Source organism: Eublepharis macularius, chromosome 5, assembly GCF_028583425.1.
Source record: "Eublepharis macularius isolate TG4126 chromosome 5, MPM_Emac_v1.0, whole genome shotgun sequence".
Taxonomy (NCBI): Eukaryota; Metazoa; Chordata; class Lepidosauria; order Squamata; family Eublepharidae; genus Eublepharis; species Eublepharis macularius.
The window spans coordinates 144,579,969-144,724,147 of NC_072794.1; the positions used below are offsets into that span (position 1 = coordinate 144,579,969).

The 144,179-nt window shown below is 45.6% G+C and overlaps 1 protein-coding gene across 1 annotated transcript; it reads left to right on the plus strand.

Moving 5' to 3' along the window:
- Positions 1-5,825: 5,825 nt before the first annotated feature.
- On the plus strand, positions 5,826-116,015 carry JPH2 (junctophilin 2). Its single transcript, XM_054980280.1, has 6 exons — positions 5,826-6,721; positions 26,801-27,584; positions 91,427-91,545; positions 105,447-106,327; positions 111,150-111,247; positions 112,349-116,015. Exons 1-5 carry the CDS (start codon positions 6,343-6,345, stop codon positions 111,228-111,230), a joined length of 2,244 nt encoding a protein of 747 aa, XP_054836255.1. The 5' UTR covers positions 5,826-6,342; the 3' UTR covers positions 111,231-111,247; positions 112,349-116,015.
- Positions 116,016-144,179: the final 28,164 nt, after the last annotated feature.

The window sequence follows — 144,179 nt, forward strand, 5'->3', positions numbered from 1 at the left end:
CCAGTTTGTGACGAATTTTGGCTCATATTTCGGTTCATGCCCACCTCTAGTCACAACCAGCAACTTGTCTTGGAAGCAAACTGGCAACCAATGTAGCTGTTTTGAGATAGGCAAGATGGTTCCTGCTGGTTATGACTCAGAGTAATCAAGCTGCTATGTTCTGAACCTCCTGAAGTTTCCAGGTGGTCTCCAAGGACAGCTCAACATAGAGCACATTACTGTAGTCCCACTGTGAGATTACAAAAAAGCATGGATCAGCGTGGCCAGATCAGCTGAGTTTAAGTAGGTATGTTTCCAAGCTAGATGCAAATGACAGAAGACTCTCTCTACCATTACTTCAATCTGCTTTTCAAACAGCAAGATCAGGTCCATGATCGCCCTCCAGCTCTTAACCTGCCCCGAAGATGCCAACTCCACCCACTACTGTCCCTTTACAACATCAGCCTTCCCAACCAACATCACCTCTGTCTTGTCTGGATTCCGTTTGTTCTGCTTTTGTAACTTGACCACAGCTTCAAAGTACTGGTTCAGAGCCAGGATGGACACCTGGAAACTAGAGTTGGGTATCATCTGTGTATTGATGACATCCAATTCCAAAATTCCAGGCGATCTCACTGAATGGCCTCAAATAAATGTCAAGAGCATAGATGGGTAAATGGAACCTTGTGGCTCTTCACAAGGCACCCCAGAAAAGAGAAATTGGAGACCACCCTATAGCTGGCCCACCTCATCACCTACTGGAAGTTTTTAAAAGAGAGATCTAATAACTGGTTCTTTTAAAGCATTCCTCACCTCCAGAAACACAGACAGGTGTCAATGATGTTAGCCAATGACTCCAAAACATTTTCCTGGCAAGATTTTAAAAAAACGAATATGGCTCAAGATCATAAGTGGGTGGCTCTTTCATTCCCAAGGACTTTGTCAGTATCCATTGGCAAGATTAATCTGAATCCATAGCAAAAGGTCCAGCAGGTACTTTGGACTTATCAAGTACCAGATCTACTCTCTTGTTTGTCCTCCAAGTCATAGAACCATAGAGCTGGATAATAGAAATCCCTCCCCCCCGGCAGCTTTCTAGTTCAATCACCTGCACAATGCAGGAAAATCACAGCAACCTCCCCCCACTCTCCAAGTGACTCTTGTTCCAATGTCCAGAGGAAGGCAAAAACCCTGTGGGATCCCTGGCCAATCTGGCCTGGAGGAAAATGAATTAGATTTTTAACAGCAAAGAACCTTGAGAAAACATCACAGCTGGGACCAAATTAATATCCTTGACAGGGCTGAACATGTTGCTAAGTCACAAACCACTTCATTCTGTTGACACAATGGTGGAGGAAAAAACTCATCCTCAGTGCCACCTCAAAGGCCTATAAATGGGCTCTGTGGCATGGTCTGATTCATCATGAGCCTCCTGCCAGTGGTGCTGTAGTCTCTCAGTCTGCTTTCGGTTCCCAGCTTCCTGGTATCCCATGAAGCTGTGGCCTACCAGAGCATGGGAGAGGATACCAAGGAGCCAACCCTATTTATGGCCCCAACCAGTCCACCAGTCCCTGCACAGAATCACTGGAGAGGCTCTCAATATCTCCCAGAGCCACCCAGATACCAACAGGATCCACTAATCTCTGAGGGCTGACAATCCAAATTGGTCCACAACCCTTGCAGGGAGAAAGCAATCTCAACTGTGCCTTAAAAATGTATCTGATGAAGAGAGCTGTGGTTCTTGAAAGCTTATACCTCAATAAACCTGGTTAGTCTTCAAGGTGTTACTGGACTTTTTACTATTTTAAAAATATAGTGATCTGAACAAAACAAAGGCCAAACTCCCAGCACTGCAAATCAGATTGCCAGCACACTGTTTGCTACACTATGCCCTTTTCCAATGCATTTGGAGACAGTGCTATGGTGGCCCTGAAGACCTGAGCTTGATCTGGCAAGGTAGCCTTGGCATGTATGTCGAACTTACTGGCATTTGCAACTTATGACTAAAATAATGCTAGTTGAAAACCATCTCACATTTTGTGGGGCAGTGTTGAAACAAGTGGTGCAATGTAACGAGATTTTACATATACATTAATATACATCTATCCATGGTGGAGAGTGCCCTCAAGTCATAGCTGACTTATGGCGCCCCCTGGTGGGGTGTTCATGGCAAGAGACTAACAGAGGTGGTTTGCCATTGCCTGCCTCTGCAACCCAGGTCTTGGAGGTCTTTCATCCAATTACTAACCAAGGCGGACCCTGCTTAGTTTCTGAGATCTGACAATATCAGGCTCACCTGGGCTATCCAGGTCAGAGTATACATCTGTCTACCAGATTCTTAAATAAATAAAAAGCTGTGTTGCTTCAAGGCAGCATCTTTTTGTTGCTTTTGCAGTTTACTAAGTCAGAGCTTGGGACAGCCAGTATGGAAACCCACTTCAGAAGATGCATCCTGTGTACGTGGCGCACCTAACCAGCCCCACTTGCAGGGGTAGTAGCCAAGTCTTGCACTATAGAGGCAGCATCAGAACAAGGCCTTGGCCTCAGTGCTGTTTGGCTGTCCAGGGTAACAGTTGGCTGCTGTGTGAGTCAAGCCATTGGTCTGATCCAGCAGGGTCTCCTTATGTTCTTAGATTCTCATCATATACTGCTCTGTCTTCTGCCGACAAGTGCACCCCCCCATTCCAGAAGCTGCCCATTCTGCCTGATAAGAAGGGACCCAAAAGTGCTGGGAAGACACTATTGTGGGGCAGAAGTTATTTTCCTGTGTACCCTGGAATCTGGGCTGTGTTTGTACTCGGTACACATAACTCGTCAAGAAAGTTTTCTGCCTCTGCTTGAAGATGATGCAAACCCTTTCTTGCAGCTTGGTGGAGGAGCTCCCATTCAAATCTTCCTCCTGACAATCTAGAGGATGCCTTTTCAACAGCGAGCCTGGGATAGGAAATGTGATATGACTCGAGGGTGATCATGAAAGGCATTGTGGTGACTGATTGATAGTTCTTAAACCCAGTCATAACACCATGTTTGGGACACTTACTATTTTATGTCTATGCAAGCACATTTGTTATGGCCTTGCACTCCAAAAGCAGTGAAGATTTTTCATTCAGGCAGGGTTATGAAGGCTAGAGTTAACTTGGAAATTGCTGGCACTTTAATGACTTGTAATGGCTGCATAATGTGTCAGAAGTCGCACAGATTAGCTCGGTGTTTGTCTTTGTCCTTGCATAATGTGCACCTGTTCCTTTTAATGCCATACTCAGGAAATATCACATCTTTTGCTTTCCTGCCTTCTCTTTCTGCATAATAAGAGACAGGTGTGACTGAAGGAGCCGAAAGTTCGGATGAGGAAGCCTGGCTTGTCTGTGCTTGCCCGATTCCTCCCCACCCCCACTCCACTGCCCTGCTTGGAAGATGTTTCTGGTTCGAGGACTAGCCTGAGGTCTGCATAGGAAACAGAAGAAGGATATGAAAGGACCACTTAGCCAGTAGTGTAGGTCAGTTACACAGCACAGTGCTTGTAAACTCTCAGGGACACTACTGAGGGTGCCGTTTTCTGCCACCTGCCCCCATCCTTAACCTTCAAAGGATCTGATGCCAAGCTGCAAGCAGGTGCAAAGTAGGCATAGGCCTGCTCCCAAGAGGGAGCTCTTAATTATTTATTTTATTGTGCTTCATTTGTAGCTTGCCGTTCTCCCCAATGGGTACCCAAAGCAGCTTACGTTGTTCTCCACCATTTTATCTTTACAATGTCTCTGGGAGGAAGAGACTGGCCAGTTTCTTCATACCCTCCATGCATCTTACAAACAGAACTGTGGTTCTCGAAAGATTATGCTACAATAAACTTGGTTAGTTTTAAAGGTGCTACTGGACTCTTTACTATTCTGTGAGGAAGGTGAGGCTGAGTGTTTGTGACTAGCCCAAGGCCACCCAGCAAATTTCCATGGCAGAGTAGGGAATCATAGCTGTGTTACCCAGATCCTAACCCATCACTCTAGCCACTCTAATGCATGGACTTTTAAGCACCGGATTGGCAGTGGAGAGTGTCCTCAAGTCATAGCTGACTTAGGGTGACCCCTGGGGGCAGAGTTTCATGGCAAGAGACTATCAGAGGTGGTTTGCCATTGCCAGCCTCTGCAATCCTGATCTTTGTTGGAGGTCTCCCATCTAACTACTAACCAAGGCCAACACCGCTTAGTTTCCGAGATCTGACAAAATCAGACTCACCTGGGCTGTCCAGGTCAGGGAAGCACCAGTTTGCTGGAATGGAAAACTAAACCTGTTTTTTACCATCTTGACTATAATGAGTGCACCATGCACACCAGCTCAATTTTTTTAAAAGTTGCTCAATTTTTTTAAAAAAAGCTGTAACTTGCTATGCCCTATGCATCATAATAAAATAAGCCATCTTGGAGGAACTGGGGCTTCACAACGTCATAGTCCTCAAGTGCTTGGGGAGAGGGGCTGGTTCTGATTAAGGAAAGAATGTCATTCACTTTTGGCATTGTTTTGCTTTTAACCTGCCCTTCCTCCAAGAAATCTAGGGTGGCATACCTGATTCTTCCCTCCCACAACAACCCTATGAGGTAGCACACAGTAAAGTTGCCTACCTCCGGGTGGTGGCTGGAGATCTCCCAGAAATACAACTAATCTCCAGGAGACATAGATCATTTCCCCTGAAGCAAATGACTCCTTTGGAGGATGGACTCTATGGTATTATACTCTACTGAGGCTCCTCCCTTCCTCAAACCCCGCCCTCTTCAGACTCCACCCTCAAAATCTCCAGGAATTTCTTGACCCAGAGCTGGCAACACCAAGCAGACAGTAAGCGACAGGGTCAAGCACGAGCTTTAGAACGGGCTCTCTCGGGTTCTTGTCCTTTTACAATTTTCTCAACGGTCAATAGGTCACAGAAAACAGCTCTACGACGTATCCTTTCCCGGAGACGATCTTCGCCGAGCAGTTGCACCCTGTGTGTGTTATTCAGCGAAATGCATGTCCTTCCCAAGCGAAGGAATCGCCCCACCTCAAACGACGGGCCTCTCAGGTTCGATCTACCGTACCCGACGCCCCAAGTCGTATCCTCTCCCGGGCTTGGTTGTCAATTCCAGGTTCAGAAATTCCCGGGGATTTGCGAGGGGAGCTCAGCAGGGAATCATGCCATAGAGTCCACCCTCCAAAGATGCCATTTCCTCCAGGGCTACTGATCTCTGTAGTGTGGAGAGCAGATCAGTTGTAATGCCAGGAGATACCCAGGCCCCAGCTGGAAGTTGGCAACCCCACCCCACACGCACGGACGTCTCTCCCGGGCACGTGCCTGGATTCTCCCTTTCTGCCGTCACTGGCAGAACTTCTTTCCAGGCGCTGCAAACTTCGCTGCGGAATCAGAGTCTCTTCCCAAACTCTGCCGCAGGCGGAGATCGCGCCGGGCGCTCCCGGGCGGCTATTTTTAAAAGCGCCTCTCGCTTCCCCAGCTCGCCATCGCTCCCCCTTCTGTTTTTGGCCCCAGCCCAAAAGCGTGTGTGTGGGTTGGGGGGGGGGCGCCTCAGTTCTCCATAAAAGGGCCCTGGAAAAGGGGCCGGGCTCCGGGAGTTTATTTTAGGAGCAGCGCTGGGGATCCGATGGCCTTGTTAGGGCAGAGTTGACCTTTCTGCGGGAGGTGGAGGAAAAGAGGGAAGGCAGGCTGGCGGAGGAGAGCCGGAGACGTGCAGAGCTGAGGGGGCTCCGGAGGAGGGTGGCACCGCCGGGGGCGTGCAGCAGCAGCAGCAGCAGCGGGTGGGGGCGTAGTGGCCTAAGGGGGAGGAAAGGAGAGGAGAGCGGGGGCGGGGGGTAAAGGCCCCCTGCTCTTCCTCACCTCCTTCTTCTGCATAGGCTCTTAAAGGGGCTGGGTGCTCCCCCCACCCAGGGCGGCCTGGGGCTCTGGGAAGAGGCTGCAGGGATGGGGAGTTCGGTGCCTTGCAGCTGAGCATCCCTCCCAGGGCACAGGGATGTGGACTCCAGCGGCTTGCTGCTGAGAGGGAGTTTCACCAGCCTCTCCAGCCTGCCTCTGAAGGCCAGCGCAGAGTTCTCTCCATGTCTCCTTATCGGACAGGTTAGAATTAGGCAGGGCTGGTGGAACCCCTCTCTTCTCCCCCCCCCCCCCCCGCATCCGGATCGCGCTCACTTCTTACCCTGCAGACAGGATCCCTCCTGCCTTTCTTACTTCCCTGTTTCCATCCTCTTGTGAGGACGCAGCACCTTACACTGGAGGTAGCTGGGAGTCACTTGGCTATGCAGCAGCTAACGGAGAAGCAATCTGGCTAAAATAAGAAGGAGAGGAAAGGAAAAAAAGAGGAGATCAGGCCCTTGTGGCTTGCTGGCACCATGAGTGGCGGAAGGTTTGACTTTGACGATGGAGGGGCTTATTGCGGGGGGTGGGAAGGGGGCAAGGCCCACGGGCACGGCATCTGCACTGGGCCTAAGGGCCAGGGCGAATACTGTGGCTCCTGGAACTACGGCTTTGAAGTGGTGGGCGTCTACACGTGGCCCAGCGGCAATACCTACGAAGGATACTGGTCTCAGGGCAAGAGGCATGGCATAGGGATCGAGACCAAAGGACGCTGGATTTACAAAGGCGAGTGGACCCACGGCTTTAAGGGAAGGTATGGGATACGGCAGAATGTCAGCAGCGGAGCCAAGTATGAAGGCACCTGGAATAACGGGCTTCAGGACGGTTACGGAACTGAGACCTATGCAGATGGAGGTAAGGAGGTAAAGAAACACTGGCTGCCAGGTTTTCTGCAAGTGGAGAATGGAGCATTGGGAAATGTGTCATGTTAGCTAAAAGCTGTGGCTCAGCCAATGGAAAAGGGTTCAGTTCTGATCCCTGAGTAGTCGATGCTGGACAGGTGATGAAACAAAAACCCTGGAGTGGAAGGTTCTAGTCTTTCCAGACAGGCACGTGCACGGATGTACTTTATGTGTGCACATACAAAGGCTCATGGATGGTGTTTAATAATAATAACAACCTTCGATTTATATACCGCCCTTCAGGACAACTTAATGCCCACTCAGAGCGGTTTACAAATTATGCCATTATTATCCCCACAACAAAACTCCCTGTGAGGTGGGTGGGGCTGAGAGAGCTCCAAAGAGCTGTGACTAGCCCAAGATCACCCAGCTGGTTTCATGCGGAGAAGTGGGGAATCAAACCTGGCTCTCCAGATTAGATCGTGTGTGTACGTGCTTGTACTGAGATGTTGCAGAATAAACTATTCTAGCACACAAATGCACATATTTAAGAACACCATGCCCTGACCTAGTTGGCCCAGGCTAGCCTGCTCTCCTCAGCTCTCAGAAGTTAAGCAAGGGTTGGTCCTGGTTAGCAGTTGTATAGGAGACCTCCTTCCAAGGAAGACCAGGGTTGCTACGCAGAAGGAGGCAATGGCAAACTACCTCTGAACATCTCTTGCCTTGAAAATCTTACAGGGTTGCCATAAATTGGCTGTGACCCGACAGCACTTTCACCCACCACCAAGAACAGCATGCTGCTGTACAAACAGCACCATTGTCACTCCCAACATGCTCATGTGGACAGCGCCATCATCTCCTCCTCCTATGTAGTTTGCGGAGGTGCATTGGAGAGGCAATCAAGCTGGTTGACTGAATATCCAGTGCAGAATAGGTAATCTAACCGGAGGTGAGCATAGAGTTTCTGCTCAGGGCAGGACTGATAGATGGCGCTCTTCATTGGGGAACTGGTGTGCTGCTTTCTTCATGTATACACCCAAAAACCAAATAAAAAACCTGGAAAACAATTTCTTGGGCGCCAAAGCTATTTTTTGTGGTTGTGTGTTCAATGAACCACAAGATTTTGCACTGGTTTAGAGGTTCATCCCTGCTTCCGACATACGACTCAGAAATCACAGCATTCAGTAACTTGTACTTTCCATTTGGGAAGCCCAAAGAAAACTCTTCATGTGCCTCATTTTCTTTCCTAACCTGGTGCAAGGTTCTTGATACAAAACTCAATGGGTTAGCAATGGAAATATTTTTAGCTGTTTTAGTGACCTAATCACACAACTATTAGCACATCAAGACACTTAACACAATAAATAATCCACTAAAGCTCTGTGGACTGTCATAACCCAAGATTCAGACCATTTTAATTGACAGGGACAACTTTTGAAAATGTTAAGTGGACATGTTTTAGAATCAGAGAAAGGGGAAAGAAGCCCTGCTGGGACAAATGGTCAGCCACTGGTGAAAAATGGGGGGAAATGTTCTCCATCAGGTGTTGTTCTTATAAATAATTACTTTTCTTTGTAAGTTCACTGGAGATAATAGGACCTATTTGATTTCATGCATGTGGGTGCCCCTGAGTTATTTGGTGCATTGTATATGTTTACCTTATGGTATTGTATTGAAATGTACTTACTTGATACTGATTGTATTAACCTCATATTGTGTAATCCGCCTTGAGTCTCAGTGATAAAAGTGGACTATAAATGATGTAAATAAATAAATAAAATAGTACTAGATAGGCCTTTTGATGCTGTAGCCCTGTATAGATATCTCCTGTCTCCAATAGGTAGCTTACCAGCTGCTGCAGATTAGCCAGGGAAAGATAGCAAGCTTAAAAGCAATAAAAGCTTTTTTTTAAAAGACACTTTTTATTTCATAGGATTTTCCTCAGGGCTGTTTAGCTGATAGCTTAATTTCTGGTGTTCTAGTCCTCATTGAGTTTCTAGGCCAGAACAAAACTTGGTAACATGCCAGGGTGGAAGAGTAGCTTTCATTAAGAAAAGTTTGGCAACCCCTGCTGTATACAGAACCTGTCATATCATATATACAATTTTTAAACGCCCCAGCTCGCTCCAGGGTTATCAGCCTAAATGTAGGACCTGAAAATCTCTTGGAATTACAATTAAGCTCTAGATTTCAGAGATCAATTCACCTGGGGATGGCAGCTCTAGAGGGTGGATTCTATGATATACCACAGAGTGTAGAAGTGTAAATCCTAGAGTGACATCATGCCACTCCTGAGCTCCATCCCCTCATAAGAACATAAGAACATAAGCAAAGCCATGTTGGATCAGGCCAGTGGCCCATCCAGTCCAACATTCTGTCACACACAGTGGCTAGAAATCCAGTGCCATCTAAAGGACTGTCAGTGAGGCCAGGACACCAGAAGCCCTCCCACTGCCTTCCTTCCAGCACCAAGACAACAGAGCACCACCTCCCCACAAAGAGAATACCATCTATCTCCTGTGGCTAATAGCCACTAATGGACCTCTGCTCCATATATTTGTCCAGTCCCCTCTTGAAGCTGGCAATGCTTGTAGCTGCCACCACCTCCTGTGGCAACGAATAACATGTGTTTATCACCCTTTGTGTAAAGTAGTATTTTCTTCTATCTGTTCTAACCCGACTGCTCAATAATTTCATAGAGTGCCCACGAGTTCTTGTATTGTGAGAAAGGGAGAAAAACACATCTTTCTCTACCTTCTCTAACCCGTGCATTATCTTGTAAACCTCTATCATGTCTCCCCTCAGTCGTCTTTTCTCCAGGCTAAAGAGCCCCAAGCGCCTCAATCTTTCCTCATAGGGAAAGTGTTCCAACCCTTTAATCATTTTAGTTGCCCTTCTCTGTACTTTTTCCAGTGCTATGATATCTTTTTTAAGGTGTGGCGACCAGAACTGTACACAGTACTCCAAATGAGGCCTCACCATCGATTTATACAGAGGCATTATGATACTGGCTGATTTGTTTTCAATCCCTTTCCTAATAACCCCTAGCATAGCATTAGCTTTTTTTATGGCAGTCGCACACTGTGCTGACGTTTTTAGTGAGTTATCTATCATGACTCCAAGATCTCTCTCTTGGTCAGTCTCCGCCAGTTCAGACCCCATCAACTTGTATTTATATTTTGGATTTTTGGTTCCAATGTGCATTACTTTGCACTTGGCTACATTGAACCTCATTTGCCACATGGATGCCCACTCTTCTAGCCTCGACAGATCCCTTTGGAGTGCCTCACAATCCTCTCTGGCTTTCACCACCCTCAACAATTTCGTGTCATCTGCAAATTTAGCCACTTCACTGCTTAATCCCAATTCCAAATCATTAATAAACAAGTTAAAAAGCATTGGACCCAATACCGACCCCTGTGGCACCCCACTGCTCACCACCCTCCACTGTGAGAAGTGCCCGTTTATACTCACTCTCTGTTTCCTATTAATTAGCCAGTTTTCGATCCACAAGAGGACTTGGCCCTTTATCCCATAGCTACTGAGCTTACTTAGGAGCCTTAAGACCCTCCTCAATGGTCTTCCCCAGGCACTGCCCCAGGCACTGCCCCCCAAAATCTGGGAATTTCCCAAGCCATAGTTGGCAACTCTGACTTGCTCAGCAGTATGAAACTAGACTGGCATCCCCTCCTAGACCTGATCTGCTTCCATCCAGGTCCAAACCAAACTCTTGGTTGGATCTGGCCAGTGGCCCCGCAGGGCCTGGAGGGGACAGGTGTGCATTGCTTGGCATAATAAAAAACTTTAAACCAGCCCTGGGTACACATCTGGGATTCCAGTCACAGACTCACACAGTTCCCAACATCACATGTAATTTGGTCTATAGACTGGGGAATTTTGTTTAGTAATAAATGATAACCAATAACAAGATTGTCCTAAACTACTTTCTTTGAAAGGAACTGTGGTCAAGTCTGCTTAGAAACCATACCTAGGTCAAAGGATCACATCTTTTGCTCCTGTTACTAGATGTTTGAGGTGGCTAGGGTTATTGACTGACGAAAATGTACTCTGTGTGTTCTCAGAGTCACTCTTATGTTCCTTGGATTCCAGACAGGTTTCAGGACTGAACTCTGACAGCCACTGTGGTGTAGTGGTTAGAGCATTGGACTAGACTCTGGGAGACTGTGTTCTGCCATGAAAGATCACTGATTGGCTTTGGGCCAGTCACATTCTCTTAGTCTAACCTACCTCACAGGGTTGTTATGGGGATAAAAGGAGGAGAGGAGAATGATGTAAACTGCTTTTGGGCTCTGATTGGGAGAAAAGGTGGGGTATAATTAAAGTAAGTAAATAAATCCCTTTGTCTTGCATTAAACAGTTCCAGGGTGTATAGTGTTAATAATGAGCACCCTTGCTGTGCAGCTGCGTCTGCAAAAGTGACCCTGGAATCCATTTGATTGTCACTGAAATGACTGGGGAAGTGCCAGCTGCTGCACATGTCTTCTGACAATATTTGACTGCTTCAATCCAGTTATTAAGATGCTTGTCATCACACACTAATGCTTTACTTACCTCTTGTGTTTTTTATTACTGTCCAGTAACAATAATTCCCTTTTTCTGTTCTTGTCCAGGAGTAGAGATGGCCATTAAAATAATCCAATGAAATTTTCTTTGCAAGAAGGCTGTGAATGCTTCCCCCTCTTCTTTCTTTCTCTTTTGGCACAAGTATCTTCCTGCTTTTTATAGCGGTTTGAAATGTTTACTACTTTTAACACACTCATAACTTTGGTGCCGCAGAGTATCTTTCTTTTATATGGGGCCATTTATTGCAAAGGTCCGTGGACTGCTTTAAAAGCCAGTTTATACTGTGATTAGTGGTCTCAAACAGTATTTTAAATAAGACAAGGAGGGTTGACTTAGCAGTGACATTCTACAGGTGCCATTTTTCATATCAGTTCCAGATTCCAGGGAGGAAGCACTGGAATGTGAGCCTGTCAGTCTACCCAAGACATTGAGAGTTCTGCGTCAGGACTATTTCAGTATATGGCAGGTTTCATAATAGGCAAATAGTGCCCCAAAGGGCTTTTTTAGATTGGAACAATGGCACAGGGGGAGGCTTAAAGCCTTTCTCTCCTAATACCATGGTCCCTGGGCTACACATGCCTAGTAAAAGACTTTACAAAACAAAACAGGAAGCGGCTGACATAGTCCTCCCAACATACCATCTGGTTAGGCCAGAGAGCTTTTTGCAAGCCCATTTCCCTGAACAATTTCTCATGTTCTTTGCTAAAGCAAAGAGTCAAGGTGGTTATAGGGGTTAGATTGCTGGACCCAGGCTGTATTAACCCATGGTCGGGCCCCTGGGCTTTCAGATATTTTGGGCCCCCTCCGGCACTTCAGTCTTTCACTTCTCTGGTATGGAGATACTAGAACGCAGTACATAGCCCTATATCCATTTTGAGGGTCTCCTGAAGAATTCTAGTCATGACTCATAATTTTAAAAATATTTTTATTGCATGAGTAGAACTCTTCAGAAAAGCACATTTTGGGAGTATAATTGTTCAATACCGTAATATTTTGAAGTGAATACAATTTTTATTATGTATTAAAAATATATAATTTATGGATAATTGTTTTAATATAAGAGACAAGTTGGTTTGCTGCAATAAGGAAGCAGTTAATTATCTTATTAACAGAGGCTGTATAAGAGAATCAATTAATTGTAATTTATATGGAGGTGTACCTCAGCCAAAAAAATTGAGGGGCCCCAGTCCCTGTGGGGCCCCTAGTCTTCAGCCTAATCAGCCTTATGCATCATACGGACCTGTGCTAGACTAGTTATTGTGAAATTGAGCTAATTATTCCTGTTTCAAATCAAATTTCACTTTAGGGCAGCTGTTGGGCGAATCAAGAATTAGGGCTGTGGCTTGGGGAATGGAAGTAGTTTGCTTTTATCTCTGGAAGGGAAAAAAGACAGGCTCCCCCTGTTTTCCAAGAGCAATTCTGGGTGGAGAGTTTTGATCTGGAAAATGATGTTGCGAGGAAGGCATGAATACCCGCACCCCCCTGCCCAGCAGCTATTTTTTAATACTAGATTGCATGTTGGGGGAATCTGGTCACAGATCCTCAATGTATTGTGAAGTTTGGTCCTTGGCCTCCAAGTTCCAACGTCAGCCTGTCCTTTCTCTGTCCAATATGTGTCATGTTAACAATTGCTGAGATAATGTATTGGGAGCGCTGTGCGTCTCCAAAAGCACTGTGTAAAATGCTAGTTTGTTTAAAATGTTCAGCTTTGAAATTGTACAGGAAATTCTACCTGCTAGAAAACAGCAGGTAGAATATAGAACAAATTTTGGTCAAGTCAAAGTGTGCAAGCCAGTCTGAATATTTATTTGAGCCCAAGACCCCTTGAGTTCCATGATTTACTTCCTAATAAGTATATTCAGGTCTGCAGCTTTTATTGCCACCTGATTGATCGATGGGCCAACAACAAGCAAAAGCTGTGGTCTCAGGGGGCCCACTTGTCATGCAGACTGGACAGATGTGTAGAAGATGTGCTCTTTCCCATGGTAATACTGTCTTTTCAACTTGGATTTTATGATGCTGATAAGATTTGAACTTATATTTGCTAGCTATTTTAAATGGTGATGCGCTGTTATAAAGTAAAAATTTGATTTTTAGAGGGCTATGGCAACTTGGATTACATTTCAGCTGGTCTCATGAGATATTGTCCCGTTATTTCAAAATGGTACATTTACTGAAGCTTTCCAGTGTACCAATGTAACTGCCTAATTAAAGTATGAAACCATTAGATGGTTGGATGACTAGCTGGGGAAAATATTCATTAGTTGATTATGCTAGGCATGTGTTAGGCACGTGTGCTATCCCATCACTGCCCCTCTACTTTAGAACACAAGAGTGGCTGTGCTGGATTGAGACAGTGGTCCATGTAGTCTCGCATCCTTTCCACACAGTGGCCACCCAGGCAAGGCAGGGTCCAAGGCCTCCCTTGGCTGTTGCCCCCTAACTTTTCTGTTCAGAGGTTTACTGCTGGTTCCATTTAGTCATTGTCAGGGCTTTTTTTCTGGAAAAAGAGGTGGTGGAACTCAGTGGTGGAGCTCAGGAGGACCACACAATAACGTCACTTTGGGGTCAGGTGGAACAAGGGGGGAGTTTTTTTAAGTTTAAATCGCCCTCGGCGAAAATGATCACACGGCATGGAGGGCAATCTAAACTTCCCTCTGTCTGGAGATCAGGGGGCGGGGCCACCGGCCATGTGACCTTTTTCAAGAGGTGCCGGAACTCCGTTCCACCATGTTCCAGCTGAAAAAAAGCCCTGGTCATTGTCATGGCTATTAGCCAACGATGTGTTCGCCCTTCAAAAATCCATCTAATTCTTTTTTCGCATCCAGCCAAACTAGTGGCCCTCTGCCTCCTGTGGCAGTGAGTTCCACTAGGCTATTACTGTGAATGTAGAAGTACTTCCTTTTGTCTGTACTTTGCTCCCCTTTGCTGTGCAGGCATCGTGGAATGAATTGTTGTCCCATATGGCTTGCAATAATCAAATCTGTTGAATGAAGCCATCCTATTCTGCTCCCGCTTCCCAATTACATAGCTCCAGTGAATAAGCTGTTGTGTTGCCTGACAGTCAGTTTGGATTTGGCTTTCAAAGACGGAGTAGGTCTTTTTCTTCTCCCTTCATTATTGGAATAGTAAATGTTTTCACAAGACCATATTATGTATAATTCTCCAGAACGTTGTCTGGGATATTGCCGTAGAGGGAGATGTGTTGCAAACCTAAGTTGGTCTTTGCTGCGTTGATTTTAAAACCAGTATTGAGCTCTGTAGTGGGATTTATGTAGGCTTTGCTCATGATTAAAAACTCTTGAACCACACTGATAGTTAGGCTTTCTGTTGATCAGTGAAGTAGTACAGAAGACTTTCTGAAGTAGGAAACTTCCTTGCAACCTTTTCTGTTTGTTTAATCTTGTTGATTGAGTTGATATATATATTGACATATAGCTAACCATGCAGTTCTTCTGACTGAACAGCATCTCTGTTTGGGGAAGAGGGACATGTGATTTATGGTAATCTTGCCCCCTCACTGCAAATCCCCATTTAGCTCCAATAAAGCTGGGGGGGGGGGAATCTGGTGACTCCCCCCCCCCCCGGACAAAGTTGGAAAGTCCTGCTCTGTGAAATCTGTGGATGGTAGCCACTTAATATTTATGGTATTGTTGTCCGTCCGTCCGCCCTTCCTTCCTTCGATCTAGTGGTCTTGAACAGTCACTGAAAGTTAATGTTTAGGCAATTAATAAAAGCTACCCTCATAATATTAAAGTGTATGCAGTTGCTTTAAGATGTTTCCGTATTTCTACAATGGCAGTGACCCTATATGTAACCCATCTGTCTTTACTTTTATTTTCTTAGGAAATGTGTGTGTGGGATACCCTCACTTTTTTTAAAAAAAACCTGTCTTCCAAATAGAGAATCTTTTCATTTTTCTTTCCCGCTCGACTCCTTCAAGTGTTGTGTTCAGTTCTGGTCTCTGGGATGTTTTTCTAGGATAATTAATACTCTGGGGAATTTCCTAATGATGGAGTGATTCATTATGTTGACAGTTAAATGTTTCAACCTCAGAGATCTCTGTTGCTATTTTGACTTGCTTCTTGTGGGAATGTGATTTTAAAAAAATTAGAGGAAAGCAATCCTAGTGCATAGTAAAAACTATGAGTCTCCAATGATATCTGTATTTGTTCAGTAAATTATCAGTGGCATAGCTCTGACTGACTGGTGAGCAGTAGCTACTGCTACATATTATGGTTGAAATACTTCCCTATCTAGTAGGAATGTCAATATGCAACATCTCAGACCTATAGTATAATCTTAAACAGAGCTATATCCTTCGTAGTCCATTGAAGTCAATGAGTTTAGAAGAACATCATTCTGTTTAGGATTATAATGCCTGTGACTGGCTTGGGAAATTCCTGGAGATTTGGGAGGTAATGTTTGGGGAGGGTGGAGTTTGGGGGAGGGGGGCTGAGCAGAGATGTGATGACATAGAGCCCACTTTTTGGAACTGTCATTTGCTCTAGAGGAACTGATGTCTGTACTCTGGAGATCAGTTGTATTTTTGAACTCCAGGCCCCACTCAGAGGCTGGCAACCCTCATTTTTAACCAGCTTTCGATCTAAACCATACCAGAATTTAATAATAGCAAAGCCAGCCATTGTACTCTGTTAATAACAACCACATGTACACAGGCACAATCAAAAGTCCTGTAGATTTTATTTACTTACAGGACTGGAAATTTCTGTCCTGTCCTAGCCATGTCATATAGCAGTATTTTAAATAGAATCATATTCCAAATGTAACCTAAAAAGCTAAGTTAAAAATATTAAAGAACCTTCCCCAGATTAAAACATCTTCATGCATCTATCCAGATTTTATATATAACTGGCAACTAAAAGCCACACCAAATATGGCACAGTAGTACTTCTAAAGATAGCTAGGGCAATTCTAAGTGGTTTTAGTCATAATCCTACTCAGGCATGTTCCTTGGGGCTTACTCCCAAGTAAGTGCTCTTAGGAATGCACTGTTAGGCTTGGTCTTTGGCAAAAAGAGTTCAGTGTAGCCTGAAAAGACTGCACACTTCGAATCAACTAACATGGATTTAATGAAAACATGCTCTCTCATCTTTACTCTCACCTAGACAACATTAGCTCACTTTTAAATGGTTTCTCTTTGTTGCCCTGGATGTCAGATTGCAAGGTTTTTTCCTCCTCTAGTAGTGTTATTGTTTTTTATTAGGGCTGTTACGAGGATCACTGAGATTATATATGTGAAGTGCTTTGAACACTCAAGATTACTGTTTAAATGTTAAGTTTAAGGCCATTGACAAGTATTTAGCAGCTTTGTATGAAGGAGGAATTCTGCAGGAAAGAGCGTGATGATGCAGTCCTGAGGAAATTTTCAGGTGTATCCAGCGATCCTTCCTTGGATGCCCCACATAAACAAATGTCTGCTGTGCTGTGCAACACTGTGCATGAATACTCAGAAGCAAGTGGTGCTACCATAACATAACATAGGAGACATACCCCTACGTTATGTTATTTATTTATTTATGTCATTTATAGTCCGCCTTTCTCACTGAGACTCAAGGCGGATTACATAGTATGCAATTAGTACAATCAGGATCAAGTACATTTCCATGCAGTATCAAGGACATTTCCATAAACAATGCCATACAGTAAATAGATACAAGTTTAAAAGACATAGTTTTAGCAAGAATCCAATACAGAGTAGAAAAAATACTGAAGCAGAACATAATCAATTCTAGGATTAACATTAGACCTGAAACACAGGTGGTACATAGGAGTACATATTTAAAGCCACTGATAATATGTAAGGCAACATAATGGTGAAGCCTAGACCCCATCCCTACAATACAGCCCTCCCATTTGAGTAAAAAGCCTTTTTGAATAGTTCGGTTTTGCATCATTTACAAAAAGCCAGGAGAGTGGGGGCTCTTTTGACCTCCTCAGGCAGGTCATTTCACAAGATAGTGGCGACCACAGAGAAAGCCCGAGTATGGGCTGCTGCTGACTTCACCCACGCGCAGCCTGGCACCTGCAGGAGACCCTGTTCATATAAATTTAATATGAATTTTATTCATATGAATTTAATATGAGTTTGATTGCAGCCATTATAGAGGATTAATGCTCTAGCCATGCTAGGTTTATGGGGAGTGGGGAGTGGGAGCGAGTTGTCTTTTGCTGCTTGTTCATTTTAATTTACTTTCTTTGAATTTCTGTCCTCCTCTAGCCTTGGACAATGATAGAGTCATCGAATGATTGGTGGGGGGACGGGGACGACAGTAGCTGGCTTATCTCTGTGCCTTTAAGGCTTGATCAATAGAAATCAGCCTGTGTAGCTTTTCACAGCAAAGAGACAAGCATTATTATCACCTGCTGATGCCTGCAGATCAAGGGCACAAAACAAAGGGCTAATTAAAAAACTGACTTGCTTCCCTTCTTCCAACACTGGGTGCTGTTGAATGGGATGACCCTAGAGGACCAGCTCATTGTTCCAAGACATTCCAGAGCCCTTTTCAGGCATTAAATTTTGGCACACCAATCACAGGTAACAAGAACATGTGCTGTCTTGCAATTGTCCTGATATGTGTGTGCACACCGTTTTGTGTGAGAAGGACAATGCTTGTATTTTTCTAGGTGCGTACAGCTTTATGTTCAAATGCATACCCTCAAAGATCCAGTGGTGGTCTGTTCTTGTGTAATCAAGCTGTACATGTATGAAAAACATGCTTCTCTGATTGTTCCTATAAAACATTGCCCTATTTGTACAAAACGGTGGCATATTCTGAACTAGGCCCTAGGCTTGGAGAAAGATATGGCATCTAAAAAATATACATGGGCGGGGGGGGGTGCCATCCCCAAATAACAGAAGGTCTGTAACTTGTATTTATTTATATACTGATTTATTTATTTGCTTTGTAGCTCTTTCTCACTGATACTCAAGGTGGATAAAAATCACTCAGACAGTATACAATACCTAGACAATGGCAAATTGGCAATAGAACTAGGATTACAGATTTAGAAAACAGTTTGAAGCATAATATACCATAAGCAATGTAGAAAGTGGATTGTTGTGTTTAATGTGCCGTCAAGTCATCTCCAACCTATGGCGACCCGTATGAATGAAAGACCTCCAAAACGTTCTATCTCTAACAGACCTACTCAGATCCTGCAAACTGGAGGACGTGGCTTTTTTCATTGAGTCAAGCCATCTCATTTTAAGTCTTCCTCTTTTCCTGCTTTCTTCTACTTTTCCTAGCATTATTGACTTTTCCAGAGAATCTTCTCTTCTCATGATGTGACCAAAGTACGATAGCTTTAGTCTTGTCATTTTAGCTTCTAAGGAGAATTCCGGCTTGATTTGATCTAGTACTCACTTAGTTGTCTTTTTGGCTGTCCATGGAATCTGCAAAACTCTCCTCCAGCACCACATTTCAAATGAATCAATTTTTTTCCTGTCCGCTTTCTTTACCATACAACTTTCACATCCATACATGGCAATGGGGAATACCATAGTTTGGATTATCTTGATCTTGGTTCCCAAAGGGACACCTTTATCTTTAAGGCTCTCATCTAGCCCCCTCACATCTGCTCTTCCAAGTTTCAATCTTCTTCTGATTTCTTCATTGCAGTCTCCCTGTTGGTTGATGATTGAGCCAAGGAATAGAAAATCTTGAACAACTTCAATTTCCTCATTGTCAGCTTTAAAATTGTATAATTCCTCAGTAGTCATTACTTTTGTCTTCTTGATGTTCAGTTGTAATCCTGCTTTGGCGCTTTCTCCTTTAACCTTCATCAGTAGTCGTCTCAAGTCTTCACTATTTTCTGCTAGTAATGTGGTGTCATCTGCATATCTCAAATTGTTAATGTTCCTCTCACCAATTTTCACTCCACCTCCTAGATCTAATCCAGCTTTCTTTATGATATACTCTTCATAGAGGTTAGAAAGTGGATTAGGTAGAAGCTAATGCAATAAAAGCATATAGTAAGCATTGCAGTAGACTACAATCCTTTTCCTTTATAAAGCCTATTCCATGAACCACTGCATTATAGCTACAGTTCCAATCCCTTTATAAAAATGCCCTCCTGAACGATGGTTGTTGTGGGTTTTCCGGGCTGTATTGCCGTGGTCTTGGCATTGTAGTTCCTGACGTTTCGCCAGCAGCTGTGGCTGGCATCTTCAGAGGTGTAGCACCAAAAGACAGAGATCTCTCAGTGTCACAGTCAGGAACTTCAATGTCAGGAACTACAATGCCAAGACCACGGCAATACAGCCCGGAAAACCCACAACAACCATCGTTCTCCGGCCGTGAAAGCCTTCGACAATACATCGCCCTCCTGAACATTTCTGTTTTGTATATTCTGCAGAAGAAGCGTGGGAACTTCCTAACCTCCTCAGACAGTTTGTTTCATGAAGTGGGGAGCCAAAACAGAAAATACATGTGCACACCGGCATGTGTACACCAGCAGGTGTTGATTTTATCCATGTGTAGGGTGGGTGTAGGGTGACTCCTTCAGAAGGTTTTTGTTCAGGTGAATGTTTCTGAGATTTGTTGTTTGATTGATTTACGGAATTTATACCCTGCTTTTCTGCCCTCAACAGAGCAACCGAGGCAGCTAACAGATAAAAAAACACATACATTAAAAAACCACATCTTAAAAACCATTGAAACCAGCAAAACACATATTATTAAAACAATTAAAACCAAAATATGTATACAAAAAACATAAAAACAAAATTAAAACACAGGGTAGGAAGGAAGGATCACTGAAGGAATGCACCAACAGAAGGGGACAGATGTTTCACTGTGTTCCAGAGATTTCATGAGATAACATTCTGGTATCTCAGTGGCCATTGGGGAGGTTGCAGGGTTGCAAGGCAACTACAACAATCTTGCCAATTTTTTCAAAAAGGAGTGCCAATATCTAGGTGGGGCCTAGACAGCTTCTGGAATTATGACTGCTCTCCAGATGACTAGAGTTGCTGGTCCTCCAAAGGGGATGAGGGAATCCCTTACTCCCCCGCTCCCCCCTGCCACCACTCAACTGGCTGTTCATGGGGGGGGGACTCCTGGAGTGCGGTCCTGGTGCGGCACAACAATGTATTTTCCATAAGTGATGTCATTGTGCAGGTCATGGAGAGCTCCCATGTTTCGCACCGAGCTGATTTCCGCCCCAATCAGGCCAATTGTTTAAGAATCACCAGAGCACTCCTGCAGCCTGCACAATGACATCACTCCCAGAAGTGATGTCATCATGCTGCACCAGGAGTGCATGAGGAAATTCAAAAGATGAGTGCCAGGTGTCCCTAGGATACCAGGTCTCCTTACCCTGCTGGGAGGGTAAGAAAACCTGGCAACCTTATGACAGAGATCAGTTTTCCTGCATAAAATTCCACCTTTAGGGGGTAGACTGTGGCATGGCCTGCTTGAGGAGATCAGGAAAGCTCATGCTCTCCTGGCTTTCTGCCAGCTAAGCAAAAATGAATTATTCAAGCAAGCTATCCACCCAGACAATAGGGCTATGTTGTAAGAAGTAGCTCAGAGGGATGCATTGATAGGGGCAGGGACTACACACTACTCTGTTGGGCACTGTCTGCTATACTATATGCTGATGTAGACATCTACCTTCTAGGGAGTTTCTACGTTGCTAAGCATGCCCCGTAAATTAGTTATGACTTGTTTCAGAAAGATTTTTTCTCTGTGCTTGGCTTTATGCTTATTTTTCAAATTTTCTACTACCATACCCTGTTGTATCTCTTTCCCTGGATGTCCTAAGTGCTGTTCATTATTGTACTTTGCTCAGTTAATGTCCTAGCTGTTGATTATATTGTGTTTTCACTTGCACTGTGTAATCTGCCTTGGATCTCAGCTAGAAAGGCAGACTATAAACAAATAAACAATCACATCCCTGCTCCCCTCCCTCCCCTCACCAAACTCCACACTGCCCAGGTATCAGCACAAATCTCCAGGAATTTCCCTACCCAGCGTGAGTAGGCAGCCCTACGTCCAAACCTTGGTTTTTGTAGGTAAACTATAGCATGTATGTGATGGGGTGGAGGATGGGGGGAATGAAAGTTTTAAAAGACGGGAAGGAAGGAAGCAGGGAAATAAGATGAAGTGGGAGAACAGGAAAACGAGTGAGAGAAAAGTGGGGGGGGGGCTGCCAGGGGGGAGGAATGGAGTGGTCACTGAAGATTAAGGAACAAATAAAAGTAGGTTGGGTGGGTAGGAGGAAAAGGGGAGAGGCTGTGGGGGATGCTAGGATGAGGGAAAGAGAAAATAGAGCGAGGAGGAGTACTGGGGGACAGATAAGATGCCTTGCCATGATTCTTTGTGTTTCCCCTGCTTCAATCTTGCTTTTTAAAAAAGAATAATTTTAGTTGCAAAACCCAGTATAATAAACTTCAAGCATAAATAATATCACACTTCCAAAAAGCTATAAAGAAGGATTTGACATCGAGTTTGTGAATAAAATACATTTTCCCTTCATGTTAAAGTAGGCCTCAGACAACAAAATTGTGTTTATACTTTTCTATTGCATTTGTAAGAGTGATCAAAAATCGGTAAGCAATCTATAATAGTCATAGGTTGGTATGAGATTTTTTACAGAATCATCTTTCATCAAGAATTCTAAGACAGGAATCCATTGCTCAATGAAATATGTTTTATAATTTGGTAAATCTGATTGTTTTATTTGGTCTGTGAGTTTCTCCATGGTAAATTGATCCCACACCTGAGGAAGTCAATTTGAAACTGTTGGGAATCGTTTATCTTTCCCTAGTGAGGTGACAGTAGATTTAGCAACTGTACAAGATTTGCAATCAGAATTTTGCGTGTGTTTGGCCTGCGCAATGATGTCACTTCTGGAAGTGATGTCATTGTGCCAGCCATGGGAGTGCTCCCGTGCTCTTTGTGGGGCCAATTCGGCCTGTTTGGGGCTCAAATTGGCCCCAAACGAAGTGCAGGAACGTCCCACAGCCGATGCACTGATGTCACTTCCTGAAGTGACATTGCTGTGCCTGTTGGGAGCATGTGCACAGTGTGCATTCCTGAGGTGCCTGCTGGTGGAGCGCAACCTGTGGGAGCTTGCCACCTCCCGCCAACCACTGGCAGGGCGGTGAGCAAGGTGGCAAATCCCTGGGAGTTTGCCCGCCACCGACGGGCCCCTGGGGCCCCTAGTGGGACTGATTAGTTGGTCATGAGTTTGATATAGTTGGTTACATTAGACCAGAATTGTTGCATGTGAACGCGTTCCCACCAGCAATGAATAAAGGGGCCTCTCTCCCCACATTTCTTCCAGCAGTTAGGGGAAGCTTCTGGGTTCATGTGGCGCATTTTTGCAGGAGTTGCTTCAATCTTTCTGATTGCTTACCACACGGATATGCAGTGTGGAGAGTTGTTTCATTCTGGAATTCTCCCATGTGTTCTTGATTTTGCAAGGTAATAAGAACATCTGGAAATACGAAGTTAGTGCCAGAATGTACTGAGTAATCCCTGGGTGGCATGAACGTGTGTGGGTATTAATGCAATCATTTGCATAGTGTTCAAGCAAAGTAGGTTATAGAAAGCAGCTTGCTGTGCCGCGAAAGATATGAGCAAAGAGCTACATGAATTATCTTCTCCCTTGATTAACCCCCCCCCCCCAAACAAGCATAATGTAATGTTTAAAATGTATAAAATGGTCAGTTTGTATGGCATGGCCCAGGGCCGGACACATGATGATGATTCTGGACTACTGAAACTGCCTTTGTGGCTCATGGTCCTTTAACATTATTTGGTTAGAAAATGTATATGCTACCTGTCCAACATTAGCTCACAAATTCAAAAACAGTAATATCAGTGATAAACAAGCCATAACGAGCCATAAATGGGCCACGCTTGAGGGCGTCTTCAGTAGCTATTTATGAGGACGTTTTTTTCCTTCCATGGTTGTTTTTTGGGGATCATTTTAAAAGTTAAAGTACTATTAAAACCTAATGGGAATTAAAATATAAGGAGCTGTTCCATTTAGCTCAGCCTGGCCTACCAGCTGCTCTCCCGAATCACAGGCAAAGGTCTTTCTCAGACATGTGGCTTGAGAGCCCCCATCTGAAGAGGCCTGGGATTAAGCCTAAGGCCTTCTAAATACAGTCTATCTTCTACTATGGAGTGATGGCCTTTCCCAGTATACCCAAAGTCCACCCAGAGTCATTTCACCTAAGATGACCATTCTGTTCTCTTGATCTCATTCTGGGCTTTGTGTTTCCTCTGGCCCTTTAACATCCCTAAGGATTTTTGTGATTTACTAACATGGTAGAAGTTCTTGGCTGGCTACTGAGAAGGGAGACTATAAAAATACCCCATGTAGAACTGGCAATTTGCCTATGAGAAAGCAAATCCTATGGGGAGTGAATGCTTTTATGTTGGTAATAAATATTTGTATTTCTCTAGCATAGTTTATCCCAGGATACCCTTGCTGAATGGAGATTGGGGGTGGGGGGGTGGGAGTTGGTGGTTTGCTAATTTGAGGACAGGACCTCATAGTACTGAATGATGGATAGAAGCAAGTTTTGCTACACTGGTGGTTTGCCAGTTACTGAGGTAACCGTATCAACAGAAGGAAGGCAGTGAAGCAGGGTAGAAACACTGGTGTGAGGGAAATTAATGTTCTGAGGTAATTGATGGAAAGGAACCAGGTTTCTTTTGGGGGGAGGACTGGCCACAGCAAGGAGGCTTTTGTTATATTTTACATCTTCCTGAACTGGGAAAACACAATAGTCTTTCTTTCCAATTTGCCCCTCACAGAAAACACATCAGTCTTCTTTTTCTTCTTCTTGTGATCCAAGTAGGAATGATCTCAGTGAAGTAGGTCTCTCAGCATTTCTGTTGGAGAAGATCCAGGGATATGATTCCATTTTTACAGGTGTGGAAACTGATGAGAAGGAATAAATTAAACCGTTTGCAGATCCTGCAAATTCTTCCTCATGCTATATCCATTCCCAACAAGAGCTGAAGAACTGGAGTGTGAGGGGAGGGGGCAGAAGACTGACTGTGCTGCCTTATAGAAGAAGCTTTATGTGCGCTCCAGATGGGGGAAGAGGTAGTAGAACTCTTAGTTCCTACCTTACAAGGGTTTGGTTGATTGTCCTTCTGCTATTGCAAAAGCAATGAAGTAAAATTACAAGGTGCTTTCTGTATTTACCTTTATAATCAATTTGTCCATAAAATTTGAAGAAGTCTCTGAGCTGAGCTAGCTGTTAAAATGAACCAGACAAGGAGGTTTTCCAGACTGCCTATTGGAAAAGAATTTTTAACAGCCTTGTCAAAAAATTCACTGCTATTGGCGATTTTACTGCTGAGATGAAACTAAGAAAAACCCCACGCAGAGTCTTGACTCAAGAGGCTTTTTACACTGCTCAGCTATCAAATAATTTTAGTTACAAGAGAGAGAGAAAGAAAAAGGCCACAACATGGCAAACACAAAAGGAGAAGATGAATGGAGCTTCTATCCTTAATCACCTTATGCAATATGCAGCAAGGAATTTTGATATTTCATGGAAGCACATTCATTACAATTGCAAAATTACCACACAAGCGGCTTGTGGGGAGAACTGGATTTTTACAGCAACAAAATTTGAAAGCTAGAAAAATGAGAGATGCTTGTAAAAGAAGTGTAACACTCAGTGAAGAAGTATGCCTTGTGTGCTGTGAAACAACTGAATGTTTGTTACTCAGAAAAAGATTGTATGAAAGTCTATTTATTTATTTACAAAAGCTTTGATGCAGCTTTAACAGCCAGAATGGTACATTGGTTAGAGTAGGGTCCAGGAGGCTCAGATTTAAATCCTCACTCTGCTCTGGAAGTTAGTGAGGTGGCCCTGGGCCAGTCACACTGTCTCTTAGACTAACCTACCTGACAGGGTTGTTGTGATTAAATGGAGATGGGGAAAATAATACCTCTGTATGTCTTGTGCTTCAGCGAATGTCTGATTATGCTAACAATGGATGCCTTTATTTTTTTGGCCCTCTTTGCTGTGGGAACTGACATAATAGTCTACAAATCTAAAAATAAAGGGTTGTGTTTTGAGTTCACAGAATATCTCCGTGTATAAAAGTTACCTGAGAGTTTTGCCCCTGATACTGAGACTAATTCACACAAAGAGTGATTTTATCGCAAACCACGATAATTTTATTTCTTTATTTTCTCAAGTTTATACCTCACCCTCCCCGCAATCTGACTCAGGGCGGCTAGCAACATGTACTATACAATTAAAACCATATACATATCTAAAAAATCATAAAAACAGTACAAACAACTGATGCCATGATCAACTCAGCCTCTTCACCATTGTAAAGAAACCAACTGAGAAGCTTATGAAATAGATTTTAGGGCTGAGTTGAAAGTTCATAGATGAAATTTTCTGGCATGAAATGGAGCCTTTTGAAAGGGTGGTGGAGAAAGGTTTAATGAAAGCTCCCCCTGCCTCGCTACCTACTTCGTTGTTTGTTCCTTGATTATGCTTTCTACTGCTACACAGCACTATTTCTTCCCCTCTTATCTTTAACAAAAAAAGAAAGTTCATGTAAAATTGAGTGGGACCAATGTTTCCTCCCTCAGTTTGGCCTTTTTTTGTTAAAGAAAGGAAGAAGAAAATGGTCCCATTTTCAGTAAGTGAGATCAGCTATCAAAAAGTGACCTTTTTTGCTGTTTCTCCCCCAAAATCACCAGAAAGGGAAGCATTGAAATTGGCGAGGTGAAAGTTTTCAGTCCACCTCTAATACATTCTTCTTTGAACTGGATAGTTTAAATACACCATAATAAACATCATAAGGGCTACAAGATCCTTGAATAATTTTTTCTTAAATACTGGGTCAAGCACAGATGAAACTGGAAAGTAGGTGGAATAAAGATTGTTAGTGGAAAACTTAAAATTATGAATATATTTTCTGCCTGAAAAACTATGCTGCCTTAACATAGTGGCTAAGTGGTTGGGATGCAAATCCGCGCTCTGCTTATTTGAATCCCACTACTTCCATGAGGTTAGTAGGTGGCCCACTGCTCTTAGCCTAGGGTTGCTAGGCTACCACTTCCCAGGAGTAACGTCATCACACCACCGTGAGAGTGCTCCTGTGCTTCCAGTGGGCCAATTTGGGCCCCAAATGGGCCTGCTGCAAAGCGTGTGCATGCTCCTGCATGATGACGTCGCCTGGAAGTGACATCATCATGCAGGTGAGGGAGCACACATGTGAAAAGCGTGCACACTAGGGACACAGAGAAATTGAGTACTGGGTACCCGCCCTCCCACTGGGAGGGTAAGGGGACCTGGCAACCCTATCTCAGCCCCAGCTCCCCAGCGGTATTGTGGGGATAATGATAACATTGACTTTGTTCAGTGCTCTGAGTGAGGTACTAATCTGTCTAGAAGAGTGGTATATAATCACAGTTGTTGTTGTTATTGTATGTATATTTTCAGATAAGTGTGGTTAATTCACTTAGTTCTTATTTTTATTTCTAGGGACTTACCAAGGCCAGTTCACCAACGGAATGCGCCATGGTTATGGTGTCCGACAAAGCGTCCCTTATGGCATGGCAGCTGTCGTCCGCAACCCTCTAAGGACCTCCCTTACTTCCCTCCGTAGCGAGCACAGCAATGGCACCCTGCTGCAACACGATTCCCCCTCTGCTAACCTTGAGAATGTTCCCATGACACCTACAATCACACGGGGTGGTTTTGCTCTCAGCTTGTACGGTGATGCAGATGCTGGAAAGCTGAAGAAGGGAGGGCTGTTCAGAAGAAGTTCCCTCTTTGGGAAGTTGAAGAAAACAGATTCCAAGACTTCCTTGGCCAGCCAAAGGAGCCGGCTCAGTTTTCTGAAGAGTGAGAGTGGGATGAGTTCTACTGGTAGTGATGGCACCTCCACTGCTAGCTTTGGAGAAGGAGCAGAGGGAGAGGACTTTCCACCTTTTGATGCTGATATTGATGCCACCACTACGGAGTCCTACATGGGCGAGTGGAAGAATGACAAGCGCTCTGGGTTTGGTGTGAGTGAGAGGTCAAGTGGCCTAAAGTATGAGGGAGAATGGCTAGATAATGTACGACATGGATACGGTTGTACCACATTGCCTGATGGTAAGAAGGAAGAAGGGAAGTACCGAATGAACGTCCTGATCAAAGGCATGAAGAAGCGGGTGATACCTCTAAAAAGTGCCAAGATAAGGCAGAAAGTGGACCGGAGCATAGAAGGAGCTCAGAGGGCAGCAGCCATCGCCAGACAAAAATCTGAGATTGCAGCTTCTAGGTAAGAGCTTAGTCCTGTGGTTGCCTGAATTAAGGCAGTACTGAAGTTTCATTCTAAATTATGAATTGATATTTGCAATTAATGATCAAATCCTAGAAGCATACATTGAAGTCTTCATGTTGAAATCTGTGGTACAAAAAAATTTCTGGAAGTTGGATAATGCAGCAGTTTGTGATAAGGATAAAATTCTTAACCCACAAGATTATTCCTGTAGGCAAATGTCCTTATATCCTTCTGTGTCCTCACATGCCCTCTAGACTGAGTGATGGATGGATGGAGAACTGCTGGAGAATAATGAAAAATTCTTACGTTTGATATGCTTCGCCTCTTTATTGATATGAGCACAGCTTCAAAAAGTGGTTATTAAGTGGCCATGGCTTTGGGAGGGTTAATACTGAACAGTGGGAGACACTTTTTTGCACCTGTTCAAACCAATTTCCCAGTATTGTCTCCTCAGGCTGAAAAAGCTTTGCGAGGTTCTAAACTGAAGTTTCACTTGAGAACTTTTGAACCTGGGGCTTTATAAGGGTAAAGTACATGCTCTACCTGTGAGTTATGGCTCCTTCCACCCTTATTATAATAGAGGCATCATTAAAACCATACTATCTCTAAGTATATATAAAACAAGTGAGTAGATTGGAATATAAATTGGCGTAAACTGGGGTAATTTGTGAGACTTTATTGGGAGTGTTCAGAGAGAAGAAAATAGGCTTGTGCTACGATTGCCTGAGAAAACGTAGGAGATATAGAGTTGGACCTGACCAACTTTTTGACTGTAAGAAAGGGAGAAGGGTGTCCCTTTTGACTATCCAGAAAGATTTTACTGGGAAAGCCATTTTTTGGTCCCCATTGGGGAGAAAGGTAAGGTATAAATAAAGCAAATAAATTAATTAGATAACCTTGACACCAAACACAAGACCAAAGTGAGGTTTCTCCTGTAATGACCTTGAGGAGGAAACGGGAACTAGTTCTTGAGGGCTCATGTTAATCTGTGCACACATGCAAATATCACGCCTGCTAAAACTGGAGCATACCATTATGCATTTATTCTGCACATTTTGAAATGTTTTGCAGAATAAAATGCTGAGAGGCAGTGTTTAGTGTGGTTGGATTCGGATCTGGAAGACCCAGGTTCGACTCTCCACTCTGTCATGAAAGCTTGCTGGGCGCCTTTAAGCCAGGAACACATTCTCAGCCTAACCTGCCTCACAGGCATGTTGTGAGGGTACACTTAAGGAAAGGAGAACAGTGTAAGCTGCTTTGAGTTCCCACTGGGGAGGAGGGTATATATAAGTAATAAGTTAATATATAAAGCATTGGGTTGTTTCCTAGCACTTGACTCAGCTAACTGTGCAATGGCAGAATCTCCTGCATTGAAGGAAGATGCTACCACTAGGTCAGCAAAGGGCTAGGATACAACCTAATAAAAGCACATTCTTTACTAAATATATTCTGTACATCATCTATGGGTTTGAGAAAATTTATGGGGACAGGATTAGACATGAGCACGAACCAGAAAAAAACCAAACCATGGGGTCCGTGGGGTTTCCACACTGCCCGCACAGCAGAGGAGATGGCCGAAAACACCCTTTCTGCCCCTCAAATGGCAGCCACAGCCATTTTCGGCTTCCTCTGCTGCCCTGCACGCCTGCCTTTGAGGGGCAGGAGGGCCCTTTTCTGCCTCCTCCACTGCCGTGTGGGCCTGCAGGGCAGCAGAGGAGGCCTCCACCACCCCAGCATCAGATGGAAGGTAAGTGGGGGGCTGGGGCTGGGGTTTTGTGGGGGGTGAGGGGCTGGGGCTAGGGGGTGGGAGCAGGGGGTTGGGCCGTTTAAAGGGCCCTGCCACATGCAAGTGGCAGGTTCCTTCAAACTACCAGCTGGCAGGCAGCAGGGGGGATCTCCCCCTCGCTGACTTCCAGCTGATAGTTTAAAGGGACCTGCCACTTGCAAGTGGAAGGAAAAGTTTAAATGGCCATTTCCTCCAGGGAAATGCCCATTTAAACTGGCCCTTTAATACGAACCAGTAGTCCAGTTCGTGGAAGTTCGTGGAAACCTGCTTCCACAAACTCTGGTTCGCTCACCCCGAACCAGGCTGGTTCGTGGGTTTTTTTTGTTTGTATTTAGGTTCATGCCCATCTCTAGACAGGATCTGCAAGAAATGTCAGTTGTGCATCATAGTACATTTCTTCAGTTTCCCACATTAATTTCTGCAACCTTTCCCTTCAGCTTTTTAACAGTCACTGCAAATGTGTCATAGAATCATAAAATCATAGAGTTGGAAGGGGCCATACAGACCATCTAGTCCAACCCCCTGCCTAGTGCAGGATCAGCCTAAAGCATCTCTGACAAGTATTCATCCAGCCTCTTCTTGAAAACTGCCAGTGAGGGGGAGCTCACCATCTCCTTAGGCAGCTGATTCCACTTTTGAACTACTCTGACCGTGAAAAAGTTTTTCCTAATATCCAGCCGGTACCTTTGTGCATGTAGTTTAAGCCCAGTGCGTTGGGTCCTACCCTCTGTTGCCAACTGGAACAGCTCCTTGCCCTCCTCCAAATGACAGCCTTTCAAATATTTAAAGAGCACAATCATGTCCCCCCTCAACCTCCTCTAAACTAAACATTCCCAAGGCCCTCAGCCTTTCCTCGTAGGGCTCAGTCTCCAGACCCCGATCATCCTCGTCGCTCTCCTCTGCACCCTCTTGATTTTGTCCACATCCTTTTTGAAGTGAGGCCTCCAGAACTGCACACAATACTCCAGGTGCGGCCTGACCAAGGCAGTATAGCGAGGGACTATGACCTCCTGTGATTTTGATGCTATGGCCCCTTTGATACAACCCAAGATTGAATTAGTCTTTTTTGCCACTGCATCACACTGTCTGCTCATATTTAGTTTACAGTCCACTCTCACCCCAAGATCCCTTTCACATATACTACTGCCCAGAAGTGTATCCTCCATCCAGTATTTGTGCTTCCCATTTTTGTGGCCCAGATGTAATACTGTGCACTTGTCTTTGTTGACTTGCATCCTATTCACAGCTGCCCACTTCTCCAGAGTATTCAGGTCTTGTTGAATTTTAATTCTATCTTCTTGGGTGTTTGCTACTCCTCCCAATTTGGTATCATCAGCAAATTTAATGAGCAGCCCTTCCACTCCTTCATCCAGATCATTGATAAAAATATTGAAAAGTACCAGGCCCAAAACCAAGCCCTGCTGCACCCCACTGGACACCTCCCTCCAATCTGATGAAATGCCATTGATCACCACTCTTCGGGTGCGGTCCTCTAACCAGTTCCCTATCCACCAAACTGTCCTATAATCCAGTCCACAGTCTTCCAGTTTGCCCATCAGAATGTCATAGGGGACCTGATCAAAAGCTTTACTGAAATCCAGATAAATCACGTCAACAGAGTTCCCCCGATCCAGTAAGCTGGTCACTCGATCAAAGAAGGAAACCAGGTTGGTCTGGCAAGATCTGTTAGGGACAAAACCATGCTGACTTCCCCAGATCACTGAGCGGTCCTTCAGATGCTTACAGATCCCTTTAAAATCTGTTCTAATATTTTCCCAGCAACTGGCCTGTAGTTTCCCGGGTCATCCTTCTTCCCTTTCTTAAAGATTGGGATAACATTAGCTTTTCTCCAATCTTGTGGCACATCCCCAGTCCTGCAGGAGGCCTTGAAGATGATGGACAGGGGTTCTACAAGTTCTCTAGGAAGTTCTTTCAGCACTCTTGGGTGCACCCCATCCGGCCCAGGGGATTTGTATTCATCCAGTGCAGCCAGATGCCTCTCCACAACCTCTCTGTCAATGTCAATTAGCCACTCAGGTGTCCTGCCACATTTCCTACTATCTCTAGATGTGTCTGAGTTCTTCAGGGAGAAAACAGAGGCAAAAAAGTCATTAAGCCTGTCTGCTTTTTCTCTGTCCTGCATCAGAGTTTCTCCATCTACTCCCAACAGCGGTCCAATTGCCTCTTTTAACTTGTGTTTGCTTCTCACCTATCTGTAGAAGTTTTTCTTATTGTAGCGAGCCCTCCTGGCCAGACCCAGCTCGTACTGAGCTTTGGCCTCTCTGATGGCTGATCTGCAGTACCTAGTAACCCTCATATACTCCTCTTTAGAGGTCTGTCCTTCTCTCCATTTCCTGAACATTTCCTTTTTCTCTCTTAGCTTATTCTGGAGCTCTCTGTACATCCACATCGGTTTCTTGGAGCCCTTACAATGTTTCCATCTTGCTGGGATAGTGAGGGCTTGAGCTTGCAAAAGCTCGTGTTTGAGAAGGGCCCACTCTTCACTCGCTCCTTTCGCTTCCAGCACACTCCCCCACGGAATGACTCTCATCAAGCCTCTTGAGTTCATCGAAGTTGGCCCTACGAAAATCTAACCTACGAGTCTGGCTACGAACTTCCTTGGCCCCCCACAGCAACTGGAATTCAAGGAGTATTACAACACCTCAGTCCACAGGCAGCGCTTGTAAAATGTGGGCAACCTTCAGCCAGTCATAGGGCAGCATACACTTCTTCCCTGTTGGTTAATATCAAGTCTAGTATGGCCGAGCCCCTTGTAGCTTCCTCTACCTTTTGAAAAAGGAAGTTATCGGCCAGGCAGGTCAGGAAATTGCGTGATTCATGATGCTTTGCTGAGCCTGTCTCCCAGCACACATCGGGGAAGTTGAAGTCACCCATAATTACAAGGTTCTGATGTCTGGATACTCTACCAATCTGTTCAAAGAGGGCAGCATCTGTTTCTTCTCACTGGTCAGGTGGTCTGTAGCAGACTCCAACAATAATACCCTTTGTCCTTCCTCCCCTTATTTCTACCCATATGCTTTCCGCCGGGCTGTCCGCCCCATTCTCCATAACTTCTTGACAATCAAGCCCTCTCCTCACATACAACGCCACTCCACCTCCTCTTCTACCCTTCCGGTTTTTCTTGGACAACTCATACCCATCCACTAGCACATTCCAGTCATGGGAATCATCCCACCAAGTCTCAATAATTCCTACTATATTGTAGCCCTCCGTTTGCAATAGCCCTCAGTAATTCCTACTATAGCCCTCAGTAATTCCTACTATATCGTAGCCCTCTGTGCCTGTTGTATCTGTCATAAAACATATGATTAGACTGTGAAAGTATGTTTTAAAATATTCTTAACATTGGATATCCCTTTATGAGGTTAAGAATAAATATTTCCCTTCATCCAGAATACATGGAGAATAACGGGGCAGATCTCCTGTATGGGCACCATAAATATGTAGGTATTTTATGACAACGTCCCTCCAGCGGTTGTGAGGCTATCATTTTGAAATCACAGTGACACGAATGACTTCCTAAAGGAGCTGGTTGTCTACTCATGGTAATTCTCAAAGCTAGGGACAATTTTTAAAAGGCAAAGAAAAAATGAGATCTGAAATTACCTTTGAGGTATTGGCTCTTGAGGAGAAGCTTGTGCAGTTTTCTGTTGCTGCAAGCTCCCCTGGCAATGACTATTCCACCCCTCTGTGCCATGAAAAGCTTTTCCAGGTTTTAAATTGACAATTGAATATTGTTACAGTGTTATAACAATCTGTTAGGTTGTCTGAATTCCCAGCTTTTCATTTTTTTTTAAAGTAATTCTCTAGCTCCGTTTGTTGTGGATATATGCCTTTGCTCTCAACCTAACCAAAAGACATATTTTTTAAAAAACAAAAATGAAAGCTTGGAATTCAAATTCAGATTTATTTTGTCTATCACCAGTACAAATGGAAAGATCAGCAAGATTTGCATTAAGACAAATAAAAGATACAAAAGGTCGATCCTGCTACAAAGCAGTCGAAATTTACTAAAGTTTAAAATCCCAACAGATTTTGCAAGCTGCTGAAAAGAATTTTGCGCAACTAATAGTGATCTGTTGGTTAACACCCATTAAAGCTTCTTTGAAATATCAGCATCAGAACAGCCTGGAAAGCTTTTAAGTAATGGGGCGATTATATTTGAGCAAATACCCTGGTAAAAATGGCAGCAGAACAGGACATGCTCCACTGATTCCACCTCTTCAATGCCGCAAGGTCAGCTTGGAATTCAGAAAACCTGGTATATTGTTGTAATATTATAGTGCTATAACAGTGTTCAATTGCTGTTTTTAAACAACAACAAAAGCCCTCCGGTAGTGGTGGAGAGGGGGACTGGCCATTGAGGGGATTGGTGTAGAAGGAAATACCAGTAGAGGCAAAACTGGGGTGATCTGGACTTTCCTGTCCACATGGGAGTCCACCCTTGCTTTGCTGCAATCTTTCCTAAAACTTTGCAGGAAAGAAGGTTTGAGAAAGATCACAGGAAAGATGAGGAAAACATGGGAGATGCAGGAAACAACCTGTGTGTAAGTGACCTTGGTCTTGCTGAGAAGCTCCATTTCACAGTTTATTTTTAAAATATTTTCTGGTCTGATCTACTCTCTAAGGACTTGAAGTATTAGTTGAATACTGACATTTGATGTTCACAATTCAATACCCAGGTGCTTTGATTATGAGATTTCAGCTGTTCCAAAGAAATGTTCCTTAGGAATCCTGCTCTCCTTCTTATTAAAAAGTTTGAAATAATACAGGAAACAGTTTTGAAAATATGAAATTGTATAGGCATTATTCCAACTGTCTGTGCTAATACTGTGTGCTTGGAGTAGAGAGTTGCAAGCCAACAAATCTTTTAAGAAATATATTTGGAGGGCTTTCCCGGGTGGGTTGTTTAAAGCAAGCCCTGCATTTCTGCCCCATATGCCAATGAGCAGAGCACCTTTCCTTTACATACACTCAGGATGGTTCTAGTGAAGCTCAGAATTGCTTGTAGAGATCTTGAAACCTTCATTACAGAAGCAACCAAATGACAACTCCAGGTGCCCCGATCTGTAAACCATATACCAAGATAATTAAAATGTTGCACTTGCTCAATTTCTTGTCTGACCCAAAGGCAACAACTTTTGTCTTGATATAATTTATGTTACGGGTGTTCTTTAAAATCGATTGACCCATCATCTTTCAGTAGACATTTCATTCCAGCTTCCTGCAGTAAATCTGATCATCGGTGCTGCAAGACTCCTCTTTTGTTTTTCTGCTACAACAGAAATGTTACAGCCACCACTCCAGAATGAATTGGTAGTTTCAAAGGCAGACAAAAGACAATTCTACTTAAACACAGCATCTAATTAATGTATGGATATCACTGCAACAAGATGAGGAGATTTAAGCTTTCTTTCTTAAAGGGGGGTTCTTCTTGGGTCACTCACAGCTCATTCTCTTACCCACTATGCAGTGCCGCCAACTCACACAAGCCACCCCCTCCCCCTTCTCCATGTAGATACAAGTTTAACCATTACTAGGATTAGTGGACCAACTAGAGCATGTGGATAATAAACTGGAGTGGCTGTTGCTCAGTAATGGTGCACTCGGTTTTACATGCAGAAAGTTTCATGTGCAGTCCTTGCCATCTCCAGTAAAAAAAAAAAAAGCAGCTCACTGGGCTAGGAAAGGTCTCTACCTGAACAGGTGGTATATATAGGTAGAAGCCAAAACACAGCGAGGGGAAGCAAGAGCAAGCATGGTAGCCCTGCTCATGATGATGCGTTGCACTGGCCCCATCGTTCCCTTATGTGTGATCATGAGGGCATGCTACCCACTTGTGTCAGTTTGTGTCTCCTTCATTAACTTTAAAAAGGCATGAAAAATTTGCAAGGCCCTGTTTGATCCAAACACTAAGGTGTGTTTGAAGCTGGGGAAATGTGTCCAAGTCTGACTGCAACTGATTTGACAAGGATATTTGGAATCTACTATAAATAATTTTTTTTTAAAAAATTGGTTGCACGGGCAGTCCCTCCAGTTGCTCACAAATGCTGCTGCGTCCATGAGCTTTTCTGATATATGTATCCACCTTCTTTTGAATTACAGGCTGTTAAATGAACTTTCCTCCCTTTTCAATGGATGTTTACTTGTCTTGAATAATTTACTGCAATGAAATCAGACACATTTGGGCTTGGAGACAGAACTTGGCTGTGCTTTCAGACCGACAGCCTCAATTACACACAAAGACTGATTTTCTTCATGAAGACATATTTACAATACTTAAGGCTGCCTGGTCCACTCTTTATCTTCACATCATTCCTGAAACTGCCAACGGCATAGATATGTCTGGGCTAATTTTGCTTGTGTGGAAAGCTCCAGCTAATATTCTACTCCACATTTTTGTTACAAAATGGTTTCATTCCAAAACCCTCTTGAATATCTTGATTTTCTTTTACACATTGATTTCTTTTAAACATAATTGCTTTAATTACTTTCCCCCCGGCCTGGCCACAGTCTCTGGGATTACCATCAGAATATTTCTTCATAGTTATCTATTCCCGACTTTTGCTAGGAAACTATAGAGTTTATATAGAAAGGAAATCTCTATGTTCTGAACTCCTGTGTTACCAACAACAGCAGTGGCTCTTTCTTTCACTTGTTACAATTTTGGTGTTTCTTTTTCACATAGTACCTTTTGGCCCTATTCCCACAAAATGGCAGTAGAGAGTAGACATGGGCACGAACCAAAAGAAATTACAGAACCAGAGGATCGTGGTTCAGTGCAGACCACGATCCCGAATTCCCAAACAGCAACGACCATCTCCCGTTCCCGAACCCGGATCGTGGATCGTGGAGGCAAAAGTGGAGGGGCGCCCCGCTGTTCCCAGTGATACAGGAATAGTGGGTGATGCCAGTGGCATCTGTGTTTGTTTTTGGCTGTCTGTGATTGGCCGTCAGAGCTGCCTTTCAGGGTTTGCAGGGATGAGATTGGAGTGCCTATGGCTACAGAACACCCCCTTTCCCCTCCCTCCCCTGGGTGTCTTCTCCCAACTTGTGACTGCTTTGCTGCTCTGTGGTTGGAAGGAAGCCCTGCTGATCAAGGAAAGCTGGGCTTCCATTCGGGTTTCCAGGGCAACAGAAAGAGGGCAAACAGAGCTCAGGCATTCCCCTGGCTCCGTTGCCAGGGGAATAGATTGCTGGCGCCTGAGTGTCTGGTTTCCCAAATTGAGCCCGAACGCCACGATCCAGGCCTCTCCCGACCGCTGGATCGTTGGCCGTGGATGATCACAATCCGCCGGGTCACGATCGCGTAATCGCCATTTTCATGGGTTTTTGACGTTTGTAATGCGAATCGTGCCTGTCTCTAGTTGAGAGGACTGTCCCTGCACTGACTGAAAAAGTCTAGTATGACCAAATGAAGCTGCTTTATACGGAGTTGGACTGTTGGTTCTTATAGCTCAGTATTGTCTACTTTGGCTGGCAGTAGCTCTCCAGGGTGTCAGGCATAGACAGTAGAAAAGAGCAAGAATCCGGTAGCACCTATAAAACTGACAAAATTTGTGGTAGGGTATGAGCTTTCGTGTGTCACAGGCAGCTCACTTCTTCAGGCATAGAAAGGCATTCCTAGCACTTTGATATTCTTTAACAAGAGGTGGTGATGCACACATGGCATTTGCTCTCCTGTTGAGCCATGGCCCGTCCCTAAAGGTACTGCTTTTAAGAGGGTGTAGACTAAATCACCTGTTACCGAGCAGCCCCCCCTCCCTCCAGAGGCCAGCCACGAACTGGGTCTGAGTTCTACACTAAAAGACTGCCGTGCCTGTGTTCCTCTAATACACGTGTCAGTTTCATATCTGATGCTGCAACAGACTGACAGTTCCTGGACAATTGCTCTCAAAACTCTTACGTGGCACTGCCCTGCTCAAGCTTATATCTGGACTCTCCTGTGTGATGCTGCCCTGTTGCCAACCATGGACTGTGTCTTAAACGCTGCTCCCTTGCCTGCCATGAGAGCTTGCCTCACTCTGGGCTCCAGCTACGCTGCCAGCAGCCAGACGCCAGCCAAGGGAAACCTTCCGCGAGGGTGGCCAGGCGCTCCCTGGCCAGCTCCTGCCGGGAGCCTCCCGTGGGCTGGTTGCCCTCACTACCAGACAATCTGCGGGTAAGCCCTAGCCAACAGCCAAGAAGCAGAGGGGAACAGCCTGCTTTGGGAAGCCATTGCGAAGAAACGAGCAGATCACGTACGCTGCAAGAGAATCCCACTCTCCTCCGCATTTCTTAACACCTAGCCAGAATGGAGATTGATCATCAGTCAGCCAGGGCAATCAACAAGCGCACATCAAAGCAACCTTTGAACTCCGGGCTGAAGGCACCAGGATGTGCGCTGGGAACGAGCAAACGGCCCGGATCCCCTTCTTCCTTTCCAGCCCCTCTCCCCAAAGGTGTCATTTATAAATTAATCAGACTTCAAACATGGTCCAATCAAGGCAGTCCCGATGGGCTCAATTTCTTTGATTTAAGTCGTGAGAACCACAGAATAAGGCGCCAGCCCCTGGGTGCTCTGAGGGTATATAAGCTAGCCTCTCGAATCCGAGGGCGCGCGTCATTCCTGTCCTAATTTCAGTGTTACCCATCTACCTGGGGTCTTGGTGCAGGCACTGGACCCCCCCCCCTTCGCTGCTGAGATCTCTACTCCACTTCAGGAAGGTGAGCTTGTCCCAATTCATCGTGATACCCGGCTTGTGTATTAGTCTCTAATTATCCTACTCTGTATTCCTTAGCTCTTGTATGCAATCTTGTATGTGTGTGGAAGATTAGGCATACGCAACACCATTAGAAAATACACGTTATTGATTGAATACTTGTAGTTTGCCTCTTTGTCACAGAGATTTCCGTTTGGCAAGACCTTGGTATACATTGGCTAGATCCGCGCTGTTCTAGTTCTGGACTGCTAAGCTAACTCCCCGTCCTATTAACAGAGCAGTTCCAGTAACGGATTAATGGTGGAGAATGCGTGGGCAGCCCGGTTTGTCTGAATCCAGATGAGTCGACACATTTGTTTTCGGCAAACTGACGTAGAGGAAAAACCTTTCGGAACTCTGTGCAAAGAAGAGCAACTTAGCTTAGGGAATTAAAAGTGCGAGTGTGTGTGGCTCTAGAGAGCATCGCTATCTTGTGTGGGTTGGCTTTTCCCCATTTCTTCCTTCAGCCAGCTCTGGACTACTTGCCTTTTGTGGTGCACCGCGAGGCCCTCCAGCCGTTATAACCGGTGTACTGTGGGTGAGGACCTCTGGACCGGTGAAGTTCCTGGCCACCTTACGGGCCGCCTAAACGCGTCTATGCGGGTGGGATCCCAGAAATAGGCTATAGGTGTATATACATCCTGAAGCAGCACATATAAAACTCTCTTCCCTCTCCCCCTTCTCTCCTAAGCCCGTCCAAATCCCCGCTCCCCCCCAGCACTTAGACTTCAACCTCCTCTCCGGAGGAAACGTGAAGAGGTTGATAGTTCGTTTGTTTAACTTGCTTTGGGAATCTGCAGCTAGGTTCCTGAAGCACTGTGCCTGAGTTTTAAGTAAGACTCTCGGGCGTTTGTTGCTTGGGAGTAAAGCAGTTTTGCTCCTGAGCGCTCCGGTCTTTTGGTCTTGGCTTGGAGACAGCTTTAACAGTCTGTCTCTGGGCAGGAGGCCTGGGGATCTTTCGAGTTCTTGGGTTTAGAGAGCCCGGGAGCGCCTTTTTCCTGGTCTCGTGGCTTGTAACCGAGCCCACACGAGAATAGGAGTTGAAAGTAAGGAAACCCTCACCCCTTTGGAACCCTTTTAAAAAGTCCTTGAGGACCAAGAGGAGAAGAGCTCCGTGAAAGTCCCCAGAGGAGAACAGTGTAATCCTGTGTATGCCCCTTTAAGAATCCTTGAGGACTTAGAAGGAAAGAACTTCCTGAAGAGCCCCTTGAGAGGACTGGCTTAAGGGAACACCCCCCCCCGGGCATTGTTGATCTTCCCCCCCCCCAAGATCAGTGTGCAAAATAAAAATAAAATAAAAAGAAAATAATAATACTAATAGTTAGAAAAAAATGTACCGAACCAACACCAAGGTGCCCCACTTGGAAAAGTGGGTGGTAAAAAAGGGAGAATGCCCTTGGGAAGCAGGATCGTTTACAGGACCTAACCCGCTCCAGATAGCTAGGGACGCTTTCCAAGAGTTTTGTGAAAAGAGGAAGCCTAGTTCAGCTAAGAAAGACAAGTACGGTGCTTGGGCGCTCTTCACTGCCCTGAAAGACAGCGCATCCCTAATTAGTAAATTACAGGAGGCAGAGGAGGAGAGAGAAGAACAGGATAAGAAAACCCTTCAGGAGCAGGACAGCCTGCGCTCTGAAATTGAGAGCCTGAAAACCAAGCTGGCTGAGCAGGAAAGAAATTATGAGGACAAAGCCGCTGAGTGGCGGGCAGAGAGAGTCAATTTCATCATGGAGAAGCAGGGGTTTGCCGCTGCTCTCCAAGATGCTCAGCACAAAATTGATATAGCTAACGCCCGTGCTGAGGCAGCCGAGCACGCCTATGCTGGGGAGCAGGAAAAGATTGCCAAACTTACTCATGCCGCCCAATTCATGGCAGAGCATAATCGTGCTAAAGCCGCTGCTGCGGATCACTCTGCATGCAGGAGGGAACTGGAAACCCTTAAACAACATCTAGGGATGCAGCAGGCAGTAATTTCCGCTGTGCACCCTGCCGCCCTCTTACCTCTCCCAGATGACAACTCCGATAGCTGGGCAGCACCCTCCCCCAAGCAGGGAGAAACTGTGCAACCAGTTAACCCTGTAGCTACCAAAGACATTACCTCCACTGATGAGAAAGGCAAAAAGACTGAGCAGACTGTCAGAGAGACTCGTAGCTGGAGGCCTGACGAGCTCAATGCCATAGCTGACCGGGTAGGACCCCTGAACCGGGATACAGCTATCCAATGGTTCACTTACATAGCAACGGCTCACCCCACCGCCGCCGGAGCAGATGTAGCCCAGCTGGCATGTCATTGTGCCCCCCCTGACTTAGTTTCCGGCCTCAGTGCCTACGTCGCTAACCGAAAGGTAGCATCTCGAAGCCAGTATGGATGCATCAAAGAAATCTGCTCATACTTGTGGCCCACCAAGAGCCTGAAGGCGCTGTATATAGCAGAAATCCAAAAGCCAGGAGAGGATCCCGAAGCTTATCTAGCCAGGAAACAGCTCTTAGCAGAGCTAGCCAATGAAGTGGCAATAGACGATGATGATGTCACCGACTTTGATGATAAAGACTTTAGAACCGCCGTCGTGGATGGGCTTAACGGCACCACCCGTATGGCCTTAGCCGGTATAGACCCTGGAAGTGTTACTTGGGCAGAGTTGGAGGCTCGCATCCGGAGCATCTCAGGACTGCTGCGGGAAACAGGCGCCATTCGCCCTGCCAAACCCCCTGCCCTTCGCAGGAAGGAAAGCGAGCCCATAAATGCGGTCACTTATGCCAATCACGGGCCCCACTCCCAGTATAGGCCCCAGGGACATAGCCCTTACCCGGAGCCGCGGGGAGGAATCCTGCGCGGAAGGAGCAACAGCTTTAACCGGGGGCGAGGCCCTAGGGATTACCGCCAAGGTGTTTCCTTCGCGCCCGCCCCGAGTTACGGACCTCCTCCTTCGCAGGGCCCCCCCGAGCCCCGGGGGCAGGATATGCCTCTGGCGCCCCCGCCGCCTCGAGCACCCCACCCGTATGGCTATCAGGTCTATCCTCCTCCCAGCCAATTCAGCCAGGATAACAAATGGGGAGTGCCACCGAAAGAGCCTGAGGGGTTTTCAGACCCTAACAGTGCGCAGCAATCCAAAGACCCGCTCCGGTGGGAACTTTGGATGCGTCTCAAGAGCCTGGGTGCGGATATGGAGCTCTTCCATGGCAAGCCCACCTTGACTATGATGCAGGCACTGGTGGAATGGGAGAAACAGCAGCAGCCCCCTGCGCCCCCAGTCGTTCCTTCTGCGCCACCTCTACCCCCGGCTGAACTTGCCCCTGCGGCGACGGGACTCACTCGCATGGCGCCTCCTATAGCTGCCGTCCGGCAGTCCAAGGGCACAAGCAACCCCTTCAGGGAAAATTCTCCATCCAATCAGAGCGCCCCGGCACCCGGGCAGGCAGCCATGTCAGGGTAGGGCTGCCCGGAGTCCCAGTCTCCTTCCGCAGGCGTAGTTGCCAAACTAACGCCTGACACGTGGGGGAGACCGACTGTAAAGGCAGGAATCGGGACTCCTGGGAAGAAGAAAGAACCTGCCACCCTCCTTATAGACACCGGAGCTTCACTTAACGTGCTCCGACCCGCCTTAGTTTCCCAAGGAACGCAGACCACTGCCACCATTCACCTCTCAGGCTTTGGAGGAGGCGCCCAGAGATCAGGGGTTTGGCAGGACATTCCCATTACCGTCGGGAGCCTGGCAACCCGGATCTCTGCGTGCGAGAACAAAGGGGAAGATGATGGCCTCCTGGGGATGCCTTTTTTCAGAGCCGAGGGGCTGACCATTGACTTGGCTAACGGACTCCTCTGGCAGATTCCGGGAGGTCCAGACTTTGTCAATGCGGTTCACCGGTGCGCTGCACTGAAGGCCCCCCAGCCCCTCGCCCCCATCATCGACGACCCTTGGGTTCAGGAATTTCCAGAGGTTTGGGTGTTAGACAAGGCTGAGTGCGGGACGGTGAAGGATGCTTGCGTTTTAATTGAAGGGAAAGATCCACCCCCGCAAAAGCAATACAGGTACCCGGCGGAAGCCGAGGCGGGCATAGCCAAAACAATAGAGGGACTCCTTAAGTGGGATGTCATACTCCCTATGCAGTCCATCTGCAACGCCCCGCTGTGGCCAGTTTTGAAGGCAGATGGGGTGACCTGGAGAATGACAGTCGACTTTCGTGCCTTGAATTCAACTACCCCGCCCGTCGCCCCGGTAGTAGCAAAGTACAATGAGATCCTAACAGCCATTGCCGCTGGATCCCGGTTTTATTCGGTTATAGACCTGGCCAATGCTTTTCATTCCATCCGGTTGCATGAGTCCTGCTGGTATAAATTCGCGTTCACTTTCCGCGGCCAGCAGTATGCATTCAAACGGACGCCCCAGGGCTTCCATTCCAGCCCGAGCATCTGCCATGCGCATGTAGTCCAGATGTGGGAGCACCTTCAACCCTCCTCAAGGCCCTATGTCCTGAGCTATGTAGATGATTGCCTTGTTCACGCCCCCACCGAGGAAATGACCCGTCAGATTACGAGGGAAGTCCTTGCGCTCATTCGCGAGACCGGATTCAAGGCCAGCCGGGAAAAGGCGCAACTGGTTCAAACCAATGTTAAATACCTTGGTCTGACCCTGGGACCCGAGGGACGCACCCCGGATGCCCAACGGATGGAGGTCATCTCCAAGCTGCCCGCCCCCACAGACATCCCCTCTCTTAGGGCACTCCTGGGAACTTTTAACTTTTCCCGGGATTTCATTGAATCCTTCGCCGATAAGGCTCGTCCGTTGTATGCCCTCCTCAAGAAAAACACCCCGTGGGAGTGGGGGCCAGAACAGCAACAAGCCCTGGCCGAACTTAAGCGTAGCCTTGCAGCCGCCCCTGCTCTGGCTCACCCTGATGTCACCCAGCCTTTTTATATACAGCTGGCAGTTTCTGACAAGAGCATAGGTGCTGCCCTCACCCAACAGCAAGCGGGGACTACTAGAGTAGTTGCCTACGCATCTCGCAACCTTACTCCGGTCGAGGCTAAATTTAGTCTTTGCGAGAAAACTTGCCTTGCCCTAGTTTGGAGCCTGACACATTGGGAGTTTATCATAGGAGGCTCTCGCACAATTGTTCAGACCACACACACGCCGCTCAAATACATCCTCTCCGGTAAAATACAGGACGGGCAAGTTTCCAACGCCCGCATAGCGCAATGGACCTTGGCTCTAGTGAACCGAGGAGTGGAATTTAAAAAGGAAGCAGTTGAACCACCCGCTCCCTACGGCCTTATAGTCACGGGGACCGAGCATGAATGCCCCTTGGACCCTCCGCAACAGATTGCCTGGCCCGTCACTTGGGGAGCCCCGCTAGGGGAAGCCCAGCTGAACGGTTTTACATGCTGGTTCTGCGACGGTTCCTCCTTCCACGTTGGCGGGTCCCCTCGGACAGGCTATGGTGCTGTGCGAGTAAGGGATGCTTTCACTCTTAAAGGACCTGCCCGCCCCCACTCCAGCCAAGCAGCCGAAGTGCGTGCGCTCCTGGCTGTGTTGGAATTTGAGCCCCCAGACAGCGCCCTTGCCATTTACACAGACTCTGATTGGACGGCCAAAGCCGCCACAATCTGGCTCCCCGTCTGGCAGCGCCAGGGATGGAGGAATGGGGACGGCAAACCTGTAGCCCACCTCCCACTCTGGCAGCGAGTGGCTGAACTCTTTCAGTCCCGTACGGGTCCAACTCAAGTGGCACATGTAAGGGGACACCAGAAGGCAAACTCAGAAACAGCGTACTGGAATGATCAGGCAGACCTCGCAGCGAAAGCCGCAGCTGAGGAAAATGCCCCCTCTCCCGAGCCGGCCTCTAACTTTCCCCTTCAGCCTGTCACCACCAGAGCGCAGGCTCGCGACCGAGCTCAGTCGCCAGCTGACACTTTAGACTTGGCGCAGCTACAAGCTGCTGACCCGGAGGTTGCCAAGCTCCTGGATGCAGGAAAGGATCCAACTGGGAAACTAACCATTACCAAGGAGGAAGAGGTAGTATGGGCGGTAGACGCAGAAGGCGGGCGCCACTGGGTAGTACCGTTGGAAGTCAGAGCCGATTTGATCCAGTTTGTACACGAGCAAGGGCACCGAGGCAAGGACCTGACTCTGGAAAGGGTGAAGGACGTCGGTTGGTGGCCCGGCATGCGCAGCGAAGTGGCACAATGGGTAGATAACTGCCTGTCCTGCGCCATGGTCAATGCGGACCCCACCGGACCCAGAGCTCCCCTCCAGCATCAGAGAATTGACGGCCCCTGGGCTCGCATTCAAATTGATTTCATCGGGCCCCTCCCCACCACTTCCCGTGGCAACCGCCACTGCTTGACAGTCGTAGATCCCTTCAGCAAGTGGGTCGAGGCGTTCCCGTGCAAGCAAAACACGGCGGCCACTACAGCTAAGCTTCTATTCAACAATGTATTTGCCCGTTGGGGAATAGTTAGAGTTATGGATTCAGATCTCGGCGCAGCTTTTATAGGGGAAGTGACCCGTGAGCTTTGTAAGGCGCTGGGCATCCAGCAACGCTTTCATATCGCGGGACACCCGCAAGCCTCCGGCGCCATTGAGAGGACTAACAGAACTCTCAAGGAAGCACTCAGGAAAATGGTCCGCTCCACAGGGAGAGATTGGGATGAAAAACTCCCCATCATCTTGATGGCCTTGAGGGGTACCACAGCAGTGCATGGATTAACCCCCCATATGGTCATGACCGGGAGAAAAATGCAGCTCCCCGAGGCTTTCTGGCTAGACACTCAGCTCCCCTCAGATATGCAGCCAGTAGTGATTACTGACGTCTGGGTTCAGGATCTCATCTCCTCAGTACATACCATCCACATGCAGGTCGCTCGAAAATTAGGGATAGCTCAGAAGAACATGGATCGCAAACTAGGATGGGTTAGAAATCCACGGCAGTGGGACGAAGGACAGCTGGTGCTATATAGGAAATTTTCCCAAAAGGCGCATTCTTTGTCTGCTAAATGGGAGGGACCAGCCCCAATCACCAAGAGGATTTCACCCGCAGTGTATCAGGTGGCCATCGGGAAGAAGACAGGGGGAACCTGGCTTAAGTACTTTCATGCCTCACAGTTAAAAGAATGGAAAGGGAATTCCCCCCCCACAATCCATGACCCGGGGGGAGGCACCCCTGCGCCTGCTAATCTGGCCCCCCTTTCTCCAGTAATCCATCAGATATCCCTTCACTCAGGCCCAGAACCGGCCTGCGTGCCCCTGGATCAGACTTTCATGGCGCTGGAATGAAGGGGTAGAATGCCCCCGCCGATCCTTAGAAATCGCCTCTATGCAATTCAGACCTCCTTAAGAGAGGCAATATCTGCCGTCCCACCTTAAAGTAGGGTGCCTGTGTTAACCCTCTCTGCTCCTCCCAGCACCTGAGAGGAGAAGAGATAGAAACTCTTAATAAGGGAAGAAGGAACTGACGGAATACTCAGAAACTTCCTCAAGAAACAGAAAGCTTTGTGAATGGCCAGTTTGAAGACAAAAACCCCACTGGCAGAATGTATAGTAAAACCTGTGAACTCCTGTGTGTAATAATACTCCAGAGGATAGGATAGGACTTTTGAAGCCCCTCTACTTTAATGCTGAGAGCAGCGGAAGGGACTGATCTAGGAATTTGGCCCAGTCTCTGAGCATGTGCAGAGTTTAAAAGCCATTCCCCAAGCAATTGTCTCGGTTACCATAGAATGCCCCCAGCCCAGCTATGCCGAACACACATTGACTGTGCCCTGTGGCAACAACCCTGCAAACATGAGCACAGCGTCAGCCCCCTTAAAACCGACAACGGGTTTAAAGTTCACTGAGGTTAGCTATTTGTGTGGAGTCTCCATGGCTCGATAGTGCTTGAACTGATCCAGACACATCTGAGCGTCTGTTTCCTCAAGCCCGCATTTTAGTGAAGCCCAAATTTTAGTGAAGTAGTAGAACCTCCAGTGCCAGGAGCAGTAGTCAGGAATGTAATAAGGCCACTCAGCATCAGCTTGGTAAATCTCCGTGCAAGTTTGTGTGTCTTTTCCCTTGCAACACAAGGGAAAAGAAGGGGGGGAGGAACTGAGCTAGTGTAAGCAAACAGCCACGTCAGATCGGAAGTGCTTGCTTTGAACTTTTTCTTTCTTTAACCAAAGTATTGGGTCTCCAAAGGAAAACCCTTCAAAGGTTTCAATCGGCCCTGGTGGAGGAGCCAATCCGGGGGAGTGTTTTTGGGGAGGACGGAGATTGAGGCGGGCGTTTCTTCCAGGGGAAATAGGACTCCCCGCCCAGGCAAGGAAAACACAAGCCAAGTCCCCTTGGGCAACAGTCCTTAAAGTCACCGAGAATTGAGTGCTTGCCAGCAAGCGGCAAGGGTTGAAGGGGCTAGAACCCAGCACCTCAACCCCGCCAGGTAGGAACCGCCTGCTACAGAGCAGGGGGACCCCTGAAGGCCAGCCACTAGGGATAACCAGAAACGCCCGGGGCGAGTTTGCATAACGCCGCCCGCGCAAAGGCACCCCCCCACGCGGCGCTCAGCCAACGCGGGGGCGCCTTCAGTGAGATATATGTGCCAGGAAAACAGCCAGAATGCAGGAGTCCCGAAGCAACCGATTAGGGAGCTTCGCGTTCGAGCCGCCACCTTCCCTTCTCCTTCTACCCCCCCCCTCCCCTGCACTTCGCTCTCTGTCTATTCTTTCTGTGTGCTGCAACTGAACTCAGGAGACCTATACTTGTACCTGCAGGTCTCCCAGGAATATTTTCACTACATAAAGGAGATGAGATGCCTTGTTACTTTGTATTTTGTCGGACTGGCAAGCATCCTGTTAGGAGGGTGCCCGTCTAAGCTGAGGCCGTACCCACACTGGAGGTGTATCAATACCCTGGCTGAGAATGAAATGATGCTCTGTAAGATTGTGCAGCAAAGTAATCCCAAGGTCCTCTTAAGGCACACCATCTTTAGAAGCTGCGAAGAGCAATGGGCTAAACCCCCAGAGCTTGTTATTCTGTGCGTAGGAGTGAAAACTATGTCTCAGGAGCTGGTGTGCTACTCGCCTATCGATGCAGTTTCACCACTCGCCCCAATCCCATGCTTATACTTCCCCCACCTCAGCCGCACCCCCACTAGCGCTCCGGTAATAGACAATGTCACCACCCCAGCCACTCTCGAAACCTCAACCATTCCGACCGAGGCTTACGAGCCATACTGTGATGTTATTTTGCTGTCGGCCGCAGTATGGAAGGCGGGGGATCCGTTCAGACTATCTATCCTACTAGGCTCTGCGGCCAATGAATCTGCATCAGTGAGGATTACGTCCCCTTCAGGTACGACTCTCTCCTATGCTATAGAGCGCTGGGAGAGCCTAACCTGGGTTGTGAGGGAGGAGGAATTAAACCGGCACGGGCCGCCCGACTGGATTTTAGTCCAACAAACACCTGAATGCCAAACAAAGCCCTTAGTAAAAAAATTCCATCGACTGGGGCTGCTCATCGTAAATTTGACACACGAGCCAGGTAATTACTCAGTGCTGATACAGATGCAAGAGAACTACACCATCCAAATTGACCCTTTGATTGCCAGCTATGATCAGCTAAGCCAGAGCGACCTGCACTTAGTAGGCTCCCACGTTTTGAAAACAGACATTCGAGAGAGAGTTTTAGTCCGCCCCCAAATGTCGTTAAAAGAAATCCGTATAGACCTGGCTGAGCTGAACATAACCCAGAAGCTGCCACAATGCGCCCCCTATTTAGAGGCCAGCAGCAAGGGTTGGGATGCTTGGCTACAGCTCTGGATCGATGCCCCTGACCCCTCTCGCTCACGTGGTAGACGGAGCCTTGCTGACTGGGCTGCTCCTGCAGCTGGAGGCTTAGCATTTATGGACTCGGTCAATATTGAGACTCTTGCCAATAAATTTGCCCATGTCACAACTAGCATATCTGACCTAGGAAAGCCTGTAGTGCAGTCCCTAGATTACCTTTCTAGTGGGCAGCATGAGATCAGCTCCATTCTAGTTAACTGGGAAAGCCAAATTGAGAGAGATTTTTCCCTGCTGCTAAAAGGAACGCAGTCTTTTCAACGCAACGTGTCTATAGCCCTGGCATGTATGCAAGCCCAGCAATTAAATCAGGCCATGGCTATGGGACTTATCAGACAGGCCACGGATGGTCATCTGCCATTAGAGGTCAAGCAGCTGATTATGCCTAGGCTGTCACCCATTGAAGTAGAGCTGGAATCCTGGTGGTCTCTCGTAAACTCCTCGTTTGACCCGACCACTCAGGAACTCAAGCTATTTCTGTTGACGGCCAGCGCCCATGAATCATTCCACGTGTATCCTGTGGTGCCCCTGGGACTCCAAATCAGTGACGCCGAGGTCCTCTATGCTCGCCACGCTGATCATTGGGCGCGCTTCACCCCAGCGGGAGGTCAACTCATTAGCCTCCAGGGGTGCCAACATCGGGACCAGACTGGCTTCATCTGCCAAGACCAAGCCTTCGCGCCACACCATCCCTGTGTAGCTCCGCAAATAGACGCAGTCAACGAGTGCCCTTTCGAAGTCATTCGAGAGAACAGCTCAGCAGTAGTCTACCTGGGAAAGGGATGTGCGTGCGTAAGGACGGCCTGCGACTTTGTCATCCTGAACTCGTTCCAACTCCGGCCTGTAATCCCGGGGGCCAACCGCTGCTTTTGCAACCTGTCATCACTGGCTACCTGTGACTTCGCATTTACAGTTCCAGTCTGGACCCAAGAAGAGATCCTGGCAGCGCCCTCTATCTATCAGCACGTGAAGCCCATCTCCCTTGGCATTGGTTTGGAGGTGATCCACGAGCTCCTGACCCACCCCCAGTTGCATCGCACTCTCCAGAGCATCCAGAGAGATGGAGATACCGCTGCAGTGGTGGTATCCCACAATGGCAAGGAAATCCTGGACCTAGTCAAAGAGATCAAGGTCACTGGAGAGCATTCGTGGTGGGAGTCTCTCCTTGGCTGGAGTCCCACAGCCACTGGGTTATTCAATCTGGCCATGCACCCAATTGTTATTATTTTAACTTTCCAAGTTTTGTTGTGTGCCGCCCTGCTTTACTTAGGCTGTTGGAGCCGCAGACAGCTCCAACAGATTCAGGTAGCTCACCGCCTGGACCGTTACAACCCGGAGCTCCTCCTGCTGTAGGGGAGAGGTCTGTGCGTTCTCTCTCCCTCCCTTGCTTGCTTTTTCTATTACCTTTGTAGTTATGAACCATGATAATTGTGGGTACATCTATGCATATGGACTGAACCAGCCCCATGGACGCTTTGCTTGCTGGACACCGCACTGAGGCCCTCTTGTGGACTAGGGGGGGAGCATGTTTCACTACCCCCCCCGACCCACGCTATGCCTCCAGGCGGCCACCCCTGGCTCTACCTCCATGAGGACTAGAAACTGTGTGCCTGATGCCTGGTCTATCAGCCCACGCCCAGCGCTGCTGTTCAACGCAGACGTTTAGGGGAGTGCAGGGACACATGGACTAAGTTTGCTTGTCTCTTGTATATATGCAACCCAGTCTCATAGCTGTACTGTGGACTGCGCCATCTGTGATCTTTTTCTCTTCCTGCTCCTAGGGACTTAATATAGCCAAGTGCCTTCTAGGAATTGTATCCCTATGAATTTGGTCCCCCAAGTTTTATGCCTTATTAACTGTTCCCTCAATTCTGTTTTCCTCAACTATAGTGCTTTTAAGGTATTATTGTCATTATCCTTGTGTTTGTTTATACTGTGAACCACATTATGTTTTGAGTCTATGCATATTTTATCTCGGTATAAAATGTCCTCAGCTCAGCCTATGGCCATACCACCAGTACCCATGTCTATGCTTTGCCTTTGATTTTGGCCATATATGAAATAACCATGGTTCTTATGTATGCATCTGTACCACTGTAAGCCACCTCTGAGTCTAGCCACATGGGAATGATGTTTATTCATGAATTGTGATGCGACGTCTAGTCTTGTATGATTACTTCCACCCTCTATGAGTGGATAGGTCTATGAATGAATTGTTTTGTGTTTACAAATTGCTCTTTTATGAATTGCTCTGTACCCATGAATTACTATGCATTCATGAATTGCTTTACACCTGTGTCTGGGCTTATGAGTTGCTATGTACCCCTCACCCGGAAATGAGATGTGAATTGTTTCAAACCATGTATGATCTGCTTCCCGCTTTTACCTGAATGAATTGCCTTGTGTTTTTATAACCACTGATCATTCTGTGAAATGTCTCTGCCCTTAAGTATGTGCATATGAGTTATCTTGCATATTATGAAACTGTGTATTCATGCTTGTGCTAACGGGTGCATCTTGGAAATATGTGTGTATGTGTTTATGTACATGTGTTTATACATACCTATATGGGTAGCTTTCCTGAGGTGGACACAGAGATGTGCAGCCCATTGGCTGATCTAAATTTTGTAATCTGGCTGTGTGGTTCTCCATACCAAATTTGCGAATGACACCTCCCCTTCCTCCCCCCTTCCCTCCCCCACCCCCTGGATGCTCAACCACCAGAGGTACCACTCTTGCCCAACAGTGAAGACATGTTCGGGGACCGACCCTCCTGAGTCGGGTAGTCCCCGAGGGGGGGAAATTGTTACCGAGCAGCCCCCCCTCCCTCCAGAGGCCAGCCACGAACTGGGTCTGAGTTCTACACTAAAAGACTGCCGTGCCTGTGTTCCTCTAATACACGTGTCAGTTTCATATCTGATGCTGCAACAGACTGACAGTTCCTGGACAATTGCTCTCAAAACTCTTACGTGGCACTGCCCTGCTCAAGCTTATATCTGGACTCTCCTGTGTGATGCTGCCCTGTTGCCAACCATGGACTGTGTCTTAAACGCTGCTCCCTTGCCTGCCATGAGAGCTTGCCTCACTCTGGGCTCCAGCTACGCTGCCAGCAGCCAGACGCCAGCCAGGGGAAACCTTCCGCGAGGGTGGCCAGGCGCTCCCTGGCCAGCTCCTGCCGGGAGCCTCCCGTGGGCTGGTTGCCCTCACTACCAGACAATCTGCGGGTAAGCCCTAGCCAACAGCCAAGAAGCAGAGGGGAACAGCCTGCTTTGGGAAGCCATTGCGAAGAAACGAGCAGATCACGTACGCTGCAAGAGAATCCCACTCTCCTCCGCATTTCTTAACACCTAGCCAGAATGGAGATTGATCATCAGTCAGCCAGGGCAATCAACAAGCGCACATCAAAGCAACCTTTGAACTCCGGGCTGAAGGCACCAGGATGTGCGCTGGGAACGAGCAAACGGCCCGGATCCCCTTCTTCCTTTCCAGCCCCTCTCCCCAAAGGTGTCATTTATAAATTAATCAGACTTCAAACATGGTCCAATCAAGGCAGTCCCGATGGGCTCAATTTCTTTGATTTAAGTCGTGAGAACCACAGAATAAGGCGCCAGCCCCTGGGTGCTCTGAGGGTATATAAGCTAGCCTCTCGAATCCGAGGGCGCGCGTCATTCCTGTCCTAATTTCAGTGTTACCCATCTACCTGGGGTCTTGGTGCAGGCACTGGACCCCCCCCCCTTCGCTGCTGAGATCTCTACTCCACTTCAGGAAGGTGAGCTTGTCCCAATTCATCGTGATACCCGGCTTGTGTATTAGTCTCTAATTATCCTACTCTGTATTCCTTAGCTCTTGTATGCAATCTTGTATGTGTGTGGAAGATTAGGCATACGCAACACCATTAGAAAATACACGTTATTGATTGAATACTTGTAGTTTGCCTCTTTGTCACAGAGATTTCCGTTTGGCAAGACCTTGGTATACATTGGCTAGATCCGCGCTGTTCTAGTTCTGGACTGCTAAGCTAACTCCCCGTCCTATTAACAGAGCAGTTCCAGTAACACACCCCTTCAATAACATTCTATGTTTGCAGAATCTGGAGGGCAAAAATCAATGACAAACATTGAAATAAACGGGCGTTGCACAAGAAAACACCCCCCCCCCCGCATGTTCATGCTGTACTACCATTCATTTCAATGAGGCTTGTACAAGAAAGCTTTCTGGTGGATTGTATTCTTTATTAAGCTGATAGACTGCTCCGTCTTCTAGTAGTGATTCATTTGTCTCAGCAGAGATGTTAACGGGAGATTAGCAGATGTCTGAGGTAGTAGACCTTGCCATAAAAGAGAGGGGTAAATTAACACTCACGCATTTGTATCAGCAGAATGAACTGAAGTATGAGTAGAGGCATAAATAAGAAATTAGTATGCTAATGAAGGGCCTCAAACAAAGTGTTTGTTCTTGGTTATAGCGTTCCAAGTATAAAACAAAGATGACTTGCATTTTTGCCAGTGGCAGACCTGCATTTAAAAATTATTTTAATTTACTTAATTTTTATCCTGCCTTTCTCCCCAATAGGGACCAAAGTAGCTTACATGGTTTTGCTCTCCTCCATTTTTCCTCACAACTACCCTGTGAGGTAGGTTAGGCTAAGTGTGTGACTGGCCTAAGGCCATCCCGCAAGCTTTCATAGCAGTGTGGGGATTTGAACTTGGGTCTCCCCCAGATCCCAGTCCAGCACTCTGACCTCTACACCAGACTAGCTGCACCACAAAAATTGCCGCTTGGCTTAGTAAACTCTGCGAAAGAAAGAATTGGGCTTTCACTCCTATATGTTCTTGAGAAGAAAACACTGGTTTGTTTAATGCGCATGTGTCATTCACAACTAATGTGGGATATGTAGTTAGTACTTAGGTATTTTTGCCAAAGGATTGTCATTAGTGGCTCTAGGTTGTTGTTAACCTAAGTGATGATGACTTACAGGCCTGGCAATAATGTTGATCACAAAGTTCTCAGCAAAACAGAAAAGAGTCCAGTAGCACCTTTAAGACTAACCAACTTTACTGTAGCATAAGCTTTCGAGAACCACAGTTCAGCAGCAGAAGCTAGATTTAGGGGAAAGAAAGAAAGAAAGATTCCCAAATCATTTAGCAACAGGCCCAACTGCCAGGGGAAATTGTACTACTGTTGTCCTCGGAGGTTACTAAGCAGAAAAAAAGTGGACAAGGCTATTATCTGAAATGCCAGGGTGCTATGTCTCCAAAAAGATTATGGACCAGCATGAAACGCCACTGTAATGTGCTCATTCAGTGATGTTTTATGGATTGTTTCTAGTTTATGAGGACTATAATTTTCTCATATCAGCAGCAGAGGCTTGGCCATATGTTCCATTTTTTTCCAAGACTGATAGGGATAGTAGCTGGAACCTTATCCACTGCAGAGTCTCCTGTCTGGAACTGCATTAAAACATGCCCGAGTCAGTCTCTGTCTGATTTCAAGAAACTGCGTAAAAACCCAAGCTTTTGGGTGGTGAGATGCTCAATATCCTCTATTCATAAACTCTTCAACTGAAGATTGAGGGCGGGGAGGGGAGGGGCTGGGTTTTACAATGCTACTTAATTATATTGATTCTAACTGATTTATCATACAATCCACTGGGTAGTTTGTTCCCCTATTTAATTTGTTTTTGAAAGATGGATAATAAATCTTTAAACTAAAGGGAACACTTGGCTACATTAATAGGGAAAGATGCCTTCGGCCACAAATTCCAGATCTAATCAACCTGAAATATATAAGCAAGGGCCCATTTTACTAGCGGTGAGGTTGCAAGACCTTCCTTCCAGTATCTCCAAGCAGCTGTGCAATATCCGAGAAGAGGAAAAGGGCTCCAAGAAGGCTATTTTCTTTTGCTCCAAAGTTTCCTTAATAGGAAATTATCACCAAGCAGCACTAGGGGAGGGATGCCGTCCCCTGGGAGAACATTCCAGTCCTTGATGTAAACCACCATGAAGTTCCCGCTTTGGTTTAGTGTAAATAGTGTATAATAAAAAAAGCCTTTTATAAACTGGTTGGTGTTCACGGAGCAGTTCCACAGCTCAGATGCCTTTATTTATAGTCTTGCTGTGCTTTACATGTGGGTTTTTGAGCATGCTATGAAGAGAGCCAGCATCTTTTGTCATTCTGGATGTGGCTCAGTACATCCCACTGGCATGCTCCGGAGATAACTGGGAGACCCAGGTTCAGATCTTTACTCTGCCATAAAAGTCAATGGGCAACTTTAGGCCTGTCACATACGCGTCCAGCTGAGTCTACCTTACAGGGCTGCTGTGAGAATATAGAAAAGGAGAGAACTATGGAGACAGTTCCTTGGAAGAAGGGCATGACAAAAATTAGACAGTCTGGGGTGAAAACAACATTGTGTCCGAATTCCCCTATCCTGAATAATCAATAAGCACTGCACCTTATTCTGTCTAAATTGCACTGGCCAAATTGCAGCCATAGTGTTAAAAAGAAAAACGTAACAGACAGAAAGATGCTCAGCTCTGCCTCACAGCAAGATAAACTCACACACACACACACCACTCAGCAGCCATTTCAGCTCAGCAAAACAGCATGGGAGGGAAGACTGAAGTCCCACCTCCTCCTGTGCCGTGCTCTTGAGCAAAATCAGGCCCCAGAGTGCTTAGGAACTTCTCAAGTTGTATTAAATTTACTGCAATTAGCCATTGGCTGTAGCAAATTTACAATTAACAAATAAAATATACAGTTGATATCGACTCCACGAACTTCAAGGACTACAAAATATCAATTCAACTACAGCAAATAGTACCTTAGGACCATTCTTGGCAACTTCAGATGCCCAATGCTACATATAGCTGCAAGTCTGACTCGTGTATCATAGGTATTGTCAAGCAGAGTCAGGAACAGAGGGGCACGGCCATTTGCACATTTTAAAGCATCTTTTCCAAAAAAAACAGGGTCAAAGCTACGAGATTCACAAGTGATTGCAACAACCTCAGATTCATTTATTTACATCATTTATACTCTACCTTCCTCCCCAATGAGGACCCAAAGCAGCCTACGTCATTCTTCTCTCCTCCATTTTAACCTCACAACAACCCTGTAAAGTAGGTTAGGCTGAGTTTGTGTGACTGAGTATCCCAGATTCTAGTCTGACACTTTAGCCATTACGCCACACTGTTCTCAGAGACCCAGACTCTTTACATCTTGTTAATTACATTCTGATTAGAGGTGGGCACGGACTGGAAAGCAGACCAAAATTTAACATGGACTGAGCTGGTTTGGTGTTCGTAAACCGGCAGGTTGTGGGACGCCCATTTTCCATGGACCCCATGGACTTTTCACTGGTCCATTGGTCCGTTAAAGTCTCCCCGTCCCGCTGGCAAGCAGCGCTGGAAGCATTTTAACATATATATCCCTCCCTTGCTCCAGCTGACTGGTGGCCTGCCAGTCAGCTGGAGCAAGGGGGAGGAGGGTTAAAGAGCTCCAGCGCCAGCCCGGACTGACAAACTGGTTGATTCACAAACTGGCGCTGGACCGTGAAAAGTTCGTGGTTTGTGGTCCATGAAACGTCACAGACCATGGACCCATGGTCCGTGGTTTTTTCCTAGTCCATGCCCACCTCTAATTCTGTTAATTTGTGCAGTGACAAGAGCTTCTTTAAACGAGGAACTTCTGAGCTTTGTTGCAAATTGGGAGTTGATCAAGTTATGGGGTGAAAGTACTAAGTGGCTTTAAAAATGGGTTTTGATTAGACATGCTGAGAACTTGGCATCTGATAAAGAGAACATACTGCTTTTTTGTCTTTTGTCAAAGGCTGCAGATGAGTTATGTACACAGTGGGCAAGATCCTCTAGATCTGTTGCGCTAATGGTTACACTGCAGTTTGCCTCAAGAAGCTGTCCCCTGATGCAGGAGGCTGATGAGAAGCTCTCAAATCAGGGGAAGTCTCTTTGTACCAAGGAGGTACAATTAACTGAACAGATCCATTGGGTCCAGCCCTAGAGATCTACCTCGGCAAATTGTATTTGGTATGTGTATGTACTTAAAAAGAAGATCCCACTGAAATCCATTCTGTTAATGAACGTGATGAAAAGCCATGAGTACATGGTTGCTTTCTGTTCTTTTTTCTTACACTTGGATTGGTAAGAAGTGTTAAGATGAAATGTTCTTGTTTCTGAAGCACAGTGATTTTAGTTAACCTGTGAATGGGGAATAGATTTCCCCCCCTCCCCCAGTATTGGTGTGAGTTTGCCCTGTGATGACTCTGGGTTGACTCCAGCTAAATTTTTCACTCAATTGCGCTGAATTTTCCATCTTCCTACAACCCCCTCCCTTCGTGACTTCTGCACATGTGGCTCCAATGACCTCCAGTATAGCTTTTTTGAATGCTCAGGAGGAACCCTCCTTCCTTCCCCACCAGCAGTCTGTATGACCCTGGTTTTGCCTAAAGTGCTTCTGGACAAGAGCGTTCCTTTAATGGCTATGGATGCTTCCTGAGAGGGCTGTCACCTGCAGGGGTGATTATTACCATTGCTTTAAGAGAAAGAACAATAACTATACTGGTCGAGTCTGAGATGAGTACTTGGGAGAGTGTGCAGAAATTGCTGCTGGCACTTTTGAATGTGGGAAGTGAAGGAAGATTAAAAGGAGAGCTGCCATAGCTAAGAGCCACTGTTAGTGAAGCAGGGCCACAGGATGCAGCCTTACGGTTGGGCTGCCTGCCTGTCATCCAGGATACAAACTTCTAGAGGGAAACAAAAAGATAGAACCAGTGTAATGCCTGCCGCAAAAAGCCAGGAAAAATCTGTTTTTAGTAAGTATTTTGCCTGGTGCATGCAACAAAACCTAAATTATTGTTTCTTCTACATCCAAAAACTAATCCTGCTCACGCCAGCCCATGAGATTATGCACAGGAAGGTTCATTGGTCATTAAACTGTGCATGTTTTGAATCAGGTACTTAATCATGGCAAAGCTTCTGTAGGAATATTGGAAAATACCTTTTCCGTTCACCTTTGGAACCAGGGTTGCCAAGACCTGGCCTGAAAAAGTGTTTCTCACCTCTAGCAGCTGAATTACCAGGAAGCTGAAGCTTGGCAAGTACGATTTTTCTCCTCACTATATAAGAGAGCAGTTTACGGGAAAAGTTTTAGGACTGCTTTCTGTCCTAGGTCAGTTGCTCATTGACATTCCAGGCAATGGTGTGACGTGATTGCTGATGAGAATCATGCAAAGATTGGAACAGAACCTTCCTACAAAGTACTGTTTGGGTATAAACTGTCTTGCAGCCATTCCGCCTTGCCGAACAAGAGGGTAAAATAACCTATAAATAGTGATGTCTGCATAGTTTGTGTGTACACTGGCTGCTTTTTGTCTTCATAAATCACTGACTTCCAAAGAAACGTTTTAAACTTGAACAGTCCCTATCCCGCTCATTTGCGGAGCACATCTGAGCCCATCCTTAAAATAACAGAGGTCTGCTGAGACTTGAACTGCAGCCCTCGTATCGCTTTCCTGGGCAGCTTCTAGCCAATCATGCTTCTGAGCAATGTTAACTTATATGTTCCAGTGTGATCAGCATTTCAAATCTACACAGGCAGGAATGAGCGTCTCCTGAGGAGACGCTGGTGGAGTATGGTGTAAATGACGTATTGAAAGCACTGGAGTCAGCAGAGAAGTCTCTTACTAAATAAGGGAATGTGGAGCAATGGTTTATCAGAGCAACCGGGAGAATGCAGTAACGGGGAGAGACAGAGCTTAATCCAGTAAAACCAGGAACCTCTTCAGGTGGATCTTAACCCTGTACTTGCAGTAGTAAAGTGGGAGATAAGCTATAGGAGTCCGTGTTAGACTTGTAGAATAATGTGGTACAAGACCTGGCTCCCTGAGAAAACTGACTTAAAAAAAATATATAGATCTTATGCCTTCCTTGTGCAGAATAAGTGAGCAGTTTGTCAGCACTGTCTCTCTACATGAGATGCCTCAGTGTGTGTTCATCAAGTGTAGGTAGACACAATGTTAGCTGGGAAGGGTAGTTTAAAAATACAGAGCCAGCGGAGATCACTCCTCAGAGGGTTTGTTAATTTCATCTTCATCTCCCAGAAGGCTCTGTCAATTTCACCTCTCCAGTCTAAAATTGTGTGGGATTTTAACCAAAGGGCAGTGAGGAATGGAAATGGACTAGAGCTGCCCTCCAGAGCTGGGTTTAGACCTGGAGATGTTATAATGGGCTGAAATTTTCCTTCTGGCATTTCACAGCCCCTTAGCAGGGCAAAGCCTTTGCCCTGCCACCGTCTCTGTCTTTTTAAACTACCCTTCCTGGCTAACATTGCATCTCCCGACGTGTTCATGTGTCGGATGTCTTGTGTAGAGAGACTCTCATCATCATTTATTAAGGAAATATTTGTTCTGCCCTGCCTCCAAGGAGCTCAGAGTGACAAACATCATTCCCCCCTTCACCATTTTATTCTCACAACAACAATGTGAGGTGGGTGAGGCTGAGATAGAGTGACTGGCCCAGGGTCACCCATTGAGCTTCCATGGTAGAACGGGTTCAAGTCTCCTGTGGGTCACCCAGATCCTAGTCTGTCACCGTAATTACTACACCACACTGGAAATTAAAGAGAGACTTTTGGCAAGTTCTTAATACTTAGGAAGTGGCATGTGTCACCCCTTCATAGCTCCCTACCCACTCCTCTCCCTCTCCCACCCTGCTCGTCTCCTTTCTTGCCCACATTATTTTCCAAAATGTTTTCAGTTGGTGAAAAACTAAAATGTTTCACTGATAACAATTTTCAGGTGGGTAGCAATGTTGGTCTGTAGGATAAGAGCAAGAGGTGGTCTTTAAGGTGCTATTGGACCCGTCTCACTCAGATTAAGTTATGTAAATACAATATATTGTATAAATCTGTACACTGAATGCAGAATTTGGATCTTACAGGGCATGGAATTTATTTTGCTTTGAGGCAGAGTAGAGCTGATTCCAGACCCATTGTGGATGATTTGCGCACAAACGTCTTACTTCTGTGCAAACTGCTGATGTGCCTGAACATCTGTATATGCCTCCTCCTTCTCATCAGGTCCAATTGAATGTGTTTTGATCCAGAAAGTAGGCATGGCTGTCCATGGCAACTTTCTGCTGGATGCAGCTGGAGCTGGATAGGGGCCAACTTTTTAAAAAAGATAATTCAGGCCCTTACAAACCAGATACACATTCCTGCCAGTCTTTTCATCTCTCACATGTAGCTTTTGATCGGATTATTCTAGTTAAAGAAAGAAACTGGGCAGCAAAAGGAATGCCTTTTATGTTTTGTCTGTACCAAGTTTTTATTCTGGGCTGAGGGTGGTACGAAATACATGAAATGTATGTGTATTTGGTTTTTGATGTTGGCTCCTCCTAAGAGTCCTTGGGGCAGATGCACAGAATGTTTCAGCCCACATTGGTTTGTGCAGATGGCAGGGACAGGTGTAGGAACAAACTGTGTGGCACAAGTGTGGGCAGGCCAGTCTGTATGGCCCTTTCCTCAATTCCACCATAGGGCTGTTCCAGAAGAAAAGCAATCTGCCTTCCTTCATTTCACTTTTGTGCTATAGAGAAGACAAACAGGAAGCCACCCTCAGGACAATAGCACAGTCAGTGTTTGTAGACTGCTTTGGAAATGGGATGGAGGAAGATGTGTTGAGGATGACACCTATGCTGGCCAATAGGTTCCTCTCATAGCTTTTCTATTCAAGATGAATACTTTGGAACTCCACAAATCCCCCGCCCCCCAGTGCTTACCACAGAGGAAAAAATTGGCCTTTATTAGCAGAGCAGTAGAAATGCTGTCCTCTGACATTCTTAAAACAGTCTGCCTTCAATTTGAATCCCTTTAACATATTTTAACCTTGAATTTGCGAGAGAATGACTTGCTATATGGTCACTGAGTGATTTGTGGAGCAATCCTAATCAGGTCTTCTCCATCCCATTTCATTCAATAGGGCTTGCTCCCCCAAAAGTGTCCGTAGGACTGCAGCCTTGATGACTAACAGTGAAATCCTAAACAAAGTTACTTCAGTCTAAGACCATTGACTGCAGTGGACTTAGACTAGAGTATCTCTGCTTAGGATTTCACTGTAAGTGTGTGTATGGGTGAGGGCAGTGACAACGTGACAGAGATTGATACAAATTATGACATTATTATGGAGAAAGCTGATGGTGAGAATTTTTTCTCTTTTTCTTATTAGAATTCAGAGTCTTCACCAAATAAATAACTTACAAAGATATAGCAGTGCTGGTTGCTAATGCAGACGTCTTTAACAAAAGGACTAGACAAAACCATAGAGAACAGTTCTATCAATTGCTGTTAAGTTTCCATGTTCAAAGAGAATAGTAGGTGCTGGCAACAAATACTGTAGGACAGATTCACTATTATATTGCCTGACCCAACAAGGCAGTTTTAATGTTTATACATTACTAAGACAGGAGGCATATCTCTGAATAACACACGAGTACTATACTTTATTTTAATGCACGTACCTTGACATTATACAGTACAGGGAGCTTTTGTTATTGGTAGTCTCCATTCTGCCAGCTATTATTCCATTCTGCTGAGAATTACCATAGGAGCACGGATTCCTACAATGCCATACACACAGTTGAAAAAATATGAGTATGACTCTTGAATGTTGCATACAGGTAATGCTAGAGATAGGGTAGCATAACAAACATCCCTGCTACTGATTTCTGAAATGTGAACATTGTTTTTTCGTATTTGGTTAAAGTAGAGCTTGCCTGGGCTACTTTTCTGACTTGAGTTCTTTGTAGGATTGCCATTTACCTGGTGGCACCAGGAAACTTCCCAGCTCTTGACTTCATTCCCTTGCCTTCATTAATTTTAGTGGGGGCATCAATAGTGATGCTCCAGGAATTTCCCCCAATCTCTATGATAAAGACCATAGAAATTGGGGGAGGGGTTGCTAGAGTGTCACTTAGTGATGTCATGGCCAACAAGCCACCACCCAGAAGTGACATCACTTAATCCATGTTGCTCTAGGAATTTCCCCAATCTGTATGGTAAAGCCCATAGATATTGGGAGAATTCATAGAGGGGCATGGAGGAAGTTATGTCATCCTCTAACTCCACCCTCCCCAGGCACTGCCCCCAAATCTCTCAGCATTTGCTGGAGTGGCAACCACTAGAAGAGGGGCTGTGGGTCAGTGTTAGAGCCTCTGCTTGGTATATAAAAGGTCCAAGTTTCAATCCCCAGCATCTCTAATTAAAGAGATCAAAAAGGGGATGATGTGAAAGACCACCTGAGATCCTGGAGAGCCACTGCTAGACTGAGTAGACAGTACTGACTTTGATGGACCAAGGGTCTGATTCAGTATAAGGCAGCTTCATGCATGTGTTCATGTGTGTGTTCTTTTCCCATTTTTCCAGGGTTAGATAAAGACATCCAGGAGCCCTATGCTGTGTCACAAAACGCCCCATAGCATTACTCAAAAAAGTATAAAACTTGAAATTAATTTTTTTTTAACTTAGAGGTGCCTTATAATTTGCAGACCTAAACAGTCGCTTACTTAGCTTGTGTGTAAATCCAGCTTGGCATTTATCAGCTGCTGCGTTTGCAGTTGGGGAAAGAAACTTGCTTGGTTCTTGAAACAAGCGGGTGATACAAGTTATAATAGCCCAGAAGAATGTTTTGAGAGCTCTGCATTTTGAAGCATTGGCTGTAATAGTACTTACAGACAGGGTTAGGGACAGCATTTTGTCAGTAACGTGATCTGAAGTTTGGTGTGGGGGTGAGTGAGAGACAAGTTGAGTTCACATAAATAAAATCCTGCTGCTGATGAGAGCTTGGAGGTCAGTATTTAACTGGGCCTTGATGCTACAATTACAGAAATCACAAAGCCTTGGTGTGGTACAAATGTGTGCTCTCATCTCCATGTGTTTCATGGTTAAAGACCAATAACCTTAGAGGTATTCCACGATAGTTGGGCACCTGGTTGCTAAGCCCTTTATCCTCCCAGTGGGACCCCTCCCCCCGGCACTCACTTTACCCTTCCTCTTCACACACGTGCATACACTCTGCAGTGGGCTGATTTGGACCTCAATTCTGGCCATTTAGGGCCCAAATTGGCCCACTGCGAAATGTGGGAGCAGTCTCGGGGCGGTGCGATGATGTCATGCCTGGGATTGACATCATCACGCTGCCCTGGGAACATTCCTGGGAGGCCTGTTCCCCCGCCTCCCCCCCCTGCCAGCCAGGTGAGTGATGGTGGGGGCGGGGGATCCCCTGCACCATCAGGGGAATGTCAATCCTTACCACCTTGTGCTGGGATTGAGATGTATATCCTTGTTTTAGATCAAATTATGTATGTTTTTAATCTGGGTTAGCCAGCTTGATGACCTTGATGAGGGCAAAAAAGAGGGCTATAAATTTTGTAAATAATTTTTCTCCTCCTTCCCTTGGAGCCACAATTCTTCTCATTGTACTTCTGCAGGTATGTGTTTCATTCCACCCCCTAGTCCCTTCCTCTCCTTACAATGAATCCGTCCCCTCTCCTTGCAGCTGACTGTTCCCTGTCTTCTATCTCTGTAAGTCCAGCAGCCCTGCCCTGAACAAATATTCCAGCTATCTAATAGCGAGGCCAACCCTGCGCCATTCATTCTTTCGTACTTAAAATTCCGGCCTGGAGGGCTGCTTGTGTACTCTGCATAGATCTCTAGGTCTCTTTCTAATATATGCTGAAGCTTCTGTGCAAATGTCAGGGTGTCGTCTGCATCTTCCATTGCCACTGGCCCAAGGTAGCAAGTGAAAGGAAGAGTTGGGAGGCAGTATAGGGATGTCATTGGCCCGAGGGCGTGAGCGCGGGGGGCGGGGGGCGGGAAGTCTCCTGTTTCTGGGTTCTAAACCCTGTTGGAGCTCATTCATTATTTCCCCCTATTTTTTTAACTTTATGGTTGGGTATTTAAAATCATCATTTTGTTACGGTCATGAGGCACAATTACATTTTGAGGGAGATACTTCCAAAGTTAAAATAAGAATGTGGACTTTTGATCAGGCTCAGATTACAGGATATGTGGTATCCTGTCCTATCATTCTGTCTTCTGCAGCCTGCACTGGCGTGGAGGAAGTGGTGCTAGGAATAGCCTTGCTCCATATCCATGTATAGATCTATGTATCTTTTCATGCCAGGGCTTTAGTATTCTTCTAATGCATTTGCCCCATGCATATAGGATCTCTGGCATATGTACTTTAAAGTGGCAGATATTTCTCTGGTTGAGACACCCTGGAAATCAGTAGCCATTGACAAGACTGAGCTAGGTGGTCAAATGGTAGGGTTCAGTATAAGGCATCATACGTTTACTGTATGCTATTGTCAGATTAATACATAGAAAATGTCACCTCGTAGGAAACTAGCATTTTGGCTGTTAGTCTGCCACATTGGACAAACTCAACAAAAGACATTAAAATGCATACACACAGGCATTGATCCCTGAAACAGCCCTTCCAATTGGCTGAAAAAGCTCAGGCTTCCGTATGTTCAGATGAGACCTCCCTAGCTGTTGGCTCAGCCTCTGAGTTGCTCTGGGATGTTTATGAACATTCCAGTTCCTCAGAAGATTAAAGTAACAAACTGCCCCATATGGAACATGGGTCGGTATGTTATTGGTGTCTAAAAGTACAGCACAGAAAGACAGGCAGAGGTGTATTGTTAGTGTTGGTCAATGATTAAACTCAATATGTGTGAACGTTAGGTGTCCTGTTTATTTAGAATATGCTCACCGTATCGTGCCCTCCTAACACATTACGCTCAGAGCAGCTCACGTTAAAATCAATAGATACAAATAAATAATCTTGTTACCAGCCAAAGCTGTATGTCAGTAGTGTGGTCACACGCAGACAACCGTTTCTGGGAATAATCAAAATATAGAGAGTCCTCTGGCCCTGCTCTAGACCTCCACCCACCAACTGGATCTTTTGCATTTGTAAGAGCATGTGGCACCCTACCCTAGGGACATCTCTGTTGTATATGTGATCTCTTAATCTCAAGATTAGATTCAAGTAGCACCTTAAAGACCAACCATGTTTTCAGGGTATAAGCTTATTCCCTGAAAATCTTCTTGGTCTTCTGATGAAGGGAGCTTGACTCTTGAAAGATTATACTCTTTAAGGCACTTTTGGACTCAAATTTTTGCTGTTCTGCTACAGGCCAATGCAGCTACCCACCTGAAACGATGGTCTGTCAGTGTAACAGATCATGGGGATAGAGGCTGTGTGTGCAGTGGCTGGCTCTGTTGGCTTTTATCTTATGTATTTCCTGCCATTGGATGAACACTGGGAGAATGAAAGCGTGTTTCTAATTGATTTCCCCTCCTGTTGCAGACGCTTCCCATTGTGCTTGTCGCTGTTCCAGAGGGGTCTCTTAACCCCAGAGGCAGTGTTTTGGAGAGCACAGTGGGCTGCAGCAGGAAGGGGGGCAAGCCTCTTTTCTCTGAGCTCTGTCCCACTCATGGATCCCTTTGGATGCAAGCCAGTGAGTGGCAGAGTAAAACTTTGGACCTGGGTCTGCCCAATCTCCTAGCCTAATATTCTAAGCATGTACCACATTAACTCTCTGATGCAGTATCTTGGGGCAGAAATGAAAGCAAAAACTTCCTGATGCAGGCTAAAGACTTGGATTTACTCTGTAATGACTACGTCCTTTATTTCCAACGTGATATCTCCTAATGGGCAGAACGGGGGCAGTGGAAAAGTTTTTCCCCTCTCCCCCAGATTTCTTAGATGTTCACCAAGGGTCCCCTGGGTAGCAGACCCTACAACTCACTTGATCGGCCATGGCTTGTGGCTGAAAGCCGCCACTGCTGTCGCCCTGCACAGACCCTGCTGCCCAGCTCAACCGGGAAGTGCAGAGTATCCCAAAGGATGGGGACCCAAACAGTTTCCCCAGTTTTACTGGGCTTAATGTCTCTGTCATTCCTTCACAGTGATGCCTTTAAAATGCAGCTGAGTTCCTGGTTTGCTTGACCCTTCCTAACACCAAGGAACCATTTTTGTGTCAAATAAAGCAAAACCGGGAACTTGTGTTTTCAGTGTTCAAAGGGGCTTTTTGTACACATTACCACACAACAGCCCTGTTAAGTGAGCTAGTATTACTGGATTTGGGAGCTTAAAGGAAAGAGAAAGTGGCTTGCCTAAAATTATTTAATAAGTTGCTGGCCGAGACTAGTTTTGAATATGCAGCCTCACAGATGGAGAGGGTGGTCTCAAAGAACTGGAGACTGTACAGGGAGGAGAGGTGTGCAGTAGTGACATGCCTGTATATGGCTTACCTAAGGCAAAGTACTGGTTGAAGTGGGATTAACTCCTCTGGTTCATTTGTGCAGCACTACACTAGCTTTTGGCAGTGATAACCAGTTGCTACTGAACATTTCATTTTGGCTGAATGGTTGCATCCTTGGTCATCCTCTCTGTCTCTCGTGGAGAGTGCCCTCAAGTCATATCTGACTTATGGTGACCCTGGCGGGGTTTTCATGGCAAGTAACTAACAGAGGTGGCTTGCCATTGCCTGCCTCTGCAACACTGGTCTTCATTGGGTCTCCCATCCAATTACTAACCAAGGCTGACCCTGTTTAGCTTCTGAGATCTGACAAGATCAGGCTCGCCTGGGCTATCCAGGTTAGGTTCATATTATACAATGCAATAGGCTTCCACAATTCTGTGTTTTGGGGGCAGGGGTGCTGGATCAAATTGGGGGATTGTTCTAAGGGAGGAGGTGTTTAAAGCATTTCATTGTACCTTCCTATGTAAATTGTGCCTTCCAAATGCTGCTTTTTGCTACTCTGGGAAAAGCACATAGGTAAATAGCAGTGTGGAGAAACGTAGATCAGGGAAACAGCTCTAGGAGCAAGGAGTTTAGCACCCTCTCCTCTAAAGCAGCTTCCGTAGTCTGATCTCCCCCCCCCTCCCCAGCTGCTTTGAACAAAAATTAAGAGGCTGCAAGAGATCTGATTAATTAATATCCTAGTGGCCCTTAATAGCTCCATTTATCAGGCCCACCATCAACCCAGTGATTGCAAACTAAAATATCGTGTCCAGGTAATGGAAAATTCTGAAGCCATGGTGCTGTCGATCACAAATTGTACCTCCACGATTCATTTAATTAGCAAGATACTTCTTGTTTGTCATATTGTGATGCAACACAAATGAAGCATGATGCGAATCCATTTCGGAGAGTCTGTGGTTAATAAAATAGGGGCAGTCATTTAAGAAGTATCCAGCTGTTTGTTTTAAACCTTCCTCATCAGGGAAGATAACAGTATCTCTGAACCGGAAGGAGGGGGTCTCTGAGTTGGAGGTGTACGTCTTATAGCATGGTTTCTTTAGCTTGTTACGCCAGAGAAGTCCGCCTTTGGTCATGGAGGGTGAACATTATATAGAGGGATTTAGATGAAGATTTTGTTTCCTTCCAGCTGCTGGCTGGGTGATGTTTCAGCACCTGTGCAGCAAAAGCTCCGTCTCCCAATTTCTTATTCCCCCGGCCTCTCCAGGCTCCTGCAGCTTACGCTAAGAGGACATACGCTACACATTGAAACCAGTTTTAAACTATTTGAATCCTCCAGTTTTTCCTACCAAAGTATCATGGAAATGTACTTTTAAGAAAGAGATGGGAATTCCTCAAGCCCTTGACAAAATGACGAGAGTCTCTTGAATTGGTCTTATTAAAATTTTAAAAAAATATTGGAAGATGGTTTAAATGTTCAGTATGACTGTATTATAGTTGAGAATAGCAAGGAATTTATCCCCGCTATTTCTTCCTGCTACTAGAAACTGGTACATTCATTATGTTTCCAAGGAAAAGTCTTTGCTGAGTTGTTCTCCTGTTCATTTGCATCAGATTGTAGAAGAAGCAGCTTATGTGTGGGTCGCTGTCCCAATGAGATTGCAATCACAATTTTGACAGTGGGATGCACAACAGATGGGAATGAGGGAAAGAAGAGGCAAAAGTGTTTATGGAACAAACCTACCTTTATACCCAGTATGCCTTCTGCAAGTCCAGTGACTTAAACCTACTAAATTCTTGCTTGTTCTTTCTTCACAATTTATTGGAGCACAGTGGTGGCTTGTTTCAGGAAATGATTAAAAACACAAGAGGAGGAATAGGGAAAAACCCCTTATTGCTTTTCTGTGTGACTGACAAGAAACAACCAAGTCATTATATAATTATTCAGAGTAAGATTGCTTGTGTGTGTAGTACATTATCAAGCCATTCAAGCAAAGGGATATTGATGACAATGCTCTGTGCAAAGATGGGTTTACCACTGTAGTGCTGCACTTAAATCGTTCTTAGCAGTCGCTATTCAGAGCCATGCAAGACAGTAGTCCTGGCCTGCTAATGCCATGCGAAAACTTTAAAACGATTGGACCTTGCACTATTATATTGGCTAATTAAACCAAAAACTTAGGTGTGCTGTTAAGTAATGTAAAATGGCTCTAACAAAAGTTTGAGTTGGGCATTTCTGCTGTATTGAATATTACCTTTTTAAGGAGTCCAAACTTTCTAACACTGAGATCCTAATCCCCAATTATTCCCTGTCTTAAATTATGCTAAAATTGTTGGACAGCAGACTTCAAAATATCCAAAAAAGGAATGTAACTCCACAAAGATTGTCTAAAACCATCAGTTTCTTTTAAAGACCTCCAGCTCTGTATCTCGCTATCCAGATCCCCTGTTGATGCAATGAGGTCTTGAGTCACTGACTCACAGCTGTAGTCAAATGGCTGAAAGCAAACAAATTGAAATGGGACCCAGACACAACAGAAGTGATGCTGGTTGGGAAGGTGGAGATCTTGAAAGACATCTTCATCCCCTCTTTGGATGGGGTTCAGTTGAACCTAGGAGTTATACTGGATCCAGCACTGCTGCTAAAGAAGCAAGTTAAAGCAGCTGCAAATAAATCCTTCTCCCAACTCAGTCTACCCTGGAAGATAGCCCCCTACTTTGACACGGCTGATCTTGTCACCTGGATTCATGCCATGGTAACATCAAGACTAACTATTGTAATGCTGTCTACATAGGTTTCCCCTCAAAGTAAACTCATAGGATCCAGTTGGTGCAGAATGCTGTGGCTCAATTACTGTTAGGGACTAAGTGGAGCGTGCACATTATATCCATTCTGTAGTCACTACATTGGTTTCCCATCAGTTACCATACTCAGTCCAAGGTTTTCACTACCACATATAAAGCCCTTCGTAGCATTGGCCGCTCATATCTGTGAGACTGCCTCTCCCCCTCTGTTTTGCCATGACACCTCTGCTCATCTGAACTGGGCCTTCTGTAGGTACCACCCTGCTCATGGGCAAAATCAACAGCTGCCCGTACATGCACATTCTGTGTGGTGGCCTCCACTTTATGGAACGGCTTACCCCAGAAGGTCAGGAAAGCTCCCAACTTTCTGGGCTTCTGCAAACTATGTGAAACTGAATTAGACTGGAGAGCTTTTTTTACAGGGGTTAGTTGGGGGGGGGGGTGGTACTGTGAGGAAATGGCTCAGAAAGATGCCTTGGAATAAGGGAACGTGGACTGTACTAATTGGGTATGGCTCTTGAGGCAGGTATGTTCCTGCTGAGTAGCCTCAATGTTGTTTAATATGTTTGGTCAAATGGGGCTTATGTTTTGTGTCAGCTCTGTACTGGATTTAGGCTTGTTTTATAAATTTCTGCAATTCCATATTCTATTACCTTGCATTATGGAATGTCACAACCACTTATCATGTTGTCTCATACTGTGTAATCTGCCTCAGCAACACGGCTAACTCCTCTGGATCTATGCCTCAGTGAGGAGGGCGGAATATAAATTAATTAAGTCAATGAACAGATAATAGTCACAAAGGAGTGCTATAGGGCAACAATAGCACAATAACCAACCATATGGATGGTCTTTTGTCTCTGCCTGACCCTTGTCAAGATGGCTTCTGTCCAGACAAGCTCAAGTACCTACCAGTTCAGTTCATGTTGCCATCTCATGCTGCAGTCACGGAGCTCATTGTTCTGTGGGCAGTTTGGGTTTCTAATGAACACCTCAAGCTTGTTTGCTCGGTTGCTTTCTGTGCACGCAGCCTCCGTTTGTGAAGTTAAATCCTCCCCTGCTGCCCTGTCATGCACTACCAAGGTTGTTTAAATGAAGAAAAGCAGTCACAGAGAAATAAATTGTGAGGAGCAGGGGCTGTGATAGGGTTGCCAGCTCTGGTCTGGAAAATTCCTGGAGATATGAGGGTGGTGCCTGAGGAGTGGGGACAGGGAGGGGGAGGGGACCTCAGTGGAATATAATGCCACAAAGCCCACCCTCCAAAACAGCCAGGGTCTCCAGGGTAACTGATCTCTATAGTCTTGAGATCAACTCTAATTCCAGGGGATCCCTGGTGCCCACCTGGAGGTTGGCAACTCTAGGCTGTAACTCAGTGGTAGAGCATCTGTTTGACATGCAGAAGGTCCCAGGTTCAATCCCCAGCATCTCCATAGAAGAATCTGGTTATAGGTGATGTGAAAGACCTCTGTCTGAGACCCTGGAGATCCGCTGCAAGTCAGATTTGAGAATTCTGCCTTGGGAGGACAAGGGGTCGGAGTCAGTGTAAGGCAGCTTCGTATGTCCTGGGAAACAAATTATTTCCTGTTGGTATTCATCTGAGCCTGTCACTAATAATAGACTGCAGAGTTGTCTGGTTTGTAGTTGTTCAGGTAGCTTCTTTATACAGAGGCTGATAACCCAGGTCGAATCCACATTCACCCATTACCCGCATGTTTATCGGATATCTTCCGTTTGCCTCCAATCCGTGATTTTTTCCTCTTCATTCACATTCCTGCTTCCAATTAGTCTTTCTCGCGTGTCCCTCCGGTCACACAGCTGCTCGAAACCCGCTTTTTTGGGCGGGACTTTTTTCCCCCACCCATTTTTTTTTTATTTTTTTGAGCGCACTTTTCTGTTATTTCGATCTTGCCTTATAAAGAAACATCATTGAAGATAATGATGCCTCTCTTTCCCCCACTGACAGCACTGATGGCTCTCTCCCATTTCTTTTTTGGAAATTTGGAAGCATGTGGGAAGCTTTCGTGGGCATTTCCTATGCAGGACAGTTCAGTGCCTGAATTTTACTGAAGTTTCACTTCCTTGGAGTGTCATTATTTCGATATTTCATAATTTCGATATTACAGTAATATAAAATAAAAAAATAAAAAACAGTTAAAAAGGAAGTTTCGCGAGTCCATTCTGAGGATGGATTCACCCCAAAATGATTTTTCAAACTACCAGATTTGATTCAGAAACAGCATAATCAATAAATCCAATGCTATGAAGTCAAAAACAGTCTTTTGCAGACTACGGAGCACTTGCAAGTTGAATCAGCCAATAGGAACTCTCGGAACGGCCGGAGAGACAGGAAGGGGGGTGGTTTTTAAAAAAAACGCGTAAATTGCACATTGGCCTGTTCACGGCCACCGTGAAACTCCCGTTGAAAACCTGTGACCACATATTCAGGAGAAATGCAAATGAAATGCGTCTGTTTAATGAGGTAATGTGACCGGCACTCGGGATTGCGTGGGGAATGCGGGGAACATGCGACTTAGAATGAGTAATGTGGATTCGACCCCAGTCATGTCCATAGATTGTGCAATAGATTCCGGCAACTGCACATTGGCCAATGGCAAGCAGTAAACATATGATGTAAATGAATGGATGACGTGCATCCGAAGCATGCGAAGGAGAGCCCAAGGATACGGCTTACCTGGATGAAATAATCTTCCATCTCTTAAAATATGGCCATTGTCGTGCTGCTCTGGTTAGGTCAGTTTTTTAGGGTGATTTCTCCTCTTTGTTTTCTCTTTCCTTTAGTATGAGCCTTAAAGAATACCAGTCAGTAGTTCCTCACCAGAATCCAAACTTTGGCACCTAAGTCTGCTCCTTTGCTATGGCAACTCTTTGAGGATCAGCTACTCAGGAATGATGACTTGTGCCAACAGGATTGTTTGCCAGGTCACCAAGGTCCCTTTCCCATTCTGGCAGTGGGCATAGCTGTCTGAGGATGGCAGCTTGTCTGTGTAATACAGAACACTGTGTGTTGGCACCTCCTAGCTCTTGAGCATAACAAAGTGGAAGAAAGAAAGTGAATCCATGAAGCAGTTTGTGGATTCTATGGCTGACCTTAGAATCACTGCACTTAAACAAAAGGAGTTTTCACAGTCAGATTAGTACGTGAAGAGGGCTTAGTTAGAGCTCATAAACTAATGCTATAATGTTTCTCTTGAGCTGAATAGGGAATAATTTGCTCACAGCCGTATTCCCATACCATCCACATTAATGCTGTCTTTGCAGCTACACAGGTTGTTCATCACTTGGTATCAATTGGGGGAGGGGGGGTCCTTTGGCAATAGTAGAGGATTGGCACTTTATTAATCTGGCAAATTAGTGGCAACCCCATTCTATCTGTGGAACAAAGACATAAAAGACGTCGCCACATTCTAGTCATCACCATTTATTCAACTTTTTCTGTAATTTTAAAGGATTCTTGTTGGAAATGTAACAGGTATACTGATTGGAGTCAAGTCAAAACATACAACATAGAATAAAGCCAAAATTCCGTATCGATGGTGGTATTCGAAAATTTGAAAAATTATGTTAATGACAAAATTAACCCATTATGAATGGTCTAAAGATATGTTTAGTACTGTACCTGTTTTGTTGAGAAATAATCTATATTCGCTGGAACAGTGAATTTCAGGATGAAGCTAACCCCTTACATGCTTATCACCAGGATTTTGATGTGAATAGACTGCAATTATGTTGTTAGTGTAATATATGGTTTGGGGGGTGGGGTTGGACATACCATAATCAGTTTAATGGTCACATTAATGAACATGATTCATTTTTTATTGCTTCAGAAGGTTTGCAACATTTTATAATGATCTGGTGGAGCTTGCATCTGCAATGAGTGATCCATATATTCCACAGAGTGCCTCTAGCTTCGCCTCGCTTCTGTCTGTTTCCATCTGAAACATGTGTCTGCCCATCACAGAATAGTCCTGAAGCCATCCATACTACAATATGATGTCTGATCTTTTACAACGGCCTAAGATTGTTTTAACTTCATTTTAATTTAGTTTCTTAATGGCCAAATTGCAAAACAGGTAACTGATGCCTAATGGTCATTTTATCTTATTACCCTGTCCAGCCATTTCAGTTTTCAGAGTGGATATGACATAGAAAACAGCTCTGTGCATCTTATGTTCCTATAAGATGACAACTCAGGTTTAAAGCATATTGGCTTATTTTTGAAAGTACTGCCAGTTGCTGTTTTGTAGTAAATATGGGCCAAATCTGACCTTATTATATATTACAAAGTATCAATAGAGTTCTCAAAATATGAAATCTCCATAATTATTACAGGTAGGTGGAAACTCTGTGCAAAGGTGAAAATAGCACATACTTTGACTGATTAAACCACAAACTCATCCATGGTCTTTAGGCATTAGGAAAAAAATAGAGATTGATACCTGCAATGCAAGTATAGTAATTATTTGTGTGCCCAGAAGTGACATCAGCACATCACCAGGGATTCCAGGGGCACTCTAGCATTTGGGAGAAACCCTATAGAGTGCTGACACTCTATAGACGTACACCAATGTCACTTCTGGGTGCTAGGGGAATGACATCAGTGCATTCGCAGGCTGAGCAGTTAAAGGAGCCCCAGCCAGGGGTGGGGCATCTCCTGCACAGACTGGGGAATGGTGATCCTGGATGTTTCCTTTGAAAACCTGGAAGACGTGTATTGTGCACAATAGGAACAGGAAAAGGACACTTTTACCTTTTGTGAAAATGTCTATCTGAAACATAAAAATAGTGCTTATCTTTTCCGGGCCTCAGTTTCTGCAGTGTTTCTTCTGCAATCCCTTTAGACTAAAACTTTTAAAAGTGAGGGCTCTGAAAACCTCTTGTAGTTTAAACAAGGTTTGTTATCGTCTAAAAAATGTGAACCTTCCTATATCTTCCATGCAAACTTTTCTGTATCCTCCATTGACATGTTTCTGGACCAGTACAGTTCTCAGTGGAGCCAGGTTTTCATGGTTTGCAGCAGCGATGAAGGATGAAAGAAAACATGTCCAGAAGCACATTTACCTCTTTTCCTTTTTCACATGAGATACAAGAAGATTTAGGCGGTATTGTTTGTACATACAACTTTTTGCTATTCTGTTGCTGATCCATTAAGAGAGAAATTCTCCAGCCCCCAAGCTGCTTTTTATGTGTGTGAGAGAGTGGTCATCTTTGAATAAAAAATAAAACATTTTGCTCTACAAGCTTTAGCTTATTATCCAGTACTGGCAGGTCTGTATAGATGGTATCATTTAGAAATTGGCAGGTATATAATAGCAGAGAGAGAGAGAGGAAAGGGGAGGGGAGTGAGAGGGCATGTCCTTCTAAGGAAGGGAAATGGATTGACTGTCCAGCTGAAATTTGCTTTCCTCAGACTGAATGAGACCTTATTACGAAGTTGACTTTAGTAGTAAGACAGCACAAAATAGACGTTTTAAAAAGAAGTATAAAAAGAAGAAAATAATGTATTTTTACTATTTATTGTAAAAATTGTATGTCAGCTTTCAATGGACAGTCAAAGAAGCTTACCAGAAACTTAACACTTCCCCGGCTACCTGTGTATGCACCCACGTGCTCATATACATTTCTAGAATTGCTGCCAAAAAGTTGGTTTTCTTTTGCTCATCAAATATGGCTTTCTTAGCATGCCTTCACATCACAACTGAGCCTGAGAAAAGTATCAGCCCATTTCAGTCATTCTGAGCACGGAGGCTGAACGTATGTGTATGAGATTGTGATGGTTAGCTTTATACCCAGTCTGCATGCTTCTTCATCAGCTGTGAGAACAGCCTCTACTTATGTGTGAACTATGCATGCAGATTCTGCAAAGAGCAGGTTCCTCAGTTACATGGTGTGAGGTTTGCTGCTATACCCGCCCTGCACTTAGAGCAAGATTCAGGTCCAGTAGCACCTTAAAGACCAACTACATGTCTGAATCTTTGTGAATCCACTTCCTTATGAGCTACTTCCAGGCTCTTGTAGTCTAGGATTGGGAGGACCTGGGCTGAGATCCCACTCAGCCATAAAGCTCCATGACCTGGGGTCAATCAGTGCCTCTCAGCCTAACTTTCTTCATAGGATTGCTGTGAGAATAAAATTGAATAAATTACCTTGAGATCCTTGACAGAAAGGTGTGATAAAAAGTGTTGCCAAGATGTTCATTGTGGGTGTTGACAAAGCCTTTGGTTGGGACATGAACTATTAATTATTTAAATATTTATTCTCTGCTTTTCTCTTCCCAGAGTCCCAAAGCAGCTTACAACAGTTAAAAAATACTGGAGAAAATGGCTGCTTTGGGTGGCATTATACTGATGAGGTCCCACCCCTTCCCCCAAGCTTCAGTTTCAAATCTCCAGGAATTTCCAAACCTGGAGCTGGTTTGGCCTGTGCTGGTAGGCTCCTGCTTGTGGCCATGCCCAAGCTTCATACTTGGAAACAGGAGGGGAAAACAAACATTCAGCTCAGATTTTACTGTGGGTTCCAGTTAGAATTCCCAGGTGCCTCTTGGTGACAGGCAAACTCCTGGGGGGTTGCCCCTTTGCCTGCCAATCCACCAGGGATTGTTGGGAGGTGGCAAGCCCCCCAGAGGTTGCCTGCCACTAGCAGCCACCCCAGGAACATACGTTGTGATGCACTTGCAGAGGGTGCAATGATGTCACTTCCTGAAGTGACATCGTCGTGCCGGCTGTCCGTGTGCTCCCCCACTTTGCTGGGGTCCATTTTGGCCTCAAATGGGTTCACATGGGAGCATGCCCGTGACTGGTGTGATGGTGTCACTTCCTGGAAGTGACGCCATTGCACAAGTGGTGGGAGCATGTGTGCAAGTGAAGAGAGACATGTGGAAAGCAGAAGGTAAGTGCCAGGTTCTCCCCCCTCCTGCCAGAAGGGTTAAGGGGACCTGGCAATCCTAGTTGCAGTGGTCCTCTCAATCTTCCCATCTTGTTCACAGAGCCTCTCCATTAGAAAAATAAGGCACCATAGGTTGCACTACTGGACTTATTGTTAGTAAGTTGTAGCCTTTCATTACTGTTCATTTCTTTTATTACAAAAGGAGATAAAATTTGCATTTCAATAGCAGTTTCAAAATAATAATAACAGTAATAATATTTGATTTGTAAACTGCCCTTCAGGACAACTTAATGCCCACTCAGAGCAGTTTACAAAGTATGTTATTATTATCTGCACAACAAAACTATGATGTGGGAGGGGTTGAGAGAGTTTCTAGAAGCTGTGACTGGCCCAAGGTCACCCAGCTGGCTTCAAGCGGAGGAGTGGGGAATCAAACCCGGCTCTCCAGATTAGAGTCCCGGCACTCTTAACCACTATACCAAACTTCCCTCAAGAACTACATACTAAATATTTCTACATTTAGATGCTACAATTTATATATTTTTGATCTTCGGTACCAAATTCTAGTTTTCTCATATGTCATCCGGAAAGTTATATTAATCAAGTTAGTCCTCTGGAACCCGAGTAAGAAAGCTGTTGTTCTGGTAACAAAATGGATATTTGTGTAGGAAGTGTTACTTTACTAGGTATAAATTCAGTGCATTCCAGTAACGAGGAATGTGATGTATATAATGCGAAAGGTAGAGATGTCATGAGGAAGACAGCTGTGGACTGTCTCTGTCCTATGATTGTTCCATGGGGAAGTATCCTTCACGGAGGGATACGAATGGCCTTGAGCTATTTAGGGCTGAGGATAACGTTTCAGTATTTTAAAAATTCACCAAGTAATCATGAAGGCTAAGTCTTCCTGACCTCATTAGAGCTCAGCGAACCTTGCTGGCCATCCTAACGCCTTGAGCATTTCCCTGACAAAAGGAAAAGTGAATTTCCTCAAGGTTAAACGTTTTCAAGCCTCTTCACTTCAGGGGATTGTTTCAGTATTGATCCTACTGATGTGCAGCCACTGAATTTTGAAAAGAATTTTCTTAGTTGTACTCTTAGTTGATGTGGGATGCCAGCCGAGCCTGGTGGAGCCATTTCCCCACACACTTGAAGACCTTATGTGAGTCCTACTGTGAGGCCAGTGTTCTTTTCGAACTGTGCAGGGGGATGTTCATACAGGTGGATGTGCTGGTTTTTGTGGAAGCTTGTCTGCTGTTAGCGATCTTTCCACCGAGAAACTATGATCAGATTGCAAGGACCCGCCAGTATTCCTATGAAAACAAGGGCAAGATGGTGGTGTGCACACGACATTTATGGGAGGGGCTGTGGCTCAGCGGTAGAGCACAAGATCTGCTTACCGGAAATCCCATTTTCAATCCCTGATATCTCCTGTTAAACAGCCCCAAGTAACAGAGAGAGGTTTTTTTCTGCCCTGAAGCATCACTCAGACAGACTGGAGTGTCACTGCCCATCGGAGTAGACAACATTGAGCTGGATGGATGGACCAATTGTCTGGCTTGGTACTTTTTAACCCCTTCACGCTCTCAAAATGTGGTTTACTGTAACACATGTAGTGGCTCCAGATAGTGGATCTTAAAAAAAAAAATCTAATCTTGACTCCTTGGCTCTGTCCAATGTCCATTCCATTCTGGGATATCATTCAGGAATTCATGTCTACGCAGAAATGTCCTTGGACTAAAGCTGCAACCATGGTAGCACCAGATCCAAAGAACGTCCAGATGAGTGCCAGAAATAAATGGTTATAGCATAAGGACATGACAGGCTTCTTTATTGCTGATTTGCTGTGGTGGTAAAAATGATACCTGAAAATGCCCTAGCCATAACATCATAAATCAGTAGGGTTGCCAAGTCTTCAGGGCAACTCATGTGTGTGTGTGTGGGAGGGGGTACTTACTGGGGCTTTAATCTTTGTGTGTGTGCTTTGTGTGCCCATGGTCCTGGCTGGCACACAATGATGTCATTTCTGGAAGTGATATCTCTCTGGCCATGGGAGCACTCCTGGGCTTCATGCAGGGCGCATTCTTTAAGAATCATCCTGTTTGCGGCTGAAATTGGCCCTGCATTAAGCACGGGAGCACTCTCGTGGCTAATGTGATGACACGCGAACCACGAGAGTGCTCCCGTGCTTAATATGATGATGATGTCACTTCTGGAAGTGACACCATCGTGCACTCAGCCTGTTTGCCAAGGTTACCTGCCATGGTGATCAGCGGGCAAAGGGCAAACCACGGGGAGTTTGCATACACATACCTAGCCAGACTATAAGATGAGATATGTGTGATTCCATATAAAAATAAACAATAGTGATGATGCCAGGAATTTGCAGTCTAATTGGATAGAGCCCAAAGCTGACTAAACAGAGTGATGCATGGTTGGTAATGGATAATTTTATATTGTGTTAGCCATGAATCTGAAAATGAAGTCTAAACTGATGAACTCCATGCACTGCGGAGATGAATGTAATATTCCAAAACTTCCCCAGGAGCCAGTGAAGCAGAAACTAATGTCAGCATCTTAAAATCTACATATGCAAGGTCAGATTTTTGTGCTGAAATTTTAATACCGCTCAAGAAGGATGATTTATTTCATCAGCCAAGTCAGTGTTTGACTCTGATAGCCGTGTTTTAATTTCAGTGTTATAAATTGTCAGAGATGGTTCACAAAAGACTGGATGTGAGCATGCAAACATTCCCATTCTGTCGCTTGCCATATGCATGCTTATGATCCCGTGGAGAAAAGTAGAATGTGAACTGACTGGAAATACTGCTGTTGCCATCATTGCGGGCTGTATCCAAGATCCTCCACATACTACATTCGTCTCTGAGAATGTGTTGCTAAGGATTGTCCAGCCTGCCAGTTAAGATATGCCTCCCAAGCCCTGTTCTCTGTGCCCCTGCCTACAGAGATGAGGTGGCACCTCACCTTGAGAATGGCATCCCCTTTGATGGTCACCTGCTGCCTAGTCAGCTGTCTTCTAGGTACCAGTAGGATTGCCAGAGATGCAGGCCATTCCCTGGAGCTGGGAGAGGGGCGGAGCCTGTGGAGGAGGAGCATCACCAAGACAGCAACACCACTTCCGGGTGATCACTTAAGAGCATCACGGACCAGAAATGACATCATCATGCACACGCCCTGTTTGATCCCACCACTCAATTGCCCGAGAATGGGTGGAGACAGCAGCCCTAGATATCAGGCCAGAACATTTCTTTTTACCCAAGCTTTTAACTAAGCAGTTTTATCTTTTAGATGTTTTATGGTCTGTTTTATAGATATTTTTAGGGTGCTGAATGATTGTTTCACGTACTTAGTTTGTTTTTAATGGGTTGTTTTGTTTTCAGATTGGTAACTTATTTTTAATGGTTTTTTTTTTACTTGTGAGCTGCCTGGACCAGGACTCTGGAGAGGCAGCATGTACATTTCCCAAATAAATAAATAAGGAGAGGCAGGAGAGACTGCTAGCATAGAGGATAAATTAGAAGCCCCTTTCAGACTTTAGGCTCATGTGTACCCAAAGCCTGCTAATTATAAATATTAGGAGCTTGCCCTACTTATCATGATTATGATACATAAGGTTCTCAGATGCCTGCTGGTGGCAGACAATCTCCTAGGGATTCCTGCCTCTGCTTGCTGATAGCTGGAGATTGGCAGGAGGCTGCCCAGAGATTGCCCACCATTGGCAGGCAGGCAGGGAAAATGGGCATGAATGCTCCCACATCCCTAGTAATAATATCACTTCTGGTGTGACACAAAAGTGACAGTGTTCCTAAAGCATCAGCCACTGTGATGCTGTTGCTTCCAAATCTCACTGGAAGTGATGTCATCAATGTGTGTGAAGACATCACCTCCCCTCTCACTGGTTGCTGGGGGGGGGGGATGGATAAACATGGTTACCACGTTGTCTGTAAGGGGCAATATTTAGATTATGCATGTGTATATAGTTTCTGTACACACTACAAAGCCCTGTTTTTTCAGCATTCTGATTCACATGTGCAGAACCTGAAAATCTGTTGCCTTTCGGATAAAATGGCAACCACACATATTGGGAGGATCTTTGTGTGGTTGGCAGGCTCCTGATACATGTAACCATAGTATCTGTGTCTAGGGTCTGAGGCTCAGCCGCCGGACTTGCCAAGAGGAACAGGCGGGGGATAGCCAGGAGGCAGCTACTCTGCTGCCCCGACAGACCAGGTCCCAAACTTGCCAGCAACAGAGGGAGGTAAAGAAGCACCCAAGCCTCAGAGGGCTAGATGGGGCAGGTGGAAACCAGCTAGCCCCACCCTCCACTGGGAGGCTGGCAACCCAGGCAGGGAGAGTGAGGACAACCAGGGGGGGATCAGATCAGAGGGAGAAAGCCCAGGAAGCAGGGACAGCCAGCCAGCAGCAAGACAGTCAGCAGCCTTACCTGCAGTAGAGGAAGGGCAGCACAGGGCCACGCCCCAGCCTGCAGGCAGGCTAGAAGGAATCAGCCAGAACCAGATGGGGCTGAAAGCAAAGCAGCCACAGGTGAGGCTGCCTGAGGTTCTTAGCAGGGAAAGCCAAGGCAGCCAGCAAAGCAACCACAGGTGTGGCTGCCTAGAACAGTCAAGGCCATGGCTAGGGTGCTGGGGGCATGGCTGGCAGGTGGAGCCAGGAATGGGTGAAGGGATATAAGGGAGGTCCACCCACAGGGCGGGGTGAGTTGTGTAGGAGTGAGAAGGAGGTTAGGAGAGTGAGAGAGGATGGAAGGAGGAAGGGCTAGAGAGATGGAGAGAAAGAAGAGTGAGCAAGGAGGAGGCAAGGAGGGTGGAAGCCATGGAAGGCTGGAAGTAGGAGGATGCTGCTGGGACCCTGACAGATTGAGCAGGCGCATGAGGGGTAGAGAGGGAGCAAGGGTGATGTATACCTCCCCTCCTTCCACAGAGTGGAGACGTGGGCAGTCCCTGTCCACAGCCAAGGACTGCAGTTCAAGCACACCGATGCCCTCTGCAGCTACGCCCTGGCCAAAGCCTGACAATCTGAAAAGGGCCACTGTGTGAATGAATGGGTTCTTTACCACTATTTTAAAAATACTGCCTGAGTAAAAGCAAAACAGATTCTAACTTCAATGGACTCTACTAAGATATAAATTAATAGCAAAACATAGTTGCCAGCCCAGCATTTATAATAAAGTCTTTAACATTAAACTAATTCTGCATACTTACTAATGTGTCTTCCATTGAATGCAATCCTTCTGCAGATGCGGAGTGATCTCCTCATCAGAACCTACTGTATAAAATGCAAAGAAGCTTGCTGCTGCCCTGGCAATAAACAGCATATCCAGCAGCCTGTGTGGGCAGCATGAGCAATGCCTTAAGCACAAGCTTCTGTGCTAGGATCAATGGATGTGGTAGAGAGTGCTCCGTGTCGTACTGTTACAGCACTTGACAACAGCCAAAATGAAAGAAAGTTTATCCCTCATTGTCATCAGCAATCTTGTAGCAACACAATAACAAGATATTACAGGGTATTTGGGAGCAGACTCTTGCGCATGTGCATGCACACACACTGAGAGAGTGTTGTTTTTTAAGAGAGATGCCAGTACTCCCTTCTTAGCCCAAGTTTTGAATGCCCAAGACATGCTGGTACCCTTCCTGGAGAAGGGCTGTCTTCATTGATCCAATGAAGTTTTCCAGTGGTGAAAAAGTAAAACGGGTCCTATCGGTACCCAAAACGCTTTGATGGGGGTCATGGGACCTGCATGGATTTAAACCATGTGAGACGGGAGCTGTAGTAATGATGGGAATTGGGCAAGATTGAACAAAAAAGGTGGCTGGATCCAATCTAGAGTAGATAGCACTGGACTAGGTGAACACATGATCTGACTCATTATAAGGCACCTTTGTCTTTTATCAGAGATTTTACCAAGATTATGCCAGTGATCTCAGAGTTCCCAAGCTAACAAACTATGTGTAGGAGTAATAGGTGCACCCCATCCTTGTCCCTGCTCCTTCCCCGTGCACATACACTTTGGGGCAGTCTTGCTGTGAGATGCAAGGGAAGGGGACTGCCATTGGTATATCAGTTCAGAAGGCAACTATCATTGCATTATACATTTTGGCTGGGTTCCCAAACCAGATCTAGGAGACTCATGCGCCTGATCCAGTGATTTGCACACTGGCTCATAGGCTCAAGCCATAGGAGGAATATCCCACCACAATCAGACTCTGATGTCATATTCCAAAATTATAATGTTGGAAAGTCACCATACACATGGGAGGCATTGTGTTTCAGCCAGAGAGTGTGATCTTGTGGACAGGTGTAACAACAACTGGATTTGGGAGGCATTGGTTCAGATTCCTGTTAAGCCAGTAAGATCAATCACTGTCTCAGAACTACATGATGCTACAAGGCAAATACAAGGTCTCCATGGCTGTGTTTGCCTCAATGCCAATGCAGAGGTAGGAGAGCATTTATAAAGAGAATTGTTGCTGGGAGGAGAGCTGTCAGTCACTCCCCTGTCTGCCAGTTTGCCCTTACAAGGGCTGTTTCCATTTGCATTATCTCAACAAATATGTGTTCGGAAACTTGCTTTTGCCCAGATATTATGCTTGTACATCCTATTCCCATAAGAGTGATGTGAACATAAAATGGAATGATCCTCCTGTCCACCACCCTAAACTCCTTGGAGTAAAGGTGATAAAAATTAAACGTGATAAAATTAAAAGCAATCTTGTTTTAATTTTAAAGGCAGCTGAGGAGGAAGAGACTGTTTAGTAGGCTTTGGCTGTTTATTGTTTAGCTGAATGCAAATAGGGACAGGAGCTGTTTGCTTTTTGTGTATGCGTTTCAGATGCACTTTATTTGCTGATCAATGATCTGGTAATTAACAAGAAAACTTAAAAGCAGTCCTCACTTTGAGGAGAATAAGAGGTTGCCTGGTTTTATGTATGCCTCTGTTTCTTTGGATTTCATGCCCGTAAGTGTTGGAAGAAGTCTGCGTTGTGGAACCCCAGAATCTCTAAAAACCCCAGGGGCCTTTAAATCAAGGATCCACAAGTGAACTTTTATTCTTGTAAACTCAGTATGACTAACAAGTCCCTACCTCTCAGTTATACAAGGGAAAAAAGTGGTCAAGTTGAGCTAGACTGGGCAGGTTGTCTTTTTTGGCCAATTGCTTTGGTCTCCTACCATTGCTGTATAGGGCGGCAGGAGAAAAGAGGGCGGGGGGAGCAAAAGGACGTCCATCAACTAGGATTGCCAGGCCCCCTCAATCTCTCAGCGGGGGATTGGGGCCTGGCTCCTCCCTCCCTCCCTCAAAGCGCAATGATGTCACTTCCGGAAAGTGACATCATCGCGCAGCAGCCCCCCCCCGAGCGCCCACGCTCCGCAGGGGCTCACGTTGGGGGCTGCTGTGGAGCGCAGGAACGCTCCTGCACTCCACAGCGCCTGAAAACAGGCCCATTTTGGCCCGGATTGGGCCTGTCTTGAGCCGCCATGGAGCATGCCTGCAGCGTCCCAAAACAGGCCCGATCCATGCCAAAATGGGCCTGATCCGCGGCCGTTTTGGCACGTATTGGGCCCATTTGGGGATGCTGCAGCACGCAGGAGCACTCCCGCGCTCCACAGCAACTCAAAACGGGCCCAATCTGGGCCAAAACGGGCCTGTTTTGAGGCACTGCGGAGCGCAGGAGCGCTCCTGCGCTCCGCAGAGCCTCAAAACGGGCCTGATCCATGGGAGCGCACACAGAGGGTGCACCCCCCCCCCCCGCTGACCAGGTAAGTAGGGGCAGGGTGTGGGGGATGAGGGAGGGGGATCTCCCGCCCCCACCGGGGGTCTGGCACCCCTACCATCAACACCACATCACTTCTAGATGCATATTTGGAAGTGGCATCATCATATCATAGGAAACTCTACAATTCACTCAAAACTCTATGCTTTTTACTATTTCCCTCTTCACCAGTTTTCAGATCCCTCTAACCCCAAACTGGGGAGGGGGAAGGGATACGGGGGCCAGTTTACTTGTGTGCACATGTCTCAAGCTGATGACATCATTTCTGGCATGACCTGGAAGCAATGGGTCACACCTGGGCTGATTCAGTAAAAACTAGCCCTGGTGCAACTTCTTGCTTCCGGGTCATGCTGGAAATGATGTAAGGGACCGGAACATGGGTGTACATACACCCGTGTCCCTAACCTGCCTCCCCCTGTTTCCCCTCCGTTTCTCCTTGCTGGCCAGATGACTGACAGCAGGGGAGGGGACAGTAGCTGGGGCGACTCTGCTGTTCACATAATATAAGCAAACAAGGGAATCCACCCGGATAGTAGAAAACCAAACAAACAATTCCGGGAATATGTATATATCTAACAATTTTTTATATTTTTATAGTGCAAAGTGCAAAGTGCAAAATATAGTGCATGATTATATATACAATAATAAATATACAATAAATACAATAAAATATTGATCTCTCTGTCCCAACATGCAATAAATATGGTAAAAATACAGAATTTGATACTAATGGTTATGAAGTATATTTTTCAAAGGAACAATGTCCATGAATTAATTAAGATGAAAATGTAGCAGCATGCAGGTTTCCTCCGATAGAGCTCCAATGTAGACGTGTGGGAGGCATGAGATGGCAAGCTCCAGTCCAAACTGCAAATAAGTCCAAAAGTGCCGACGGGATTATGCGTGCATATTTATACAATTCCCGTTTCGTATAACATACTTCTTCATGGGCACAATAAATATGGACTGTGAACAAGAGTTAAACATAGTCAATTTATAATTCAACATACATAACAAAACTCTGTACATGCATTCCATCTACTCACCAGCCCCCACTTCACCGGTAGCTCCAATATTGCTGCTTATACCATTCTGATTCCATCCATTTTCAAAAAGCATGAATTGACAGACAGAAATCATGCATAGGAAAGGACTCTCTTAACCACAAACCAGTAATTGAATAATTGGCCAAATTACAATGAAACAAGCAACAATTAGATTGCAGCACAGACCTCAATACCACTTAAGACCTGTTCCGATTTTAAAGTGACAAGTAATATTAATTACACATTCAACAAGACGATGCAGTCTATATCCCCCAAATGGGTAAGGCAATGCTGGGCATCCATTAACCCAAAAAACATGAATAATCCACTTCACTATTGAGTCCTCCTGGTGCCAAACTCCGTATTTTAAAGATCCACCTAGACTCTAATTGCAACAATTTCCTGGGGCCATCCTGAACACCCTCCCGAATCATATCAATAACTGTTACCTTCAGATCTCTTGGATTATGCTGAAAACTCAAAAAATGTTGGACCAATGGTGCCTCTCTTACCTGATTACGGATTCTCGATATATGTTCCTGCACTCTAAGAGTGCAGGAACATATATCGAGAATCCGTAATCAGGTAAGAGAGGCACCATTGGTCCAACATTTTTTGAGTTTTCAGCATAATCCAAGAGATCTGAAGGTAACAGTTATTGATATGATTCGGGAGGGTGTTCAGGATGGCCCCAGGAAATTGTTGCAATTAGAGTCTAGGTGGATCTTTAAAATACGGAGTTTGGCACCAGGAGGACTCAATAGTGAAGTGGATTATTCATGTTTTTTGGGTTAATGGATGCCCAGCATTGCCTTACCCATTTGGGGGATATAGACTGCATCGTCTTGTTGAATGTGTAATTAATATTACTTGTCACTTTAAAATCGGAACAGGTCTTAAGTGGTGTTGAGGTCTGTGCTGCAATCTAATTGTTGCTTGTTTCATTGTAATTTGGCCAATTATTCAATTACTAGTTTGTGGTTAAGAGAGTCCTTTCCTATGCATGATTTCTGTCTGTCAATTCATGCTTTTTGAAAATGGATGGAATCAGAATGGTATAAGCAGCAATATTGGAGCTACCGGTGAAGTGGGGGCTGGTGAGTAGATGGAATGCATGTACAGAGTTTTGTTATGTATGTTGAATTATAAATTGACTATGTTTAACTCTTGTTCACAGTCCATATTTATTGTGCCCATGAAGAAGTATGTTATACGAAACGGGAATTGTATAAATATGCACGCATAATCCCGTCGGCACTTTTGGACTTATTTGCAGTTTGGACTGGAGCTTGCCATCTCATGCCTCCCACACGTCTACATTGGAGCTCTATCGGAGGAAACCTGCATGCTGCTACATTTTCATCTTAATTAATTCATGGACATTGTTCCTTTGAAAAATATACTTCATAACCATTAGTATCAAATTCTGTATTTTTACCATATTTATTGCATGTTGGGACAGAGAGATCAATATTTTATTGTATTTATTGTATATTTATTATTGTATATATAATCATGCACTATATTTTGCACTTTGCACTTTGCACTATAAAAATATAAAAAATTGTTAGATATATACATATTCCCGGAATTGTTTGTTTGGTTCACATAATATGGCAACCATGCATATAGAGAAGACTGTGCTATGCACTGTCCTAATGACTGAAAAGGGCTTCTGTGTGACTGCAGTGGAAGGATGAGCCTCTCCTACTGTGCAAGAAAGGGGTAGGGCTTGTCATTCTGGTTGCGTCGTCTTTGGATTACTCCAAAGCTTACCGCTTCCAAGTGCCTCTGAAATAGCCTGATGTTAATGACGAGACCCCTTTCCCCTTCACAAGTGGCAAGAGGATCAGAGTCAATGGCAACAACAAATTCTGGCTGGCTACCAATTTGTGAATCTTTTAATCCTGTTTGGGCAGGAACTTCAGTATTCTGCTTGGCCTGGCTGCAAAGTCAGTCTGGCAGCTGTTCGCTGTGCATGGCTCTTAGATGGTGTCAGAGTCGCATTTGCAGAATTCTCTACTAATCCAAATCTCATTTACAGTCTAATGGAAGCTGGATGCAGAAATTCTCATAAACAATCCAAGAGGGCAGGTTTGTTGGTTTGTGATCTCACCAGTTCACAGCTATACTGAACTCCACTCAAGCCCGGAGAGGAGCTCCTTTAATGATCATGCCCATTAACAATGGTTTTCTGCTGCATACACCCTATACAGAAGAGCCAACAGCTATATAGTTAAGATTTACTTTTCTGTAATACAGGAGGTATATAATCAGTTATTGGAACAGGAGTTCAACATATAATTAAAGGTGGTTCCTACCTGCAGAGACTGCATGGCCTGTGCTCTAAATATAAGCAAGGATGAGATTACAATGAACTATAGGTCCCATGCCCCACACAATGCACAAATGTATGTATGTCAGCTTCCTCCCCAAAGCCATGTTGACCGCCGCTTTTTTGCTCCAGAATTTTTATCAGTGCTGTGCATGCATACTTTACCGCAACTCATTTGCTTCCTTGCTCTTCCTCTGCTTTAAGGATGTGCATCTTGATAAAATACTACAAAAAAGCCCTCTTGGTGTGATTCAATGTACAGTTGTATGAAGATTCTTTTCAGGTGATGTTTTACCAGTGCACATGTCTGTATCAGCAAAACATCACAGAAAAAGGATCTAGATGCAATCATATATAGAAACTGAAACGGTGCTTTTCTTTTTTTGCAGAGTTTTGTCAATGTGTACATTGGTAACATAAAGGGGAATGAGATGCAAATGAATTGAAGGCACTGAACACTTAAATGAACAGCATCTGCTTTAATTCTGGAATTAATTTTAGAAATTGTACTAGTTAACCTGAATTAAGGAGGAGTGGGGTTCAGCAGCACACAGAGAAATTCAAGAACAATAAAAGGAACAGATTGGGGAAATCTATTCGTATCTCATACTGAATTAGAAGAATGTTACACACAATAGCTCCAAGCAGAATGTTTAAAAATATACTAACCATTCAGTCTAATTTGCAGTTAATTATGTAAGTAGCTATGAGATTTCAATGCAAGTTTTTGATTTCCATATTTAGACTGATTATGCTAAAGCGCAGTACCTTAGCTAAACAGGATCTAGTGTTAATTATCTAAGAGCTCTTATGTGTTAAGTTGTTGATCCTTTTGTGATCTTCCTGTATAAATTTCCATTGATCAGAGCTTAGTGGCTATATATATATATATATATATTGCTGTGTAATAGAAAAAATAGGGACCAGGTTTCTAATTGTGGAGAATTTCAAAATTGTGCCAGTAATTTGAGGAACACAGAGAGGATCTGCCCAACAGGTGAATATGTGCTTGTTTATCTGAAGATTATGAACCACTGAGAGAGCAGAAGTAAAGCCAATTTTATTCAGTAGGCTTACTCCCAGGAAAGTAGTAGATCATAGTGCAGTCCTAAGTATATGCAGTCAGAGATCAACCCCAATGAGTTCAATGGGACCTACTTCCTATTAAGTGTGTTTGTGCTTAGGATTGCAGCACTGGCCCAGGTGCCTATTTTTTCCTAGTGCTGTGATCTTTCTTAACAGAAGAAGTCTTTTTCTTGCTACAGTGAACACACATACATTCTGCATATACATCTGTTTGTAAGAAAGAGCCAACACACATTAATTTTACAAATGAAACTGGGGACCAGTTCCTGGATAAATGTGAGGTTCACATGACACATTCAGCTAGTTATACATGTGTTGAATGTAACATGAGAATGAATCAACACATGTCTAAAGAAAAATCAAGTGTACACTGTACATGGATTGCATGGGTGTTCACTGTAAAATGTGAACAGAGCTTAGAGCTATGGGATAGCTTCATTTAGTATAACTGTATTCAGTTATACTAACTGAAGCTGTAGTCACCAAACATTGATCTGTATGCCCTTAAGATTGTTCCTTTTAATGTCTTATACTTGTACGTTGTTACGTTTTGCAACCAACAAAAACTAAAAATTAAAAAAAACAGAATGCACCTATCAAGGGAAGATATCCTACCTTTGAATTCTCATCAGCCAACATAAGTAAGCAGGCTGCTTTCAAGAAACATGGCATTCAGTTCTGCATTTGAATTTGGAGGCTGCGTCCATCATCCTCAGCATGTTACAATGCCATAGAATCCACTCTGCAAAGCAATTATTTCCTCCGGGGGAACTGATCTCTGTAGTCTGGAGATCAGCTATGATTCCAGGAGATTCCAGACCCCACCTGGAGGTTGGCAGCCCTACTCACAGGGTTGTGAAGCTAAAATGGAAGAGAGGAGAATGATGTAAGCTGCTTTGTGCCTCATTGAGGAGAAAGGCAGGGTATAAATGAAATAAATCACCACCACATTCTGTCGCCTAACTTCTTCCTCATTCTGTGTAGAGCTTGACCAGGCTTTTCTCAAACTTCAAAGCACAGACTGTTCTTCTGCCTTGCACTTCATATCCTGAATGCTTTGGATCCCCCACACCTCTTCAGATGCAAGAAGACAGCAATGCACCACTGGGCCTCCTTCAGACGGCAGTAGAATTAATCACCCTGATTATATGCTACCAAAAAAGGAGAAGGTCTCTCTGTTTACAGCTTCTTAGAGACCTTCTGTGAGCTGTCAGGGCTTAAAGCAGAGGTTTCTACCTCCTCAATCAAGCTTCTCCACATGCTTGAGGAACTGGAGCACTTTTTAATGGAACGCAATCCACTGAAAACACCCCCCTCCCCCCAGGCCCGTCCACAGAAAATATCAGTAATTCTCTCTTTCTTAAGAGAATGAAAAGAAAGTTGCTGTGTCTGGATAAAGAATGTCCCCTTCTTTATCTAACAATATTGATGGGACGAGAGAGTGCTGCTGCGTATCCACTTCAAGGGACTAATGTGAGATTCTTAAAATGTGTCATTGGAATGTAAACACTTGTGAAGGATCCATTGGCAACTGCGCTGTTAATTTTCTTTCAGGCTCTTGCTTTAGAGAACTGGAGAAAATTCTCTTGCTTTCTAAATGCCTTTTCAGATTGTTATTTCATAATGCTAGAAAACGGCATCATTGTCACTTATCTGCAGCACAAAACCCAGACGTCTCCTCACAAGTTAACAAATACAGTGTGCTATAGTAGTCGGAGTGTTAGACTTTGAATAAGGAGACCCAAGTTCAAATCTTCACTCTTCCGTAAAGATTAGCTTGGGCCAGTTGCTATGTATACATACTCTGCCCAGGGCTGGCCAGCCCATTGAGGCCAGCCTGGCAGCCGCCTCGGGCACTAAGGTGCCGGAACGGGTGCCAGCCCCGGGGGCAGGGGCACGCGCCAAGGTGCTCAATTGCCCCATGCTGCTGCGCCCAGCCAGGAGCGTGTGCTGGCGGCGACAGCGTGGGGCCACTGAGCGGGCAGCCTCTCAGCCCTCCCAACCAGTTGCTCTGTGCTGCTGCTGCCGCCGCCGCCAGCGCACAGCTGCGGGCCAGGTGCGGCAGGCAGCTGGAGCGGCGCGTGGAGCATCTGAGCCGGAGGGCTGGGAGGATGCACACCGCCATGGATTGCCCCGGCTGCCTGCCGTGCCTGGCCTGCAGCTGCTGCACCCGGCCAGGAGCATGTGCTGGTGGTGGCAGCAGCATGGGGCAGCTGAGCGGGCAGCCTCCCGTTCAGTTGCTCTGTGGGGCAGGCATAGCCGGCGACCAGAGTGGCCATCTGCACCTGGCCTGCAAAGCAACTGAACAGGAGGGCTGGAAAGCCCCCCGTGCGCTCACCCAACTCTGCGTGATAATGTCACACGCAGTTACGTCATCATGCAGTCCAGTGCACGTGCATGCACAGCAGCAACCCTTAAGCTGCCTCAGGTGCCAGCGATGCTGGAGCTGGCCCTGACTCTGCCCTGGGCTTCTTGGAAGAAGTGGAGGGAAACCAGGGGATAGAGGGGTACTTGGTTTTCTCAGAACTCTAACTGCACAATAGGTTATCATTGGGGAATGATCAAGATGGGTGGCTATGTTAGTCTGTCTGTAGCAGTAGAAAAGAGCAAGAGCCCAGTATAAGTCTTTAACAAAATTTGTGGTAGGTTATGAGATTTCATGAGCCACAGCTCACTTCTTCAGATACATTGAGGAATTGTTATTCTTCCTCCAGCAAGTATATTTTGGAGGCAAAGAAAACGTATGATCGGTGTGAAAACAAAATAGTCTTGAAAGGAAAAGGAAGATACACTGCTGGTAAAAGGGCACATTTATTACACACACAAAAATGTGATTATGCAGATAGAATATATTCAGTGGGGCACCTTGACATTTGCACAACCAGCAATTGCAACACATTTTTGTAACAGCCAACAGGGGAGAGAACTGAGTTTGGCCAGTTGCCTTGATTTGCTGGTAATAATAATAACAACAGCAGTGTGCTTACATACTGCTCTTCTAGACAGATTAGTATCCCCACACAGAGTGGTGTACAAAGTCAGTGTTATCATTATCCCCACAATATAGCTGGGGAGCTGGGCTGAGAGAGGTGCCTTATCTAAGGCCACCTATTTTGCTCATGGCAGTAGTGGGATTTGAATTAGTAGAGTGCTCATTCGCAACTCAGAGCCAAGCTACAAGATGTTGGCAGAGTGCAAATAAAGCAGAGAAGTTATGCTGTGCTGATTAAAGAGGCTAAACGTTTATTTAAGAAATACATACTTGAGAGTGAAGAAGAGAGCTAGAGCTAGAGTTCTGACTACATCTTGGAGAAGAGTGATAAGGCAGGAGAGAGAAGAAGCAGGATATTGCCCTGTTTAGCCCAATAGGAGACAAGACAAGGAAATGACCCCCAGGAAACAAGAGAGATGCTGCTCTCACTGTTTTAACTAACTGATCCTTGCTGCCCCCTGTATGGAAGGCTCTTCTTCCCTTCTTGCTGCTGCAGTACACCAGACATTGCAATTTCCAACACAAGAGACGAATTACACAAGGAAAGGAGTTGCAATGTTAGCTGGGAAGCTGAGTTTTAAAAGAAAACGGAAGGATTTATCAATTTCCCCTGTCTTCAGAGCCAGGGAAGATTGCTCCTCAGAGGGTTTGTAAATTTCCTCTTTGCCTCCTAGAAGGGGAGGTGAAACTGCAGGAGGCGGAGAGGAAATGAACAAACCCTTATCTTCCCTGGCTCTGTAGAGAAGAGAAATTAACAAAGCCTCTCTTTTAAAACTCAGCTTCCCAGGTAATATTGCGACTCTCTTCATGTGCATATCCTCATGTAATTCATCTCTTGTAGCTTGGCTCTCAACCATTTACCCACAATGTTAAAACAGCTCTCTGGTAAAATTGGTGTTCTTCTAGATAAACATTCACCTGCACAGAAGATGCCTATGTCCTCCTCCACCAAAGGATATGTTAGTTTCCCAAGCAGCTTACTGTCTGCGTGCCCCATTATGTGACATACAAATAAGCTATTGGAGTTACAGAAGTTGCTTTCAAAATAGAACGAGTAGGCATTGCAGGTATCACTGGCGACCATGCAAGAGCCTCATCCCTTCAACACTTACTACCAGTATGCACACATCTCGATGAGCTTTGGAATAAAAGCAAGCTGATGAAGTCTTCGTAGCATCTGGAAAGTACTCGATCTCATGAAGGTTTTCTCTCCACAGGACCGCACATGCTAAAGCCAAGTCTGAAGGTGCTGAGCAGGCAGCACTGGCAGCTAACAACGAATCCACCTTAGCCAGATCGATGGCCAGGGAACTATCTCCAGACTTCTACCAGCCAGGTAAGAAATGGGCTCTCTTTCAACCATAACAGCACTGACCATGCCCCAAACATTGTTTTCTGATAATGTTGTAGCTGCCTGTAGCAGAAGCAGATCCCACACCATCCAAGGCAGAATGTGTTCCCTGTACTGATCCGAAGTAAGATTATGAAGTTCAGTATTTGCTGTGCTGAGTACTGATTTAGGAAATCTCACCTCCTTCACTAACTCACTAGGCAGTACAAGCCATTCTCTCTGCTCTTCCCTATCCTTATCTACAGTATAGGAATCTTGCTGTTGCAAGATAATGTGAAAACTGCAAGTTCTATATAAATGTTGCATATTGTTAATATCCACCCAGTCACAATGACTGATTTACCTTTAACTTGTAGTACTACACCGTAGATATGCATGGTCTAAAATGAGCTGGTGGCATAAAAGAGTAAGAAAAAATATCAATCAACACAAACCCAAACATTCAGATACTCTGTGGAATGTGAGAAAATGTCTGTGCAGATTTCCCCCCCTCCCAAGTCTGTATCATTCTGGCAGTGGCAGACATCCTTTTGTAAAGAGCTTCCCGGGTAATCAAAATGTGTCTGCTTTGTTGTTGCTGCCTTTAAGCCAGGAAGCGTCACAACATCGCTGAGATGTTCCACTGCCAGTGCATGACACTTACAGTTAACAATAGCTGGAAGATCATGTGATCTTGGCATGAGAGTATCAGCTGCCATTCACATCTTCACAATTGTCCCGTACATGCTAGGCTATCTTTAGCCTACAAAAGACAGGGAATGAAATTCCTAGTATACTTTTTTTTTCCAAAAAAAGCCTCTAAATATTGGAATTATTTCATTTCAAGTATTCTTATTTTATGGCATCAGTTGGACAGCCCATGAATAGGATCTTTGATGCTCACAAAGAACCTCTTTAAAGGTATTGCATACATATCTATATATCAGAATGTTATATAGGGACTGAAACCTTTCCCATATGGATTTCTCAACCAGATCCATTTGCATACAGGAAGGTTCAAAGGATGGAGAATCTGCATGTAGGTTGTTGTGGATTTTCCGGGCTGTATAGCCGTGGTCTTGGCATTGTAGTTCCTGACGTTGCGCCAGCAGCTGTGACTGTTTAAGGTCCAAAAGGTCTTTTGGTGCTACACCTCCGAAGATGGCAGTCACAGCTGCTGGCGAAACGTCAGGAACTACAATGCTAAGACCACGGCTATACAGCCTGGAAAAATCCACAACAACCAATGTTCTCCGGCCGTGAAAGCCTTCGACAATAAATCTGCATATACTTTCTTCACATGTAGACATTTGCATAATCCTTTAAAAATAATTTGCAAGTGCAAACATTTCAAAAGCAGCCTTTGCAGTGATAATGATGATAACAGAACTCATGGTTTAGGAAGAATAAGTGTTGTTGGGTTATTCTTCTGCGGGGTATAATGTATACAGATGCCCGTCCCTAATAATGATATCTACTTCTTGGAGCAGCAATTTAACATTGACAGCCTTTCTACAAGTGAAAATACTCCCTGATCCCCCCTCCCCCACATACCTTATGTCTATTTTAGAGACTTCCAATGTTGTTTTCTGCTTTTCTTTCATTCTTTCCAGCTTTCTACAAGAGCTGAACTACACAGGCAGTAAAATTGGGTTTCTGCCATGCAATGGTCCTTCTTGATATGCAAGCTTTGTTTGTTTGGGGAGAGGGGTTTTTGTATGTTTGAAGTAGAGTGAGCTTGTCATCATAGAATCCTCCGCCTGCCATTGCTCAGGAAAAAACTGTGATCTTGCTGCAGGAACAGATCAGCTTGAAAAGTGGTAACTAGAACTTAACAGAGGACTTACTAACTTACTGCTCACTGCAGTGGTAATATGGCAATAGTAGAGGCAGGACTTATCCTAACAGTAACCCAAGACACCATGTCATCACTTCTGGTAGCATAACCAGAAGTGATGTCACTGCTTCGCAGGATGCTCTAGGATTCACCCAAAAATCTATAGTAAAAACCAGTGTTTGGGGTGAATCCTAGAGCATCCTGTGACAGGGTGACATCATTTCCAATTATGTAGCCAGAAATGGCACAATGGTATTGTGGGATTCTGTTAGGATAAGTCCTGCCCCTACCAGTCTCCTGTGGGTTGCCATCTGGTAACTCTATTACCATACTATCACCAAAGTGTGTGTGAAACTACAAGTCCTTTATTAAATTCTAGTGCTGATGGGGGAGGAAGGAGGGGGAGCAACAGCAGAGGTCCCCTTAGGTGGTAAGCCACCATTTGGTAAACTGTTTTCCATATTCCACCTAGACTAATTTGGATTCTGTGGCGGAGACTCTGATTTAGTTCGTTCTTATGTCGCTGCAGAATCTAGCCCATGCAAACCACCCCAAAGGTTTTGCTTCTTTGAGCTCTTTCTCCGAAATGTTTTTTTTATGGCAGGCCAGGGCTCATGAGATCTCATAAAAATCAGAGGAGTCTGTTTAAAAAAAGGAAATGTAGTACAATATCCTGACTTATGTGTGTGGGCGTACATTTGTGTCAGGAAGACGTTGTCACAGCTGAGAGGCAAAAGACCACGAATGGTCAGTCTGTTCCGTGCTATTTTGAGGAGTCTGAACAACTGGCAAAATAGCTTCCAAATAGTCTACTTGCAGCCAGGAATAAATGGCCCTGAATGGGTATTTTTATGATTGACAGGAGCCTGCAGGCAGGGCAAGCTGGCTAAAATAAATTCCATGGTGTCTGCTTCCTTGGCCCCTCTGGTATAGAATGGTATAGAACCAATAGCAGCATCTGAACGTAGCCTTCATTTATCAGAACGAGCAAGTAGGCTTACAGACATGTCTTGTGTATCTTTACGCAAGTGTTAAGTTCCACTAAATTCAGTATAATACACTACCAATTAACCTGCATAGAATCCTAATCCTAGGAATGCTTGACACATGGCGGAAATAATAGGTATGCTTTTGTGCATTGCATGCACTTGCTGTGCTCTCTGTAACAGGCCCGATCCATCCGCATCCTCTTTTTTGTTTGTGACACTTATGCTGCAGGGATCTGCAGCAAGGAGCCATGATTGGCTTGCGGTTGCTGTGGTCTATTGTGAGTTTTTCTGTCGCCCATGTCTGCTGCCCACCGGTCCGCTGTTGTGCCGCCGCCATCTGGTGCTGCTTTCTCCGGTGGGAAGGGCTCCTGCCTCTGGTTGCCTTGTCAGCCTCGATCGTGAATCCCCTCCAAGGGCTCCCCCTTCTGCAGCCTCAGATGCGGCGGGGGAGAAAGTGGGGCTGTGATCACCTAGCCTCTCTTTCCTCCCAGGAGGCGGCTGCTCTTACAGCAGGGACAGTCCTTCCATTCTCCTCCCTGGCTGTGGGTTTCTGCCCTCCTTAGATCTCCCTTCCCCTAATCAAGTCCCCACCCTGCTTCCCAAGAACCCATCCCCTAGGTAAGGCCCAGCAGCTGTGCTAAGGGTGGCCAGATGGCTTTGCCCCCACCCTGCAGCACCCTGGCACTCCACACCCTGCACCGGCCTTCCAACTTTGCCTGGGCCTGGGCTTCTGTGGATCATGGTCTGGTGAGGGCCCAAAATGGCCAATGTTCTCTGGCTGCTGTCAGGCATTAGCCCGGCCCCTGGGTGCGGCCTTGGCTCTCTGGTTGGTGCAGTAGCCACTGCAGCCAAGTGGTCCCTGTCCTGTGGTGTCTTGGCTGTGGGCCATTGGGTGGCCGGGATGATTCTGGCTGCCACAGGTCACTGCTTCGCCTCATGGCAGGCTGTCCTGAGTTGTTGTCCCCGTCGTCTCCCCTTCCTTTCTGGCTTCCTGGCCAGTGGGCATCGGGGCGCAGCTTCTTTCATCCCTCACACTGTCCAGCCTTCTGCTGCCTCCAGCTGCAGGGTCCTCGCATGAGTTGCAGCGCCTTGCAGGGGCTGTGGGGGGCAGTCTGGCTGTGCTGTAAGGCCAGCCCTGGACATCTGTTCATGTAGGGCTTCCAACTGGACCCTCCCAAAAAAAACAGTCTTGCCTGCTCCTGTCCCTTTAAACAGAAATTTGACATGAAGCAGGGTGAAGCTTTTCATGGCAGGGAGTTAAATATTACCATCTTCTAATTGCTGCAGATCAAACTACTGATAAAGGGACAGCCAAAGAACCTGGCTGGGTAGAGATTTCGGCAGCCATAAACATTTGTGGTATAAATATTGTCCAAAGAAAAGTGAAGAATAATAGCCCTGACAAGGACCATTGCAGGGACACCTGATACAAGACATGTATCTGCTATTTTGCAAAATGTTTCAAGTTTTCTTTATACTCCAGGCACAGAATTTTATGTGGGAGGAAAAGAAACACAGCAGTCTCTTGGCCCTGAAGAAAGACATAGGGCCAACCTACATAGCACAGAGGATCCAGATGTGTTCCTCAAATATGGGTCAGGGCTGTAGCATTGAGCAACGACTGGGTTAACCTCCCTATGCTGTTTCCCTGATTGAAAAGGCCCCCACGCCCTGCAACCGCTTTAAGCCCCAGGAGGGAAGAGTGACAATAAAGGGAATATTTATGATTCAGGTAAATAGTGCAGAGAGAAGAGGCATCTTTAGTGCTCATGGCCTTTTTCCATATCCCCCTTCCTGAGAGTTAGTTGATACATTCAGCAGAATCAAGCGCTAAGCTTTGTGTAGGCTGCACCATAGATGTAAATAGCACATTGTGTGCTTGAAATCTTCCAATACAAAAGGCTTCTTTTCACATAGAAAATGAAGATTCCAGTCGAGGCACAATGGCAGGCAGACCTATCTAGATTAGGGAGAGTGATATGTTTGTCAGATTAAATAACAAAAGGGGCACATAAATGAGGAGCTGGATTCAGAAAAGGAAGAGGCACCAGAAATCACATTGCAAATTTACGATGGCTAATGGAACATACTAGGGAATTTCAGAAAAAAATCAGCCTGTGTTTTATAGATTACAGCAAAGCTTTTGACTGTGTAGATCATGAAAAGCTATGGAGAGTCTTAAAAGAAATGGGAGTTCCACAACATCTGATTGTTTTGATGCACAATCTGTACTCTGGACAAGAGGTTACTGTCAGGACAGAATATGGGGAAACAGAATGGTTTCCAATTGGCAAGGGTGTCAGACCTGTTCAACCTCTATGCAGAGTATATCATAAGGAAAACTGGATTAGATCTAGAAGAAGGTGGAGTGAAAATTGGTGGGAGGAACATTAACAATTTGAGATATGCAGATGACACCACATTACTAGCAGAAAATAGTGAAGACTTGAAATGACTACTGATGAAGGTTAAATGAGAAAGTGCCAAAGCAGGATTACAACTGAACATCAAGAAGACAAAAGTAATAACTACTGAGGAATTACTCAATTTTAAGGTTGACAATGAGGAAATTGAAGTTGTTCAAGATTTTCTATTCCTTGGCTCAATCATCAACCAACAGGGAGACTGCAATGAAGAAATCAGAAGAAGATTGAGACTTGGAAGAGCAGCTGTGAGGGACCTAGATAAGATCGTTAAAGATAAAGATGTCTCTATGGGAACCAAGATCAAGATAATCCAAACTATGGTATTCCCCATTGCCATGTATGGATGTGAAAGTTGGACAGTAAAGAAAGCTGACAGGAAAAAAAGTTGATTCATTTGAAATGTGGTGCTGGAGGAGAGTTTTGCAGATACTGTGGACAGCCAAAAAGACAAATAAGTGGGTACTAGATCAAATCAAGCCGGAATTCTCCTTAGAAGCTAAAATGACAAGACTAAAGCTATTGTACTTTGGTCACATCATGAGAAAGACAAGATTCTCTGGAAAAGTCAATAACGCTAGGAAAAGTGGAAGGCAGTAGGAAAAGAGGAAGACCTAAAACGAGATGGCTTGACTCAATGAAAGAATCCATGTCTTCCAGCTTGCAGGATCTAAGTAGGTCTGTTAGAGACAGAACGTTTTGGAGGTCTTTCATTCATAGGGTCGCCATAGGTCGGAGATGACTTGACGGCACATAACACACACACACACATAAATGAGGAATTCTGAGCAGTGCTCTGTATGTGTCTAATCTCCCCACTTGTGTTTTTCTTTCAGATGGGCTCCCTTGTGGTAGCAGAGCCCAGGTGAGAGAAGAGTGGAATTGGGGATAGGGTTGCTTGAACACCCATTGGTTCAGCACATGTCCTGTTTGCCAGTCATGGAAAGGAAGCAGTTTTTTCAATGGCTGTTTGTCTACTTGTCGACTCATTCATGGATGGTGAGCAGGTGGCTTCTCCCGACTGCTTCCTAACAGTGCAGTATGGTGCAACTGGGCTTCTGCACATGTGTGTTGTCACACAACCTGATTGAATTCTACTCCCCCTCCCCATTTACCTCACCCCAGTGCACTGCTGCTGCAGTTGGTAGGCAGTTATTTAAAAAGACAGTTAAATCAGTCACAGATCATATAAATCAATCACAAATAAATGTGGTGTTTTTAAAAAATCCTACCGACAGGTGTTTATCTGAGTAATAATTGGAAATGTTAGTGACACATGGCCTGTTTGGGTCAGTAACGTTTTTTGTATCAGCAGTTTTGAAGGGAAAAAAATCCCCAATGCAAACTTGTTTGTCAGGCATTCAAGTTGTTTGTTTCTGAACTGAACTGTCCTGCTGATCATCACAGGCAAAGAAGGAAAGTTCGACTGTCAAATACATTGAACACAATATTTTTGGAATCCCTAACTGGAAGACTGTGATGTGGGAAATCAAGCAGTGGATGAGGAGAAGGTTTAGCAAGTTTTACTCATGCACTCCTTAAAATTAGAATGTCTCCACTTCTGCTATGTGATTGAGGAAATACACATTAAAGAAAGTCTGCAATAGATTGAACACATCATGCAAAAATCTTTGTTGAACCCTGACATGCTAGTTTTCAGTATACAGGGAAGTTTATTTTCATGGGTGAGTTTTTAAACATACAACTTCTCCATGTCTGTAGCCCCAAATGTTACAGTCGGGGAAAAGCTTTTATCATCGTTTGGCAGATTATATTAAGAGACCCTCACTGGCCTCTCCCTGAACAGTACATTCTGTGCCAGATATATCTGTCTGCCAGAAAAGACTCTCCTCAGCTTCAGCAAAATCTTTCAGGATTACAAGCAGTGGGAGGCGTCACATGGCCCAGATTCACAGCCGCTAATGTGCTTGATGAGCACTGCCCTTTTTCATTCCTGGAATGTCTTGAAAGGGGTGGAGGAGGCAGCTGATTGGTTTTCTTGAATTCATTCACTAGTTAAAATTATCATTGCTAATCAGTCAGTAGAACAATTTGCCATAGTCGTAATAGGAAATCCAAGTCAATCCTTAGACATAAAAGCAATGAGACTTTATCTGTTCCCTGACTGAATCCATCAGAATGGATTTGCTGCTTTGAATTCAAAACATTTAAAATTCATTATTGCCAGCATGAGATTTTTTCAGAAATATCATCTCAAAATGGACTTTTGCAGTCGGCAGCTGTTTTCTGTAGCTCTCACAAAAAAAGGGAACTCAAATACAGCACTAGTTTGGTCAAAGCACTTACAGGTGGGATAATTACAGTGTTTTAAAAGTATATATTCAAATGTATGTATGTAAAGTACCGTCAACTCACAACTGACGTATGACGACCCCTGTTGGGGCTGTCAAGGCAAGTGAGAAGCAGAGGTGGTTTTTGCCATTGCCTTCCTCTGCAGAATCTTCCTTGGTGGTCTCCCATCCAAGTACTGACTCTGCTTAGCTTCCAAGATCTGATGAGATCAGGCTATACCATGCCGTCTTCCTTCCATTCAAATGTATAACAAAACAGAAATTTACACACTTGAGTGACTCCGGGATTTGTGTACCAATTCTAATACCTATAATAGCTTTTACTTTCCTAACCGTTGGATTATAAACCTGTTTTGCATTTGATTGTTAATTAAGGCTTAACTGGAAGAAAGTGTTTCTTCCTAACATTTTAAAAGGCAAATAGCAATGTCGGGGAGAGTGGCTAATTCACTACCCAGGCAGGAGAAAAGTCCGACTATGGCTGGAAGTGTTATAGGGAATTTGGAAAGCAGGGATGTCAGGTCTCCTGCGGGAAACCTCCTTCCAGCAACTTGTTCTTCCTGCTGCCTGTACTTCAGGCAGTGGGAGAATATTTTTTAAAAAATGGTTGAAGTTGTGTGTGCGATATGACATAACTTCCAGGAAAACCTGAATGTCATGTCACTCTAGGAATTTCTGGAAACTCTATGGCAAAACCATCATTTTCAGCAATTGCTATAGAAACATAACATCACTTTTGTTTTTTTCCTGGAAAGGACATCATATCATACAAGACACCGGTGCTCCCTACCTCCCACCAGCTGCCAGTTATTGGCTGGGAACTAGACATGGGCACGAACAGCATTACGAACGGAAAAAACCCACGAACAGCCCGTCTGTCTGTTCGCAAACAAGCTGTTCGCGAGGCTCCATTCTAAACGAACAAGTGGTTGTTGCAAGTCTCGTTCGTTGCCTTCGTCAGCCGTTCATCAAGCCAGACAGTCTGGGGCCTTTCAATCAATTCCCCTGGCAATGGCAGGGACTGAACATTGTCTGAACTCCTTCTGGCTTTCCTTCTGGCTTTAACCCTTCAAAGTACTTCCAGCAGAGAGTCCCGTTTTTGCCACTGTGAAGAGAAAATGACAACAAAGGAAAGGACCCATGGATCGTTCCTTTCTCGGGGTGCAATTTCTCTGAAACTTGGGAGGTCTTCGGAGGACAGTGAGGACTATGTCCCCTGCAAATTTGGTGGGTATTGGACATTGGGAAGATCAGTTAACCCCTCAAAGTAGCTGCCTTCCAACAGGCAGTCCCGTTTTTGCAGTGAAGAGAAAATGACAGCAAAGGGGGGGACATGTGGATCATGCCTTTTCTGGGGTGCAATCTCTCTGAAACTTGGGGGGTCTTCGGAGGACAGTGAGGACTATATTCCCTGCAAATTTGGTGGGTATTGGACATTGGGAAGGTCAGTTTGTGGGGTGTTTAAAGGGTCCTGCCCCTTGCACATGGCAGGAAAGGGCCCTTTAAACTATCAGCTGGCCACCTGCCAGCTGATAGTTTAAAGGGATCTTTAAGGGGCCACGAACAACAAACAATGAACATGTTTTGTGAACAGGGTCATGTTCGTTACTGTTCGTTGTTCATGGACGGCAACGAACAACAAACAGCTTGTTCGGGTTTTTTTTCCGTTCGTGCCCATGTCTACTGGGAACCCTAGTCAGAGAACTGAAGCAGTCCCAGCCCTCAGACTTCTCTCATGCTGTGCAAGTGTACTTCACCTTCCAGCTGAGACCAAAGTGTTGTAGGCACTGTAGCAACTGCAACACCTTGGCTAGCTCCAGTGGGAGGGTAAGATGTCGCACAGAAGCCCTTGGGCAAATCCACATGCCCTTGGCGTGTCCTGGTGTTGCGCTAAATGTTCACTAAACACCCAGAAGTATAACGTCTTTCTAGAGCAATTTCCGTTTTCCATGTTTCTTCCACTGCCAATGTGACTTCTACAGCAGCAACAGAGCCCTTCATCATATGCCTTTAAGAACAATGCGGAGGGACTGTTATCTAGGGGGGGGGGGTTTAAAGAAGCTTTTGTGGTGTTCTTAGATGTGTACCAACATTTAGAAATTGCGCTAGAAAGATGCTATACTTCTGGGTGTTTAGCAAACATTTAGCGCCACGCCAGGTCGCGCCAAGGGCGTGTGGATTTGCCCCTCCTTCTCCCAGCCAGGACACATCCAGAGGTCCCTCTGGAGCTGGCTGAGACTCTGCAATTACAATGATAATCACAGAGCCTGGACTTCAGCTGAAAACCACCAATTTCTGTGAGGCCAAAGCATCCTCTTCTCTCTCAATCTCAAAAGGAGGGGTGGCAGATGGTGGGCCTATGGGCCACACAGCTTGGCTCTGTGAACTGCAGATTGTACATCCAAGAGTTAGGCTCTTCCTGACTTTACTGCAGGCTATGTTTTCGTAGGATTATTTGCAAATAATTAAACAATTGCCTGTCAAGCATGGGGTGGTGGGGAGTAGAACACCACTGAACTGTGTGAGAATGCTTATGTGTGAAGAACACTGTATTGGATTGAACCTGGGACCTTCTACATACAAAACAAACCTTCTATCATTGAGCAACAGCCTCACCCCAGGAAAGTACAAATACTTCAGTGGACTGAAGTTTTACATCCAAGTTTGTTAGCATGTTGCAGCAAAATAAAACAGAAGTCCAATGGCACCTTAACAGCTAACAATATTTGTTCCAACATGAGCTTCAGATGTGCAAAGAAGAATTCGTATCGGGAACATGACAGAAGGGGAGCGAAGGAGAAGTTGAGGCAGAGAGGGGCTTGGTGTGAATCCTGTCATAAATCTTTTAAGTGCGATTCTCTGTGCAGCTTGTGTAGATTCTAAGTTTGCATTTTAGATTGATTTAACCTGACTTCAATGTGTCACACATGAAAAGGGGCTGACCTTTAATGCAGCCTAGACATTTCCTGCCTCCTCAGCTTTTCCCACATGACAGCTAATTAAAGCCAATCGCTGTATTTCCAGTTCATAAGCAGGTTTGTTTGGGAAGGGGGGATGTGATATGACTGTGTAGCCATTGCACTGGGCTTAGATTTACCACTATGTAAACAATAATGCAACCCGTGGCTGTGCTGCTAGGAGACTATGACACAACCCAGTCAGATAAGGACAGAATGAAACTCGAATCCAGAAGTCACCTTGTTTAATGGAGACAGGTCAACTTTTCCAATGATTTCAACAGCATCTGTGTGCCCCAGATGACCTTATTACTGGGCAATGCGCAGAACTTGACAGCTCTCCTTACACCAAGGCCAAGCTTTTGCACTGTTTTTTCTCAACCACCCCTTTCCTACTGCTCTTACATTCTTGGACAGATATGTGGTCAAAGACGTATAGCTATTATTTGAGATCCCAGGGGACTGCTAATTTTCTTGAAGCTGCTAGGGACTGATTTAAAATATTAATTCTAATATAGAGAGTTCCTTTGACCAAGCAGACTATATCTGAATTACAGCATCTAACTCTCAATATGGCCCCACCTGTGGATACATAAATTCAGAGACTGAGACCATGAACAGACAAGACAGATCATTCTACAACCCTGAGAAAAGCCCCAGGTTTACAGAACAACTTGAAACTAATGATAGAAACAGCTCCTGTAGCTTCGGAAATAAAGGAAAGCTGAAGACAGGGGGTCATATAAAGGTAGGTTGACTGGTGGCTAGGAAGGAGAGAAGGAAGCTAGAAAAGGAGGAGAGGCTATAAGGGCTTTCAGTAAAGAGAAGGAGGAAATAGTGGAGAGGAATATGAGATAACCCCTGCAACTCCTTGCAGGTGACCACCTCTACAGACCTAATAGCTAGTTCCCAAAATTTCATCATGCTGTAGCATCATACAGGGCTTCCAACAGTTCCTCAACAAATACCAGGAAATTGGGAGGAGTGGTACCTTCCTGGGGAGGGAGGAGTTTGGGAAAGATGTGCTGCCTCTTCCAGGTGACACTCTAGGCTGCCACCACTAGTCTCTATGGTCTTTACCTTAGAAACTGGAAAATCCTAGAGTACCATTACATGAAGATCATTTTTTCTCCCCCATCCTCAGTTCCTCAGGAATGAGAAATTGGGTCGGTCCTACCCAGGGCTGGAAAATGAGAGGCCTAGCATTATACCAAAAACTGGTATCTAGTTTTTTGTTATGCAGATAGGGGCTATCTTACTTCCTAGTGAATCTTACTGAGTTCTAAGAATCTACAGTTTAGGGCACAGCTGAGCAAAAGTGTAACCTTCCATAGCACAAACACTAGGGCCAAGAAGGAAGGCCTGTTAGTTAATTAGCTTGTTTCTTTACTTACAGACTTCATTTAATCTCTTTCTTGTTGAGTTTCAAAGCCAAGTTTCAGACCTATAAAAGCAATAAAGACCAATATAACACGTACAATTAATAATGACACAATGAAACTGAATTTCATCATTAGAGAAGAATGAAATAAAAACAGTGATATATATTGTAAATGATACAGTAGCAGGGGAGGGAGAAAACTGCTTTAAAATTTCCTCAGAAAATTAAAATACAACTTTGTCCCTAATATAAAAAGTGTCCTTGTGCATGCTTCCCTTCCCCCATAATCCCATCCCATTTGTAAAAATGGCCTCCTGAACAATTCTGTTTTTTCCATGTAAGTCAGCTGCTGCCATTTATTGATATGCAGGGGGAATCTGCTAAACCAAACATGCACACTATTTCTCACAAGACAGTAGATGGCCAAGTTTCCCCTCACATCTGCACACACTCTGTCTTACACACACATCCATACTAGACCTGGTTATAAAGAGACCAGTATATCCCTTGTGAGATGGCTGATTGCCAGGGGATTTCACCAGGTAAAAAAAATAACACACATGTAGGAAGTGCTGCTGATGAAAGAAGCTGCTTAAACCAAAGTCAATAAAAGTCTCAGAGAGGACTTCATTCATTTCTGAGAGAAAAGGAAATGAAAGGCAGATGAAATCTGAAAGTAGCCCAACATTTGTAAGATAATAAGAATGAATACTTGATCAAGGCAAAAAAATAGTAAGCAGCCATTTGATTGTGCAAATAAGAGGTACAATTGTTCCAACGATTCAGATGACCTTGTCTATCTTACAGGGTTGCCAGCTCTAGCTTGCGAACTCTCTGGAGATTTACGGATGATGCTTGGGGAGGGCAGACTTTGGGGAAGACGAAGCCTAGCAGGGATATGATGCCATGGTGTCCACCTTCTGAATAGTAACAATAACAACAATATTCGATTTATATACTGCTCTTCAGAACAACTTACCGCTCACTCAGAGCCGTTTACAAAGAGTATTATTATTATCCTCACAACAATCACCCTGTAAGGAGGGTGGGGCTGAGAGAGCACCGAGAAGCTGTGACTGACCCAAAGTCACACAGCTGGCTTCAAGTAGAGGACTGGGGAATCAAACCTGGCTATCCAGATTAGAGTCCTGCTGCTCTTATCTACTACACCAAACTGGATACACTGAAATAAAAGCTGCCATTTCCTCCAGAGGAACTTATCTCTGTACTCTGGAAATCAGTTGTAATTCCAGCCCCCACCTGGAAGTTGGTAACTTTATATATCTAGTACATATTTATCCCAGTCTTCCTCCAAGGAACTCAGAGCAAGGCATGTGGCTCTTCCATCCCAATTTATCCTCACGACCCTGTAAGGTTGGTTAGGCTGAGAGAGAGTGACTGGTCCACGGTTAGCCAGTGAAGATTTGAACCTGGGCATCCCAGCCTAATTACTATACCACACTGACTCTCACTCATGTAAGACAAACTGAAATAAATTGGGAATTATTTTCTCCTTTCCCAGTTAAGATGTATTCTTTTATTTCTAAGATGGGAATTTCCATTTTCTTACCTGAATCAAACTCGCAGGAATCCAGTACAGCAGTCTTCTAGCTGTTCCCAATTTACAAATGTGGAGTTATGATGACTGGAAGAGTGATTTGATCAAGGCATGCTATTTTTCACTTCTGAAAATCAAGTCACACATCCACACTGTCAGACAGTGCATTCAGTCTTAATATGAGTTGTTATATCATACTGATAACAGAAGTTATGAGCTGGAACATAAATTACATCAACTGTGAAAGTTTCATTAGTCTATTGATGCCGGAAAAGGACCGAACACACACATTTTCTCTGAAAATTCTAGGCTTTTGTAAACTAATGCTGTATCTTAGTCTTTTCTCAAGGGATTTGTTTGTCCTTTATGCCTTCTAGTTTTAGCAGAATGTCACATAAGTTTGGCCACCTATTTGAGTAAGACTTGAATATCACTTATTTTCTTCCCTAGGCCCTGAATACTTGAAGAGAAGGTTACTCCAAGAGCTAATGGAGAATGAAGAGAGCATAGAGAATGCAGAAGAGACACCACCCATCGAAGAGCCGCCACAGCCATCACCTCCAGAAAGTCCTCCGGTTGATGAGCAGGAGTCCGCCAAACCCAAGGAGGCTCCAACTCGAACCCCGTCGCCTCCTGGAACACCACCTGAGGCAAAGCGGGCTAAGCAGAATTCTCAGAAAGAGGGCTTTGTTGGTTCTGGGAGCTGGAATGGAAACCACAGCAAGGATGGGAATCACACAGTAAATAGGCCCAACACACCTTCGAACGCGCTCTTGCCTCCAACAGAGAAGGCAGCAAGTAACACCAGAGCTACGTCCCGGAGCTCCAGCCGTCATAGCCATGTGAGGATTTCAGCTGACCATATGGAGATCAAACCCCTTCAGAGGCTGCAGCACGGAGATGATGTTGCATTATTTCAAGGCTATCACAGTTATGCTGTGAGGACCTCCCCGGTGACACCTCCATTGGACAATGAAGAAGAATCATTCCCCGACTCCAAATCGCCCGCCCAGCCAAGTTCCCCAGAGCCCAAAGCAGAGGTGAAGGAAGCTGAACACAAGTTGGAGCCACAAAAGAGAGAAGGTACACCCGTCGTTCAGCAGGAACCAGCTCATGAAGAGAAAAAAACGCTGAGAGAAGAACCTAAGCCGGAGCCGAAGCAACATCCTCCACCTGAACAGAAAACAGAATTGAAAGTGGAGGCTGCAGCTGAAGGCAAGCCTGAACGGAAGACGGAGCCTAAGACAGTGGCCAAAACTGAGCCCAAGGCCATGGTGAAAAAGGGCCCTCCTCCTGAGGCAGCAGCACCAGAGGTGGAAGAACACGAAGAGGTGATGTTGCATGACTAGTTGCAGAGCGGAACTTGTTATGGGGATTGAAGAAGGGGAAGAAACGGACCATTTTAAAATGGCCACCTGAATTTTCCATTCACCTAACTAATGATATAATATCACATCATTTTCATGTCCAAATACTGAAGTATGAGCATGAATGTGCAGCATTCAGTCTGGATTGGCGCTTTGGACATGATGTGAAACATCTTTTCAGTAATACAGTATTTCAGGGTGGTCAGGTGGGTAGCCGTGTTGGTCTGCAGTAGAATAGCAGGATTTTAGTCCAAGGAGCACCTTAGAGACTAGTAAGATTTTCAGAGTGTAAGCTTTTGAGTGTCAGAGCTCTCTTCTGAGTCTGAGATTTTCTTTTAATAATACTACACTCATGTCTGAAGAAAGGAGCTCTGACTCTCGAAAATGTACACTCTGAAAGTCTTGTTGATCTCTAAAGTGCCGCTGGGCAAAAATCCTGCAGTATTTCAGGGTGGAATGAGTTTTGGGTTCTTTTCATCAGATTACACTGTAATGTACCAAATACCAGTAATTTCATCTTCGGCCAGTGAATCCCATCAGGTACAGCTTAGCAACAATTAGACCTAAGTAAATCTTAATAAGATTGAAAATACTGGCCCTTTCCACACAGCTTACCTTTTGCCAGGATGCAGCATGTTCTTGCACGAAATCACGCGATACCAGCGTCTTCCTGGTGCGATTTTGCACGCGAAGACGCTGTATCCCGACAAAAGGTAAGCCGTGTGGAAACAGCCACGGATACAGTTTTTGTAGCCCTTCTTCTTACTTTAAAATCATCTGTATAGTCTAGAATGTGTTGCTATATGTTGTGTATTTTTATACATATTTAAAGCTAAGCAGAATTCTTATGGGGTTAACACATGATTGAGCATTCTTTGATTGTAGAACAATCTGGGGAGTTTTTTCATGTATCTCATGATACATGCATTTATCAGTGTCTTATTTGATTTTTCCAGGTTGACTTTGAATAGTTTTTGTGTTTGTGTGTGTGTGTGTGTCAAAATTTGAAGAGATTTTTAACATTTTTTTTCTGGAACAATAGTACTAAAGGCCAATTCATAGATACTTTGATTGCCTCCTTTGTCATGATACAGAAATTCTGTCTGATCAGTAGTGGCTCATTCATTGTTGAGTTTTTTGTTATTAAGTGAAAAATACACATGTGAATCATCTCTTATTAGTGATGATAAATATTGCTTCGGTGTTATCTATTCTATCATTCACACTATCTAGAAAATGAGTTAAGATATAGACAGCTAGGTGATGAATCTAACTACCATAGCATGGAGAGGAATTTCTTTTTCCAAAATCCAATTTTTAACATTTAGCCATTGATTCCTTTGATTCTTTTTAAAAAAAATTAAAAGAGGGATTTCTTTTTCATTTTTCTTTTATTTGCAATTGTTTTACATTACACGCCACAGGGTGGTGCTTTAATAGGATGATAAGAAGGTTTGGGAAAACATTTTCTGTCTCCGAGCATCTATAGAGTGAATTCTGACATTTTGCAGACCCACTCATCCTTCCCCTCCTCTCTTCAAAAATGTCTTTGATCGAAACCATTAAAAACAGACTCCAAATTCCTTAAAATCTGGGATTTCAGGAACAAATTGGGTGAAGAGGACTTAAGAGATTTTATCTTAACAATGCTACTACACAGCAAAGAAATCGTGTGATTGTTTCATTGGATGCTACAGTCACAAATGGGTCAGTGTTGCAGGGCTGTTAATGTGCCAAGGTGTTCTTAGAGCGGCTTGTCAGCCAAGTAAAATGTTAACCCAGATTTTTTTTACAAGTTCAATGCTTGAAGTGGAAGGGAGAAAAAAGGAAGAGAAGGGTTTCATTTCGAATTAGGCTAGACTCAATTTATCCTCTGGTCCATTCGCCATCCTGTGATGCAGAACTGCTGTATAAACTGTTCTTGTGCTATTTGCTGACAGGCTTGAATTAGGTGCTCAGTCTTTGAAATCATTACCAAGCGTACTACCCTATTTTCATCTTCTTGCCTTATGCAGAGATTTTTGTGGATCAGGAGAGGGAGGAAGGTACTGGCAAAGACACCTTCAGTTTTTGGAGGAGGAGGAACCAACCTTTCTCAATTGCCAGCCTCTACAGCGCCTGTCTCTCTCAGGTCCTGCTCTCTGGCCCGGAAAAGGCTAGACAGAAAAGTACTTGGGGTGTTTCCACATAGATTTGTCCAGATAAAGCTTCATCTTCCTTCAGCTGCTGAAGCCCCCATGTCAGCAGAGCCTATTTCTTGCTCTTCTTGACAGGCATGAACTTGAAACATTTTCTTAAGGACTTTTCACAATATTTAGCCAAGTTGGTGAACTGGGATGGTTTTCACCAGTCGAGAAAGAAGCAAGGTATTTTTAAAGTCTGCCTGAAAAGAAGTGAGGTGGCATCTTACGCAGCTTCAAGCACTGTACAGGGAATCTACTGACACCATTACATCCATAACTCTTTAACCCATTGTCAGGGCTGTGAATAGCTGCTTATTTTGAGGTAGCTGTGTGAGAACTGTGCTATCATCATAAAGTCCTAAGGCATTCAGAGGCCTCCTATCTTTCCCCCTTCCTCCAGCCATGCCATGAGCTAAGATTCGGAGGTGGGAAAGCGGCTATCTTTAATATTCCTTTTCCTTCCCTTCTCTTCCCTAAGCTCACTCTCACCTTGTTTTTAGATTTTCCATTCTATAGTTCCTTTTTTTCAAGCACCAGAATCTTGTATCCTTTTCTCTCTCAACCAAAGTAAAAGTTTTCTGCATTACCTCCATGTGAGTGGCCATAAGATACAGCTCTTCCAAGGCACCTCTCTGAACACTTGGGAAGTGTAACATAGGGTTAGGCCAAGGGATCTTCCAAGTGCTATGGAACTCTTGCACATTGCAAGGGCTTCAGAGGCATGTTCTTATTTGCTCGTATTGTCCAGGCTGTTTGTCACATGTCCTTGTGCACATGACAAGGAAAAGTGAACAAGGTACCTTGTTACTGATCTCGATGGGAGATAGGTTTAACAAGTCGCTCAATGGAATCTCTAAGTTCAGGGAAAGAGTACCTCTAAATACCAGTTTCTGGGACAGCTGTTAACTTCATGCTCTGTTTGTGGGCTTCTTGCAAGCAACTGTATGGCCACTCTTGGAAACAAAATGATGAATTCGGGTTTGTTCTAGTAGAACTTTTTAATGTTTGTATGTTCTCACTGTGAAATCCCTGATCAGTTTCTAAGTAAACCCTCCTTACAACACCTTGAAAATCACTTCTCTTTAGGATATGCATCCTTATTTCCTGAAATGAGTTCATTTTGGAATCTGTTCTGGTTTAAATTGTTCCTCGTGGAATGGATTCAAAGGGTTGCTGTTGGAGACCAGCTATCTTCAGTACGGGAATTATCTTGCAGGATTCCACAGGGCACAGTCTTTTCCCCCAGGTTATATAACCTCTGTGTAAAGCCTTTAAGAGAAATTATTCATAGCTTTAGAACTGAATGTCATCAATATGTAGATGATGCCCAGCTCTATATTTCTCTATCCAACTCCCAAACCCAGACAGGACTGAAGTGATTTTGGTTGGGAAGGTCGATCTTGAAGGATATTGTGCTGCCCACTTTTGATGGGGTTCAGTTGACCTTTGTAGACTCATTTAAGAGCCTGGGGGTTTATACTGGATCCAGCATGGCTACTAGAGTAATAAGTTTAGTGCAGCTGTAACTCTTCCAACTCAGCCTAGTCCAGAAGATGGCCGTGTACATGGCTGTTCTGACCACCTGGATTGAGACTGGCCTCCTGTAATGCACTCTTCAGAGGTCTCCCCAGAAAGTCCTCTTGGAGAATCCGGTTGATTCAGAATGCCACAGCTCAATTATTATCAGGAGGTGGCAGGACATTCATATCACTCTCATTCTGCAGTCACTCCATTGGCTACCCATCAGGCTCAATTCATGGTTTTGACTATAACGTACAAGACTTTGTTCCCTCGTATCTGTGGGACTGCCTCTTTTCTTATGCTGCGCCATTGTAGCTTTGCTCAACTGTACAGAGCCTTCTGCAGGTATGGCTCTGCACATGGGCAAAATCAACAGCTTCCTGAACACACATTCTCTGTGGTGGCCCCCACCTTATGGAATGGCCTGCCTGAAGAGGTCAGGAAAGTCCCCACTCTCCTGGCTTGCTGCAAGCTTTGCAAAACTAAATTATTCAAGAGGGCTTTTTCAAATTGGTAATTGGGCTATGCTATAAGAAAATGGCTCAGAGAGCTGCTTTGGAAAAGGAATAGGGACTATACTACTGTATATTCTCTGTTGCTGTAAGTATGATCCTATTGAGTAGTTTCCACATCATTTAATATGTCATGTCAGACTGCTCATAGAATCATAGGGATGGGGGGGGTACCTCCAGGGTCATCTAGTCCGACCTCCTGTACAATGCAGGAAGTTCACAACTACCTCCCCCCCCCCCACACACACACAGTGACCTTTGCTCTATGCCCTGGATTATGTTGTGTTTCAGCATTGATTGTAGCTCTGTTTTTGAATTCATGCTTGCTTTTCCAAATTTCTATTTTATTGTTTATTGAATGTCCCAACCATTGATTGTATTGACTGACACTGTGTAATCTGCCTTGAGTCTCAGCAATAAAGGTTGACTATAAATAGCATCAAACAAACAGTTTGGGGAATTCAAATAGCTTGTTTATTGCTTTTATTATTTTGAGGGCATTTCAATGTGCGCCTTTGTTATCAGTCACAGTGGATAATATTATACCTTTGGGTTTTTCCCTCTCCCTAGGGACCTAACACAATCATCATCTGCATGGTCATTTTATTGAATATTGGCCTGTCCATCTTATTTGTGCATTTTCTGACATGATGAGAAGCTAAGACAAGGTAAGGGCAACAAGTCTAATGATTTCAGGGTTGCTGTCATGTAGGTTTGCCAACAGGCAAGGAGAAAAACATCCTGTCCCTTTAATAGAGGCTTAATGTGGGCAGGTTAAGCTTTTGAAATCCAGCCATTTGTCTTGTTTAATGCCATCTAGCACATTTGCTAGAGAATCCCTCATCGCTCCAGCACTTTTGCTGCTTTTTTATGCTGTTGTGATGTTTAGATCTGCAAAGAGCAGCATGAGTAAGTCTAGTTTGTCTATTCATGAGAAGATTGGCTGGCTGGAGGCTCCAGTCAACCAGCTGAAACTGAGCCTCCCCCAGCCTGCAGATTTGCAAGGGCTGCAATAGATTTGCCAGCTAAGGAAGGCTCAGTTTCAAGCAAAAGGCTGGAGCCTTCTCAAGCCAGCAGATCTGATACTCCTCATGATGTCATCAGGACAGAACGTTGCAGGGGGACGTTTGTTCCTTTTCAAAGACAAACCATAACCAATTCATAAACGGAACACGGATCAAGAATTCTACCTGACGCTGCAAATAGCATCAGGCTTTTCTGGGGCATGTCCTCAGGACCCAGCTAAGATGAACACACCCATGGGATTGCTGGTTGGTTTTACTGGAGCCAGGTTGGACTCCCATGGAAGGGTCTCTTTTTTCAGCTCAGGTTGCATGGTATGTGTGACCAGCAAGTCACTTAAATGTAAGGAGGGGCCATGGCTTCGTGGTAGATTACATTCCTTGCGTTCAGAAGGTCTTGAGTTCAGTCTCTGGTATCTCTAGTTAAATGATCTCAGATAGCAGAGATTGAGAGGGCCTTTCATTGCCTGATACCCTAGAGACTCTCTGCTAGCCATAGTATATGCCATAGGCTTCCATATAAAAGCAATGATAATTTTCCATACATGTCACTTTCTAAAGAGCTTTTAAAGAGTCTTTTATGCACGTGTGCCAAATGTATTTGCAGTTTTAAAGGTGCTGATATCAGGCTTTTAAATTAAGAGATGCCTATGCAGGTAATTGGATTTACAAGATGGGGGGCATCTTGTAAATAATAAATGTGTGGCTTCTTTTAACACTATTCCTCTTTGATTTTTTCCACAACAGAAGATTTCTGCTGATGTAGACAACAGGGATATAACCCCCCATCTAGTCAGAAATATCTAAAGATGGAGAAGCTTAGAACCTTGTGGTTGCACCAAGGATATGAACTTCCAAAGACTGGTCCTGATTGAACAGTTTAGCCCCCATCACGGGTGACATCTTCTGTTCAGCAAGAAAAAGTCTGGAATGCTGCAGCCCTTCTATGTGCCTTCTTTTGTTGTGAACTAGAATTGCCTTAAACTTTGATGGACTGAAGAAATACAGATCCACCTGCAGTCGTGGGAGCTCAGATGAAACAGTCTCTTCCTTGAATTCCACCATGAAAATTCTAGCCTCTACTAGAAAACTCATTGTTATATCTCCCAAAGAGAAACGTGTGTAAGGCATGCAGCAGCCAGGAATGAGGGCTACTGTTGTGGATTTAACTTCCCCACCCAAATCAGGATTGCACCGAGTCCAATGTTTGGAAAAGTCAGGCTGTTTTCCCTGCTGCTATGTAATTCTAAGTCATTCTGTTTAGAAATCCAGACTCTAAAGTGAGTCAACACCCCCCCCCCCGGATTTCTATGAATAACAGATCCTATTCTAGGATGTGAGTGATCCACATTGAAGAAATGAAAATTTGTCTTCTCTTTTCACAGATTTTAGCATAAGGGTGCTTAAAAGTGGTCTGAATGTCAGCCACCTCCCAGAAGTGAGCTCCTCGCTACACTGCTAAGTGCCAGTTAGAGTAAATCTTTTTTCCTAAAAAGTTGAATGGACTTGCTAACTAGAGGCTGCGTTCTTGAATGTGGCATGCTGCAGGCGCTAGCAGATGGAAACTGTGGCCATTTACAAACTAAGTAGTGCCTCAGCATATTCTTGTTGCTGGGAGTTACCCATTCCCCAGAAACTAGACCAGCGGTGAGAGCCATATGCTGCAACTTTATACATCACACTTTTCTTTGAGCATCTGGCAACCAAAAAGCCTGAAAGATATGCAACATGTCAGTCAGCCCTAAGCATGCATTTTCTCCCTTTTTGAACAAATCAGGGACTTTTCAGTCAATTTCACAAGCTTTAAAAAGTGCCTCATTTAAAATGGACTGTGAATGTTTATGTACACTGACACTTCTTAGTGGAACAGCAACTGGTTACAGATGAGAGAGAGAGAGAGACTGGAAAATGAGTGGATTAAATAAAAAAGAGAGATGCCAGTTGCAGAGCCAAATGGCAAAAGGTTTATTATAATATGGTACTGCAGGTATTCAGCAGGTAGACACAAGGATTGTGCTTTTGGATCAGATTATTTAAGTTCATGAACTGCTGGAAATGAAATTGGAAAGCTGGAGTGATTTTTTTTTGCCTTTTCATTTTTATATTTTAATCAAATTATATTGTAAATTGGAGGAGGAGGAAACTGCCTGCTGTAACTGTCCTCAGAAAAATATGTAAGCATGTTTTAGCAATATCCATAAAACATGAGAGGATACTGATAAGAATTCAGTCACTCTTAGGTTTGATTAATATTATTGCTTCTCCTAAATATATTTGTAATAACTGAGCTACATTGTGTTGGAAATTTAACAGCCTGTTTCCTAGCACTGTACCTACCCAGTATACAGTTTTACAGTGCAATCCTAAGGAGAGTTACTACAGTCTACGGCCATTGATTTCAATGGGCGTATACTGGCGTAGCTCTGCTTGGGATTGCACTGTTTGTATGTCAGTACAGGGTCTAATTACATGATAGACAATTCATGGGTTAGGTCCACCATGAGACTGTCATTCAGTCATGACCCGGCAAGTTCCTCAATAGGAAATCTAATTCAGGTCAGAATCAGAGTGCAGGAGAAGATGGGGTTTATGCTTCCCAACTGTATGCTATTTGCCTGACCAAAAATGGCCCCAAGGTAGCTCTGTTTGACCTGTTGGGGGGAAACCATCAGTACAGGTGGCACCTCCAGCAGGGCAAATAGCATCCCTCCAGGGCTTTCTCACATTTGAATAACAGTGCAGGGCAAAAGGCTTAAGTCCCTTCTCTCCACACACTGTGGTCCTGATCCAATTAAAACCTCACACACCTGACAACTGAGTTCCCAGCAGGGAACTTGCATGCTCACATCTAATCAAGAGGACCTGGAGGGAAACCTACCATGTAGTTAGGCCCTATTTTTATGTGATTTTCTTTGAGAGACGCAGCATTTATTTATCATGAAGCTCAAAATCTGATCCTTTCGGAAACTGCTACGTTTGTTAAACTCTACCCTTCCCCAGCCCTCCCGCTTCTCATAAATATAATGTGCTTGATTTATGTTTTGCTCCTTGCAATGTGATGACAAAAATAGGTAGATTTGTTTTATGTGGCATATATAAATATATTGGCCAGGAGATACAAGGACCCCGTCCAAGGGTTTGTGTGAAATCAGTGGAATTTTTGACTTGCGTTTTCTTTGAATATTGGATCCTATGCCAATTCACAAACTGTGTTGGAAACTCTTTAATCTCAAATGCAGTTTGTGGGACCTGTTGTTCAAAAAAGACAAGTCCAAAATCCCCTATTTAGTATGCAAAAGTGGTCGGACTGTCCTTGGGATCTTGGACATATATGTTGTGTGTGTTTATATATATATATATAAATATGTAACTCTCTCTTGAGAGAGAGATTGAGATCCTGAGGGCTTGTGCACACACTGTTATCCCTTGGTCACTACAGCAAGTGATAACCGCTGTGTTTACATGTAAGTGGCTATAAGCCTCCAAGAAATAATACTAAATTATTCAGCAGAACAGAGTTAATCTGAAATGACCTGTGTATATCCTGTCATTTCCTTCTAGAACCCTGAGGACCTCTGCTTTTAGGGTTTTTTAATTTTATTTCTAGCCCCTCTAGGTTGGAGCCAGACTAACATTTGGGGGGATATTGATTTCCATTCATGAAGCATGCCTTTCCTGCTTTTCCCTTACATGGTGGCCTGAAATGCCCCCCAAAATCTTGTTGCTGGGAGTCCCCTCTTCTCCAAGAACAGGACTTTGGGGCATTTCAGGCTGCTGTGGGAGGGGGGAGGCAGGAAAATTGTGCTCCCAGAATTGAAATCCTTGCTCTTTCTGAAAAGTCTAGCCTGAGTCTACAGCTATAATTCCAAAGATAAATATAACACACTAGTGAAAATAAATAGCATGCAACTGTACTTCAAATCCAGAGCCATGTGTGTGCACACTGGTGGATACAGGGAGTTTCTGAACAGCTTTCCCATTCATGTCAATGAAGGATGAGCCTTCACGTGTGTAAAGAGGTGCATGCATGATTACCACCTTCTTTAAACAGGAAGTGTCTTGCAGATGGGGGGAGGAGACTTGTGTGTACATAATAGTGCCTAATAATGCCTATGTCTACAAGGGGCTGCTGGATCAATGCAAATATGTGCACAAGTTTTGAGGGATTTTTTTTATTCCTAAAGTGAGCAAGAACAGGTTTACCTCAAGATTGCATACCTTCAAAAATAGCATTTTATTGTTATTTTTTTCAGGTCTTACAGAAATACAAGTGCATTTATCTTCACCACCAAATACATGAATCACAAGTTTTCAAAACAAGACAAAAAAAAATACAACAATATTGTCCAGGAGCTTCCATCAGTTGTTCTGCTGGATTATGTGCAATAAATAAAAAGTTATTTTGCTCACATTACCAATTGTGATTTTTTTTAGATGAAAGGAAAGAAACTGGTTCATCTGTGGTTCTACATTTTTAAGCTTAATTAAAACTACCTGCACTCTACGGAAACCTACAAAATAAGGTTACAATACACACAAAGTTAAGCACAGTTAAGTCCTATAAATTTCGGCGAGACTGTTAAGAAATACTGAAATCTCTTGCACTGAAATCTGTAGGACTTAATAGTGCTTAGCTTTGTTGGGATCACATTTCAGAAGACTGGGATGTTTGTAGGTCAGGCTATTGCACACTGCTAATTATGGAAAACTGGCGAGATGATGGGAACGTCTGCCATCTACAGAATGGCCTAGTTTACAGTTTAGAGCTCAGGATTTTCGAACATACAAGCTGGAAAGGTGGGGAGGGGTTGCTCTACTGGCTGCTGATGTCCCCAAAGACCTTCACTCTATATTGAGAAAGCTTCTTCCTTACTGCTATTCCTAAGGATCCCAGATGAAAGGTCCCAGGTTCCTCAAAACTAGTTTTTAACCCTCCCCTTCCCTCTTAGCTTTCTGATGGTACCTCTGCTGGCAAGCAGTACAGGAGGGACAGAGGGACAGACACACACTGCAGATATTTGAAAGCCTATTATAAATACCGTTTGGAGTTTTTCTGAACAGTTGTCGAGTGTCCAGTTGGAGTGGAACATGCGCAGGACTGTATTTAAGCATTCTTCCCCCCCAAATATTTTACTACTTTTTAAAAATTGTGTCAGCAGCAGCAGTTAAACGTACCAGGCATCTCCTAAGAGCAAACTTGAGTACCAAACATATGGATGCCAAAGTGAGATGCCAAGGACAGAGAAGCTTTTATAACAAGTCACCTGTTACGTCACGGGTGGCCAGGAGTCTCAAAGGGTCCCCATGGGGTGGTGAATCTGCCATCAAGGGGACTCTAAAGACAAAGGCCTGACGCCCTCTAGTTCAGTGCGTGGGGCTCTGTCCCTCATACAGAATCAAGATCCCGAGTTACATCAATGAGGCCTATTCCACCACAGCTCTCTATATGGGATTCCCTCCTATGCTTCAAGGCTGTTATCACTTTTCCAAGTCCCAGTGTCTTGACGTGCCACACCTGTAATGAAGAAAAACAGCCTTTTTATTTATTTAGTATCATTTATAGCCTGCCTTTCTCAGTGAGACTCAAGGCAGATTACATAGTGTGAGATTAGCACAGTCAATATCAACGACATTTCAATAAACAATGCTACAGTGTAAATAAATGCAAGTTTACAAAGACATAGAAATAGCAAAAATCTGATAGAGAATTGAAGAAGTGCTGAAACGGAGCATAAGCAATTTTAGAACGGACATTAGACAACCTAGAACTACCCAATAGGGTCATACTTAAAGTAACAGGTAGTACGTAGGAGCGCATACTTAAAACAATAGATAGTACGTATGGCAATATTATAGTGGTGAAGTCTATGGTTCCTAACTCGTTAGTGAAGCATCTATTTAAGACCCCCCCTCCCTACAATACAGCCCTTCCATTTGAGTAAAAAGCCTTTTTGAATAATTCAGTTTTGCATCATTTGTGGAAAGCCAGGAGAGTGGGGGCTCTCCTGACCTCCTCAGGCAGGGGCCACCACAGAGAATGCATGGTTACGGGCAGCTGCTGATTTTGCTCATGTGCAGGTGGCACCTGCGGGAGGCCCTGTTCAGATAAGCGAAGCTGCTGTGGAGGAACATAAGGAGGGAGGCGGTCTTGCAGGTATGCCAGACCAAGGCCATGAAGAACCTTGTATGTGATAGCCAATACTTTGAACTGAGCACGGTAACTGATAGGTAGCCAATGGAGTGACTGCACGACGGGAATGATATCCATGCTCCTGCTTGCTCCATAACAGCCAAGCCGCAGCATTGTGTACCAACTGGTGTCTTCTTTAGTTTTACTCCTTGACCTTTCCCCCCCTTTCTGTGGTCATCCCACAGCCCATTGAAACCATAGTATTGGGCCAGCACCCATAGTACAGCACCCACCCTCAATGCTGTCAATAGTGTACATAAAATATTGACACAATAAATGTGCTGTACCGTTCACTTCATTAAAAAACATAAATATGGATTCACCAGATAGGCACACTGGCCTGAAGGTCAAAAGTGGAAGATCGTTTTGTCCACTTAGCTTAGACGATAGGAATCAACAGGTAGTGGGGCCTCAACGTGTGGGACCCACAGCAGTTTGTCTCCTGCACCCCTGGGCCTTTCTCCTGGCTTGCTCTGATGTCCTTGTTCCATCCCATTCATTTCTTTTCCCTCATCTTCTCCCAGCAACTTCTCATGTAAGGAGCACCCTACAAGCTCTCAACATCTCTCTCCAAGTTAGCCCGGTGGACCCCTGAAAACACCCTCTCTGGCCAGCCACAGCCATATCTGGCTGCTTCGGCTTCCAGTAACCACTTCCAGCTTCCTTCCCTCTGGACAGGAGCTGAAAGTTGAAAACACACAACGCAAGAGCACATAAAGCTGCCCTGTACTGAGTCACATCACTGGTCTATCAAGATCAGTACTGTCTACTCTGACTGGCAGTCGCTCTCCAGGTTCTCAGTTCTTTTGGCGTCACCCATTACCTGAACCTTTTAACTGGGGATGCCAGGAATTGAAACCAGGACCTTCTGCACACAAAGCTGATGCTCTTCCACTGAGCCACAGCTGCTCCGCTATACTATCTGCTGTCAAGGCCACAGCTCTAGCTACCCAGGGGCGGGACAGCCTCAGGTGCAACACCTGATTGTCACACAGGGAAAAATTAATGAGAATGGGACTTTCAACTTGGATATCTATAAAATTACAAGTTCTATGCCACTGATGCCCTTTTCTGGATGGCCAAAGCTAGCTGGATCACATCAAATCTTGGAAGCTAAGCAGGATCAGCCCAGGTTAGTACTTGAATGGGATACCACCAAGGAAGTCAAGGGTTGCTACACAGAAGCAGGCAATGGCAAACAACCTCTGTTCATCTCTTGTCTTGAAACCCTATGGGGTTGCCATAAGTCGGCTGCAACTTGATGGCACTTTACACACAGATGGCACCTGTGGACAATGGGAGAAACTGTCAGTTTTTAATACAGAATCCAATGTTCATGTCTACTAAGTGTGGGGTCTCCAAACTCCTTTTGTATGCAGAAATAAATTCTTGAAGGCACTTGATGCACTTCTAGTTCTCAGACTAAGCAAATCTGCTCATCAAAGTTGTCTGGATGGGAGGCTACCAGGACAGAGCTTGTTACATAGCACATGCAGAAAATCTCATGTACAACCCCTGGCTTCTCATGTTCAGTAATATTTGGTAACAGGTTTTGCAAGGACTTTTCTCTCCCCAATACCTGGAAGAATGGTTGCTATCAGAGAAGATTCAGTACAAGACAGCTTTGTATAAGTCCATTTAACTGAATGCAAGTTTAAATTGCTTTTAGTGACCTAATTAAATAGGAATCATCCATAACTTCAATCCATCTGAAAGTTGATAAGCAGTAGCGTCTTGAAGCATGCTTTCATGCCAAGAGGGGCACTTGAATAGAATTCAAAGCAGCGATTTCAGTCAAGGGCTTTGAGTAGATGGTATATAGAAGATGAGGCACAGCTATGCAGCTGCCTCCATCAAGATCACAAATAATAGCTCACATAGTTTGCAACCTTCTTTAGCTGGAAAGGAGACTGCATCCTAGAACAAGGTAGGGAATTTGAGGTGGCCGATGAAGGAACATGGGAGAGTCTCCCCCTCACTGATCACTGTGAAATGATATGGCAAGGATAAGATTCCATGGCTAATACTCTAGGGAGATTCCAGTCCAGAAATACCAACTGCAGCGGAGTAGAGAGAAGCTGTAAAATAGCTCAAGGGTAGAAAGTCAGTCTTGCCGAAGACAGCTGTTCTCTTCCTTAGTAGCCAGATAATGAATCTGTGCTGTGGAACCCTCTGCTGGAAATGAGATGCCATTGCAGAATGCAAGGCTCCAGTTTGAAGGTCCCAGCTCTGATCATTTCTATAACCACAGCAGCAAATCCTCAGTGGTTGCTGTTCGGCTCTCTCTGCGTGCACCTTTACCCTCCATTGGCAGAAGGACTCGACCTGCATTTCAGGTACTTGGAACAGTCTGCTGTCAGTGCCACTCTAAGGAGAGTTACATCCTACACAGCCCATTGATTTCCATGAAGGGTGCAGCTCTGCTTAGGATGGCTCTGTTCATCCCATTTTTTGATTTCCGTCAATGACACCATCATAGGAGAGCCTAAAGAAAAAACACTTTGCATAAGAGAATTGTGTGGCTCCTAATGCCTAAAGACTCTCCAATTCTGTGATCAGAAAGCCAATATTCTGTTACTGGGCTTTGCAACTTTATGCTTTGGCCTAAGGCTGACACATTTTGGTTTGAATCTGGGGTCCCTCGGGGGGAGGGGAGAAGTGACTGGCTTTCTACCCTTGAGCTATTGCTGAGCCGATTTGGAAATACCGAAGCAAAGCTTTCCGAAGTGCTTTGGAACGGAATTGGAAACCCGAAGTGCACACCCCTATTTGGGTAAAGGTATAGGTACAAGCACTGAGTCATTACTGACCCATGGGGGACGTCGCATCACAACACTTTCTTGGCAGACTTTTTACAGGGTGGTTCACCATTGCCTTCCCCAGTCATCTACACCTTACCTCCAGGAAACTGGGTACTCATTTTACCGATCTCGGAAGGATGAAATGCTGAGTCAACCTTGAGCCGGCTACCTGAACCCAGCTTCCGCCGGGATCGAACTCAGGTCGTGAGCAGAGCTTGGGCTGCAGTACTGTAGCTTACCACTCTGCACCACTGCTATTCAACACCAACCTTTCCCTGCTTTTCAAATTAATCTTCAGTTCATGTGCTACATTCCTCCTGATTTTGCTATTAGGGTACTTAGTATTTTTTTGTAACACATTCTGCACATACAGCACTTTAGAACTGTGATTGCATTTAACAGCTTCAAAAACCTGCAAGAAATCCATAGTACTCATTCCAGTTTAGAGGCAGTAGATGGAGACTGCACAACAAGGCCTTGACCAGGGTCACCCAGTTTGACTCTGGCTGAGACAACCACCCTGTACCCAAGTACATATCATCATCCATAAGGATGCAGAAGGGATGGCGCCAAAGTTCCACCATACCATGTTGATTTTATGATGAACTATTGTTTTATGAATTGTTTTAATATTTGTATTATATTTTTATAACTGCTGTACCTCTCCCTGAGTCCGCTTGCGGGAAGGGTGAGTTAGAAATGTAAATAATAATAGTAGTAGTAGTAGTAGTAGTGCCTTGGAATGCAAACTTTTGTGAGGTCATTGAAACTCCTTTGGGCTTTGGAAGGTGTAAATAATTTTCCAGCCAGGAACTGGGAGCAGGACCCTGGGGCTTGATTCTCTCAGGGTTATAACCAGCCTTCCTCATTAGATAGAATCACATTTCAAGGCATGTTAAGATCCCCCACCACCACCCAGTCGCCAGTCTACAGAGGGGAGGCAGAACAAATGCTGAAGCAGTTGACAGCCCCTACTTTAAGTTCCACTTTGAGCACAATGCTCACAATCAAAGCAGCTTGTCAGCCTCCACCATGAGCGCCACTATGCTGGGCCCTGGCATGCCTGACTTTGATCCTGGGAAGCCATCAGGGACAGTGCAGGTTCTTGCTCTATGGAAGGGGGGGGGTATACATCACCCTCACTCCCTCTCAGTCCACTCGCAGGCCTGCCCAAACTGACAGAATCCTGGCTGCCTCCCCTTTCTCCTCACTTTTCAAAGCCCCTGCCCTCCTCACCTCCTCTAGGTTTGCTCTTCCTCTTATTCTTCATTTTTCTCACTCCTACTTCTTCCAGCTTCTCACTCTCTCCAAGTTCCACCACTCTTCTACACAACCCACCATGCCCTGTGGGTGGAGTTCCCTTTTATCCCTTCATCTCTTCCTGGCTTCACCTGTCAGCCACACACCCCTCCTGCACTCTATCCACGGCCCTGGCCGACTCAGGCAGTTGCACCTGAGCTTGCTCTGCTGGCTGATTGGGGCAGGTACACCTGTGCCTCCTTGGCTGGCAGCCAAGTTTTTCTTGCAGATTGCCTCAGGCGGTTTCACCTGGGATTGTTCTGCTCCTGGCTTCTGCTGGACCAGGCTACTGCCTTCTAGCTGGCCTGCAGGCTGGGGTGCGGCTCTGTGCTGTCTTGGCTGCCTTTTCTCCCTGTCTGGTAAGGCTGCTGGCTGATTGCCTTTGCTTCCTGTGTCTCTTCCCTTGGGTCTACTCCCCTTCTGGGGGTCCTCACTCTCCTTGCCCGGCCCCCTGCCTTCCCACCAGAGGGTGGCGCTAGCTGGCTTCCACCTGCCTTGCCTGACTCTCTGAGGCTTGGGTGCTTCTTTGCCCTCCTGTGGCACGGATGCCTCCTTCCCCCCTTCTGTTGTTGGTCTGCTCTGATCCTGGGTGCCCGTTGGGGTGGCTGTCCCCCAACTGCCTCCCCTCCCCTTCTTCCGGTAAGTCCGGGAGCTGAGTCTCAGACCCTGAACACAGCTAAAGGGGCTAAACATTTGCCTAAAAGCAAGTTCCTTTTCTTTAAACAGAAACACTCAAAAAAATTAAATCTGGGTTCTTAAAGAAGATATTAGTTCGGGTGAAATAGTGCTCCAGGTGCGGTAATGCATGCACCCTGACTATAGCGCCATGTCCTCCTTGACACTATGGAATCTCCTAGGGCTAAAGAATCCCCACTTCAAACACAGCAGCAGGCAGAGTCCCAGTTCCATGTCCCCCTGCAGCTACCAGCTCAGGATAGGTCAGCTTCTCCGTTTCCCATAATTCCTGGGAACAGGGTCCCTGGCTGCAATTGCTGAGCCACTGGGCAGTAATCTCCTTCTGACTCTTTTCTTCACTGTCTTTCTCTCTGGCTTGTATTCCCCACAGACTCCAGTGAAGAAAGTTGGTGACTTGCTTTTTTTCTGTAACTCCTGAAATGTTATACTAGGTCACAAGCCATGCTGATGAACGTTGATCAAATGTTTTGCGGGCACTCCATTGTATTTGGGCGCAATACATATCTTTTCTTGTCTACTTTAATTAATGTCTGATACTGCAGTAGTGTGCTTTCTCCAAGACGTGACTTTCACTTTGGTGTCTTCTACAGAGGAACAAAGTTTAGCAGTTTCCCATTACTGGTGTAGCAGTTTTCCCCACAGTTTCTCTGCCCCAATCCCCCCCCCCAGAAATGGCCAACCTCCTCTGAGCCACCAGGACTTTTAATAATAATAATAATAATAATAATAATAATAATAATAATAATAATAATAACATTCGATTTATATACCGCCCTTCAGGACAACTTAATGCCCACTCAGAGCGGTTTACAAAGTGTTATTATTACCCCACAACAATCACCCTGTGAGGTGGGTGGGGCTAAGAGAACTCAAGAGAACTGTAACTCGCCCAAGGTCACCCAGCTGGCTTTGTGGAGGAGTGGGGAATCAAACCCGGCTCTCCAGATTAGAGTCCCGTGCTCTTAACCACTACACCAAACTGGCTCTCAGTTTTGCATTTTTTTAAAAAAAATCAGCACTAGAACATTGTTATATACCATTATAACAACAGGTGTAGCAAGTTCTCTGAACTCCCAGTTTTTCTTAAAAAAAAAGAAAGTCTCTAGCCCCTTCCATTATGGAGATATAAGGAGAAAAGCAGATCTTTTCAAGGCAAGTTGCTAGTGACTTGCTTCTTTAATGAAAGCTGAGAATAGTAAGTAGTAGATGATAAAAATGGCTCCTGCAGGATCAGGGCCAGGGGAAATGGGTGCCATTTGGACTGGAAAAATGTGGATTTTCCCACCCACACAGCAGCCATCCGGGCTTTACTGCAACCTTTCGCAAAACTTCTGAGCAAAACATTTTGAAAAAGATTGGAGCAAAGCCATGAACTCTCCAGTGGTGCCTGAATACCCCATGATGCCATGACAGAGTTGCCAGGTCCCCTTACCTTCCTGGCAGGAGGGGAGGAGAACCTGACATTTATCTTTTTCTTCTTTCTGATGCATGCCTTTCATGCATGCAGTCCCACTCCAGCACGATGATGTTACTTTCGGGAAATGATATCATCACGCAAGGTAGAGGAGGTGCACGCACTTCACAGCATGCCAATTTGGGGCCCAAATCGGCCTGCTGAAAAGTGCAGGAGCGCTCTCAGGGCAGCATGATGATGTCAGTGATGTCATCGCGCTGACCCAAGGAACGCACTCAGGAGGCACGTTCCCCGCCTTTCCCCCCCACTGGCCAGGTTAGCAGTGGCAGGGGGGTGAAAGGTGGGGGTGGTGGATCCCCTGCCCCCACTAGGGGAATGGAGAAGCTGAGAAAGCCATGAGGAAGCAGAGAAAAAAGACTGCTTCTCAAACGCATTGAGCTCGGGGCAAATAACCTATAGGGAAGACATCTTTGATACAAAGCTGTCTTTGTGGATTTGAATGGTTCACCTGAGACAGGCCTTGTACTATTCTCCAAGGGGCAAAAGGCTTTGCTGTGGAAAACCCAGTTGAACTTGAAATCTACTCTATGTTCAGCGGCATAAATCTAGCAATGAACGGTGGTTGCTTTGATATAGGGAATCAAGTACTGGATGACTAATACAAGCTCTATCAGAAAATTTGAGCACCTTGCTTTCTCCACTTCATCAGAGCCCTGCATTTCATTTGCATTTATGGGGATTTTTGTTTTATTGTGTCTGCCTTTAGTGCTTGGCTACTCTGATCTCATTGGAATAAGTGAGCTGGAAAAGCAACTCAGCTGTAATACTTTTGATGATCTATAGGCACTCTATGCACAGATTTGAACATCTGATTTGCCTGTGGAAAGGCTCCCTTCTGGACTGGCAATGAATGAACTAGCAATTGGTTGACTGTAGGGACAAAACACCCCTCTATTTCTCCTCTACTTTAGTCTCAAGGCATCTTGGAGACTTATTAGCAAATCAGATGCACTGGCTAAATTTCACCAGCTGGAGACGTTGTTGATCATAATGGGTTCTTACACAATTGTAATCCCCTTTTTTTTCCCTCTGAGCATCTGAAAGCACTTCACTTTCATACAGACTTTAGTCACACACGTGGATCCTTGCCCATCTCTTACAATCAGGGCCCCTTCTCCAAAGTGGGTTACAGAAAGTGATCAATGCAGCTACACCACAACGCAGCTGCTGCTAGGAATGAAAACAGAAAACAGCTTCCTTAGCTGAAACTGTAAACAAGGTTTATGGTATGCAGAATGCAATTATCCTCCTGGATTTGGGGTGGGTTGTTTTTTTTTACATACTAATATACTGTCGAGATTTTCTTCAGCAAACTCAAGTGTGTACCATTCTACCTAGACTTTTGTGTATGTGTTTTTAAATAATTTAGAAGAGAAAGGAACGCTTCAAACATTCAAAAGTTTCCCCTTATGATGCATCTGCCAATCTCCAGAGAGGCATTAATGTGGCGAGTGTATTAAGAGACCTGGATCATCCATAGATACAGTCCACGTAGGCACATGGCTCAGTTCTACTGCTGAATAGTATATCTGGCCTTGAAAGTTTCTTGGATATGTTGGCAGATTGCCTGTGCAACAGTCAGGGCACTGAACTGATTACAAGTAACAAAAACTTTATTAATGGAACTAACAAACTGGACAAGAAAGAGAATCATAGAATCATAGAGTTGGAAGGAGCCTTATAGACCATCTAATCCAACCCCCTTCCCAATGCAGGAACAGCCTAAAGCAGCAATGGTGAACCTATGGCACGTGTGCCACAGCTGGCACACAGAGCCCTCTCTGTGAGCATGTGAGCCAAGTCGCCGATCGCTAGGTCCAGGGCTCATTTGGAGGGGGAACGCCTGCAACGGCATTCCAGTAGCTCTGAGCAGAGATCACATGGGCTTTGGCCCTGCCCACGTGATTCTTTTTCCTCAAGGCTGCCTCCCTGCTGCCCGTCTCTTTAGCAGCAGGAAGCAGAGGCAGCAGCGAGGCTGCTGGGGCTGGCTTTCTAAAGAAGAGTAAGCTGCTTTGATTTAACTTGCTTTACTTTCAGTCGTGGCTCTTGAGAGAGAGAGAGAGAGAGAGAGAGAGAGAGAGAGAGAGAGAGAGCGCTTGCAAGCAGGGCTGCTGGTCTAAAGAAGGGCAAACTGCTTCGATTTAACTTGCTTTACTTTCAGTCGTGGCTCTTGAGCGAGTGAGAGAGAGAGAGTGCTTACAAGCAGGGCTGCTGGTCTAAAGAAGGACAAACTGCTTTGATTTAACTTGCTTTACTTTCAGTCGTGGCTCTTGAGTGAGGGAGAGAGAGAGAGTGCTTGCAAGAAGGGCTGCTGGTCTAAAGAAGGGCAAACTGCTTTGATTTAACTTGCTTTACTTTCAGTCATGGCTCTTGAGTGAGTGAGAGAGAGAGAGTGCTTGCAAGAAGGGCTGCTGGTCTAAAGAAGGGCAAACTGCTTTGATTTAACTTGCTTTACTTTCAGTCATGGCTCTTGAGTGAGTGAGAGGGAGAGAGAGAGAGAGAGAGAGATGTTAATTAGTTGGGACAACTGTATCAGTTGTTTTTTCTTAACTAAAACCTCAGTATTCAAGTTTAATTGCAGTGCTGGCACTTTAAATAAGTTGGTTTTGTGTTGCAGTTTGGGCACTTGGACTCAAAAAGGTTCACCATCACTGGCCTAAAGCATCCCTGACAAGTATTTCTTCAGCCATTCCTTGAAGATTGCCAATGAGGGGGAACCCACCACATCCCTAGGCAGCAGATTCCACTGCTGAACTGGGCTGAATCCACATGTATCAGCATAGCGCTAAACTGTCGGAATGCCAGCATCTTCCTAGCGCGATTTCTGACGTTTTTGCACCACGATGCCGCTCTCATGGCAAGATGACATCAGAAATTGTGCCAGGAAGCTGCTGGCATTCTGACAGTTTAGTGCTATGTGGGTACGTATGGGTTCAGCCCTACTCTTAACGTGAAGAAGTTAACAGGGTTAACATACCTGTAACTTATGTTCATCGAGTTCTTCTGTGCTGACACACATGGGGACTGCGCAGGCGCAGGCCAGCCGCCGGAGAATTTTCTAGAGCTTCCATGGCTCCGAAGGGGCCGTTTGTCGCGCGCCTCAGCGACCGTTTTCCCGCCCAAACGGTCACGTGATCCTCCAGCGACCAACGGCCCCTTCCCTCAGTTCTCCCTTGCCGCCGCTTGACCAACACACTTCAGCCGTAACACCTTAAAAACACCAATATCCGTTACAGCCATCACAGTATTGTGCATTGGAGTTCACAGCGGGGTAGGAGGGAGGGTTGTGTGTCAGCACAGAAGAACTCGATGAACATAAGTTACAGGTATGTTAACCCTGTTTTCATCTTCGTTCTTCTGTGCCTCCACACATGGGAGTGTACCAAGCTTCACACAATAAGGAAGGCGGGGGTGAAGTCCAACACAATTTTATTAAGCAAACAAGATCAACAATAAATAGATATGCATATATACATCTGTGTAAAAATACTGTGTAAGGACACATAAATACTCAATATTTACATATATACACACCCCCAGGTACATATATACACACTTTCACTCAAGGGTACCCAACAGGTACGTCAAGAAAGTCATACCAAAACTCCCTCAGGAAAAGAGGGAGTGTAAGACAGCCTTGGCCACAGATACATCCTGCTCCGCATTGACATCAACGGCGTAATGCCTGACAAAGGTGTCTGCAGAGGACCATGTGGCTGCTTTACAAATGTTAACCAGGGGCACCCCCCTGAGGAGTGCCGAAGAGGATGCTTGGGACCGCGTGGAGTGGGCTCTGACATGAAGCGGGCAAGCCACCCCTGCTAGGGAATAGGCCTTGCTAATGGCCGTCACAATCCACCTAGACAGGGTCTGTGAGGAAGCCCTGTTACCCTTGTCCTTGGCCCCAAAACATACAAACAGGTGAGGACTGGAGCGGAATCCCTTCGTCCTATCCAGGTAATAGGCTAGGGCCCTCTTCAAGTCTAGGGTATGGAGGGCCTTTTCCCCCTTAGAGGAGGGTTGAGGAAAGAAAGCAGGCAGTGAGATATCCTGCGAGAGGTGGAAGGCGGACACCACCTTGGGCAGGAACCCAAGGCAGGGACGCAGGACCACCTTGTTGGGATGAAACACAAGAAAGGGAGGGTCAGACCGCAGTGCAGACAGCTCACTGACCCTTCTGGCCGATGTGACGGCCACCAAGAATGCTACCTTGTAGGATAGCATATCCAAGGGGCATGTAGCCATCGGTTCAAATGGAGGCAACATGAGACGTGAGAGCACCAAGGACAGCGACCACTGAGGCACTGGCGCTGACACAGGTGGGTAAAGATTGTACATGCCCTTAAGGAACTGGCGGGATTGTGGGTGAGAAAACACCGTAGCACCCTCAACTCGGGTGTGAGCAGCTGATATCGCTGCCAGGTGGACCTTGAGGGAGGAAGCCTTCAAGCCCAGGCCACGCAAGTGGCACAAATACTCGAACACCACCCCCAAGGGACTGTTGTCAGGCACCACTCCTCTGGCAAGTGCCCAGAGCTCAAACCTGCGCCACTTGGCCGCATAAGCGCGCCTAGTGGATGGCCGACGAGCATTCAGGAGGACCCTCTGTACCTCGTCAGTAAAGCCTATCGGGGAGGAACGATCCGCCAAGCCGTTAGATGCAGCTTCCTTGGATCGTGGTGGACCAGGCTCCCGTTTAGGAGAAGGTCTTGCCGAGGGGGCAGACTCATATACGTCCGTTGGGACATCCGCAGGAGCTTCGGGAACCAAACCTGCCGTGGCCAGAAGGGGGCCACTAGAATGCAGTCCGTCCCGTCCTCCTCTATCTTGCACAGGACCCTGGGAATCAAGGGGAACGGAGGAAACATGTAGTGCAAGCCCTGCGTCCACGTAAACTGGAAGGCATCCCCAATAGAGAGGGGGTCGCTCCCTGCCCTGGAACAGAACGTGTGGGCCTTGGTGGTCGCCGCAGTGGCGAACACATCTATCACTGGATGACCCCACATCTGGAAGATCGGCCCAACGCACTCTACGTTCAGTTCCCACTCGTGTTCCAGTAAAGGGACCCTGCTGAGGGCATCTGCTCGGGCATTGTCCGACCCAGCCACGTGTATAGCACGGAGCGACACGCCGTTCTTGATAGCCCACTGCCAAGTGAGTGTGGCTTCCCGGCACAGGGCCATGGACACTGTGCCCCCCTGCTGATTCACGTAGTACATGGCAGTCGTGTTGTCCGTCTGCACCAAGACCTGACGATTTCTCAGCAGTGCTGTAAGAGACACAAGTGCGAAACGAATGGCCCTTAGTTCAAGCACATTGATATGGAGGGTCTGTTCCCTGTCAGACCAGACATCTTGCACCGACACATCACCACAGTAAGCCCCCCATCCCAACAGAGAGGCATCAGTGGTAACCGTGATGTCATGGTGTTGATACCCGAAAGGGGTCCCTCTAAACAAGTTGTCATCAGACAGCCACCAGTCCAAGGAGGAGAGGATGACCCTCGGGATAGAGAATTTGAGGGACGGAGGGTGCAGTAGAGCATCATACCTCCGCACAAACCAGTTCTGTAGAGGGCGCATACGCAGCCTAGCGAAAGGCACCACAGAGGTGGCCGCTGCCATATGCCCTAGTAAGCACTGGATAGTGCGCACAGACTGGAACCGGTTCCTTTTAAACATGGACACTAGACCCCTTAGGGACCGAGCCCTCTCCAAGGGGAGCAGGGCCTTACCCTCCACAGAGTCTAACAGTGCACCAATGTAGGACACTTTGCAGTTGGGCACCAGTTTGGATTTCTCCAAGTTCACCAGGAGCCCCAGGCGTTGGCAAGTGCTAAGTACCAAGCCAATGTCCTGCACCAGCCTAGACTCCGATTCAGCCACGATGAGCCAGTCATCGAGGTACGGAAAGATGGTACAGCCTTCTTCCCGTAGGAAGGAAACCACAGGGGCCACACATTTAGTGAACACTCGTGGGGCAGTGGACAGGCCAAAGGGGAGCACCTTATACCGGAAAACCCGTTGCCGGTAAACAAAGCTCAGGTACTTCCTGTGCTCCTTCCGTATGCCCACGTGAAAGTATGCGTCTTTTAAGTCAAGAACCGCAAACCAATCCCCCTGTTTCAGCAAGGCGATCACAGCCGCCAACGTTACCATTTTGAATTTGGTCACCTTGAGGAAGGCATTAAGGCCCCTCAGATCTAAGATGGGACGTAAGCCCCCATCCTTCTTAGGGACCAGGAAGAACCTAGAGAAGAATCCCTTTACAGAGTCCTCATAGGGCAATTCTTCCACAGCACCCTTGGCCAAGAGCGACACGATCTCCGCATCCAGCTCGGCCATAGTGTTATTGACAGCTGTCAGGGGTGAACTGCATCTAGGCAGCTCAACGAACTCCAGCCCGTATCCCAGTTCAACAATAGTTAAGACCCATGAGTCAGATGTTATTGACTCCCACTCAGAGAGGAGTGGACTAAGTCTGTCCGAAAAGTTCGGGGATACGGCTGGCGTGACCCGTCAGTACTGCCTCCCGGTGCCCTGCTGATCCTTCTGCTGGGCCGGTTGTTGTGCCGGACGAGGCTTGAAGGGCCGACGCCTCCTCTGCTGTTGTGCGGGAGGGTAGGGCCGCTGTTGGTAGGCAGGATACTGCTGGTAGCCCGGCCGCTGTTGATGGTATCTGCCCTGGTAATGGTAAGGGCCAGATCGGGGAGCGTACCGTGACCTGGAGGAGGGCTTGTCCGCTGGAGCCAGACCCAAAGACCGCGCCGTCTGCCGGTCCTCCTTCTTTTTCTTCAGGGTCTCGTCGGTCGCTTTGGAAAAGAGCGAGTCCCCCTCAAATGGCATGCTCTCCACTCTGGAACGCACCTCTTGGGACAGGGCCGTAGACCGCAACCAGGAGTGGCGCCTGAGGACCACCGCCGAAGCCATCCCTCTAGCAGCAGTGTCAGCAGCGTGGCTCCCAGCGTTCATCTGCTGCTTAGACAGCCTCACAGCCTCTGTCTGCAGCAGGGACACCACAGCCTTCTGCTCAGGAGGGAGGTCTCGTGTATAGGATGCCAACTTCTCCCAGAGGTACAGCTGGTACCCTGCCATGATGGTCTGATAGTTGGCAATCCTCAGACCCAGGGAAGAAACAATGTACTGGCGCCTGCCCATGGCATCCAGTTTCTTGCCCTCCTTATCGGCAGGTACCGAGGAGTGACCCGATCGCCTGGGGTTGAACTCCTCTGTGACCAAGGAGGAAGGTGGAGGGTGTTTCACCAGCGCCGGCCAGGTACCCTGCTTGATCTTGTAGAGCTGCTCAATCCTCTTGGATGTTGGAGGTTGATCGCAGGGCACCTGCCATACCTTCTCCACGATTTCCTCAAGACCCTCGAGCATGGGGAAGCCAACGTACGCCGGGTTGTCTCCGTAAATGCGTTTGAGGAGCTTGTCCTTGGTCTGGGGAACTGCCGAGGAGATGTCCATCTCGAGAGCCTTGGCCATCCTTGCCATCTGGTCGGCGTAGATGCGGAGGTCCTCGAATGGCGAGTCCGCAGATGGTACCAGCTCCTCAGCTGGCGATGGTTCGGACCAGGACTCCGACTGGTAGCCGCCAAAGCTCTCCACATCCTCCTCATCGGAACCGAGCTGGGATTCCGGAACCTGGTGCGGAGGGGGAGCCCACGTCGACCTCGATGTCGAAGGCCTCGGTTCCGACACGGAGAAACCCGCAGGTGCCCCTTCCCACTGGCAATGGTATGGCGAGGGGAGGTAGGAGGCCTGTCGATGTCGGGACGCAGTGGACCGGGCCGATCGGACACTGTCCCCAGACCGACGTCGCTCACGACCGGCAGCTGGTGAAGATGGACGGGCAGGGGAAGGACGGCTCCGACGAGGAGACGGGCTCGGTTCCAGCCTCGGCGACCGAAGAGCAGGCGATGTTCGGATCCGACGGCGCGGGCTCGGCTCCGGCCCCGACGAGAATTCCGCGGGCACCGTCTCGAAGGCCATCGGATCCGGCACTGGCACGGCGAGTTCCTCTGGTTCGGGGGAATCCAGATGAGGGGAAGGCGTGTGAGGAAGCACGATGACCTCCTCCTGGGGAGCGGGATGCGGCGACCGATGATGTTTGGTCTTCTTCTTCTTCTTCGCCGGTTCCGAAGAAGACCTCGGAACCGACGCGCTCCTCGCCTTCGAAGGGGACCTCGGCCTCGACCTCTTAGGTTTTACCGGAATCGACCCGGTCGTCGGTTCCGATCGGGGACTCGGTAGACGGATCCTCGGTTCCGATGTCGGTCTCGGATCCGACCTGGTGGAAGATGCGCTACGGGGCGGCCGCACCGGTCCCTGCGCTGGAGAGGCCGCTCTCGACGCCGAGGCACTCGGGGGACGCGGTTTCGACCCCGACCTCGCGGAGGCCACTGAGCCAGCTCTGGAATGCCGTTCGGCAGAGGGGCTAGGGCCGGCCTTGGAGGAGGGCAACGGGGCGCCTCCGGACATGACCTTCTGCCACAGGGAGGAGTTAAGACGGGCCTTGCGCTCCTGTCGGGCCTTGCTGGTGAAGCCCTGGCAAATCTTACAGGCCGTTACATTATGGGTCTCCCCCAAACAGAACAGGCACAGTTCATGGCCATCGGTCTTGGCCATTTTAGTGTGGCATTGGAGGCAATGCTTGAAGAGAGCCTTTGAGGCCATCTTCAGGGGCACGCGAAAGGAAGGTCAAAAACAGTCCGAGTCAAATTACCGAGTCCACAACAAAGTCCAAACGAGATCCGAAGAATAGTCGAGGTCACGAAGTCCGAAGTCAAAAGCCAAGCAATCAGTCAGAATAAAGCACGAAGCACAAAAGCACAGAGCAACGAAGCTCACGTTCTCTCCAAGCGGCGGCAAGAAGAGAACTGAGGGAAGGGGCCGTTGGTCGCTGGAGGATCACGTGACCGTTTGGGCGGGAAAACAGTCGCTGAGGCGCGCGACAAACGGCCCCTTCGGAGCCATGGAAGCTCTAGAAAATTCTCCGGCGGCTGGCCTGCGCCTGCGCAGTCCCCATGTGTGGAGGCACAGAAGAACGAAGATGAATATCCTGATATCCACACTGTACTTTCCCTCCTGTAGTTTAAACTCATTGTTTCAAGCTCTATCCTCTGCTGCCAACAGGAACAGCTCCCTTCCCTCCTCTAAGTGACAGCCTTTTAAGCATTTAAGGAGAACAATCATGTCTCCTCTCACCCTCCTCTTCTCCAAACTGAACATTCCCAGGCCCCTCAGTGTTTCCTTGTAGGGCTTGTTCTCCAGCCCCCTGGTCATCTTGGTTGCTCTTCTCTGCACCTGTTCCAATTAGTCCACATCCTTTTTGAAGTGAGACCTCCAGAACTGTACACAATGCCTGAGGTGGAGCCTAACCAACACAGTATATAATGGGACAATGATATCCTGTGATTTGGATGTTATGTCTTTGTTGATACTCCCCAAGATTGTGTTTGCCTTTTTACTGCTGCATCAAACTGATTGCTCATATTCAGCTTCCCATCCACCTGCATCCCAAGGTTTTGTTCACACACACACACACACACACACACACACACACACACACACACACACACACACACACACACACACTACTACTACTACTACTACTACTACTACTACTACTACTACTACTACTACTACTACTACTACTACTACTCATCCAATATGCATGCTCTGCATTTTTGTTACCCAAGTGAAGAACCTGGCACTTATCCATGTTAAATAGCATCTTATTCAAATCTGCCCACTTTTCCAGATCTCGTTGAGTTTTATCCCTGTCTTGTTTACTACTACTCCAAGTTTGGTGTCATCTGCAAATTTAGTGAGTAATCCTTTCAGGCCCTCATCTAGCTCATTAATAAAAATATTGAAAAGCACTGGGCCCAGAACCGAGCCCTGTGTCACTCCACTGGACACCTCCCTCCAATCAGACATTGACAACTACTCTTTGGATGCAGTTATCTAGCCAGTTCCCTATCCATTTAACCATTCTAGAGTCCAGTCACAGTCCACTGGTTTACCCATCATAACATAAAAAAGAAGAACATAAGAAGCCTCATGTGTGAAAACAGCTGTATCAAGATAGGTGCCTCCTTGCTACTGGTGCTAAACTGGAAGTGTAGGAAACAGTCCCGTAGCTGAACAAAAGAAAGTACAAGAACAAACCTATACAGTTATACATAACACAAGAAAAGTATCGCCTCCTTTATTGGCCACTGGTCCGTCTAGTCCAGCTCACTGTTGCACACAGCAGACAACCAATTGCCCTGCAGGGCCAAACAAAGAGGCCAAGAAGACACTCCCATGGTGCTGCCCCCAAACACTTGTAGTAAGTGCTCTGGGCGTGGAAATTCCCTTCAGCCGCCTGAGGCTAGTAGCCATCAGTGGATCCTCTCCTCCATAAAGTCCAGTCCCCCTTTAAAGCCATCTATCCTGCTGGTCATCATGATGCCCATTAGGATTGAATTCCACAATTTAATTACTCATTGAGTGAAATATTTCCTTTCTTCATCCTGAATCTATTGCCTGTCAACTTCACTGGCTATCCTGAGTTCTATGGCAGAGGGAGAAAACATTCTCTCTGTCCACTTTCTCCATTCCATGAATAATTTTATAAACTTGTATCCTGTCTCCACTTATTTGCCTTTTTTTCTAAATTGAAAGCTCTTTCCTCATAGGAGCTAATTTACGGAAACACGCCGCCCCCCCATACCTGGCACTAAAATCTTCCTCCTTCTCAGGGCTTTTTTTCAGGGGGAATGCGGGGGAATGGAGTTCCGGAACCTCTTGAAAATGGTCACATGGCTGGTGGCCCCGCCCCCTGATCTCCAGACAGAGGGGAGTTTAGATTGCCTTCCGCGCCGCTGAGCGGCGTGGAGGGCAATCTAAACTCCCCTCTGTCTGGAGATCAGGGGGCAGGGCCACCAGCCATGTGACCATTTTCTCCGAGGGCAACCCACTGAGTTCCACCACCTCTTTCCCCAGAAAAAAAGCCCTGCTACTTCTAGAAGCGTTTCACAAACACGAGTACATTTTGGCCCCAAACCAGATATGGTGGCTAGAACATGTGGCGTTGTATGAAACAGTACAAGGGCCACTCACATTCCCATTCCCATTCCACGACAGATTTCATGTACAAACCATGATAATAATGGAAAATAGCAGGATTTTAGTCCGGTGAGACCTTAGAGACCTATAAGATTTCTAGAGTATAAGCTTTTGAGAGTCAAAGATCTCTTCTTCAGATTCTTCTTGGTATCTGAAGAAGCTCTGACTCTCGAAAGGTTATACTGTGAAAATCTTGCTGGTCTCTAAGGCAGCACTGGGCTCATATCCTGTTGTTCTACTGAAGACTAACATGCCTACTACCCACCTAAAACTTATCTGCAATGAGACATGTATCCCATCTATGCACATGTTCTCCAGTTTGCACATGGATCTCCATGGAGAGTTGGGGTGATACTTTAACTTTAGATTTTCAAAAGTCTGTAGCAGCAACCATCTATGCAGGTAAAACATTTCAAGAACTTTTATGTGCATAAATTGCAATATACCCTCAAGATCCAGGGCACCAGGGTGGTTGCAAATTAAATTTACAAAAGAATACTAAACAGGTTGCTCAATAATCCATTGGGAATTGCCAATGTATTTTTGTTTCAATTAATGAATGAGTTATGAATCTGGTTATTGAATCAATGGATCTTTTGCTAATTCATGTCACAGGGCAGAGTTAAGGTTACAGAGCTAGCCATTAAGACAGGAGTTGCCTTTGGGATTTGCAAGGAGGCTGTCACCTTGGAATCTAGCCTGTAGGAAGGGATATTGTCTTACAGAAGTGTTGCTAAGGCAACCTCTCTATCTATTTGTGGTCCTCATGGTTGCCTTGTGTTTATCACTGGTTCCCAGAAAGGCAGCATTACAGCAAGAGACAGGAAGAAAGAAAAGAAAAAATAATCCAAACAGAAGACTTTGTGATATGAAAAGGGTATATAGGAAGGGAGAGGTAAGAACAAAACAGCTAGAATAGAAATGTTTTTGAATGAATCTTCTTGACCAAATGGAATTTCCCCCCCTACATTTATAGCAGAACTGTACCATCGGCCCATCAGCACTGTCCCACCCTGCCCTCCAAGGGGTCTGGTCACCAACAGCCACCCAGGGCTCCATCTGGCAGTAATACTGTTCTCCAGGCTTCCTCCAAAAGAGCCTATTGCTCTTTCTGCCTGGTATCACCACCACCACCACTAGGCTGTTGTGGGAATTGCTCACCGAGCGGGCCTGCATAGGCTTGCTGCTCTAAGACCCTGTCTCATGCATAAGTCCCCTGTTACCCAGTACCTGGTTACTGCAAGGACTGCTTGCTGCACTTGCACACTGGAATGGGATTAACAATTTGCCAACAGACCATTACCTGTCCTTCAGGTTCCTGTTTTAGAACAGCGTATTCAAACAATGGACATCTATGTGGTATACAGAACAACTACTAGCATTCAAGAATTTAAAAACATTTATTTAAGAAGAAAAAAATATTCACACATAATTTCATAGAATCATAGAGTAGGAAGGGGTCTTACAGACCATCTAGTCAAAACCCCTGTCCAATGCAGGAACAACCTAAAGCATCCCTGACAAGCATTCATCCAGCCAAGCTTTGAAGACTGCCAGTGAGGGGGAACCCACCACATACCTAGGCAGCCAATTCCACTGCTGAACTACTCTTAACATGAAGAAGTTTATCCTAATATCCAGATGGTACCTTCCCTCCTGTAGTTTAAACCCATTATTTTAAGTCGTATCCTCTGCTGCCAACAGGAACAGCTCCCTTCCCTCCTCTAAGTGACAGCCTTTTAAGCATTTAAGGAGAACAATCATGTCTCCTCTCACCCTCCTCTTCTCCAAACTGAACATTCCCAGGTCCTTCAGTCTTTCCTCATAGGGCTTGTTCTCCAGGCCCCTGATCATCCTGGTTGCTCTTCTCTGCACCTGTTCCAATTAGTCCACATCCTTTTTGAAGTGAGGCCTCAAGAACTGCACACAATACTTGAGGTGGAGCCTGACCAATACAATATATAATGGGTTAATGACATCCTGTGATTTGGATGTTATGCCTTTATTGATATACCCCAAGATTGTGTTTGCCTTTTTTGCTGCTGCATCACATTAACTGCTCATATTCAGCTTCCCATCCACCTGTATCCCAAGATCTTGTTCACAGACACTGCTACCCAGATGTGTTTCCCTCATCCAGTATGCATGCTTTGCATTTTTAATACCCAGGTGGAGAACCCAACACTTATCCATGTTAAATAGCATCTTCTTCAAATCTGCCTACTTTTCCAGTGAAGTCTCATTCCAGTTTAGAGGCAGTAGATGGACCAGAGTCCTTGACCAGAGTCACCCAGTTTGACTCTGGCTGAGACAACCACCCTGTACCCAAGTATATATCATCATCCATAAGGATGCAGAAGGGATGGCGCCCAAGTTCCACCATACCTTGGAATGAAAACTTTTGTGTCCGCAAGCTTTGGTGAAATTTTTTTAAGTACCCTTGCATGCATCCCATCTGACCCAGGGGATTTGTACACATCTAGTGCAGCGAGGTGTTTCTCCACAACTTCTCTGCCCACATCAACCAGCAGCCCTGAAGTCATGCCTTGTCTACTACCATCTTTAGGTGAGTCTATCTCTCCTTCAGAGAGAAAACTAAGGCAAATGAGCCTTTCTGCTTTCTCTCTGTCCTCTGTCAGTGTTCTATTTTCACCCAACAATAAGGATATCGTCCCCTTTTGCTCCTCACATATCTGAAGAATGTCTTTTTGTTCTGACGAGCCCTCCTGGCCAGTCTCAACTCATTCTGAGCTTTGGCCTCTCTGATGACTGCCCAAGAGTGCCGAGCTACTCCGAGATACGCTTCTTTGGATATATTTCCTTCCCTCTATACCTTGAACATCTCCTTTTTCGTCCTTAAGTCAGCACAGAGCTCTCTGTTTATCCACATGGGCTTCTTAAATCCTCTACTGCATTTCTGTCTTGCAGGAATGGTGATGGCTTAAGCCTCAAGAGCTCTTCTTTAGGAGAGCTCACTCTTCACTTGCTCCTTTCCCTTCCAGTATTCCTGTCCATGGAATAACTCTCATAATATCTCTAAGTTTATCTCTAAAATCTAACCTGCATGTTTGGCTACAAAGTCCCTTGGTACCCCACAGCCAGGGCCGGATCTAGGGTTGCCGGTGCCCAGGGCAACCCTAGTCTGACTGCTCGCATGTGCACTGTGCGCATGCACACTCCCGGCGCTGCGTGATGATGTCATTTCGGCAACATCATCATGTAGGCGTGGAGCGGCGGAGGCAGCGTGCAGGGCTGGGACGCCACCCGCACCATTCACCTCCCCGCAGGCGAATGGTGTGGGCGGCCTTGCAGCACCCAGCGCTGCCTTTTGCCTGCCCTGCAGGACAGGGGGTGACCGGCTTGCCACGCACGGCCTGTCCTGCAGGGCAGGCAAAAGGCAGCACAGGGGGCTGCAAGGCCGCCCGCACCATTTGCCTGCCCTGCAGAACAGGGGGTGCTCGGCTGCCCCCTGTCCTGCAGGGCAGGCGAATAGTGCGGGCAGCCACGCTGCCTTTTGCCTGCCCTGCAGGACAGGGGGCGCACAGCAAGCTGGCTGCCCCCTGTCCTGCGGGGCAGGCGAAAGGCAGCGCGGGAGGCTGCAAGGCTGCCCGTGCTGCCGCCCGCGCGTTCCCAGCAGCTGGCAGCTGCTCCCGGCGCCCCCTCCCTGGCGGCACTGGGGGCAGACTACCCCCCTGCCCCCCCCTCGATCTGGCCCTGCTCACAGCAAAAGGAATTCTAGGAGGATGTGATCACTGTTCCCTATGGTTTCCACCAGCTTTACCTCAACAACCAGCTCTTTGTTGTTGGTTAATATCAAGTCCAGTATGGCAGAGCCACTCTTTGCTTCCTCCACCACTTAAGAAAGAAAGTTGTTGGCCAGATAGGTCAGGAAGTTGCGTGACCATGGACACAGAGCAGAGTTGGTCTCCCAGCTCACTTCCAGGAAGTTGAAGTCTCCAATACCTACAAAGTCATGTTTCTTGGATACCGTATTAAGCGGCTTACAGAGGGCAGAATCCACCTCATCTCCTTGGTCAGACAGTCTTTGGCAGACCCCAGTCACAATACTGCTCGTCCTTTCCTCCCTTATCTTCATCCAGACACTTTCCACTGGGTTATCACTCTCCTCTTCCAATATTTCCTGACAATCAAGTCCTTTCCTCACATACAGCACCATTCCACCTCCTCTATGACACTTCCTGTTCTTCTTGAATAACTCATACCTATCCACTACTGTATTCCAATCATGAGAATCATCCCACCAAGTCTCTGTAATGCTTACTAAGTCATGTCTTTCCATCTGCATTATTAGATCAAGTTCCTCCTTATTGACCAAGCTTTGGGCGTTAGTACATAGGCACTGGAAGCCTTCAAGCAGGGACAGTTCCAGGTTTTGAGGGGCCCTCTGCAGGGTGCTCACTACTAGGCTCTCCTTCCTGCCCTTCCACCCACCAACCTGCCTGTACAGCCTTCCTTTGCCTGCTCACAACCTCTCCCACCACTCACATCACAGCTGCCCACATTGCCTGTATGCCTGCCCCCAGTGGAGCTAGGTGGTGGACGCAGCTAGAAATGTCACTGCCATGGTGCTTTGTGCACTACCCATATGTCCTTCTCCAGAAGCACTAGGCAGCATATGCAGGCAGTGGAAAGGAGTGAGTACAAGCATCAGAGGAGATCTGAGAACAGTGAGTCAGCAGCAGTGGGCCCCACCAGAAGCCACAGGCCCTGGCAGCTGCCCCACCTCGACATATACTGATGCCAGCCCTGCTTTCAAGCACAGCACTAGACTGAGCAAAGGATTCCAAAACAAAGGGGCAAATACACAATTCCTCTGCCCCTCATTCTATACATGCCATAGGTGATGTAATTCTAAGGCAGGCTTTTTAACTTAGAAGTTTACAGCTCAGAGGGAAACTATACGATACGCGCAGATGTGTGTCAGGTACTGCAAGATTCCCTGGGAAATGTAGTCTTACAAAGATCAGCTGCTTGATTTATCGCTGGTTTGGAAGCACCAAGGAAAAGTTCTCTTTTTATTCTTTTTGCAGAGAGCCCTGTGCAAGTGAAATTGACAGACCTTTGTCAATTTCACCTCCTAGCTAGGGGTGAAATTAATCTGCCTCCTCTTCTTAGCTAGGAGGTGAAGTTGAAAAATGTTGATCAATTTTACTTATACCAGCACTCTGCAAAAAGGGAACTTCCTCTTGGTGTTTCCAAACCAGTGATTCATTGATCCTCTGATGGACTTAACATTTTTTTAAAAAAGAGAAAAAGAGGAAATGGGAGGGGAGATGGAAAGGAGGAGAGAAGAAGTGGCTGGATAGACAATCACAATGAAGTGAGAATCGCAATGGGAGGGATTTTCTCTCTCTCTCTGTTGCAAAAAGCCTTGACTTTTTTCCTGCCTCCTGTTATGTTCCCTCCCAGCTCCCAGAGGAAAACCCAAGCCAAGTGGCTTTTTGACAGAGAAAGAGAGATTCCCCAGCAGAGAATCTCATCAAGCGGCTGTTCTTTGTAAGACTACCCCTCCCAGGGAATCTTGTGGGACCCAACACATAAAGAACACATGTCAGGCATCTCATGTAGTGTCAGGCTCTCAGTGAGAAATTCCCATACCCTGTAGTCCTGATTTAGGCCTGTAGTCCCCACAAAGCCAATGGCCATTTGCAGCAGCCTGGTGTCAGAGCTCCTTCAGCCTCCAGATGAAATCAGCAAAAAGAGGGCTTCCCTTCTGTGCCTGGGGATTATATCATCCCCCTTTGCCCACCCCTTGGGCAGGTTAAAGGGGGAAGTCAGAGAGGCTTTTCCTGAATCCTTCAGAAATAATCCTTTTTGGCATTTTAGACTTTCAAATTTCTGTTCACTCACCTGCTCTGGAAAGGTCAACTATTAGAAGAATGTCTTAACTGGCCACTCCTTTGTCTGCAGCCAGGCAGGTTATCGACATCTCAAAAGGTCTAGCAGTGTGTGGTTGGAAAGCAATAAACTTGCCTTCAACCCTCCTTGCCTGTTTTCAGTAAAGATTCTGATATAGTTCAAATCTCCAAAATAGGAAGCATTTCCTCACAGTGGGGATAATTTAAAAACCTGAGTGCTGCTTACTTAGAAAAAGCCCTATTGGATTAGACCATCTGTGGAGAAATGCCATTCTGTTGGTGAATTTAACTTTCTAGGTGCTGCAGGAGGGAGGGGCCAGTTCTGGAATGGAATTTGATTGGAGGGAGAGCGAGTCAGTTGGTGGAGGGGAGTTGGAAGTTGACAGTTGGTGGCTGAGGAGAGAGAGGGGTGGCTCTGAGGGGAGTGGGAGGTTGGAGTTAAACCCCAGTAACAAAGTATCATGCCTGCCCTATACAACTTCCAACTAGGGCAGGAGTATAGAGAAGGAGGGAGAGATATTAGGGGTTTTGTTTGCTTTCCCTTATGTCTTATATTGTCTTCCGTTCACTGCATACCTGTATGGGTGGAGTTATGATCTTAAATAAATTTTGTGATTAATGAAGGAATGAAGACCCTCTGTTCCACATAGATCCCCAACCACTTTGGTCCGCTAGGAGGGGGGAGAGAGAGGTCAAGGAATACAAAGGGATGTAACCAGAGGGAGGTTAGGAGGCTGTCCTGCCTAACCGGAAACCCATACAGGGACAGTGGTGGCAGCGACTACCCGGAGACAGGAAAGTGAGACACCCCCTTCAGGTGCCTGGCTAGGTGAAAAGGGAGGGGTAGGCAGAGCAGGGTCTACCAGTGGGAGGAAAGGCCCCGATTTGCCACACCATCTAATCCAGCATCTTGTTTCTCACAGTGGCCAATCCCACCACAAGTAGGGAAGAAAAGCAAAAAATTCCTCTGCAACTGCCCCTCAATCTGATATTCAGAGGTAGACTGCCTTTGAACATGAACAATTCTTCCAGCTGTCATAGCAAACAGGCATCTATCCTCTGTGAATTTGTACAGGCCTTCAACAAAGTTTCGTGATAAAATTCATCCCCAGGTGAATCTTTTGGTGAATTGCACCAAGAAAATGATCCACTGCACTGTTCTTTCATAGAATCCCCAGAAACATAGAGCTGGAAGAGACCCCCAAGGATCATCTAGTTGAAGTCACTGGACAATGCAGGAAATTCACAGCTATCCTCTCCCTCTCACTCCCCAGTGACCCCTGCTCTATGTCCAGAGGAAGGCATAAGACATTGTCATTTGCATCTGAGTAAATAATATCCTTAAAGTACAGCCTCTTATCACTTATAGCAAGGCTGTCCAACATGCAAACTGCAAGCCAAATGCTGACCCCCAGGGTGCAGCCCACCCAAGGTTTTTTTAGGAAAGAATAAATAAATAAACGAGCTGTTCAAATGTAATTCTACTATACTTGCAGATGAAAATGGAGAATTATGAAGACAAGCATTGGGCCTACCAGTGTGGCTCAGTTTCAAGAGGAACTGACTTAGCAGAAAGTGAACCACATCCACCAAGAAGATACATCATCCCTGGAATTTTGGAGACAAGTATATGAATCCCAGAACTATCCTGAAATTTCTTACATGGCCAAATGGTGGGCAATGGTCGAGTGCACCTGGCTCTGTGAAAGTAAGAGGAACCAATTGTTATATCTAAAAAAGAAAATTTCAGAAAAACAAATTACCCCTGGCCAGGGGTTATTTCATAGAAAAAGAGCTGGAGGAACTCATTAGCATAACTCATTTGCATAACTCATTAGCATATGCCATACCCCTTGCCATCACCGGAAGTGTGTCATTGGCATAGCTGATTTGCATATGCCACACCCCTGACATCACCTATCCTGGCTGTTTTGGACCCAATCCTGGCCATTCCGGGCCAAAATTGGGCCCAAAATAGCAAAAAGGGGCTGAAAGTGGCTGAAAAGGGGCCCAAAATGGTCAGGATCAGGCCGCTGCTGAGTGGGAGAGTGATCCACCACCTATCAGAGGCCTGATCCAGGCCATTTTGGCCCCAATCCAGGCTGAAACGGGCCCCAAATGGCTGAGAGTCCAGTGGGTGTGGCCACCTGACGTGATCTCTTTGGGGAACTGCCGGAACTGCGTTCCAGCGTGTTCCCCCTTGAAATGAGCCCTGCCCCGGCTCCCTGTAACAAACGTAGGTACAATGGTGTGGAAGCTATTGGGCTAACTTAGACAACTGCCTCTAAACTAAGGATCATTTAAAAAGATATCTAGTATTTCAGCCTCTTTTATTTTCTTGTGATTTAAAGTGGTAAGGCATTATGTTCTCTGGCTTTTCAGTATGAATATTAGGAGGCAGCAACCCACATTGAATTGGCCAAAACAAAAGGGTTTTTTAAAAAATCATCTATTCTTTGTATTTGCATGCCCATTAAAAAGAAAGAAGTCCTTCAACTCCTGCCCTTGAAGAAAAAAATTCAGAATTTTTAAAAATGAAATTGTCTCCTGGCATAAAAGAGCTATTGTTCCCTTTTCTAATTGACAATAATGCTCATCTGACATTTTCGAAGCGGCTGTGCTCCAGTGCAGCTATTTTAAATATTTAAACAATAAATAAATCATTGTGATTGGTTAGGCATTTGCTCTTGTAATCCATACCAGTTTTAAGCCCCTATTTAAAACCTAGTCTATACATACATCAGAAAGATGTGGTAGAATGAGCTGCAGGTGAGGAGAGTCACATATTAATGCTCTCCTATGTAAAAAATTGCTGCAGGTAAAAATTTAGCATATCAAGCCAGGCTTTCATTTTGGCATGCCTGCCATAGAGCTAGAAACTGTGGGAAGTACAGTGGAATAACTCCTATACACAGCAGGTTTAAGCAGCTTTTGACTACGGATATTATTGAAGGTATTTCCAAGCTTACATTTTTAGCCATGAAGACTAGAAACTTGTGATTCAATTATGGTTAATAGAAGCTTGGAATCTGGGGATCCTTACAGTATCTTAAAGGCCACACAGGTGACCCAGACAAAAGTATTTTCCAGTAAAGGCAATTTTTCCTATTGAGAACAGGCTC

Bases quoted from the DNA above. Each gene is read 5' to 3' on its own strand.
- JPH2 (XM_054980280.1), top strand. From the start codon at position 6,343: ATGAGTGGCGGAAGGTTTGACTTTGACGATGGAGGGGCTTATTGCGGG. The intron at 27,585-91,426 runs GTAAGAGCTTAG...TTCTCTCCACAG, and splicing joins TCTGAGATTGCAGCTTCTAG to GACCGCACATGCTAAAGCCA. The intron at 91,546-105,446 runs GTAAGAAATGGG...TTTCTTCCCTAG, and splicing joins TCCAGACTTCTACCAGCCAG to GCCCTGAATACTTGAAGAGA.